At 34.4% G+C, this 124,533-nt stretch overlaps 8 protein-coding genes across 10 annotated transcripts in view; 3 read left to right on the forward strand and 5 right to left on the reverse strand.

Annotated features, from left to right (window-relative positions):
• Positions 1–7,746, forward strand: part of LOC132033282 (uncharacterized) — an 8,925-nt gene extending 1,179 nt beyond the window's left edge. The window contains exons 2-16 of the mRNA XM_059423212.1: positions 159–506; positions 597–737; positions 1,219–1,351; positions 1,472–1,585; positions 1,669–1,817; positions 2,895–2,987; positions 3,143–3,203; positions 3,286–3,618; positions 4,064–4,190; positions 4,275–4,374; positions 5,653–5,722; positions 5,831–5,983; positions 6,070–6,165; positions 6,783–7,102; positions 7,202–7,746. Coding sequence (XP_059279195.1) covers positions 159–506; positions 597–737; positions 1,219–1,351; positions 1,472–1,585; positions 1,669–1,817; positions 2,895–2,987; positions 3,143–3,203; positions 3,286–3,618; positions 4,064–4,190; positions 4,275–4,374; positions 5,653–5,722; positions 5,831–5,983; positions 6,070–6,165; positions 6,783–7,102; positions 7,202–7,384 — 2,421 coding nt within the window. The 3' untranslated portion in view covers positions 7,385–7,746. The remainder of the gene's footprint in view (positions 1–158; positions 507–596; positions 738–1,218; positions 1,352–1,471; positions 1,586–1,668; positions 1,818–2,894; positions 2,988–3,142; positions 3,204–3,285; positions 3,619–4,063; positions 4,191–4,274; positions 4,375–5,652; positions 5,723–5,830; positions 5,984–6,069; positions 6,166–6,782; positions 7,103–7,201) is intronic.
• Positions 7,747–17,146: 9,400 nt separating this feature from the next.
• LOC132035300 (pathogenesis-related thaumatin-like protein 3.5) lies at positions 17,147–18,602 on the reverse strand. The gene is made up of 2 exons (XM_059425573.1): positions 18,478–18,602; positions 17,147–17,996 (listed from the first exon to the last, which is right to left on the reverse strand). Exons 1-2 carry the CDS (start codon positions 18,527–18,529, stop codon positions 17,299–17,301), a joined length of 750 nt encoding a protein of 249 aa, XP_059281556.1. The 5' UTR covers positions 18,530–18,602; the 3' UTR covers positions 17,147–17,298.
• A 7,865-nt stretch (positions 18,603–26,467) lies between these two features.
• On the reverse strand, positions 26,468–29,917 carry LOC132033283 (probable 1-acyl-sn-glycerol-3-phosphate acyltransferase 4). Its single transcript, XM_059423213.1, has 3 exons — positions 29,337–29,917; positions 27,694–27,824; positions 26,468–26,934 (listed from the first exon to the last, which is right to left on the reverse strand). The coding sequence occupies exons 1-3, from the start codon at positions 29,906–29,908 to the stop codon at positions 26,483–26,485; spliced, it is 1,155 nt and encodes a 384-aa protein (XP_059279196.1). The 5' UTR covers positions 29,909–29,917; the 3' UTR covers positions 26,468–26,482.
• Positions 29,918–33,874: 3,957 nt separating this feature from the next.
• Positions 33,875–34,872, reverse strand: LOC132033284 (elongation of fatty acids protein 3-like). The gene has a single exon (XM_059423215.1). It carries the CDS (start codon positions 34,796–34,798, stop codon positions 33,881–33,883), a length of 918 nt encoding a protein of 305 aa, XP_059279198.1. The 5' UTR covers positions 34,799–34,872; the 3' UTR covers positions 33,875–33,880.
• Positions 34,873–57,461: 22,589 nt separating this feature from the next.
• Positions 57,462–58,859, forward strand: LOC132033285 (probable galacturonosyltransferase-like 1). The gene has a single exon (XM_059423216.1). It carries the CDS (start codon positions 57,495–57,497, stop codon positions 58,542–58,544), a length of 1,050 nt encoding a protein of 349 aa, XP_059279199.1. The 5' UTR covers positions 57,462–57,494; the 3' UTR covers positions 58,545–58,859.
• Positions 58,860–67,308: 8,449 nt separating this feature from the next.
• On the reverse strand, positions 67,309–72,931 carry LOC132033286 (putative pentatricopeptide repeat-containing protein At1g19290). Its single transcript, XM_059423217.1, is given in 6 exon segments — positions 67,309–67,896; positions 68,391–68,510; positions 68,950–69,114; positions 69,514–69,596; positions 70,170–70,316; positions 70,319–72,931. Coding segments are annotated over 2 exon segments (2,682 nt in total). The 5' UTR covers positions 72,888–72,931; the 3' UTR covers positions 67,309–67,896; positions 68,391–68,510; positions 68,950–69,114; positions 69,514–69,596; positions 70,170–70,203.
• Positions 72,932–81,626: 8,695 nt separating this feature from the next.
• Positions 81,627–89,980, reverse strand: LOC132033287 (protein DA1-like). Of its 3 annotated transcripts, none has more exons than XM_059423218.1 (12): positions 89,818–89,976; positions 89,248–89,399; positions 87,132–87,216; positions 86,686–86,878; positions 86,056–86,176; positions 85,770–85,853; positions 84,147–84,266; positions 83,852–84,064; positions 83,685–83,747; positions 83,482–83,600; positions 83,139–83,197; positions 81,627–82,192 (listed from the first exon to the last, which is right to left on the reverse strand). In XM_059423218.1, the coding sequence occupies exons 1-12, from the start codon at positions 89,822–89,824 to the stop codon at positions 81,882–81,884; spliced, it is 1,527 nt and encodes a 508-aa protein (XP_059279201.1). In that variant the 5' UTR covers positions 89,825–89,976; the 3' UTR covers positions 81,627–81,881. The 3 variants fall into 3 exon arrangements, with proteins under 3 accessions (XP_059279201.1, XP_059279202.1, XP_059279203.1); XM_059423219.1 differs by having other exon boundaries at positions 86,686–86,875; positions 89,818–89,974; XM_059423220.1 differs by lacking the exon at positions 85,770–85,853 and having other exon boundaries at positions 89,818–89,980.
• A 16,708-nt stretch (positions 89,981–106,688) lies between these two features.
• Positions 106,689–120,792, forward strand: LOC132033288 (BEL1-like homeodomain protein 4). The gene is made up of 7 exons (XM_059423221.1): positions 106,689–106,874; positions 107,033–107,658; positions 107,920–108,091; positions 108,193–108,738; positions 109,511–109,892; positions 112,556–112,616; positions 120,052–120,792. The coding sequence occupies exons 2-7, from the start codon at positions 107,317–107,319 to the stop codon at positions 120,553–120,555; spliced, it is 2,007 nt and encodes a 668-aa protein (XP_059279204.1). The 5' UTR covers positions 106,689–106,874; positions 107,033–107,316; the 3' UTR covers positions 120,556–120,792.
• The last annotated feature ends 3,741 nt before the right edge of the window (positions 120,793–124,533 follow it).

Genomic DNA, 124,533 nt, shown 5'->3' on the forward strand with positions numbered 1-124,533 from the left:
CAGAAGAAACATTTCTTAAAAAATGCCTTTTTATCTTTTGAACATCTATTCCTAATCTAAATTTGCTTGTTAAGTGTTACGGTGACTGCATTTAGGAAGCGGAAGCTAGATTTTGATTGATGTTTTTCCTGAGATCTTCTTTACCTGGCCTTTCTTAGGTTCTATTGCTACTATTATGTCTAAAGACTAGTTTAGCAACTTTCTCGGACCATCAATTATTGAGAAAAGACATTCAAGAAGAAGATAAGAATACCATATCCCATTCTTGCATTCATGATCAGATAATTGAACAAAGGAAAAGACCGGGTTTGCAAGTGTATTCTGTCACTCCCCAAGTGTATGAGGAGTCCGTGGCTTCGAATCCTCCTCACCGTAGAGGAAGGGCATTACTTGAAATTCCCAAAGAACAAAATGATGTCATGCAACCGATTAGAATCTTTTTGAATTATGATGCTGTTGGTCACTCATCTGAGAGAGACTGTCAGGAAGTCGGGGACATTGTGAAGGCAAGTAGTAATCATCAGTTCGAAAAGTATTTTTTGGGAAATTTGACATGTGTCGTTACTAATTTATCAATTCTCTTTCTGCCTAATTAGCTTGGGGAGCCATCAGGTGCTTCTTTTTCTGGTACATCTTCTTGTAATCCACATGGGGATCCTCCAGTTTATGGCGATTGCTGGTATAACTGTACCTTAGATGATATAGCTGAGCAGGACAAAAGGCATCGGCTTCGCAAGGTTTATCCTCTTATCCTTCACCATACTGAAATTTTTGCAGATGAACATGTTTTGTGATTTTTCTGCCATAAATTAGTGTAGTATCTCATGAAACATACCATGCAAGATTACCGAATCTCTTTAAAAATTACTGATAAAATAAAGACTCACCCGCAAGGGGGCTCAGTTGGTTGAGCATGGGGATTTCATAATGGAGGTCTCAGGTTCGAAATCCCTTGCCTACGAAAGTAGGGGGTTTTGCCTTCTGGGTCAAGCTCGTCGCACATGGATTGCCTAGTGCGGGTTATTTCTCCCGTGTGGTTTGCGGGCTATTGCACAGTAATTAGTACTTGAGCAAGGCCGTTGTGATGCCGCTTTTGCCTCTACCTCCACAAGGTAGGGAGTAAGGTCTGCTTACACACTACCCTCCCCTGACCCCACCTGTGGGATTACACTGGGTATGTTTTTGTTGTATTTTAACTGGATGCAATTTGCTATTCAGGCCCTCGAGCAGACAGCGGATTGGTTTAGAAGAGCGTTATCCGTTGAGCCAGTTAAGGGAAACCTGCGGTTAAGTGGATATTCTGCTTGTGGACAAGATGGAGGTGTACAACTCCCAAGAAAATACGTTGAAGGTACTTTTATTGGATTATCAGCTGCTTGGCATTCCTCATACTCTATTACGATAGTTTCATTTCTATTTGGTTCGTTATTTTTATGTTTGAATTATCATATTTTCTCCATGTATACTTCAGAGGGTGTTGCAAATGCGGATTTGGTTCTTCTGGTAACTACAAGGCCAACAACAGGCAACACTCTTGCATGGGCTGTAGCATGTGAGCGTGATCAATGGGGTCGTGCTGTTGCCGGTGAGTGTTGTGTGAGCAAAAGCATGTGATTGGATAAGAATTATCATAGACATCGCAGCTAAACGGAGATTTTCTGGTTTCAGGACATGTTAATGTTGCTCCTCGCCATTTAACTGCTGAAGCGGAAACTTTACTTCAAGCTACTTTGATACATGAAGTGATGCACGTTCTTGGATTTGATCCTCATGCCTTTGCTCATTTTCGTGATGAGCGAAAACGTAGGCGTAGTCAGGTAATTTTAATTTTTGCATGTGCTATAACCATGCAGAGAGCACCAGTTAGAAACTCATGTCAATAAGAGTTCATAAACTGCAAAAACTTTTCACCTAGGAAAAGTTATATGCATTACGATTTCCAAGTAGAGGAGCACAAAATGCAAGACAGACTATATATTCATATAAATTCTGATATCATCGTGTTTGCTCTAGAAAAAAAAGTTTCTCTTTCTTGTAATTTATAATTATCTCCAAAGGAGGAGGGGAAAAGAAAGTGTTCTTGTCTTAAGAGTTTCGACGAAGATGATTTCCTGTTAAGAGTTTTTTTCCGACAAAAAGTCATGTATTCCTTCTTCCTGAGTTGACAAGCGGCAAACTCCCTTTAGTTATATATTGATTGGTTAATGGCGCTACACCAAAAGATGAGTCGGTATACCTAAACATGCAACAAGTGGTATTTTTGTATATCTAAAAAGCATTGGTTTGCACTTCGTAAGTTTTGAAATAGAAAATGACATTTGTTAGTTTTGAAATAGAAAATGACATTTGTTTTTATTATGGTTTGTCCGTTCCTGAACATTTATTTGGGAATCATGTTGAATATTTTTAGACATAGATGAATGATTACTGTCCTCTGGTTTTGCTTTTTATGAGATTTTGGAGAGCCCTGGCATATTTTTTCTTTTATATGGTCAGTTGTGCTCAAACTGTTCAATATCTGCAAGTTGGTTCTTCTCTTTTCTTTTCTGAAAGCATATTAGTCAACTGAAATAAGTTGGAACACAGAAAAAATGAGACTAGAAGTTGGGGTGAAAGGGGGCTAATTTTTAAAATGATAAAGTAAGGGGGCTCAACTTACTCTTGTTGTGTTCTGTCCCTTCCCCTTTGATTGGTAATTCTGATGTTTGGGGTCCTCATTATTCTCCGAATATAGGAGCTTTTTATGTACAATTTATTTATTGCTGGAAGTCCATACCTAAACTTACTAATACTTTGTCTGGATAATTGGAAGCTGTGAATGATGCTCAAAATCTGCCCAAACTTCTTTAATTCCTACTTGTTCCAGGTAATTTACTTGTCATTTCCATGTATAGGTTACTGAACAGGCAATGGATGAAAAACTTGGAAGAATTACAACTCGAGTGGTGCTTCCTCGAGTTATCATGCATGCTCGCTATCACTATGGGGTATGCTCTATAATATTTCATTTTCTTTCATTTTCTTTCATTTTCCTTCTCCGAAGCCTATAGCTTATGTTAGCTAGTTACTTTTGGCCACATTAACTTTATGCGCAAAACTAAAGCCAAAAGTTAGAATACTCTTAATTAGTTTATCAATGCAGGCATTCTCTGAAAATTTTACTGGACTCGAGCTAGAAGATGGAGGCGGACGTGGTACATCAGGTTGATAATTATCTTTTATATCTTGCTATATGAGTATCTTATCGAATTATGGATCGATTGTTTAATTAAAAAATTGCTGCAGGTTCTCACTGGGAGAAAAGGCTATTGATGAATGAGATTATGACTGGGTCGGTGGATACAAGATCAGTGGTTTCAAAAATGACTCTTGCTTTACTTGAGGACAGTGGATGGTACCGGGCTAATTATAGCATGGCCGACCGTCTTGATTGGGGTCGCAACCAAGGGTCGGAATTCGTTACCTTCCCCTGCAATCACTGGAAGGGAGCCTATCATTGTAACACCACCCAGTTATCTGGATGTACATTTAATAGGGAGGCAGAAGGTTATTGTCCAATTATGAATTATAGTGGCGATCTTCCTCAATGGGCACAATATTTTCCACAAGCTAACAAAGGTATTCCATTAATTTCTTTGTTTATAATATTAACGGCGACTACCAAAAACACGGCACAAACTGAGCTCAGTGGGTTTTATTTTCCTGGTTTTTGGCGCAAAAAGAAAACGACCAAGCTTGGTTGGTTTTATTTAAGAAAATAAAAACAAAAATGGGATCAAACCGGCCAAGTCAGTTGGTTCGAAAGTCAGTCGGTTGTTTTGATTGGTTTTTGCTGTGTTTTTTGGTAGTCACCATTATTTTTCAAGTCCATTTTGTTAGTTAGACCAAAGGTGCTCTACTATAGCAAACTTAAGGGACTAAAGTCAGGTTATATTTGAAGGACCAAAATAGACCTGCTCCATTAGAAAAGGGACATTTTTGGCTAAAAACTCAAACATTACTGGTTTAGTAAGTTTCTAGAACTGGCTTTTGTGTTGTAACTTCTGATGGATGGCTATTGCAGGTGGTCAGTCATCATTGGCCGATTATTGCACTTATTTTGTTGCTTACTCTGATGGATCATGTACAGACACCAACGGTGCTCGTGCACCTGATAGGATGTTAGGTGAAGTGAGGGGAAGTAGTTCAAGGTGAGGCGTTCGTTCGCCTGTAGCTTTTGGAGATTATATCTAATCGCATATTAGCTCACCAGTTTTTAGTTTAAATCCATACAGGTGCATGGCATCATCTTTAGTGCGTACTGGATTTGTACGTGGCTCTATGGCCCAAGGCAATGGTTGTTATCAGCATAGGTGCTCAAACAATTCGTTAGAGGTATGACTTCGGAAACATTTGCAATATACCTAATATTGTTAGATTTCCAAAAACTTATTTGAAATATGTCTAGACTAAAAAATGGTACTGGATCATTATGAGCCTGTTTGGATTGGCTTATAAGGAGCCGTTTGGACATGATTTCATCTCATGAGATGAAATCATGAGATGAAATCATGTTTGGACATGTAATTTGGATTTCTTAAGTTGCAATTTTTTTAATAAACATAAAAACCCCACAAGTTGTGAAAACCATCAAAATTTTCCCAATTTTTATACAATCTTACCAAATTAGTAAATCATAACTCATAATAAAATTAATACGCTACTAAAAGGCCTTTCTAAAAATACAACATCAATTGATCAAACTTTAGTCCAATGAAAAGAAAAATTTAACATCAATAGGAATGTAACTACTCTTTAATATAATCCTCCCACATGGTAAACATGATTGGTAAATATATTTTACCAACTTGCAGATTAATATTTAATACAAATGGTTGGTAAACATGATTGCTAAATATATCTACCAACTTATGGGTCCTTTTTTACAAAATATAAACGTATGGGTCAAATTTTACATTTATATTTTTTGAAATCATGATTTCAAATCCCAAATCATGCCTTTTTGGATGATTTAGGATTTCATCTCATGAGATGAAATCGCATGTCCAAACGCCTACTAAGTTGCTGAAAACAGCTTATGCGCTGTTTTCAGCTTTTTTGAGTGTTTGGCTGGCCAGCTTATAAGCCATTTTGTGCTTAAAATAAGCCCAAAAAAATAAGTTGGGGTAGGCCAACTTATTTTTTTTTGGCTTATAATCTGCTCTTTTTAAAGCTAAGCCAAATGGGCCCTATGTTTCTTTTTAGCCATATTATTGAATAAACTTTAGTACTTAAAAATATCTACATTCTTGTGAAGCATAACTGTAAAAACTTGTGAGTATTACCCTTCTAATATTAAAAAGCTATCTAACCATCCATTAGAATGCCATAGTTTGACTAATGTGGAGATAAAAGAGAAATACTGCATGTAGTTATAATATTATTTTTGTTAGAACACGATAAAACAAGCAGTTGGAAAATATGGACATAGCATTTATGTCCTATCAAACTTAAAGTAAGATGGAATAGTATTGCCAAGTTAATCTGAATACGTGGGTATTGTAAATTGTCACCTAGTTCACTTCTTCCAGCTCAGATTATATTTGGAAAAAGAACAAATCCTGGGAAGGAATATCTTACGTTTAGCTTATTATATGGTGAAATTTCTCGCAGGTTGCTGTAGATGGCATTTGGAGAGTTTGTCCAAAAGCTGGTGGACCCATCCAGTTTCCTGCCTTTAATGGTAATACTAATTATACTACTTCTGTTTAATCACTAATTAGCATCTCTTTGTTGATTTATGAAACTAAATCTCTTCTTTTTTGTTTACTTTATTTTTTCTAAATTGTAGGTGAGCTTGTCTGCCCAGCTTACCATGAACTATGTGATGTGACTCCAGTTTCTTTGTCTAGTCAATGTCCCAATTCATGCAATTTCAATGGAGATTGCTTAGGTGGAAAATGTCAATGCTTTATTGGGTTTGGTGGTCATGATTGTAGTAAACGTGAGCTCCCATACTTTCTCTGTGATTTTTGAAACTCTTGGGAAAGCAGGTTTATTTGGTGTAATCATTTCTGCTTTCTATTTCAGGCTCCTGTCCTGGCAATTGTGGTGGACATGGAAAGTGTCTCGGGAGTGGCGTCTGTGAATGTGATGACGGGTATACCGGCATTGATTGTTCCACAGGTAACATGGTTTAATTGATTCCTTCTTTGCACATGTTAGTTATTCTGTAAAAGAAGTAGTCAACTTAGTTTGTTGAACCAACTCAAAATCTCGCGTGGAAGCTACCATTTTTTTTCCTTTTTCTAAAACAAATTATTTTTGTAACCGAGCTTGGAAGTAACTGTACTTGAAGAAACTGTTAAGTAGATGAATTTGTAACTTCAAATTGACCCTATCCTGAAGACAATATTCCGACAACATCTACTTTATGTTATATCTTCGTTTGGTAGGGTGTATTAGGTAGAATATTGCTGGTACTAAATTTTAGTACAATGTTTGGTTGCAAATTTAAATCTCATACAACTAATACCAGTATTACTTTTACGCCCTATTCAGTACTATTCTTATACATAGTAAACAATGACATTGACAATACCAGTGCTATTCTTATACTTAATACACCCTATTCAGTACTACTTTGAAATTATGCAATGCTTGTTATTTAATACAACACCCCAAACAATCGATAAAATAATGCCAGCATTATTAATACTCTCTATTCAGTACTGTCATTCAAAGGTTGCATTAAGTTTTTTTTTTCCCCTACTTTAGCTAACATTTCCATTGGTGATATGCAGCTGTTTGTGATGAGCAATGCAGCCTTCATGGTGGGGTTTGTGATAACGGAGTCTGTGAGTTCCGTTGCTCTGACTATGCTGGTTACACGTGCCAGAATAGTTCCACGCTTCTTCCTAGTCTCTCAGTTTGCAAAGACGTGCTTCAAAATGATGTATCGGGGCAACACTGTGCACCTAGCGAGTTAAGTATCTTGCAGCAGCTGGAGGAAGTAGTTGTGATGCCCAACTACAACAGATTATTCCCAGCTGGTCCTCGAAAGATTTTGAACATTTTTAGGGGTAGAGATTGTGATGGAGCTGCTAAACGATTAGCCTGCTGGGTGAGTTTTTTCAATGCCCTCAACATTTTGATTCAGAAAAATCCTATGCTTTTTTTGTTATTACCGTTTATTCATTCCTATCAATTTGCTTAAAACCAGATTTCAATACAAAAATGTGACAAGGATGGGGACAATCGTCTACGAGTGTGTCATTCAGCATGCCAATCATATAACGTGGCATGTGGTGCATCGCTTGATTGCTCGGACCAGACACTATTTAGCAATGAACACGAGGGTAAAGGTGTTTGCACAGGTTGGGGCGAATTGGACGCTTGGTTTTAGAGGCAAGATTGGTTTTAGAAAATGAATTTGGTGTACATTGTAGGTTAGCTCTAGGTCTTTTTTTCCCTTTCCTTTTTCATTAGCCGGCTTGTAATGTGTTGTAAGCTTTTCGCTTTGGGGTAGGAGGAAAATGTGTGCGCGAAGCGCTCATAATTTAGTTTTTTTTTTTTTTTTTTTTAAAGTTCGCAGCCCAAATGTTCATTTGGTAAAAGATTTGGGTGGGAAATTAATTTGAGATTTTGGCTTTCAAAGATGAAAGTCTTGATGTAGAGGAAATGTAATCAAAGGAAAAGGATAAGAGTAAAGCGGAGCAAAATGAATTGGCCTAAGGCCTTGCAGCAATTAATTGTGTATTTTAATTCTGGACTTGTGCCTTAACTACTAGCCTTGTTATTCCTGGATTTTATTTTTTGCTTTTCCAACTGTGGATCATTTTGCATTCTTTTAGATTTGAAAGCTTGACTTCTCAGAGTAGTATTGGTAAGAATTTTTCACATACTGACGTGTGTTCAATTCTCACCGTCTCCCTTTCTCCTCGCATTTGATCAATTATTGGTTTAGATTGTGCCGTAATTTGAGGTCTTATTCTTCTATGTAAGTTGTCTTCATGTGACTTACAAGTTACAGTTTGGGTTTGAGCCGTGAAAATAGCTACTAATGTTTGCGCTTGAGTAGGCTGTTTACGTTACACTTGTAGGGTGTGGTGCATCGCCGGACCTGCATGAACATGGGATGGCTTGTTTGTTTTAGAAGTGAGTACTACTAAGAAGGTGCTAACTAGCTTGTTCTCATCAGCTTCAGCTCAAACTTAAATCTTGAAATTAGAAATCCCAGAAGTAATTAAGCATATAGACTTTTGGCGTTTATGTTCTTTTTTTTTTTTTTTTTTTTTTTTTTTTTTGGTTTTTCACCCGGTGTCCGGTACCCGCATTGGAGTCCGACTATATCCGGATTCGCGCCGCATAGGGCCCCATTTTGGGGGAAGCGCTCCCTATCAAGGATTTTTCCATACCCAAGGCTCGAACCCGAGACCTTGGTTAAGGGAGGAGGAGCCCCATCCGCTCCACCACATCTTTTGGTGGTTTTGGCGTTTATATTTGCTTGCAGGTCACTATGACGAAGTTCTACAATGAATTAAACATTTAATTATTTATTAATCCACACACTGTTATGAGAAAGGGAATATTTTAACGGTCGAGGGGGTATGAGTATCAATTATTAGAAAATGTCAGTGTCCTTGATTATCTATGATTAAACTATAACTAGTTTTAATGTTAACTTCAGTTGCAATCCCTTTAAAATGGACGAATCCCACTGCTTCTGTCTTTTTTTGTATTTGTTCAACTAAATCTGTCTTCTAATCATACAATGATTTGACTCTTCCCCGTCCCCAAATAGACAATTTTGAACTCCAATGTAATTATACACCTAATTTTCACAAGATTCCCACCGACCCAAGAAAGAATCTTTTCACCTCAAAATTATGGTGTAATAAAATGGAGGGCTCTATCTATTTTAACTTAGTTAAATTAGGGAGTAATGAAGATATCAATAGGAACAACTAAATTGTGCTTAATGATTCTTGTAACACCAACTTCACCATGGGTGTATGTCAATAAAATGAGTTAACTTAGACCTTACACTAGCAATGTAAGGATAACATATGAACAACTGCAAAAATTTCTGTAATCTAGAAGAATGGATTTTGTTGTTTGAAGTTTGAACAAATATGAAATGGAATTACAAAATATTCATAGCTGTTTTCTCTGCCCTCCGTGATCAAATTAACAAATGATATTAGATAAAAATATTTAGGACGTATATATCTTTAAGTTATGAATGTTTGGATGAGCAATGAGAGGTGCTATCTGCGGACATTTCTTGAGATTTTGGAAATTTCTTGAGATCCAACATCTGTGTGATTAAGAACAAACTATAACATTTTCTTCCAAAAAGAAGAAAAATAATCTGGTTCAAGAGACATCAATTGTATATGCTACATTTATATTTTTGCTAAGAAGTTAGTAGATGTTATTTTCATTTAAAAAATACAAACAACATTGAAAATATGAAGAGAATTAATTAATTAATCATATTAGATTAATGTTTATTCTTACTTTCGTAAATTATCTAACTATATATAATAAACTACATAGTTTAGTGTAAACACCCGATGCAGGTAAATATTCGCCGTTGCCCCTCCTTTGTGGCCTTTCATAATTACCTGAGACTTTTCTCCATGTAATTAGTTGATGAACTAGTGATTAGTAATTCTTGATTCTAATTAAGTATAACCTATAGAGATTTGAGAAAGGTCTTTTATAAAGCCTGATGTAGCATTGAAGTCGTCCCAAATCTGATATAGGAACTTGGAAAAAAGCTCAATCTTTCCTTGTTCCAAAAGGAAACAGCATTTCCTATTTGCTTATTTATCATACTAACAATGTAAGAACTTACCCACGATATTTTCTATCAAATCATACTAATTTACTATGGTAAATTCTAAGTTAAGGCGAGAATGTATCTATTAACAATATTTTAGTGATAAGAGTGTAGGTAAAGACATGTATCATACGTTTATCAGGTTAGGTAAATACCGAATACAGATAAGTTCTCGTAAGAAAGAAAAAATTAAACTTACCCGCACGCGGTGTTTATACGTAACTATACTAATTTATCATGACTTAGATATAAATTAAGGTGAGAATATGTATATATTACTGTTAACTCAGTAATAAAAATATATGTGAAGATAAGTGTCATGGTTGGGGCAAACACCGAATTGTTCTAATACGATAGTTAGTATAAACTTAAATGGCAAATTAAAAAGAAATCCACTATAATTGATTAGAAAGGGATTTCTCTTATTCTTTCAAATTAATTTCTAACTTTCCTCATTATAAAAGTACTTTGATTATATTGAAGTAACGAAATTATATCTGAATTGTTCAAACGATACAACAACAACAATGCGAATGACTGAGAGGTTAAATTTCCAGCATACTACTGTCTTTGTCATCCATGGACCATGGCCATCAAGTTAACACATATCAAGACACTCTTGCACCAATCAAACAAAATGATAAATGTAACATATCTTTTCGTTGTTCCTAATGTTTTAAATTCAAAATAAAACGAATGAACTGAAGGGAAATAGAGGGAGAACTAGGAAGTAATTCCAAAATTCTAACAGCATAGTGGGAAATAGGAGTGTCAATCGTATGGTTCAGACGTGTACAGCCCCGAAAGTTTCTAGGTTTACAATTTCGATAATTACGAGCTTAATGATTAATTAGTGTGCCCTCGGCTAGAGGAAAAACAGTTCATAGATCGGAAAAGAAAATAACGGAAATGAAGAAGCCATTACAAAATACTTTAGAAAGCATGACAAAGCATTCGTAACAGTAATTACCACAAAATCCTAAGATTATCGACATACAAGAAGCAACAGATAGTAACAAAAATCGAAGGACAAAAAATTACAGAAGTAATGCTACAACTAGTCGACTACTAGTACGAAAGGCCTAATGCTAGGACTTCAATGGCTTCCACATAAAGATGTGGTTGTGTTTTCGTTATTAGCAAGAGGCACTTCTTGAATATTGCAAAAGGATTTATGAGAAACACAATCCTTCCCCGTTACCATCTACTTTTGGACTGAAAAAACCTCAAACATAACAAAAAAATTGGTAGAAACAACACTCAGTGTCCTAGAGTTTCACGTTTGAAATTCGGAACTTCATGACAATTACAAGTTTTTCAGTTGCAAGGTTGACATGGCTATTTGTGAATTTTAGGCAAAAATTTTGTCTTCATGGAAAAGTAATAATACTAAACAAGATGTAATGAGGAAGGGACAAAATTACTATTACTATATGAACACGAGCTGTGACTAATACCAAAGCATAAACTAATCATTTTCCCCTCTTTCCTGTGTAGAACTGACCACAGAAATTGCTCTTGTTCTATTCCAGGAAACAGAAAGGAAAATAAACAAAGATCATTGGTACCACACGAATGTTTATCGTTTAGACAGCTACTTACAACAATGAAAATGCCACAACTAATTACAGACATACTCCACTTGTAAATGGAGATTTAAACCTCTTCAGTTGTTTAGAAACAATCACCAAATGTACAAGACCAGAGACCAATAAGGCCTCTAATGAAGAAAAAAATATTGAACTTCACATGGCCTAATGACATCACTATATACTTTTAACTACAAGTAATACATCAGACGATGTAATACCTGATAATGAATACGCTTTCTTTATGTCTTATGGTTTTTCTGTCCTTCAATTCCACCAGCCTTCTCGCAAGCTTCAATCAAGTAGTCAAATTTGATACCCTGGTACATTTCTATGTTATACTGCAAGCAAATCACACTAATTTCTCTGAAACTATTGAAAGATGAAAAGTTTATCACCTAAATCTGACGACGACACAAGATAGATCATCCTTGCTGTCTCTCTGCAACGCTTCAGCAGTTAATTGCTTGGCTGCTTTATGTGGATCTTTAATTCTTCTAGCTATATCGACTGCCTCTTGATTAGACACCACCTGAATTAATCAGTCAAAAGTCAGAACACTCTGATGACAGTTCATGCAACACGAAAACAAAGGAAAAGACGCATACCTTCCAGAGACCATCACTTGCAAGGATAAGGATGTCACAATTGACATCAGTGTTAATATCGAGAATATCCGGATCTGATCGTAAATGTAATTTAAGATTCTCATCTCCAAAAGCATGAGAAACAGCTAGCTGCCCATTCACCCTCGAAACATCGCCTATTAAAAAGGCAGAAAATTCATCAATAATACATCATTTTTTCCCTGCAGAACATAAACCAATTTTGTGTAATGGAACCTCCAAGCTATTGGTTAGGCCCTTTGAGCTTCCACTATACCAAAAATATCAGCCACCGCTACGACTATAACAAAAAAGCGGTCTTGCACATACAGTGAAATGGATGCACGTGAAGCTACAAATGGCAAGCAGTGTAAGAAAATAGTTCAAAAACATAGGCAACAAACATGAAGCTACTAATGCGAAGCAACTAAAGCAAATAGGTCACAAGCATAGTGCAAAATTATTAGCGACAATTTTCTCCCAGTGATAAATGGCTCATTTGAAGTGTGTAACTTTAAGGAGTGTAAAAAAGCCTGTTTCTACATTGTATACCTACTGGTTGATTACTGAAGTGAAAGTTCCCTCTATTTATACTCAATATAAAAATAAATGACAGTGCTCGACCAGACACGTGAAAGGAGAAGAGGAGAAACAACAGAGACAATTAAGAGGACAATATGATGCTGCTGTATTGTTATATTCTTCCTTCTTCAGATGCAAATATGAGTATCTACAACTACTTGTATCCTCGTACTTGCAATTGATTAACAATCGACAGTACCAGTGCAAATTTAACTATAAGGAACTTAGAGACAGATTAAAGTATTAATGACAAAGTTAATAGGGAGTTGATGAAACCAGTCACCTATTGATAGGGCTATACGGATTTTAAGACGATGAACGCAAATTTTTCCTAAAATCTCAGCTGAAAGTTCAAAAGTCCTACTTACTTTTACCTAATTTTAATATAGTTACCTAAAAGTTACTCAATGCAGCCAAAGCACCCAAAGTTCAGGAAGTAAAACCAGATAAATGACCCTCTAGATCCATCAAGTCAGAAAGTAAATACAATAACTTAAGAAACATTTGAAAGATAAAGAAAACTTTACGCTGATATATAATGCATAGGACTAACCACAATAACACAAATAAGTGATATCCAGTGTTTTAAAAGGCAGTTTCAGGATTCGCCTTTGGGCTCGTCCCGGGGGTGAGGCACTGGCAAAACGCCCTGTGACTCACATGCGGGGCCTAGTTCCCGTGAGACTTACGCCCTAAGTGCCCGTCTGTTCGCCCTAAACATGCCTAAAACCTAACGCTCAGGGCTCGCCTAATAGTTCTTACACAAATTATATGTTAAATTTCTTAAATAAAATCGTTGACACTCATAATTCTTTAATAAGTGAATGATACTTAATAGTTTTTCATCTATATTGTAACACCCCGTATCTTAGAACTAAGGTTAGACTCGTATCTTTAGAGTTTTAGCGAAAAATTTAAAAGTTTGTATGTATTACGAAAGTGATCGACAAGCCTACTTCGGGCACCCATAAGCCCTTGAGTCGTTTATAATTTGGAAAAGGTTCCTTAATAGATGTTGTAGCACGTAGAAATACCTTTCCAGGCATATAAGGATAAGGCCAATCAGAGGTCAGATCAAGGAGATATGGTCTTCGCAATATGGCTAGTAGAGAGGTGCTCAAGATTCGGTAGAATCGGCTAAGTTTTCGATACATATTCCTTCCAGCCCAATTTCACAAAAAATACGTTAGGAATTTGAGAAAACATGACACATGAAAGTTATACCCCTTCACAATATCTTTCCAAAGGTATCTTATGAAACCTGAACGAAGCTCTGTGCTATGAGTTATGCTCATTTTACTGAACGTCGTCAGAGCAGTGAAAAATTAGGTGGGTGCGATGCCCGGGGCGTCGCGCCATGTCAAAATTTCAGGAAACTCAAAATTTTTACAGCGTTGAAGAAATAGCGTGTGTGACGCGCCAGGCCATTTTATGCCTGAAACGACTTTTTTCCGAACTTTAAAAGCCTAACTTCATCATAACTTTTCCCCACTTCGTTTTGGACGACTTTTTGAGAGAATACACCCCTAGGGTTTCCCCAAACATTAAGGTAAGTCTCTCCTACCCATTGCAAGTGAATTCCATCTTATCATTATGAATTCTAAATAGGATCCCATGTTCTTAACCCAGGGTTTTCAAGAAAACCCATCCCAAGTTCAATATTCTAGCTTTTGGAATTTGTTCTTCAAGTTCAAGTCTTTCATTCAAGTTTTGGAGCGATTAAGGTATGTAGGGCTTCTATCCACATGTGGGAATGTCTTCATTCTTCCCCACACCACGTTCTTCCATGAAAGTATGAGATTATGCCAAAACTAGAGTTCTAGTTATGTTCATGAAAACCTTAAGTCTATAAACCATGATATACCATGTTTCTGTTTATAATTCGTCATTGTGTTCTTGATATGCCATTTTGGTTATTGAGAATCTCTCCTTAATCTATGAAAAACCGATGTTTTGCATTCCATTGGTTCTTACATTCAAGATATAAACTATTATGATTATTTTAATGAAAATCTACATGCTTTTCCATGTTTTCATACAAGTTATACTATATGTTTATATTCATACTATACTACACTCACGAATCATGTTTACAAGCCATGTTTACGAATCATGAAATACAAGTCATCTTTACAAGTCACGTTATGAAATTCATGGGCTTCTAAGCCAACTATATTCATGTTTTTTGGGAGTTGCACTAATTACCGACAGGGATCAAATAGCCTGAAACTACGTAGCCACCATAGGATAAGGATCGCTCCGCCCAGTTAGAACGATTCCTTAATATTTCACTGAATGGATCCATCAGGTACGTTACACCTTATACCCTGGCAAGGTATGGGGGCTCTGCTGGTTCGGCGAGGTACCAGACTCCGCATTCTACGTGGTGATTACATGTCATGTTGTCGGTTTATGAAATGCTCTCCCCACTTTATACTTTTTACCCATGTTATATATATATATATATATATATATATATGTATGTATTCATGTTCATACTCATGTTCAGGTTTCAGTTTCACTTTTTATCATGTTATTTCATGTCCCTTGTTATTTCATTCAGTTGCTTTATAAACCAGTACATTCAATGTGTTAACGTCCCCTTTCTATTGCCTGGGGGCCTACATTTCATGATGCAGGTACGGACTTACAGGACGACGGATCTACTCTATAGGATCATCCACGTATCAGCTTTTTGGTGAGCCCCATCTCCTTCAGGGTTTAGATCGCTCTTTATGTTATGATTAGTATGCAACTGTGGATTTTATTTTTTGCTTTTCCAACTGTGGATCATTTTACATTCTTTTAGATTTGACAGCTTCTCATAGTTATCTTTGTTAATTAACTTACCATGAGTTAGGATTTGAAGTTTCGTTATAACAAGGCTTATTATAGTGGTGTTGGTGGGATTTTTTTCCACAGTTTTTGACATGATAAGTGTGTGTTCAATTCTCACTTGTCTCCCTTTCTCCTCGTAATTGCTCAATTATAGGTTTTAGATTGCATCGTAATTTTTTGAGGTTTTATTCTTCGATTTAAGTTGTCTTTGTGTGATTACAAGTCACAATTCGGGTTAGAGCCTTGAAAATAGCTATTGACATATGCGTCTGGATAGGCTGATTACATTACACCCTTTTAGGGTGTGGCTTCATTTCCGGACCCTGCATGAACGTGTGATAGCTTGTTTATTCTAGAAGCTGAGTATTGCTAATAAAGTGCTAACTCCTATAGCTTGCTCTCTCATAAGCTTCATTTCAAATTAATCTTGAAATTAGAAATTCCCAGCAACTAAGCAAATATGCTTGGTTTTTATATTCCCCGGAGATTGCAGGTCACCCATGGCGAAGATCTTCAATGAATTAAACATTTAAACAATTATTTATTAATCCACATACTGTTATGAGAAAGGGAACATTTTAACGGTCGAGGGGTGAATATTAAATCATTAGAACATGTCAGTGTCCTTGATTAATCTGTGATTAAACTATTACTATTTGTAATTTTAACTTCAGTTGCAATCCATTTAAAATGGACGAATCCCACTGACTCTCTTTATTTCGTATTTGTTCAACTAATCTGTCTTTTAATCAAACGATGATTTGACTCTTCCCTGTCCCCAAATAGACAATTTTGAACTCCAATCGATAAATACACCTAATTTTCACAAGATTCACACCGACCCAAGAAAGAATCTTTTGACCTCAAAATGATGGACTAAGAAATAAAATGTACAATGTATTTTATACATAGTTAAATTAGGGAGTAAGAAAGATACCATTAGGAACAACAAAATTGTGCTTCTAACACCAACTTCATCTAGGGATATGTCAATGAAATGGGTTAAAACCATGTGAGTTTAAATTCCAACATAGATAACAGAACCGGAAGTGATTTCCTTTCATTTGTTTTGTTATTAAGTAGAGGTTAATACTTACTCGCATCAAGTTTATTTACACCAAACCGATAGAACTAAATGTAGTTCAGTATTTAATGGAGTGAATATCAACATTAGTTAATGCTGTAATTGTTAAATGATAGTTATGTATATTCAAACACATGTCATGCATTTATTAATTTGGTGTAATCACGCGACAAGTTAAATTTTTACCGTAGAATTGCCTTGTTTGATGCAATAAAATATTGTAATAGTTATAAGCCGGATCATGCATACTTTGGCAGTTTGGCAAGTAAAGAATTATTGTAATTATCAACTTACCATAATCTCGATAAACGTAAGTAATAGTCAAACAAACCATAATTATTGACTTACCATATGGCACAAATCGAAATTAAAAATACCAAACTATAACAAAATTAATTCAGTATCGTAATAATAGGAGTAGTATTTTCAAGATCGAAAATCAAAACTACCATAGCATGAACACCACCTAGTAGTGATAAGAAGTACCAATAGCGCATATAACAAAGTGGAGATCACAAAAAAAATAGTACCAGTAACAACAACCATAGCCATAAAAATTCATCAACTGCTTTGACAAATTGTAGCAGTATTAAGTAAATAATGATTTCTGATTCTTGTAATAACTAAGACCAACCCATTACTGAACCATAGACAAGTATCACAATAACAATATTTTCCTATAAAAATGCTTATAAATCAATGCAGATAACCAAAAAAAAAAATAGCCCTCCACTCTATAGCAACAATAATCATAAAAAAAAAAAATTAAAAAAATTACGAACTAGTTGGACAAAATGTAATAATATAATCAGCACCGGAACAAGTGCAAGTACTGGAAGCATCATCATAAGCGTAACTATAAGCAGTAGGACAAGCATCCTTAAACATCTTCGAATAATTCGTCGGCGAACATGTCGCTGGCGTAGCATGTTCCCCAGTGCAACAATACTCGGGCGTATTAAACTGCGCACACGCGCTCTTACACGCAACAACCACGTCTCCACTTTCCTTGACTTGTAGCTCTTTCGGACAATTAACATTCAAATCCGCAACACAACCAGCGTACTGACAATCACCGGTCCCACCGGTAGCCCGTACACCAATACCAACATTGTAACCATCAACAAGGCTAACATCGTAAAAATCCTTTTCGTTTTTTGTTTTAGCGATGGTGAATTCAACTAGGCTTACTGGCGGTACACCGCCGGCACCGGCGGGGCATTTTAACGCGCCGCCGCAATCGCCGGTTTTGCATGAACCGGTGCCGGAATCGGTGAAGTTGCAACCGGTTCGGGCCCAGAACCGGCCGGACCAGCCGTTAGGGGCTGTGAGTTGTATGGTGGCGGTTGGGGTTAATGCGAAACCGGCGTCGCCGGAGATGGAAACTCCGTTGCCGGAAAGTGTACCGGGCCAAACTGTGTAACCGCAATTGTTATGGAGTGTAAATTGTGTGGCTGAAACTGCAATTGCTTCTGCAAAATGGTTAAAAAAGAAAACTGTTACATGGCTCTGGTTTTTTTCAAACATTCACTCGAATTAACACAAAAGATACACGGAAGCCAGAATTCATGATTTAAGCTCTATTCATTAAATTTTTAAGATTTTTAGCATTGAACCGATTTTATTAAATTACGTGTTCAAATCTATTAATTTGTTAAAATTGTAATGAATTTGTATACATAAATTTAGAAAGTACTGATTCGATGAACAAAGAATGCTGCAACACTTTACTGATTTGTTAAAATTTTGATGAATATTTACACATAAATTTATATTTCTCATTGAAAGTTCAAATGAACCCAATGCCGCAATATCATATTCGCCTCTGAAGATACATTTAATTGAATCACACAAAAGATATAACTATATCTCAATTTCAAATTAGTTAAATACACTACTATATATGAATCACTTTAAGAATATAATTGCACAAATAAAGAGATGAAAACTTACGGAACATGAAAAGGGCAAGGAGAAAATAAGGGTACTTATGCATGGCGGCCATTGGAAGAAACAGAGAATTTAGTTAATGGTGAGAAAATAAGGGAAGTGGAATTCAGTAATTGGATTCGTGTAAGTTAAATTTGGAGCATTAAGCATTGGACTCAATGTCTATTTATAGCCCATTACCCCCACAACCTACCACCCCCACGCAATCACGTAGGAAAATTATTTTGCATGAATAATTTAGTGCCTAAAAAAAAGGCCTATGCTTGATGAATTGAATTATTTTCTTCCTATAATTATCATTTATATAAATCATAAAGATTACCAAGTATAAGTTAGACTCCTACTAGAGTAATTTTAATGTATTATACGAATGTATAAATGTTAGTAACAGGAATTGAAGAGCTGAACGCTAAAATTTAGTTATGTAAAAATTAATACATGATTTTCTATGATGCGAGTAGTAATACATGAATTATTATGTGGTGAATAATTATAAATGTGCTGATAATACATAGTATATTTTTTCACATTCCATCCGTACAAAAATCATAGATTTCCCTACAAATTATACTGAAGTTAGTAGTAATATGCTGTTTGATTTTCGTTATTAATACGTAAACCAAAAACTACATAAGTTATACAGAGAATATATTAGTTATGTAACATATATACCATAAATAAAATATTTTTTTTATATAAAAAAATTTATATGGAAATTAACTTGAAAGCTGCCATTCTCTTTACGGTCTAAAGAGTGATCAAACTAAAAAGTTTATAAAATTTCCTTTAGTTTCTCCATTTTTTATAACTATATGAAACTTCTTGGCGTGCTATGTGGAATCCCATAAATTATATTGCCATACAAAGGTATCTTTGTGGCCAAGTCGCATTAACTGCACACGCAAAGATCTCGCAGAATATAAATTAATTTTTGCTTAGATTTCTTTCCAGAAATATATGACACTCCCTTTGGTCCTTTTTTCAGTTTAGGTAGGTTAAAGAACTTGAAATAAATAGTGCATATTGAGAAAACTACTATATTTATTCGTAAACGTTAAGAAAGGAAGAAAAAAAAAAAAACATGGATCGCTAATTTCCATCGAGTAATTTCATGTTTAAAAAAAATCTTAACTATAATAATAGGAAAAAATAGGAAGACTGCTAAACAGGTCACGTGCAGAGCTTCCGAAGCACGTGATAACGACATAATTTTAAATTTAAACCTATGATTCAGTCATCATACAAACAAAGTATTTTCGCCGATTGTCCCTTTTTGGGATAGTTACGTAATAAATGACTTTTTTTTATGTAACTTACGGACCTTTAAGAAACGGTCTAAGATAAAGCAAACTATTTTTTTTATGAGAAAATGTTAAATCGCACTCTAATAGTTTGTAAGTTATTATAAATGTTAACAATAATTTAATGTTTCATTTGTAAGAATGAGGAATATATAAGCAAACATAGACCCGAGTCTAATGTTATTCGAAAAATAAACAACACAAACTACCCATATAAAGCAAATTATTTACCCCAAGTTAACCCTTTCATAACTAATTTCTAAACTATCCATTACCTGTGAAATATATTACCCGAACTTACCCCCTATTTTGTTGCCTTGAAGCTACTGACGTGGGCACGTAACAGACTGCTCGTTTCCATTCTTTTGTTACCCATTTAGTATTTCTTTCCTTTTTTTTTTTTTTTTTTTTTTTTTTGTCTTGTTGTACTTTTTGTCCTTTTTTTTTTTTTTTTTTTTTAAATATAAAAATTAAAATAGTAACTAACTATTTTTAGAAGGATAAAAATATAGAAAAATTAAATAATTAGGCTACAACAAGAAGTATAAAAAAAATATTGTTACTAGCTTTTTAAAAAAAATATATATCTAAAATATGACCTTTTTTTATACATAAAAAATTGCTAAAAATAATATAAAAATTAAAATTTTAAAAGTAAGCTTAAACTCTATTTGTTTTATATATATATATATATATATATATATATATATATATATATATATATATTTTTTTTTTAAAATTTTTTAATTTTTTTCTTCTTCTTTTGATCAAATCAACCAACTTTCTATGATACCTTGTCAGTATATGATACATACCATGTGGGTATCAGAAAGGACTGAGGATATATTTTGAAGGAATGAATCACTCTTTTATGATGCTCTATCAGTTTATGATGTATATACCATGTGAGTATCATAGAAAACTTTTTTTTTTTTAAGGAATGAACTATTCTATATGATCCCCTTTCAGTATATGATATATACCATGTGGGTATCATAAAGGACTGATAGACTTTTTTTGAAGAAATGAATCAGTCCTTTATGATACCTTGTCAATATGTGTATATATCATGTGGGTACCATAAAAGACTGTTTAAGAAATGAACCAGTCTCTATGATACCTTATAAGTATATGATATATACAAGTAGGTATCAATGATGGCTGAGCTCTTTTCTAAAGAAATGAATCGGTTCTCTATGATATCCAATAAGCATATGATATATCATGTGGGGTCAGCCATTCATGATATCCTGCTAGTATACAATATATACCTTGTGCAGATCATAGAGATTAAGTTGTGTTTTTCTTGAAGGATTAATGAATCATCCCTCTATGATACCTTGTCTGTATACCACGTGGGTATCATAGAGGATTTAGTTGTGTTTTCTTCAAGGAATGAACCAATTCTCTATGGTACCCTGTCATTATATGAATATACCATACGAGTATCATAGATGATTGAAGATTGTTTTTCTTGAAGAATGAACCAGATCTCTATGACACTCTGTCATTATATGATATATACCACATTGACATCATAAAGGACTGAGTAATTCTGGAATAAATCTGTCGTCTGCGATACCTGTCAAAGATATGATCTATACCAAGTGGTTATCATTGATGACTGAGGTCTTTTTTGAAGGAATGAATAAACCTGTATGATATCTTATCGGTATATGATATATCATGTGGGGTCAGTCATTCATGATATCCTGTTAGTATGCGATATATACCATATGGATATCATAAAGGATAGAGTTGTGTTTTTCTTGAAGGAATGAATCATCCCTCTATGATACTTTGTCAGTATATCTTATATACCATACGGGTATCATAAATGATTGAGTTGTGTTTTCTTCAAAGAGTGGACCAATTCTCTATGAACCTTGTCAGTATATGATATATATACCATATGAGTATCATAAAGGATTGAGGAGTGATTTTCTAGAAGAATGAACCATATCTCTATGATACTCTATGAGTATATCATATATACCATGTGAGCATCATAAAGGACTCAGTAATGTTGGAATAAATCTATCGTCTATGATACACTGTCAGTATATGATACCATGTGGGCATCATAGAGACTGAGTAAGGGATAAATCTGCCATCTATACTCACATTATAATACTCACATGGTACATATCTATACTGACATAGTATCTAGATAGCGAACTTATTCCTTCAATAATACTCCCCAATCCTTTATGATATCCTGTCAATATGTGACACATACCATGTGGGTATCATAGAGGACTATGGGGTATTCGTGAAGAAATAAATTTGCAATCTAGATGCTCTGTCAGTATAAATATGTACCATGTGAGTATTATAATATACTACAACAATATACTTCAACTGGCACTGATTTGGTATACTATATGCTAGAATAAGTCGTTTTTGGGATATAGAAAAAAATAAATATAATAAATAAATGTACTATATCGAATGATAACAATAAACCTAGAGAAACTCTAAGAATTAAACAAAAACAAAAGGAAATAAAAAGGATATGGGAAATTGGGGATAAGAAGATAGAATGATAGATACTAGACCCAATTGGTAATGAAATCTATAGGCAAACTTAGATATATGAAACCTAAACCCTCCTAATTGGATTTCAACCAAAGAACCTAAGTAATTTGAATTCAAAGAAGAAGACTCAATTTGAATCCACAAATGAGCAATCTAGATGGATTCAATGGAGAAGCAATTCATTTCACAACTTGGAAATCACACTTGAACAATAACCAAACAAACTATATTAAAATTCTCTCAATTTTGAGTTTTCACAATATGCAAGCTAAATCTTCCAAATGGATGAAAACAACTATTTATACTAATGCCTATTACACCAAAAGGCCCTAAAGTGACTCTTTTGCAAAAATATCGACATGGGTCTTCAATTGCATCCAAAGTCTAATAACTTGCAATTATGACCTCCAATTGCCATTCTAACCTCATAACTTGCAAGTATGAACTCCAAATGCAATCTTAGCCCCATAGTTGCACTTTTAGCCATTTTGCGCATCTAGCCACTTTGCAACTCTTCCAATGCCAACTCCCAAATGTTGTAAATCCGGGAGGTCTTCTCTCCAATCTCCTCCAAGGCTACCTTCTTCATGAACAAGGCTTGCAACTCTTAAAGTTTGATTGCTTGACTCCTAGTGAATGACCTTGTGCTTGTTGGGTTCATATCAATATCGGTTCCTTTTTTTTATTAATATAAGGAAAACGAAAAAAGAACAAAATAAAGGAGCCAAGAGGTGTATAGAATTAGATTATGAAAAGAATAAAAATAAAGAAAAAAAATTAACAAAGGAGAAAAAGTGAATGAAAATTACCAGAAATTAAAAAAAAATCAACAAAAAAGTGAATGAAATTAGATTACGGAGAAAAGAAAAGAAATAAAAGAAAAATGAACAAAAAAGTGAATGAAATTAGATTATGGAGAAAAAATAAAAATAAAAATTAAATGAAATAAAAAGAGGAACAAGAAATAAAGAATAAAAAAAGAAAATAGAAAAAGAAAAGAAAAGAAAGGAGCTAAAATTAACTATGGAATTAGATTATTGTGAAAAAAATAAAGAATAATATAATCTGAAAAAAATTAGTGAACAAAAACCGAGAAAAAAGAAAAAGACAAGAAAAAATAAAAGGAGAAAAGAAAGAAAATAAGAAAAAAAGAAAATAAGTAGAGAAATAAAAAAAAGAAAAAAGAGACAATTACCTACAAATGCTACGATGAGTAAAAAAAGTAAATAGTTTTGGGGTATGAAAATAAAAAGAGCATGAAAAGATAATTATTTTGTGTATAGTGGACATTGATGTTCTTTTCCCAAAATAATATTTATAGGGGCTATAGTTATAAAACTAAACAAAATCTAAATAGCAACATAAAAAAAATATTTGCGTAAATCAAGCAGAGAAAGACATGGACGTACATAAGCGCGGCTACAGTATCACACGTCTCATTGGCAGCTACAACATGCACACGCTTTCATGTTCAAATTGTTAATATTCTAATAGACTGTTTGGCTAAATTTTTAAAAATAGCTTATTTTAAAAAATATTTTTTTTCAAAAGTACTTTTCAAAAATGTCTTTTATTTAAAAGCCATGTTTGACTAATTAATTTAAAAAAGATTTTTAAGCAAAGAATTAGTGTTTGACCAAGCTTTTAAAAGTATTTAAGTGTATTTTTCTCAAAAGTTTTTCAAAAAAGTGCTTTTGGGCAAAAGTTATTTTTTAGCTTCTGAAAAAGCTCGTCATACTCCCCAAAACACTTATTTTCTCTCAAAAGCTTGGCCAAACACCTCACTTTTTTTAAAATAAGCACTTATTGAAAAAATAAGTACTTTTGGAGAGAAAATAAGCTTGGCCAAACAGGCTATAAGCATAATTCTTAAGTACTTATGATTAAATCTAGTTACCTATTCAAATAATTACCTAGCTGATGTCCATCGAGGCCGTAACTCAAACTGTAATTTCACGAGTTTTGAATCTTTAACTCCTCTTCGTTAATTGGTATCTAAGAATTCGAGATGCATCATCTTAAGAATAAAAAATAAATTCTCTCATGACGGTGCAAGTATAATTATTGCATTGAAATGTACATAAATGAAACCAATCTCATGGGCTTTAACAAATATTAAATGTTGCCAAACTAGTACCTATCCTTATTGAATTAGGTGCTTTCTAAGAAAGAATGACAAAATTTCTAATCCATTTTGATATTAGTTCACCCAACCAGAAACAATTAAAAACAGTAAAAGAAAGGGGGTGGGGGGAGCGGGGGGAGGGGGGAGGAATGAAAAAGAGAATATTCACCTAAATGATTTATGAAGTTAGGGTCAGTGTGTCTAATTACCAGTAATTTTGCTCGGGCCAAAATGTGATAGTAGATATTTTCTGGTATACTTTTGATAAGATTTTGAAAATTATTTAATTACCATAAAAAAATTTGAGCTTTTTCCATCTAGCTAGGTACGTAATAGATTCTGTATTACCACAAAAATGCAAACATGAAGAATTGAGGTTTAATCCCTTGGTTGTTGTATTACTCATTTAGTGCAACGTTTTACCAATCACTTGCGTCTACTGGTCTCACTTAACATGCCATGAGCCCATGATACATGTTTTTAGATACTATAAGTACCTCCTTTTTTTTTTCTTTTTTGATTTTTTTCTTTAATTTCTGATCTAGTGCTCGATATTCCTTTGGCGTCCGATTATCTGAATTTGCACTGGAACAAAATCTCACCTTGGGAATAAAACGTTCTCTATTCAAAGGCAATTTCATATCCAAGTCCTTTAGTTAAGTATGAATGAGTAATTACTACTATACGGTGATTCCTATGAGAACCTAACTTATTCCTAAGGATTTCTCTTCTATCTTTTTTCTATTTTTTTCTTTCAAAAAGTCTAAGATAACATTTGCTTCGTTGCACCTCCTAGAATGAAATTGTATTTTTCTAATATTACCAAATCAAGATTACTATAAACAGTCACTATAAGAAAAAAGATATTTGGCAAAAAAAATTGTTTTGTTGCCATAGATTGATCATTGTTGCAAAAAATACTTTTGGCAACAAAAAAAAATTTACTGCATAAACTTTTCCCAACGGCGTGCAAAAACTTTTTTTTATTGTTGCTAAAAGCACTTTTTGCAACAATAATTAATACTATGACAACAAAATTAAATTATTTGGCAACAAAAAAGTTCATTTGCCAACAATAAAACTAAGTTGTTGCCAAGTATTAAGTTTTTTGTTGCCATTTTTATACTTTCTTGTAGTGAGTTATCGCTCTATCACATGCTATATGCTACAAACTTAACCTGTTAGTGCATTGGTTAATTTCATATTGACTTTCACTTATGTACCTACATTGTTTTCGGTGTTAGGTTTATCAAAAGTTCAAACGAAAATTATACATGGTGGCTTAATCTTTAAATTTATCTTCTTAGCTAGGGTGACAGATTGAGAGTGTAGACACGAAAGAGATTAACGGAAGACAAAGAAACCTAATACACGCAAAGGATGTTTGATGTTTCATTTAACCTAACTCCAATGACGAAGAACAAAGACTTTTTAATTGTGTTTCAGGTAAATTTGATGAGAGAGCTAACTGCTTCTTTTTCTTATCCTCTTGTTTTTCTTGTCTGGCTATGTCAAGTTGGTTTGAGCTGTAAACACACCAACTAATCTTTCTACTGAAATTGTTCCCTCTTTTCTTCTTGAACATTAGACATGAAATAAAAAAACCAATAAAGAATAGATCTTGAGCCTAACTCAACCCCGAAAGCTAACTCATGAGAAGAGAATTGCCCAAGTTCATATAAGGAGATCCCGGTAATATGATATTTCCGTCAGAGACAATTTTCGATGCAACACGCATATTCCCAAGATATATAAAGTATCCCCAGATATATAAAGTAGCCGGTAATATGAGATTTCCGACAAAAATCCGTCAAAAATAGTTTCCAACAAGCACATTTCTCACGGCATAAATCCCCCTTTAATGGGCTTAGATGGCATTAATCTGAATTAGTTGGATCCCGAAAAACGCTCGAACTCAAAAGGGAAAGGAAAACTTTAACAAACAATTATTCTGCATTTAAAAATTAGAGGAAAAAAATTGTATTATCCAACAAATGAAACTATTTTAACTATTTACATCACTACCAAATACAGAGGTACCTTTCTACTGACTTTTCATTCTGAGAATTTTATTCAGTTTTTCATTTACAGAACCAAAAATTGGATATGGTCGAAAATTAAAGTAAGCGGCAGAAGCAATGTATATACAAGAGAAACCTACATAAATTTTTCCCCATTTAGATGAATTAAACGCAAAAAATATAAAAATACCAGTAACAGCCATTACTATTACTAAATTGGCCAAGCATGTTGCTGTCGATAGTTCTTGTTCTGTTCCTTCATTTGGGAAATGACCATTACCAATGAAATCAGAGAGTAATTGATCTTTGAACTGAAATGTGTCCATAAGCCATTTAGAAGCCTCTTTTTCGGAAGCTGGGATTTTCTCAAGAGGAATGCGTCGAACATGAATGTGTACTTCAGAAGGATCAACACCAAAAGCATTGTCCAAAAATGTTGGGCATTGATTTTTATATGAAATGGTTACATCATAAACTGCAAATTCAGCAAATTGGATAGTGTGATTGTGTGAATAAAAAGGAGAAAAGACAGTCCTTACGAAAATCAAGAATAGATAAATAAGTCATAGAATCTTTTGTCAGATTAAATTAACTGAACTTTACGGCTATAGTAGTAACGATAAAAGCTCTTTTGCCAAAGCCTCGGTCCTAAACAAGTTGGGGTCGGCTATATGAATCCTTACTGTTTCATTTAAGCTGGATTCATATAGCCGGCCCTATAGGACCGAGGCGTAGTTATTTTGGAGAGGATTCCTCACTTCTTTCTCTCATTCAAAACCGTGCATGAGACTCACACGGCTTCTAAGACCGAATCCATTCAATTTCTACAAAAATTACTAATCCTCAACTTTTCGAGGAATCCTTCATTAGTGGTTGTAAATGACTGATTTTTCAATCTTTTCGACCTGGGTTTCGTAGGCGCAAGTCAAGAATATTGAGAAATAGAATCATCTGATTTAGTTCATTCTCAAAGGTTGTAACTTTTCTATTATAGCGTGCAAAAGTTAAGTGACCCGCAATAGGGTTACAAACCTTTTTGCTATTCTAAAATAATTGAACTATCTGTGAAATTCTCACTTCTCAGACAGTGATAATGCACTTTATCCGCTATAACAGTAGCGTAAAGAACTAGTTTTAGTCACATTAAAGTAACGATTTCCTCCCTCAGATGAAAGAGAACCAACAAAATTAAAGCAAAAGCAAGTTTCTATTAGACATAGTCAGAAGATATAACCTGCATCCAAAGAGCTCCTTAATATTTCCAAGGAGGCATAAAAGCCTTTTGTCTTAGGTAGCAGCAAATTCTTTAGAACAGGTAATCCATTTTGGCTGGCAAACTCTTGGCTTCTTTTGCACTTTGCCTCACTGAATGTAAAAGCAAGTAACAATTTCAGAGAGAAGTTAAAAACAACACAAGCACGGGAAGTCTAATATCCTGTTTAGTCAAGCTTTTGGGAAGTCAAAAGTGCTTATTTTTTAAAATGCTTGTTTCAGAGAGTTAAAGGGGTTTGGCAAGTTTTTAGAAAAATTAAGTCTTTGAGAGTAGTAGTAAAAGCTGGAAAAAATAGCATTTCCCGGAAACACTTTTGAAACCTTGGCCAAGTACAAATTTCTGCTCTAATATTGGCAAAAGTGTTTTTCAAATTGAATAGTCAAACATAAACTATCGCTCCTCAAAAATAGTTTTTGGAAAAGTACTTCTGACAAAAAGAACTTTTGAAAATAAGCATTCTGAAAGCTTAGCTAAACATGCTATAAGTTTGTTGAACGTGCAATGCCATAAGCCCTTTAAATAACTATAGACTCAGAATTTCAGTTGTTGAGCTCCATAGGGAGAAACAAACAAGAATACAAGGCCCAACGGGCAAAAATAAGAAAACAAAATACATAAGATAAAGGGATAAGGCACCATTACCCCCTGAACTATACCCGAATTTGCTACGACACACCTTACCTTTCCCTGGGCCCTATTACCCCCCTAAACTTATTTAAAACGGAATAATTACCCCCCTAAACGCGGATGTGGCAAAGAGAGTGTGTTTCACTCTCTTTGAGAGAGTGAGAAACATAAAAAAGGGAAAACTTAATTTTTTTTCCTTAAAAATCGCATTTTCTTAAAAATTTAAAAATAAATCTAGTCTTCCACATTTAGTTTTAAAAAACGGGTTTTCCACATGTTAAGAAAATAATTAATTTTTTCAAAATTTTATAAAAATTCAATTTTTTTCACATTTTGGCAAGAAAAACATTTTTCCGGATTTTATTTGAAAAATAAAAGTGTCCTAAGAAAATGAAATCAAGATTTTTTAAGACATTTTAAAAAAATAATCAAGTTTTCCATATTTTTAACAAATCCATTTTTCCATATTTAAAAAAAAAAAATCATTTTTCAGTTTTTTTTTTCTTTTTCAAAAACGGGTTTTAAAAAAAAACAAATTTTCAATTTTTTTTTTTAAAAAAGGATTTTAAAAATCCTTTTTTTAAAAGAAAATTCAGTTTTTTAATCCATGTTTTTAGTTTTTTTTTTTTTTTTTAAATGGGTTTAAAAAAAATCAAATTTTCAAATTAAAAAAAAAGACGGGTTTTAAAACTCATTTTTTTTTAATGAAAATTCAGTTTTTATTTTTATTTTTAAAAAAATTGACATGTAAGCTGAAAAATTAAAAAAAAAAAAGAAAACAAATAAATACACATGTGGCAAGGAGAGTGTATGTCACTCTCCCATATGAGAGTGGGCATCAGCGTTTAGGGGGGTAATTATTCCGTTTTAAATAAGTTTAGGGGGGTAATAGGACCCTGGGAAAGGTAAGGTGTGTCGTAGCAAATTCGGGTATAGTTCAGGGGGGTAACGGTGCCTTATCCCTAAGATAAACCTACCTGTAATCTGTTCCTTCAGGGAAAACAGTTAGCCACAACGGATCCTGAGGATTGGTAAAAGTCGAAAGCATCTGTTTTATTACCGGTTCATCAACTACCCAGTCTCTCTCCAGTGGGATGAATTCTAAAACATAGAATCCCCAGCCAAAGACTGGCAATTTCATCAAACTTTTCTTAAGTAGATATTTGATGTGGCCCAAGCACCCTTTCCTCAATGCAAGATTCCACACGTACATCCAATCGACCTCTGTTCTGTGGTTGGCGATCAGCAGAACACGTTCTCTTGGCGGAACGTGATCTCCAGAAAAAATCACATTTGTTTCATTTACTTTTTCAAATAAGAATGGCCACAATCCGAGCCAAAGACCAAACAGAAGCGCAACAACTTTCCTACTATAAAGAGTGCTGAAGAAGCGCAAGAGTACAGCTGCCACGGGGACGAAATAGATCAAGAAAAAGAGTGCAGTTGAAAGAAGAACCGATAAACATATCACACCCCTTATAATTCTAAAAGCGGTCAGAGGAAAATGTTTTGATTTCTTAGCAGAGTCAGAGGTCTGTTGAAATTCCATCTTGCTTTGGTTCGGTACTCTAGGCAATTATGTCATACAACTGAAGATCTGCACCAGCTAGAAAGGGGCTAAATTGAATGAGCCCCCACATTAATGGAGTGGAGGACTAAAGTTCTTGGAGTTCACATCTGCAATAGACACCAAAAAAACCCTACAATTAAGAACAGACGAATTATGTTTTCAGTCAATGAAACTATGATGAAATAGGTGATTGCCAAAGTTACAATCTGATTAGCACACCAAAATCTGATGGAATGGTCTTTGGCTAATTATTTGGTTCATAGGAAATGGTAATATTCAAATTCAGAAAGAATATTCTAATAAACAAATGCTATATATAGTGAAAAACTCCTAAGTAGAAAATCCATTTGATCATTGATTATATCTCTGGTGTGACAAGAAGGAAAGATGTCCAATTTGCTAGGGAAAAGAAGTAATCACTTGAGCCAAAAATCATCACAACTTACAGTGATGACAACTGTGTGTATAATTTGTCCTTAAGACGATTCTTAAGTAATAAGTGAGCATAGTCACATGCTCGCATCCAACATAATAAGAACAAATATATATTTCTGGTGAACAATGGAGAAGTGTTTGTATCATACAGTTGGTAAAAGAAATCTAGGCACCTTGGAATTAAATGAGACACATTTTAAGTTAGAAATAACAAGAAAATGGCGCACTGGACAGTTAAATTTATATCTCCTAATTTATGCTTTAATTATTTTTTCTTGCTATGAACAAAGCAACGCTCCACTTTCAGGGAAATATAAATTGACCCTTTATTGAGAGTCCAATATTCTACTGCATATGTAAAGAAATTTAGATTCTTTAACACCAGAAGTTCTCTATATTCTACTTTCATACAAATCTGAAATAGCAAACACTAGACCAAAAGTAAATATACATTTTCTATTGATTTTATAAAAGAAAGTAAGGTTAATAGCAGGATTGTAGGCAATTGTGGAGTACATGTAATGATATGCCAAGGAATCATTTCTATCTTGAACAGCAACACATACATGAGGAATTAGTTGGCAAACCAAATGGCGGTTAGCAGGATATACTGTTTAATGTTTTTAAACAAAGGACATATCCAAAATCAATGTAATTTGCCCTTTATAAACTCAATTTAGCTTGTTTCCTTGCATTGACATCCAAAAATGAAAAATCTCAAACAATGACTCCAACGCAAATCAATTTTCAAGGGCACAACAATAGTATAATTTCTGTTAGGAAACATTCGTTTACTTAATTATTATCTTAATACGCCCCTCACGTGCGGGCCTGATTTCATCAGCCAAACACGCGAAAACTCATTTTAATAATGACTGACGGTGAGACAAAACCTAAGACCTTTGCCTGCTCTAATAGCATGTTGAAGCGTGTGACCATATGATCGATCCAAACTACACACTTTTGTTTACTTGATTATTATTAGCTTAACATTATCTCACAAAATTCACATTCTAAAGAGAAAAATAACAGAACTTTGTGCTCAAAGATGACTAATTGGTTCTTCAAATTATTAAGGTGACATTAAAACGACTTATTTTTACATATTAAAAAGGTATATTCAATGACATAAACGTGTAATATATATAAGTTTCAAGATTTCTGAGTGTAAGTATATATGTGAAGTAAAAGAGAGAATTAAATGCATACCTACGAGAACATCGAATTAAAGAGAGACGGCGAAATGAAATGGATAAGTCTTCTGCAAAGGCAATATAACAGTAAGCAAGACTTGTTCAACGAGGGAAGAGGCATATAGTTGCGATTTTGAAGAAGAAACTGTAAGGGGTGTTTGGTAAGCTGTATAAGTGAGATATCCAGAATTAAGTTTGGGATAAAATTTATACTTTGTTTGGTCGAATGTTTAGCCAAATGAGTTATACTAACTTTTATCTCAAACTTAGGCCAAAATAAGTTATAACTTTTATATCAAACTTAGGCATGAATATTCCATTTTATCCCATCAACTTTGATATTATTTTATCCCATCTTTCAGTGGGATAAATTAGTCTCAGGATTATAATATCAGACTATAATACCGGGATTTAGTCTGCTATCAAACGACCCCTAGGCTAGTGGTGACGTGTACTCCACGAGAGCAATCCACTTGGTTCGGATCAAAAGATGACAAAACAGTGGAGATGGGGCTTGGCAAAGATCCGCACTATTCTCAAGTTTATCCCTTCATTACAAAGCCAACAAACGGGGAATACTCCACCTAAAACATACTCCACACTTCAATAAATGCCACCTAATTTGACTAATTGACACACTTTATGGCATGAGATTTTTGTCATTATCAAAGCATGCTATTGAAAATGAAATAAGAAAATTAAAATTTAGTTATTTCAAATATGAAAGATGTTACTTCCACTTGTTCAAAATAAGTGTACACTTAGCCTTTTTCACACCCTTTAAGAAAATACTAATTTCTATAAGAAAACATTGACCCTAGAACGGTATTTTGACTGAACTGCCCTTAATTAATAAGATTTCTATCCATTTATTGCCTTGAGTAAATAGGGGCAAATATGAAAAAATAAAATTAATTTCTTTTGAATATATAAGTGGACACTTATTTTGAATCAAAATAAAAAAGGCTAAATAGACACTTATCTTGAACCGGGGGAAGTACCATTTTAACGGACTAAAAGAACTCCAAGTTATAAGATGTTAGTTTTTGCTCGAAAATTAGACCGTTTATATAAGATTAATTTTTTTCTATGTATAATGTGATTGACTTCTCTTGATTTTCATGTGCTTTAATTTTTTTATTTTAAAAAAATCTCTTTTAGTGAAAATCATGCATTCACTGTCATTCATTAATTCGTTTATGCCTTTAATTGATTCCAATGTTGCTAGTGTGTAAACCTAGCTAAAACTTCGACATGAGTTTCTAGAAATCGAGTACACGTGTAGGGATGGCGTTATTCAAGTGCTATTAAGAAAAATTCTCATGCATATAGTTGTGGTGGAAGCTTCTACTCGAAATGTATAGTCAAAATTGCTTTTAATTTTCTTCCGTAGAAGCTTCTTCAAATATACATACGCCGCCTAGCTATGGCAATTAATTGGAAGACTCAGCTAAGTAGCACTAGCCGATGTACTAAACCCCCCAAAATGGGTTCACATTGGAAAACATACGTCAACTTTTGATCATTAAGTTCATTGATGTTCGTGTTACGCGGTCGGACTGTTAAAATATTCTCGAGATCAATCTCTTAGGCGATCGGAAAACATATGGTGGAAGTAGAAAATAATAATAATAATAATAATAATAATAATAATAATAATAATAATAATAATAATAATCATAATAATAATAATAATAATAATAATAATATATCATAAGAGAAAGTGATACGAAATTAAAAGTTAAGATTAAGATAATAATAAGGAAAATGACTCAATTCTTTTTGAAAGTGAATAAAGTTATTTTTTCTCTATTTAAGTAAAATATTTTTCTTAAAAGTATTTTATAAATCAATCACCAAGAAATTATTTTGTCATACAACATAAGATTCACGATTTAAATTTGACGAATTTGATCTTTAAGTTATTAGCGTTGAACTAATTTTACTTTTAAAATATAGATTCAGATCTACTAATTATTGAAACTTTAGTGGATTTTCACGTGTATACATATAAAAGCGAAGTCATAATTATTCATTAATGAAATTTAAAATATAAAGAAGTATACACACAAATAAACCAATATGCTTCAACATCTATTACATATACATAAAAGAATAAACCTGACCTTGCATATACAGCTTAACCTCTTGTGCCGCAAGCTTCTCCCATGCATATACATCTATGTATTTCGTATCCGATTCAATAAGAATTAAAGAAGAAGACAAGAGGAGAGAATGTACAAAAAAAATTAATGGACAAAACAAAACAAAAGAACCATATTGAACTAATCAGCTCCAATATTAAGATCCTTACATTTCCTTCTTACTCAGACTTATAACTGCTTGTTCGTGAAGTTACAAAATCTCCAACTTCAGAAATCGATGAAGCAGCAACATTAAAATAATTTTCTCTAATCAAATAATACGTCTTTACATATGATCTCAAAAATATCAAAAGCACAAACCCATTGAGCACAGAATTAAAAAGCCAAGCTCCCATTCCATTGCATCCACCTTTAAAAAAATGCAACAAAAGCACTCCAATGTGACAGGCCAAATTACAGCCCAAAAAAACCAAATGACAATTCATCACAAACGGAAAACGGGCCCTCCGAAGCCCAATCTCAGTCCAAAAACGGTACCCGTAGACCAAAGCAAAAACCAAAGTCATTAACAAAATCGCTATAACTTGAAATGACTGTGAAAATTCAAGCCATAAGAACGACATACAAATTAAAATCGAGTGGTTAAATAACTGAAAAAACGACAGCGTACGACGTCGCAAGATGGTGAAAAACGTGCGTAGAATGTGAAGGAAACGTGACAGGTAAAAAACATAAGACCAAAAGAACACGCGCCCAGTAGGGCGCGTGCCTATGGGGAAACATAAGAGCCACTGAAGCGGCGTTTTCGAACGCCGCCATATCCAACGCGTGTCGCGGATTTCCGCGACAGCAGAGGAGAGTATTCCGAGAAAAATGATGGCGGAGATTAATGACATGGCGAGGCTATGTAGGGCGGGGATGGGCCCCAGAGGAACGGGGCGACCCCGCCGTATAAGGAGGAGGAGGAGGAGGTGGAGGGTGGTGGAGGTGATGATATAGGTGGAGATAGAGATTATGAGAAATGACCATGTTGAACCCCACATTATTGGACTCCATTGAAATGATCTAATTGATGGTTGTTCTGATAACAAATAGTTGATTCTTTGTATGGTTGCTGCTGCTAAACTCGTGTTCATTTTCGAATTAATGTGAGATGACTATGTTAGAATTTTGGTTCGTTATAAACTGTGGGCTATATAGCTCGTTAATCTATGAAAAAAGTTACTGCTAGAAGGGATTAAATCTTAGAGTAAGTGGAATTTTCAAATGGAATTTATCATTTTAGTCTACGGTCTTTATTTTTTCCATTTTGGCTGTTGATGTGTTTGACTTTGACCTTCCTGCGAGAAAGCGTCTCTTCTAGACTTGGAAATTTTTGTAAGCTAAAATTCTGTCTTTTTGAATTTAAGTTGTAATTTTTTTCACCGTCATCAAAATTTAATGTGTTATAACATGTTAGTTAAAGTACTATTCATGCTAATTTACCAATCAATACATATTAGTTCTTCCGTTTCAATTCATATGATATATTTTGATCTTGGAACAGAATTTAAAAAACAAATATTATTTTTTGAAAGTGTACAGATTTTCTACTCGTTTTCTTTTTATAATCACAACTAAAATGGAAAAGGCTCAATCGGAGAACATTTTTATTTGCTCGTCATCTCATATTGTAAAAGATAATCTTCCTATCAATCTTTTGGGAGAAGTCATTAGACATGAGTATTGTTTGAATTGTGATGTGTTAATCATTTATTGAATTTGTCAGGTAAAATTATAAACACGTTTGCGTTTGTTCTTTCTCTTAATGGGGTTAGATTTATGACAATTCAACAAGGAAGAAAATTTAATGCCAGGAATTAACATCAAGGTACAAGTAAACACTGGCAGGCGGTGTGGTAAAATCATGAGAACAATTTTGTTGGTGCTCTTTGACAAAGATATTCTTCTAGATAGGAATATAATATGGTGGATTGGTGTTACAACGTATTGGAGATTTGGAGCTTGTAAATAACGTGTAATTAAGTTTTTTTTAGCTGGTAAGAGTTTCTCATCCCCTTGCATTACTTTTGACTAATCTTGTTCTCGAATTTCCTATTTAACTTCACAATACTATCATTTAATTTCGATCATCCACCAAGCACATATGCAGATATGCTCATTAGTTTAGTGTGAGCATAAGAAATTGTGAAAGTAATATTTTTGCTCCAAGTAATCTTTTTGCGATTTTAGGGTGTGTTTGGTATGATGGAAAATGTTTTCCTAGAAAATGATTTCTTGGAACACAAGTGATTTTCATACTTATTTTCTTGTGTTTGGTTGGACGTGGAAAACATTTTCTAGTGTTTGGTTTAACGGAAATACCAATCCAACCCCACAACTCAATACCTCTCACCTCCTACCCCACCAGCATTCCAACCTTCCCAACTATCCCCACCCCGCATTTTGAAAAAGATGTTACTTACACAAAGTGGCTATTTTTATAAGATAACCAAATATGTACATACCTTTGCAAGTGACCTTTTTCTAAGGCAACAAAAAAATGACTACTTTGCACTTTGAAAGATAACCCAAAAAAGTGACTATGTTTGTAAACTAGCCATTTTAAAAGTGACACAAAAAATGGCTATATTGTAAATTGGCTATTTTTTAAAAGTGACATAAAATGGTTATTTTTGCAAAAATGTATTTGCAATACGACCGAAAATGCAAATTTGCAAAAATAGCAACTTTTTTGTCATTTTTCAAAAAATGGCCCATTTACAAAAGCAGCCATTTTTGTGCCACTATCATAGAAAGGACACATTGCAAAAATGGTTATTTTAATACTTTGACAAAGAGGCTATTTCAAAAAATGGCTACTTTTGCAAAGTAGTAAGTTTTTAAAAGTAACTACTGACTATTTATCAAAATTGGTTACTTTCAAAAAGTGAGTATTTTTAAAAAGTATCTACTTTCACAAAGTGGCTATTTATCTAAAAGTGACTATTTTCTTAAGTGACTACTTTTACAAAACGACTATTTTTGAAAGTCTACTTTTCCCTATTTTTAAAAAGCGGCTACTTTTGTAAAGTTGTTATTTTTGAAAGTTACTGTTTTCACAAGTGCCTAGTTTTGCAAAGTTGAGAGATAGGGGGTGGTGGTAGGGAGGTGAGAGGTAGGGGTTGGGGTAAGTGGTTATATGGGTGGGGAGGGAGGTAATGGGGTGGGGGTAGGAGGGGTGGGGTGGTGGGGGTAGTGGGGGTGTAGGGGTGGTTAAATGGTGGGGTGGGGGTGTAGGGGTGGTTAGGTAGTGGCATGGGGTGGGCGTAGTTTGGGTGGTGTGGGGGTGGTGTACAAGTGAGGAGTGGGGGTTCGGGGGTGGCGGGGTGTGGGAAGGTTAAGGGGTAGGGGTTGGGGGTGTTGGGTGGGTGGGGAGGAGGCAATGAACTTGCAATGTTACTTGTGGAACTTGTTTCCCTAATTCCATTAAGAAAGTCATTTTCTTTATTTTCAAGAAACTTGTTTTCCTAGAGAAAATGTTTTCCAAAACATTTTGACCAACTAAATATGGAAAAATTGAAAAACATTTTACCAAACACACTCTTAGTGTTAGATGAATACAATGTATCTGCGCTTATGGGCTAATAGGAACAAGAAAAATATTCACAATAGAGCGGCACCAAAAATGAACAGGAAATTCTATTATTAGAGAAACTTTTGGGTATGATATAGCATTAGTTAGTGTGCTTGAAATCTACGGTGATCTGATTAGAAACTTGTTGGCACCACCGGCGCCTAAGTCAAAGATGTAAATTTTTTCTTTTTTCTAATTCAGAACTTATTAATGTTCACAAAGATTATAGAACTCGACTCCCAATTAAAAAATAAAAGTAATGTTTGTTCTTGTTTCTAAGTCTCTTAATGTGGGTTGTTCTTTCCAATTCATCCAAAGAAATCAATTGTTTTTGTTTGTTTGATGGAAGTCTTAAACTGGTTTGACTAAGTTTGATTCATTCTAACTCCTTAAGTGAGTAGTGACCAAAGTGTTTGAAAATTCAAGTGATCTAGCATATTTTCATTAGCTTGATTTAATGTTCTGGAAAGTTTATCCTTCTCTTCTCTCCTTGGAAGGTCTTTCTGATTCGACGTTTTGGGAATTAATTATTTGACCATGTTTGTTCTTGATTATTCTCAAAAGATGAGTAATTTTATTGCATAGCAGCATTAAATAGTGCTTACAAAATTATAACGGAGCTGGAGTGACTCCTATTACAACTGCAGGGTGGTCAATCATATTCAAAATGTCTATTATACATGTTAACAGGATTCAGCTTACTCTCTGTTCTTATAGAGCTAAACACGATTTCACCTGTCCTCAACCTGAAATGACTTAGAAGGTCCTTACAACAACAACATACCCAGTGTAATCCCACAAGTAGGGTATGGGAATGGAGAGACTAGAGTGTACGCAGACCTTACCCCTACCTTGTGAGGTAGATAGGTTGTTTCCCGTAGACCCTCGGCTCAGAATAAAGCAATAACAAAGGTCAAATAGGAAAACGGAAACAATAACTACAACAAAACAATATGCTAAGAGAAGAACAAGAGACAGGAAATAATAACAGAAATCGAAGGACAAAAAACTATAAGAAAAAAGATCCTCGGCTGAGAAGGACCTTGGCTAATAGAAAAAGATCCTCGCGATTCCCCCTATATGTATGGTTAAGTCATACGTGATGCCATGGAGGAGTTACTCCTATTTCGGCTCTTATAATCTTGTCATACGAATGCTCCATTTTACGTGATGTACAATCACGTGAAAGTGAACCTGATGACATTGCTACCTCTCTTATTTTCAGGAATTGCATCAGAGCTGTGTAAACCTCTTTTGTGAAAGTGGCTTGCTGATAATTCTTAAACATCAATTTTTCTCTGTTCAGTGTGAACTCCTTAAAATTGGGTGACTTCAGTCTTTATGGATTGTTTTATACATAAAATAAATTTCATTTTTGGCATGTAGTCTGGAAATTTGATGCTGCTGATATTGGAACAAAATCCTAAGTACTTCAATGCTTGATGTACTTCAATACTTCAAGCACATCACAGTCACAGATTTTTGTTTAATCAAAGAAGGTGGTCCATTACATTGAAGTTATCTGTAGGAGTTTCTTATGGATATATAGGAGAGGCTGAACTATCAAGTTTTAACGTTTAATAAAAAAATGTTCTTAGGCTACTCCACCAGTTATTTTAAAGTTTTGGAGTGGAGACTCGGTCTCTTTAATATATTCTTTCACTAACTCTAAAACTTGAATTGATGACCTTTACATGAAGCATTTGTTTATTTCAGCCTGTTTAGTACTACCAATTATTGTTTTTGACTTCAACTCATCTGGATAACAAACACAATGGAAAACATTTGTTGCTCCTGATTTGGCATTCTGCTTTAACTCATAATTTTGCTTCTCTTATGTAGGTGGGTTTGGTGTTTGATTGGGAAGGCTGAAAAGACTAGACTCAATTTCAGTGGTTGTCTCATCATTTTAGTGATTTTAAAATGTTTATTTTTCTTGCTTTTTGTTCTTTTTTCATCCCACGAATATACCTGTTGCATTTTTTGGTATAACTAGAAAATGAGCATTCTCTGACTTTAGTTGTGCAAGCAAGCAAATTTTATGACATGTCTGCCTCTTACTCATTTGCTTTTTCTTGGTGTGCTATTTTCGAAATATTGATCAATATCTTTCATCTGAGACCAATAGTGGATCTGGACCCCTGATCAATGATCATTTATGCACACCAAAGGCTGGATTTTCACGGAGGGGTTCATCATGATCTACTCCACTATATATTCATAAAAAAAAATTAACCTTTATAAATACAGTTTGATTTTCCAGTGAAACTCCACTAGCTCCGCCCCTGCAGTGATGCATTCCTGGTAATGCTCGTGAGATACTTACTATCGTGTTTAAGTTGGATAAATTTTGATCTGTTCTATACGAAGTCAAAAAAATTGTGGAGGGATCTCAGGTATTGGAGGATCGAAACAGGGCTTGGTGATCTAGTATGGTGTAGATTGGTTGAGTTCTTGATAATATAGTTAGAAACTGTAAATATTGGAGCATACGATAGTTTAGCAGGTTGTTGAACTATTAGACATCAGAATTCTGTGATTAAAGTCCCGATTACCTCTGCCCATTAACTTAATTGGCAGAGGTCACAAGTTAACTAAATCCAGTATTTTAGCGAAGTGCAAAGAGGCGGCACTAAGTTATGACTCCAAACGTATTTCTCAATCATCAAAAAGAAATCTCTTATAAGCTTCTTATGTGATGGCTTAGATTTGTCCCAAGGGGACGAGGAAACTTTGTCACCGCTTCATGCCAAAGCTATAGTACTGGCAATTTTCACTAGAGTTACTCATTAACTATGATGATTGAAGATAACAAATATTAGCTGAAACATTCGAGATGGGGTGCAAACTAGCCCAAACATCATCGTAAATGTGAAATCAATAACTCCAGTAATTAAATTGTAAAATCTTTTGCAAGATATCTTATCCAAATTTCATCATTTGACAGTCATACAATACCTAGGCAAAGGTCAGGTTGTTGTCATTGGAGCTTTGCTTCTATGAGTGACAGTATCCACTACTTTAAAAGGAGCCCAGAACTGGCTTTTGGTGCACATGGGCTGCTTGTGTCACATACGCAAAAGTAGCTACTTTCAAAGTTTCAATTATTTCTAGCACTTTAAAGAAATTATCCAGTTTGTTGGTGTCTTCTGTTTTTCAGTCATGTAGCACAATATTGCCATCCGTATGGGCTATATAGATGCTCTACTATATGCTCGACTGTTTTGTACTTCATGCTGGAGGGATGAAATATGACGTGACATTATCATTTTCCCTTTTTGATCGTCTTTTTTCTTTTACTAGTATTGATTTACTTATTTACGTTATCGGGTTTGAGTGTCATGAAAAAAAAAATGGTAGAGTTACTAAAGACCAAAGCTTATGAACTGTTTTCCACTTTCTTCAAACTCCTTTTTTGTATACGCGTTTATATTCTTTTTTCTAGTCCTTTATTAGGCCTACTTTTCTTTCTAAAGACCCCAAAAAGGCATAATGAGAGTGTCAGAGAGTGGAGACAGTGCGACAATGATTACATAATTACAGCAAGTTGAAATTTATGCAACAAGATATTTTCCTGTTCTTGAACAGTCGAGGGGTTGTATGAGTTATACAGCCATTAATAATATATACTCTCCTTTTTATTTTGCTTGTCTTACTTTCTTAATTAAAATATTTCATTAGTTTTGCTTTTAGCAACAAAAAGTTATTTGATACATGAGGGTTATTTTGGTCATGTTTGTTGTTTTTATTCATGCATACCTAATTTCCTACATAAATATTATAATGCTGAATTTTGTGCAAGTTTTAAAATGTAACAAAATACTCCATAGTAGGAGTATTACTAATGTGGAGTTTGCGCAGGTATTACAACATCGTCGTACTGCAACCAAACGAGTAACTCATGCCCTATATATAAGGCTTAAATCCAAAGAGTTTAAATTTTATAGTATTTCATAATGCAAAGAATTTTTTACACGATATGATCATCCAAGAATATTTAGAGGTGACCCTCCATGAAAATGTTATATTTGAAAGACAGACCGATTATTAATAACATGGAGCTTCCTACGAATTAAGATCCATTGAACTTTTTTTCTGTTTTTGTTCCATGTAGCTTTAAAGCAGCTTCAGATAAGCTATTTATGAGCCATGTGAGTGTAGTGACTTATGGGACTTAAGTAAATTATACATTTATAATATACATGCCTAAACTGAACACTATCATCAATTCTGACAAGGGAATTGAATGAATGAAGGAAATGTGTATCTCAGTTTCTGAAAGATCTACAGACTACACACAGACCCCCTTGTATACAGAGTACTGAAAAAGGGAAACTTATCAGACGATAACTTTGACTACCAATGAATGTGAACGTGCATAATATGGCTTCGTTTTTTCCCAGCATGGAGACAGAATCGGAACCACGTGCTAAAGGTTAAGATGAGAAAATTAGCTAATAAAAATATGAATCGTCTAAGTTTAAACAAGTCAATTTTAACTTGTTCAATTCAGCTCATCCTAAAGTTGGATTTTCAGTCTAAATTTATCAATGAGAAATCTTGTCAAAATATTTATTTATTTTTTGCTTGAAATGTTATATATAGCCATAATAATAATAAGTTATTAGCTATCTTTGATTAAACAGATTATAAGAAAGCAAATAGGAAAGTTAATTAAAATACGGTATGCGTTCGGAGGGTTGGATGTATTATGCTCAATGTTTAGTCCATCGTAGGGATCCCAACCCAAGTAAACTTTGGGAGATAAATGACATGCCCATTTATTCACCCAACTTCTTTTTCCTGAATTAATTGAGATCATTTTGACTTGCACAACAATCTTTCATCTAGTGTTTTAAGTTTAGCACATGAAAATATAACACATCTAATTCACCTAGAATTGGATAGATTGAGTTTGGAATGTAATCATTGGCGAGCAGAATTCAAGAGTTCATCTAAAGTTTGGAACTGCATATGCATGTGTATGTTTGTTTGATATAATCGTAATAAAGAAAAGAAAAAAATTTAGTAAGTTTCATTTATACATATGACACCCTTGTGAGTTGAATATCATCGAACATTCTCTCTTTGTTTTAGACATATTTTGAAACCATGTGAATTGACAAAACTGAGTGGATATATATATATATATTTGTAGGAAATCAATCCGTGCCTTGTATTGATGTATCAAAGTTATTATATACAAAGTAGGTATCCCTAATTAGAATGATACTAGCCTAAATTACGGACTCGATTACAATACATAAGGAAGGAATATTTACAATATTTATACTATTACATAGTCTATCACACCCCCGCAAGCCGAAGCGGGAGGTTGTCGTACGCTTAGATCGTCCCCGAAATCATCAAAGAGCACGCGCGGAAGACCTTTAGTGAAGATATCCGCGATCCGGTAAGGGACGGGACGTGACGGACACGAACTTCTCCACGGGCAACTTTCTCACGTACGAAATGTATGTCCATCTCAATATGTTTAGTGCGTTGGTGCTGAACTGGATTACCTGATAGGTATATGGCACTAACATTATCACAATAGACTAATGTAGGGGACCGAATTGACAACGGAGCTCCGGAGAAGGTTGCGAAGCAGCCAATGACTCGTATACTACATTAGCAACGCCACGTATTCGGCCCCCGCACTCGATTTAGACATAGTAGGTCGCCGTTTGGATGACCAGAGAGGAGGTTATCGCCGAGAAGACACAAAGAACCGACATGTGGAGCGGCGAGTGTCCGGACAACCACCCCAATCCGCACGATAAGATACAAGAGAGGCAATGGAGGACTTGTACGTATGGAGACCAAAGTCAATAAGTACCTTGAATGTATCGGACTATGCGTTTAAGAGCGCATACGGGCAACCTTAGGATCATGCATGTGAAGGCATACTTGTTGAACCGCGTAGGGAGATGTCCGGGTCGTGTGAATGTAAGGCGTAACGCGCCGCCAACTTACGATATTGGGTGATCATCGCAAGGCCGGCCGTGGCACCAAGTTTGGCTTTGGTGTCGACCGGCTGTACGACCGGGCTTACAGCAGGGGCATGCCCGCACGCTCTATAATGTCTGTTGCATAATTTTTCGAGAGAGAACATGCACGTGTGAAGTCCGGTAACGATACCCAGAAAATAGGCGAGAGGCCCAAATCCTTCATAGCAAATTCAAAGACTAAGCGAGAGACACGATGGATTTCGGAGAGCATCGTAGAAGTTCTGAGAATAATATCATCAACATATAGCAGAATGTAAGCAATGTCGAACCTCGACAATAAATAAAGAGAGAGTGATCGGATCGCTATGTGAAAAACCAATGGTGGAGACATAGTCCGCAAAGCGTTGGAACCATGCACGGAGCTTGCGGTATGCCGTACAACGATTTCTTCAAGAGACGACATGATGGGGATGCTCAGGTCCTTAAACCCAATAGGGTCATGCATATAAACAAGTCTCATTAAGATTACCGTGTAGGAAAGCATTCTTGACATCCAACCGATGAATGGGCCAAGAGTGTAAGTAATGCTCAAGACAAACGCGAATAGTAGCCGGCTTGACGACCGGATCGAAGGTCTCGTCGCAATCAACTCCAACTGTCGAGACCCGCCATCGCGAGGAGACGGGCTTTGTGCCTCTCAAAGAACCATCGAGATTCTTTTTTATGACGAAAAATCCACATAGAACGAATAAGATTCACATCGGGGACGTGGAACCAACTCCCACGTCTTATTATTAATTAGAGCATTATATTCATCAACCATGGCTTTTCCAATTGTGGTCATTTAGAGTATTGACAGGATTTCGCGGAGAGGCGAGATGGAGAGAGGGCTGGAAGTATTTAAGTTGAAAGGTTGTTTGGGTTTGAAAATCCCGCGTTGGCCTCTAAACTACGCGGGAGGGTGGACAGGCGATGACCGCGCGCGCGGGTGGGTGGTAGGATCTCAGGGGCGATCGCGGGTCGGGGGTGGGGGGAGGGGACGGGCGTGGGCGTGCCCTTTGGTGACGCCGGGCGATCACGGGTGGGGGCGGGGGGGAGGGGGCTGGCTGGCCGTGTCCACTGGTGCGGAGCGGTGGAGGGTGACCGAGGAACGACGGGAGGAGCGGTGGAGATAGAAAATGCAAGGTATATGGGGAAATGCCATGGTCCAAGAATTCATAGACGTTGGGGGAGGGGAGTGCAATTTGGAGAAGGGAAATTGAGTTTCAAAAGAGGACATGCGTGAGATGATGATTTTGTTGGTGGACAAATCATAACACTTATATCATCTATGATTCAACGGATAGCCCAAAAACACACGGGTGGATCTTGCTTGTAACTTATGAATAGTCGTAGATGGGAAAAGTGGATAGCATAGACACCCAAAAACCCGAGATGAGAATAGGAGGGGGTTCGTTGATAGAGAACTTGGGTTGGTGATTTATGCCTAAGGACTTTAGGGAAGTATATCGAGGAGGTAGGTGGCCATTTGGAGAGCATGATGCCAAAAAGAGGGGGGGACTGAGGAGTGGACAAGAAGAGTGCGCACTATGTTGTTAATGGATTTAATTTTTCGTTCCGCTTTGCCATTTTGAGGGATGTATGGGGGCAAGAAAATCGAAAATTTATACCATTGAGGCGCAAAAAGATTGAAATTGCCCATTTGCGAATTCCCGCCCATTGTCACATTGAATGTTTTTAATGTCTCTTTCGAATCGAGTCCGTATTAATGCCTTAAAAGATAGAAAGATAGAATACACTGGGACTTGTTAGAGATAGGAAAAGTCCAAAGAAAATTACTATAATCATCAAGAAAGAAAACATAATAGCGTGCCCATTAGAACTTAAAACAGAGATGTCCATAAATCGCTATGAATAATGTCAAACGGCATAGTAGTAAACGACAACGAATCGAAAAATGGCAATTTAACATGTTTCCCCAAAGGACAAGAGGTGCAAAAAGAAGTACGGGCCCTATTACATTCAATTAAGGCATTACTACGAAGAGAACTAAGGATAGCTTTTCCGATGGCGAGGCGGAATGCCACCAAGCCTAGGTGATGCGGCAAGGAAGGTGGATGGTGGAGCGGACCATTCGTGGCATTGAGAGGATACAATTCCCCGGTGCTCTCACATCTCATTAGGCGGCTCCCCGTCGGTAAATCCTTCACGTAAAACCCAAGAGATCAAACTCACGAAACATTATTATCCTTAGTGAATTTACGTACGGAAACAAGGTTTTTGATGAGTTTTGGAGCACGCAAGACATTGCGAGACGTAATTGAGCATTAGGTGGGGGAAGGGATGTATGACCACGGCCTCGAATTGGAATAGTGCTACCATTACCAACAATGATTCCCGACTATTGCTCAAATTAAAATAAGACGTGAGAGTACCGAATTGGCGGTCATGTGAGAAGTCGCCCGGTGTCCATACCAATTGTCATCCGGTTGATGCAAGGATGAGTATGCGTACGGCGCCCCACGTCTGTCGGAGTGTACCCCGAGGCGGAACGTGCATGGAATAGGCTTGCTAAGGCCGAGGACCCGCGCCAAGAATGCCGCTGCCGGGCCGCGACGTGGCGGTCGCCGCCGCCACCGTCTCGTCGGGTACGGCACGGCAGGGGGCCGTGCCACCGCTTTGGGCGGGGCGAGCAGCAGCCGAGGGGCCCCTCGCCGGTGGTCGTCCCATCGGCCACCGGCCACCACCGGCGCCGCGCCGCGGCCTTCCCGCGGTTGGCGTTGTTGTTGTTATTTTTGCCCTTGTTCCGGTTAGAATTCCCCGCCACGATTATTATCACGTCGGTTAGCGGAATTACCGCCGGTGTGGTGGAGAGGAGTGTCATTATCAACAAGTAGAGCCGCGGGGGGTTGGAATCGCGGCACGTTCATCGCGGCCGCATCTTCGAAGCTTCGAGTCCGGAGCACGGCCCGAGAAAGAAGGCAAGACATCTTTCTCGTTGAATGGTGGTGACAAAGTGTGCATACGTCTCCGGTAAGCCGGCGAGAAGTCGCAAGACCGTACGTTGATCGGACACCGGCGACCCGACGTTGGCAAGTCGATCCGCGAGAGACTCGAGCCTATTGTAATAGGCCATAACGGAGCCGAAGTCGGCCATTTTTGTGGTGGTGAATTCGATTCAAGGTACGCCGCCCGAGTGTTTGTTATCTTGGAAAAGTTGAGCAACTCGATTCCAAGCCTTCTCGCAACATCATCCGCCACGAGAATAGAGGTAAGAATATCATGGGAGACGGTGGCGTATATCCATTGAAGGACCACCGCATCTAGGCGTTTCCGAGAGCGGAAGGTTAGCCGCCTTTGTTGCGTCATACGCGGTGAGTTCGGCGGTGTCGGGGGGTGGTGATGTGCTCGAGTACGGAGTGAACGCGGGCTAGGACTTTGAACGGGGTTGCCCATTCGTGATAATGGCCGGTTTCCATGTCTAGAGTGATTGGGATTAAGGATTTCACATTCGTGACGGTTAAAGCAGAATGGAAATTTTTGTTGTCAGCCATGGGAGGGAGAAGAGGAAGGAGGAAGGGGACGGCTAGGGTTAGGGTTGAAGAGAAAGAGAGAGGTGGACGGCTAGGGTTTGGGAAGGAAACCTAGTACGATACCATGTAGGAAATCAATCCGTGCCTTGTATTGATGTATCAAAGTTATTATATACAAAGTAGGTATCCCTAATTAGAATGATACTAGCCTAAATTACAGGACCTGATTACAATACATAAGGAAGGGAATATTTACAATATTTATACTATTACATAGTCTATCAATATTAAAGAATAATTTTATGATATTTAAACAAAGTTGAATAACTTTCGACCTTTCATAAGTAAAGCCGGGTGACATTTTCTTATTATAAAAAACAGTTCAATAATTTTGATCCATTAATGTAAAAAATTAAGTGACTCGGTTCATGAACTTAACCTCTCCTGAGAAATCGTCTGTATATTACCAATATAATATTTAAGGCTAGGGTTGGTATAAAAGGTAGAATGACTTCAAAGAAAACCTGGCTTGAACAGTTATTTTCACCGATGGTGTTATGTCAACATACAAATATTGGTAAAATCTCGACTCTTCAAGTACCTAACTAATACTTATTGCTTATAATACTTCTACTTATTTTTGCAATCAAAGTCACGACTTTTCAGCGAATTGCTTAAGAATGGTTCATCATGTGCTGTATGTGATGCCTTAAATTGGTGAAAAATTCATTACAATTCAATGAAGTTGCTTTATAAATGCAACTTAACAAGTTGTTGCTTAATTTTACTAGTTAAGAACTAAATTGGACCAAATATGCCCTTTTACTATGCGTGTAGGTCCAAATATGACCTAGGTTAAGTTTTGTGCCAAATAAGAGCATTTTTTGCCCAATAAAGTAAAGACAATTGCATAACTGGGGCAAACTATTAGCGAGGTTAAATATAGTGAATTTCACATATTTTAAAGGTACTTTTAACCATTTTCCATACATAAAATGATTACGACACCTCTCAAAATGATTTTTTGTAGACCTATAATTTTTTGCTGAAATCTTCATATTAGCGAGATTATGGCTATTTATTAAACTGTTCACTTTTTTGAAAAAAATACTACTTAACTCTTTCAACAATAGGAGGTAAACTAGGTGTTACTGTCTAACTGTTAGTACTCGACATCTTTATGGTTCAAGAATTCGTATTATGGTGCAATCGTTACAACGTTCATACATATATCTGCTTTTTGGAGGAAATAAGACCTCTTGCTCTATTACAATTTGAACAGAAGAAAATGATCTTTTCAGATCTCTTAAGTTTGTTTTTTTTTTTTTTCCAGATCTCTTATGTATAAAATGAATATGATCTCTTGTAAAAAGGTCATAAAATATTTTTTTAAAAATTGTACAGGCACTCCCTTAATTTTGTCGCAACAATTGTAACTATCTTAGAATAATAGAGTTATTGTCTTTGTAGTATAGAGCTTCTTTCAAAGCTTATCATGTTGCAGGAATTATTCAAACATTTTAAGACGTTGCAGATATTATGCTCCATACATCGTGTTACTGCATGACAAAATGACTTTTCATTGTAATTAATTCGTACGCAAACATATAAATAGAAAGAACACATGATTAAAATGATTAATCGTACAACCTATATGTGTTTCCCTGTTTGCATTCAATCATTGTGATTGTTCATGTGACAAATAATTAATTGAAATTGAAGCTCCTTGTTTCCTTGGAAATGTATATAGTCCGGGGTTCTAATTTCTCATTTGACTGGACATGAAAAAAAATCAGACCATAAACACGGACCCATGGATTGGCCATGCTTCAGCTTCCGACAGACAAAAGAAAAAAGTCTTAGTTCAAACTGTAGAATTAATGTGAACGAGGTACAACATACTATAAAACGAAACTTCTAAGCAGCTTCTGATTTGCTATTATTGAGCCACGTGGGTGTAATGACTTGTACATGTAACTACATTTAATACTATAGCAGCCCTAAGTTGAATAATATTATCACTCTGACAAGGAAATTAAATGAAATGATGGAAAATGTGCATCTTCTTTTGAGATATTTTCTTTTTAACTATCTGGAATAAGAAACTCACCGAATTGATTATTTGGAATTGGCGCAGAGTAAGCCTACTAAAAGTTTAAAAGTGTTTTCATTCTCAAGTTCAGTCTCGTAAACCTTTCGTTAGGCGAAGCTTAATTATCTACATTTCTTGGTGATATAAGTCGGGTGGCGAAATTGATCAAAATCGTGTAACCCACCTAATTTGCTTAATTTTTAATGAGTTCGGGCTGATTTGGATTATGCTCAAGTTAATCCATAAAAAATTAGCAGCCCAAATAAATCCATGATAATGCCCAACCTTGAACTATTAAGATGCTCAATCTTAACCCATAAAAATATTTTTTCTGATATTGTATTGCCCATCTTATCTTGATGTCCAACAAACAATGCATTTGAATGGTCATCATATTTTTGTTATAAGGTTCTCTTATATAACGAAGTCATGGGATGTATGCTTGAAATTGTAAAAATAATGAGTCAAGTTGGATTATAATTTATTATTTAGCTCATCTTAACTCAACCAATCATTATATATAACCATATAAGCTTTGTGTGGAATTGAGTAATAATTCATTTATTGATTCAACTCATTTTAATTGTCCAAATTTCAGTCAAATCCACCCACGTGGCACACCTAGAGGCTCCATCAAGTAAGAAGTTAGTTCTTTGACCAACCTCAGTTTCTGAAACCTTTGAATCCACGCAAGAGCCCCTCGTACAGTGTACTGATGAAAAAGCAAATTTATTATCTTACGTACATATTGCAACCGCCCAATGAATGTGAATAGAGAATATGGCTTTGCTTCTGTCTGTAATTGGAAGGGTCCAGCATGGACACAATATTGGAACCACGTGCCAAGGGTCCAACAATAAGTCGTGCTGACCTTTTTTGATTTTTTAGCTACATACAGTTTTTAACATTTGATCATTCTGTCAAAAAGAATTTGTTATTTTAACGGCAAAGGTAAAGTTAAAAAAGAGAATATTGAAGAGCTGAACGTTAGGCCAAAATTCATTGTCCTTGTTTACTGTGTTTTTAAGCGAAGTTGCTTATGCTGAATTTGGAAGAATTTAAGCTGGCGTTGGAATGTCCTTTTCAGCAACGTCGGAAAATTAATTGGTCTATTTTCAAAAGCTACTATTTATAGGAGCATGGTTGTTTTCACCCTATGGCGTCATGTCAACTTATGTATAAGGCAAAATTCATAGACACCAAGTGAACTTATCAAACGATGACATCTGGCGATGGCGAAAGGTCAGATCCGAGTCATCAAATGAGGGGTTCCGGGAAAGGATTCGATGCTCGGGAGAAGTAATTTGGTAATAACTACCGGAGATAAAAACTACAAAGGGTCCGGAGGAGCGTGTCAGCTCACGGATCAAACGTCACTAAATACACAGCCGTTACAGAAGACCCCCAATATTCTTCCAGTCTTTATTAGGCTTTATTAGCCTTTATCACCTCTTAATTACCTTTTTATTGCATCATTAATATAGGTAATTAAGGGGCCATGATTGGAATTTGTACCTCATAGCTTATGTATAAATAGAATTTTTTATTTCATTGTAAGAGGCATCTGAAACATTATACAACAATACAAAGTATTCATATTATTCTTAGTATTCACTCTTCCTTGCTTAATTCGTTGAGGTTATAGTGATTCACTGCCCGGAGACTCTAGCTTAAAGCTTCTCCAAGGTCCAGTCTACATAACTAGCTATGCTTTACTTTCACTTGTCTTGTTAATTATTACTTGTTATTTCATAATTTTGGTTACATTGATCCACGTGTCCTTGACCATGAACACAAATTCAACTGTATCGATTTTTTGTGTAAACAGTTTGGCACCCACCGTGGGGCCAGGATAATTGTGGTATCATTGTGACCCACTTTGTTATACTAATTCTCTTAAGTCTTTTCTGTTAGAACATATATTTCAAATATGACAAACATTATCGATTACCAAACTCATCCCATTACTAGGAACAACAATGAAGCAACTACCCCCGAAAACGGTCGAAATCAACAGGTAACAAAGAAAATAATGCCTGCTGACGAAATCCCCAAGAAGCAATGCAGATCGTGAGGGAGCAACATCGGTCAATGATGGAGGAGATGGATTCATGAAGCAAACTATCTCAGCATTTTCTAGCAACCCAAACGCTGGAGTCAGCAGGCCCGGAGGGACACCCTCGACACCAACTGTCGGAAATAATACAACCAGTGGAGACCGAACGGAAGGAAGAACCGTTGGGAATGAAGACGCATCCGGGAGTGAATCCATCCGAGATAATCCTTTCAGCGCCGAAGTCTTGCAATTTATGAAAGACAAAATTGATAAGATGAATAAAAGAACTAAGGAAGCGGAAAAGAACGCGAAGGAGTTGCAAGCCCGTATGGATCAAATCTCTGGGGCTCTGCCAGTCCTTAAAGGCCGGGATACAAAAAAGTACATTCAGTTAGCTTACAAACTAGAAGCGCCTCGGAGTTAATCCCGAAGAGATTTAAGATGCCAGACATCCCCAAGTATGACGGGACGACAGATCCCCAGGAGCACATAACAGCCTACACCATGGTTGTCAAGGGAAATGGCCCGAAACCGAATGAGATCCAATCGATCTTGATCAAGAAATTCGGCGAGACATTGGCTAAAGGGGTTTTAACTTGGCATTCTCTTTTACACCAACACTCTATTGATTCATTTCCTATGCTCGCAAATATGTTTATTGAAGCACATGTTGGAGCCCGAAAGGTACGAACGCGAAAGGCAGACATTTTTCGCATAATGCAAGGGGAGATCGAGTTACTCCATGACTTTGTCAGCCGATTCCAGAAGGAAAGGATGTTGCTGCCCGTGGTTCCGGATAAATGGGCAGCCGAGGCTTTCACTATGAGTCTCAATCCTCTCAGTTCGTATGCTTCACGAAAACTCAAGAAAAATTTGCTAGAGTTCCAAGCAACAACGTGGGAAGATGCTCACAATCGGCATACGTCGAAGATTAGCGTAGAAGATGATCAGGTAGATAGATCGACATTTTCTAAGGTCTGGAATCAAGGTCAACTGAACTTTGATTGGAGGTTTCTAGACACTTGTTTGAACCATACCCGTCAGGATCACGGACCAATAGAAGGCAGGAGCGTTTTCGGAGCGAGTCACTAGAAAACAACATAGATGAAGAACAGTAATGTCTATAAACATTAGGGACTGTCGCATCAAAGCGGCAGAAAAATAACAATAAGTACCGAAAGCATCTGGAGCGGCTCCGGAACAATGACCAAAAAAAAAAAAAAAACTTTGTGCCCAAAGGCATCATACTGGATATAGCTTGAACTGGCTCCGGGATAAAGAAATGAAATGGAGGCTTCTAGATCAGCCCTGGAAAAAATAGAAGGAACCAGAATCAGGAATTGGTTAGACCCAATAGATTTCAGCTCGACCATAATTCTCTTGTAATGTATTTTTGTTCATTTCCTGTAAACTGTCGTATACGCAAAGTTGAAAACACTTGTGTACGTTCATGAAATGGAATGAAGCAAAACTTGCACCTTCTAAACATTCTCGTATACGTATGAATTAAACGAAATCATTCTTAAATTTGCTCACGCTTAAAAGCAAATAAGGATTACGAGTCCGAACAATTGTGCCCAAAATGAACAGGAAATATCCTCTTCGTAAGCACTGAAACATAAGGGCCCTCTCTTATATTGTCGTCCAGTTAAACGGCTAAAAGGCCGGATGCTTTAATTCTCGATCGTGAAGTTAACCTAACATGTTATACTTCCGAAATTTTCCAGAACCAGAAGATTTAAATTTCTGGTCGTTAACATCCCCAACCTCTAAGGCTGCGAGGTTAAAAAAGTTTCAGGTATAACTAAAAATCCTGGAGTCAAAAACTCTAAGACTAAATAGTTTCTGGTATAACTAAAAACCCAAGAATCAAGATTCGAAGTTTAAACTTTTTGGGTGCAACTAAATTCCTAAAGAGTCAAAACTCAAATACTAAAAGTTCCGAAACACTAAAAACCCGAGATCAATCTTTTTGTGGTGGTGGTACATTTTCAGCATCAACTAGCCGTTGACGGTAGAAAAACCAGTGGCAGAGTTGTACTCTGAATCCCTAAGGCCTGTAATCTTTTCCCTTCAACCGGTTTTTGTCCCACTGAATTTTTTCAGCAATGGTTTTAATGAGGCAGTCACGATGGAGATTACATGAATTTTCGGCAAAAAGGTGAAAATCTTCCACTTCCCGATCACATCTTAGCGAGTAACCAGAAAGTGGGGGAGGGGGGCTCTATCTGTATAGGGTAAAATCTATAGACACCAAGTGGACGTATCAAAAGATGACACGTGGCAATGGCGACAGGTCTGATCTGAGTTAGCAAACAAAGGGTTCCAGGAAAGCATACGACTCTCCGAAGAAGTAATTTGGTAACTGCTACCGGAGACTGAAACTACAAAAGATCTGGAGGAGCGTGCCAACTCACAGATCAAACATCATTCAATGCACAACCGTTATAGAAGACCCCCAAGATTCTTCCGGCCTTTATCACCTCTTAATTACCTTTTTATTGCAAAGATTAATATTGGTAATTTAGGGGGCATGATTCATGGAATTTGTACCCAATAGCTCAAGTATAAATAGAGCTTTTCATATTATTCTTAGCATTCACTCTTTCTTTCTTAATTCGTTCAGGTTATAGTGATTCACCGCCTGGAGACTCTAGCTCAAGGCTTCTCCAAGGCTCAGGTTACATAACTAGCTATGCTTTACTTTCACTTGTCTTGTTAATTATTACTTGCTATTTCATAATTTTGATTATATTGATCTAGGTGTCCTTGACCACGAACACAAATTCAATTGTGTCGATTTTCCGTGTAAACACATACAAATATTGGTAAAATGGTCACTCTTCAAGAACCCAATAATTAAACAGAGTTATAATTGTACCTCTCCCTCCGATTAAAAAAAAAAAGATTATCCACTTAGCCTTTATTTTTTTGTTAGAATGTCAACTTATTAAATTAAGAAAGAATTAACCTTATTTTTTTCGGATTGACCCTTATTAAGTATTAAGTGACCAAATCCCAATACCTATTTAATTTGGGGTAATTTAGTCAAATTACCTATTTTTGCCTTGGTGTTAGTATTTTTTTAAGGGGTTTATAAATGACTAAGTGGATACTCTTTTAAACTGGGGCTAGTAGTTGTATTGGTATTCTTGAAATTTAAGGTAGAATGCATGCAGCGGAGATTTTTGGCTTACAATTAGAACTTTTTGACTGACCTTCTGAAGATATTTTTTTCCTCACCTTAAAAGGTAGAAAGAACTTATCACAAGTAGTAGCTTTTTCTTAACGTAAAAAAATAACACTGTCGATAATGTGTGGCAACTAACTCGAGAATATCTAATCTCAATGAATGGATGAAGAAACATAATCCATACTGATGTAATGGCCTCTTATCAAGAGCTTCATGCTAATGTTCATTAAATTCACTTATGTTTTGGTCCCCTTTGCTTAGGCCTTAACCCTATGCCTAAGCCTGGCAGTCATGACTAGGGGTGGGCTTTCGGTTTTTCGGTTCGGTTTTTTCAAAGTGCGGTTCGGTTTTTCGGTTTCGGTTTTTTGAAAGTGGACACTGAACACCGCATCGAATTAGTTCGGTTCGGTTCGGTTCGGTTTCGATTTTTTAATTCGGTTTTTTTTAGCAATTACACATCTCTCCATTTATTTCCATTTTTCCTTCTTGATTGCTTCGAGTTACGGAGGTTTACGCTAGACTAAATGTTTGAAGGTTTGACGACTTTAGAATCCAACCATAGTGATCATCCACACATACAAGATAATATCTTCTATATACAAAATATAATGTATTATACAACGTATAATAAAATCATACGATATATAAAATTTTATATAGTGTATAATCAAATTATGTGAGTTATATCTAATTTATTATAATGGGTGAAATAAATTATATGAATATTATTCTATGTATAACATTTTTATTATACTATATATAATAAAAATCAACACTCAAATTATTAGTATACTTGTATTCAATATCCTGTAGTGTTAAATGAAAACTGAGATTTTTTTTTTATGGAACAATGAAAGAAGTTGAGAATAAGGAGAAAGTAGAAAAGGTAAGAAAAAAACGCTGGAAAAAAATCTTGCAGAATAAGGAGGAAGTATGAAATTGTATAAAAGCAGTTATACTATGAACAACAAATAGGTATTGGAGTTATTCACGTCAAGAGTTTCCTTATATATAGCAATTTGATTTACTATAAAACATTTAACTTGTCATGTAATGTTTAATAACATTTAGTTGCTAAGAGTATGTAAATATTATAATATTATTGTCTACTTATGTTTTTTTCCCAAAAAAAAATTGTATTCATGTAGTAAATTTTCAAAAAAAAAAAATTTTAAAAAAACTTCGGTTTAACCGAAAAAGCAAGAACCGATGAACCGGAACCGAACACCAAAATTGTTATTAAAAAAATCGAAAACCGAACCAAAATACCGAAAAATTAAAAAATCGAATTAATTCAATTCGATCCAATTTTTTAGTTTTCGGTGTTTATGCTCACCCCTAGTCATGACCTTAGATGTCAAAATCGTAAACCTTTAATTTGATCTTTTCGTCTTAATTCCTACTACTATTTGACGATTGCAATTCCTCTTCTTATCCTCTCGATGATTGATTTGAAGGTCTATGAAGAAAGAGAGTGTTTAAAGTGCTACTATATGTGCTTGAAGGCAGAAAATTTATTTAGTGTGTCCTGCAAATTGTTTGAGGCTCCCCGCACCCCATACACACAAATTGGTAAATAAAATTCTAAGAATTTGGATCTACTAATTTATGAAATAAAAAGAGAATTGATGCAATTTGTAAATCCATCCAAATAAGGGAAAAAAGAAACAGACGATTACAAACGTAAAAAGAGTTTTATCATGACTAGCTAGTAGCTAGCTTTTCTATTTACGTGCAAGTGACACTTTCCATGATGTGTGACAACTGATTGAGAATATATTTTAATGAATAGATGGAGAAACATAATCCAAACTAATGAGCTCATTAAATTCATTTAACACTTGTCCCCTTAACCCTACGCCTAAGCCTCTCAGTGTGACCTTAGAATTAGATGTCAAAATCAATCCAACATTTAATTTGATCTATCCGTCTTAATTCCTACGACCATTTGGCAATTGCAATTATCCTTCTTCTTACCCTCTCAATGATTGGGTTGAAGCTCTGCGAAGAATGAGAGTGCTTAGGGGTCATTTGGTGCATGGTATAGGTTAGGATATCCCAACACTAATTTTTTATATCGTATTTAGTAGAAGATATAAATTTATCCCAGGATAAATTTATACCTCCTACCAAACATGGTACAAAATGATTCATAATTTCAAGGGTGGGATATCCCACCTTATCCCACTTATCTCGGGATTATTTTATACCATCTTTTAGATGGTATAAAATAATCTCAAGAGATGGGATAAATTAGTCCTGGGATTATAATCTCGGGATAATTTTGACTACCTACCAAACAACCACTTAAAGTTTGCCACAACATATGCTTGAAGGATATTAATCGATATAAGTTGTGCTCACAAATTAGTGGAACTAAAATTATGAGATTTGGTTTCACAGATTTGTGAATTAATTTTTTTCTTTCTTTGTAATTTATGTTAATTGTGTGAGCACAAAATAAAGTTGAAACCAAAAAGTAATCTATGTCTAGTTCTAGGATGAAATGAACCAACTTCCCCTTGACTTAATCACAATACTCTCTCTTCCGAGAAATCCCTTTATCAGAAATAAGAAGTTGTGTATCCAATGTTTTTAATTTACTCATAACATAAATGAACATACAAAACTATTCCAATTTAAATGATATTCTTTTTAGAAACTTTAATTTTAAATTTTCTATTTTACCTTTAATAAGATATTCTTACAACTATAGAGATGTCAAGACATATTTAAATTACGAGTTCAAGAATACTTTGTTGCGTAACTTACTCTTTCTTTCTTTTACATAGGTTCTACCATCGGTTAAACACCATTTTTAAAGTTAAACGAATAGACCATATATTTATACCAAGTTGTATTTAATATCAGAAAAATTGTAACCGCAGCAGTATTTTGCATTTACTCACTAAAAATTTCTTCTATGTCTTTGTCCCTCTATCTTAAATTATTTATTGTGATTATTAAAAATAGTTATTTCAAATTATTTGTTAAGTTCAAGTCATAATTAATTACTTTTTCTTCATTTTACCTTTAGTAGAATTTTTTCATTAATGATATAAATAGAATAAACATTTAATGAAAAGAAATTATAACTTACCTATAAATAAAAATAACCTAAATCAAACCCCTCCTAATTAATTTTTTAAAGGGCATGTAAAACAAAAAAATGATAAATTTGAGAAGTAGAGAGTAATTTCTTTTTCACTTACCATTTTCTTTAGTTATTTCTTTATCACTTACCAAAAGGGGTCCAAAACCGTGTCTATACTTCAAATTCAAACTATCTCCCCACCCCACGCACCACTACCCCACCCACCCCCTAAAACCCAATCAAATAAATCTGACACTCTTCTCATTTCCAAATCTAAAACATAACTCACTCCCCCACATGAAGCCACAAAAAACACAACTCCCCTTACCCTTTTTTCTCATTTCTTTTCTCATCATCACCACCACCACCAGCAATGCCGCCTCAACGCCGCCGCAACAATTCCGAGAAGCACCGGAATTCTACAATTCCCCAGAATGCCCTTCCATTGAAAATACCCACAACTTAATTTGCTCAAATCAAGCCGTACACGTGGCAATGACCCTTGATTCAACTTACATACGTGGCTCAATGGCAGCTATTCTCTCAATACTCCAACACTCTTCTTGCCCACAAAACACAATCTTCCATTTCGTCACTTCCGCTTCCGCAAACGCGTCACACCTACGCGCCACCATACTCGCGTCATTCCCTTACCTTAAATTCGATGTTTATCGATTCGATGATTCCTTTGTTTCTGGTCTCATTTCCACATCCATCCGTTCAGCTTTAGATTGTCCTTTAAACTATGCGAGAAGTTACTTAGCCAATATATTACCATTATGTGTTAAAAAAATCGTGTATTTGGATTCAGATTTGGTTTTAGTTGATGACATAGCGAAATTGGCACAAACCCCACTTAATGAAAACCAAATTCTTGCAGCCCCAGAATATTGTAACGCAAATTTCACATCATATTTTACACCAACATTCTGGTCAAACCCTTCACTCTCGTTGACTTTTGCGGATCGAAAAGCATGTTATTTTAACACGGGTGTAATGGTAATTGATCTTGATCGTTGGAGAAATGGTGATTATACAAGAAAGATTGAAGAATGGATGGAATTACAAAAAAGAATGAGAATTTATGAGTTAGGTTCTTTACCACCTTTTTTACTCGTGTTTGCTGGAAATATAGCACCGGTTGATCATAGATGGAATCAACATGGGCTTGGTGGAGATAATTTTCGTGGGCTTTGTAGAGATTTACATCCTGGTCCAGTAAGTTTATTGCATTGGAGTGGTAAAGGTAAACCATGGGTTAGACTTGATGCTAATAGACCATGTCCATTAGATGCTTTATGGGCACCTTATGATCTGTTAAAACCTCCATTTTCGTTTGATTCTTGAAAATGGGGTTAAGTAAATGTTCAGTTTATTGAAAAGCAGAGACAAGAGTGAAAAGAATGGAATAATTGATGCAAGTGTATAGGCTTTTGGTGAAGAGCTGGTGCAAAAACAGAGGATGATGAAGTTTTTTAAGATTCAAAAATTCAAAATTAATAGGGAGGATTAAAATTCATTTTTCTCCTTGTAATAAAATTTTACAATATTTTCTTGATTTTTCAATTTACTGGAGAATTTTTTTTCCTGAATGATGTATGTAATCTTTGAGTTGAGCTCTATATTGTACAGCAGATGAGTTAAAAATTTTGGTTTCTTAGACGATACTGCTTTTTTCAATTGCAATCACTCCCTCTGTCCACATTAGGTGGTGTTTTTAGCTTGCACAGTTTACTCACACCTAGAATAAGAAATGTTTTACCATTAATTAAATAGTAGTACATACTTTCTCCGTTCACTTTTATTTGTTCACTTTGGACTCTTCACGTTATTTAAGAAATAATAAATAAAATGCATAATTTATCAATGTATCCATATTAATTGGTGCATATTTTTATTGGATTTGAAAAATGATTTAAAGTGAGTAATTAATACTATGGGTAAAACATGAAAAAATAAATTGTCTTATCTTGATATGCTTAAAGTGACAAGTATAAGTGAAAATATATTTTTGGAATATTTGATAAGTAAAAATGAATGGAGGGAGTATTTATAGCTTTTGTTTTTTTTCCTCAAAAGTATTTTTTTCAAAAGTCTTGTTTTTTTATAAATGCTTATTTTAAAAAAAAGTGAAGTGTTTGGTCAAGTTTTTGAGAAAAAATAAGTGCTTTTGGGGAGTAGCAGAAGCAGTTTTTCAGAAGCTAAAAAAAATAGCTTTTGCCTAAAAGTACTTTTTTAAAAAGTATTTTTGAGAAAAATACACATAAAAGCATTTTTTAAAAGTTTGGCCAAATACTGATGATGCTCAAAAGTATTTTTTAAATTAATTGGCTAAACACAAACTGCTTTTAATCAAAAGTACTTTTTTGAAAAGTACTTTTTTTAAAAATACTTTTTAAAATTAAAATTTTTTTAGAAACACAAACTATTAATATAGTTTCTTGGTTATACGTAAAAACTTATCTTATAGGATAAATTTGAAAGAAAACATTTATCGATACATTTTGATACGTGAAACATTATTTATATTGATTCATTGAGGGTGGGTGAAGCACAAATATTACTCTTTCTGCATCAATTTATGTGACATTTTTATTTATAAAAAATAATTTGAATTATTGTTGATACTACATTGAAATTAATGTGATATTTTAAAATGAAAATTTAATATTGAAATACTATAAAAGTTGCATTTGGATTGAGAAATGAGTATTTTACGTAGTTTGAATGTGTGAATCGTAATATCAAACAGAGTAATAAATTGAGATAAAGGGAGTATGAAGTTTCTCTTTAACACTTTCGATGACTTCCCTAATACCAAAGACAAAAAAAATTGAAAAGGTATATTTCAATTAGGGTAATTAATTGTAGACTTTGCTTTCCCGCAATTCTGTTCCCATTTTGCAAACAATTACTTCGATACCAAGGTATGTTAATAATAGTTGATGGCCTTACATGATATATTTATCTATAATTAGTGTAATAGATTCCATTAATGTATCTTCCAAGAAAAGCGTGATGACTTAGAACAAGTGTATTCATTATTCGATCTCCTAAAAGTATTTGAAGGAGGATTTTTATTAGTTCACATACATAAACTCTACACTTAAAGCTAACACTTACATATCATTAACCCAATTTTTGTCTAAATAGAACTTTTTAAGTTATATGCATTGAGGATTATAAATTTTTTAATATTATCAGTGCAATTTAACTAGTTAGTATAGCAGGAGTTCGCTCTATATTTAGAGTTACATTTGAACAATTTTATCTCATGGTATAAAAGACAGCGCGATTGTGAGTAAACAAAATTTAAGCTGGTCAAAATAGTATTAAATAAAACTTATCCTCTAATTTCTTTTTCTTCATTTGAGTTTGTATTTATAACAACAAAGTAGTTGGGATTCTGCCAAAATCACACTAAATCCAAATGGAGAACCAGTCTTAGCATATTATTACAGCCAATGTGATTAAACAAAGAAATAAGGAGGAGAGCAATCAAAGCTGGCATGTGTTTTGATTTCAGAAACTTCTTTCTTTTCTAATTAAGTAACCAAAATTATTTTCTAAGTATTTAATTTATAGAGTATAGCCGACTGCCAGCGAAATTTGAGTGTCGATTGACTCTTTCCTTCAATTGTTTATATATACCACCTTTTATCTTCGAATGACTTTGACATGACAGCCTAATTACATGTTTTTCTATGTTTTATAGAGCGACATTTTTGTTTGCACATATTATTTCCTCGAAAGAAAGAAAAAACAAACTTCGGTTCAGTACCTACAACAATGTAAACAAGCAAATTTTCATTTGGTTTGTAATTCTATCTACTACTAAATGCCAAGTTTTTGAATGCTTTTTATTCTCTTATGACCTTTGAAGTAGCTATTTTCACATATTAATAGTCAGTGAACATGGCCTAACTCGATGACAATGAATAATAAATCATTGAAATTTGCACAAGTGACACTATCAATCATTTATATTTCTTGACCATTAAGTTGTCCTTCTGGAAATTCGATTAACTAATTTTCGATATGCTAAATTGTATCAAAATTCTAATTATTATTCTTTTTGTTGATGCAATTCTCTTAGTTATAGCCCTCAATACCATATGCCCCATTCACTCCTTTTTCCCTTTTATTTCTCACTTTTATTTGGCGTTTCAATATGTAGGAAGGAAAATATATATACTTGCCCCCAGAACTTATTGCTTCAATCTTTTACCCAAAAAAAAAAAAAATCTGGTCAAACCGGAACGGAACATCTTCGCAAGTCTTAGTTCACTTCCTAAATGGTATGCTTCAGTTGAGTAATAATCATTGCGAATCGAAGTACAAGATTTAATATAACAAGAGCCTATCTAGCTAATCCGATATGTTGACAAATTATTTGTTGGATGTACTGATGTACATGTTGGACAAGGAATATGAATGAGCTGCAGTCTATTCGAACTCTATATATAGCTGAAACATTTTCATTAACACTATACTAAGCATGCATCTTATTTTAACAAAGAAAAGAAAAAGAGTTTACCTATATACAAGAACAAAAACTATATTGGGATTTCATATTTTCACTTTAAGGCATGGGGAAAAATCGATATACGTCGGTGGGTGAAATCATGATATAGAATGAAGGATCAAAGGAAGCTGCAATTCTAGAAAGTCCATGGATAGCGAATCCGTAGAATTGTTTAAAAAATTAAATTTGCAGACGTGAGACCAAGACTTTTACGACCTCATAGTATAGTCATCATACATAATATATAGGGGGTACGGCCTGCAGTGTGACAGTGACAGTGTCACGTAGTCAATTATTCAATTATTGTTGGGTGAATAAAAAGTCGTGTTCTTGCGTCAAATTCTAACTAAACGCTAAAAACTCAGTGCTCTATGCTATGATTTAGGATTTTGAACCATGTCGTGCTTCGTACCACTTGTAAGTACTGTACTGAATTTCATTTGGCATAATGCCTACAGCTTTTCTAACTTACTTATCCTATGATCCCTTCACGCGGTCTTCCACATTATCCTATTATTTGCAATTATAATAAAACAAGAAAAATCTTAGTATCTCTCTTATCACATTTTAAAAACCATTCTAATTCCTAACGACCTTTTTATACTTGTACATGTTTTGAAGCCCCTAATATACGTGCACCTAGTGAGACACAAGCTTTAGGTGCACTATGTTAGGTTGGGTAAAAGGAGGAATTGGAGGAGTTGACAAAAACTACATATATTGATAGTGTAAACAATTTTTTGACATAGAATATTAATTTTTATTTTTAATTGGATTACTGATTAATATTTATTACAAATATTTAATTTCAATTACCTTACAAGTCATCACTGATTATGCAAACCCTAATTTTACATCATTAGCACACAGAACTTATAACTCTGATCTATTTCCCTTATTTGCAAAAAAAAATTGAGAAAGAAGAGAAGCATACAGGTTAGATATCCATGCCTTTCTACACCTCCAGAATTGGGCTAGAAAGGAAAAACAATACTCTTTTCTTCCAGCTGCACTAATTAATTGGAAGTTTCACTCTTCTTTATATTACCTTTGCCTTTTTTGTATTCGACAAATGAAAAGAAGTATTCACACTCAGTGTTTAAATTAAAGTAACATTAATTTACCAAACACAATTTGCGGTGAAAAAGTGAAACACGACCCTGCATTTTTCTTTTCTTTTTTATTGGGATAAGGTACAAATAAACCCCTGAAGTTTGTGATTTAAAGCAGATATACCACTTGTTAAAAAAGTGATATGTATAGTGCAAATATACCCTTTTCGCTGATATAACTTTTAAAAAAAAAAATTAGTTAGCTTTTTTTTAATTAAAAAAATGTCACGTGTCTTTAGAAAACTAAGTCTACCTATTTTTTTTAGAAGACTTACTTTGTTAAAGCCACGTGATAATTTTTTTTTCCTAATGGGTTGGCTCTGGTTCATTTAAAAAAATGAGGAAACTTATTTTTTTTAAAGCCAAGGAGATATTTATTTAAAACGGACGAGACAACCCACTAGAAAAAATGGGTAGACTTATTTTTTCTAAAGCCACGTGACATTTTCTTAATTAAAAGATAAGCGAAATGATTTTTCAAAAAAATCTGGCAGCGAAAAGGGTATATATTTACACTATTTCTGTAACGGCAAGAGTATATTTGCACCATTTGTGTAACGACATAGGTATATACGCACCACTTTTTTAACGAGGGGTATATATGCTCTAAATGGCAAAGTTGAGGGGTATATTTGCACCTTTGCCCTTTTTTATTTTTGGTATAAGGCGTTTAACTGACTTTATATTAGCCCAAAAAAATAGCACAATGATTTAATATGAGAAAAATAGAAAAGTAATGGTGAAGAAAGTTTTAGTTTAGAATCATACAACCAACAAGGATTGTGTGTAGTGGCTGGTACTGCTCCATCCTTAACCAAGAGGTCTCGAGTTCGAGCCCCTTTGGGTACGGAGTCACTCTTGTTAGGAAATGTTTTGCCCCCCAATGTGGGACTACCCGGCATGAATCCGGATTAATCGGGCCCCAATCCGGATACCGGACACCGGATGGGAAACTAAAAAAAAAAGTTTAGAATCATACATAACATCCTCTTCTTATTAATTTGTTTATTGAAAACCAAATAAAATTAGATGGGCTAAAATATATAGTCGTATTATTCACATTATGAGAAATACAATTACTTTGTATGGTAATATAAATCTCAACACGCGAACAAATCCAATCTCAATGACTTATAACTTTAGTTATATCAACCTGACTGTGATAGTTTGACATTTGTATCACTCTATTTTAATTTGTTTGTCCATCATTTCCATGACAGCCGCTGGTGCCTAATTTTAAAATAAATCTGTCCATAGAATAGCTTTCGTGTTAATTGCTGAAATTAAATTGCTGGCCCGACTTTAGAGACATCAGATAATGTACTTCTCAAAATATGAATATGCTACAATCAATTACAGTGTTGATTTTGGAAAATGGATACTATTATACTACCCTAATCAGTGAATTAAATTTGAGTTCGTACATACAAGCATCACTTATCTCTATAATATTCCATGTTAGTTTCATTCAATGAAGACCTCTACCCCCAATCCTACTAGGACCCCACTGCTTAAAATATGCAAATTGAAGTAAGCAGTCAAAATGATTAAGCTACTTTTTAATACGTACACTTGATTTAAATAAAGTTCAATATTAAGATCAAGTATAAAAGTTTGTCAATATATGAAGAACACTTTTGTCAATTGTGAGTTAAGTTTTAATACCTCCACTTGGTTTAGTTGTTGTATTAGTAATTAACCTTTTTTTCTAGTTGTCATATGAGGATAAAATGTACTTCAAGATGGTACAATTTTCTTTAACTGAGATGATAAATATAATGTTGACCGGAGATGAACCTAAAGGTGAAACAAACACAATGAGATTCATATAGTTGTTCCCTGCTTGTTTGAGGCTGAGGATGGTAATTTTTATTGTCGTATAGTCGGTTTATTTTCATTTGTCTATTTTCCCTAATGCATGCTAGGGCCAGAATAGTTGTGAGTTCTGACTTGTCTTAGGATTTATCTTTGCAAAATTAAATCATATTATAATTAGAGATTTTCTTAACTATACTTTGATGGAGATGGATGAATCTAAGGTCATAGATGCCTCTCGCTTTAAGTCATATCATGATGCTTGTTGAGAAACTTTGTCTTTCACTTCTAACACAAACCAGATTTGACATTCCTGAAAAGGATTGCAATCCAAATTCATTCTTAACCAAAAAAAAAAAAAAATTGCATTAAGAAAACTATAATGGGTAATCTTTTTTGAAAAAATAAGAAAGCAAAAGAAAAAAGAAACTAGATTACCGACAGAACTAGTAGGAAGCAATAATTAAGGTCCAAGTCTCTTGCAGCTACTTATCATGTAGCAAAAGATTAAGAGAAGGAATTGACCAAGATCATATCTCTATTTTCTTTTTAATTAAAAATGTAGTTGCAGTCTAGTGATCGTAATCAAGAGGTGATATGGAATTGGTAATTGGTTAAGACCCTTCATAGTTAATTAAAAATTTCGAGTTCGAGATTGCAATCTAGCTATTATAACCGAGGGTGTGATGAAATGCTTAAAATCCCTTCTAAAAATTTCAAGTTCGAAACCGAAAAATGGATAACTACTTGATAGGGAATGCTTAAGCCTAAAAAAAATTATTTTGGGAATTCAGTATTTCTAATCTCGCAAACAGCCTTTACTTGCCTATATTCAACCTTCCCACCCAAGAAAAAAGAATAAATTTTAATTTTAAAAGAATAATACATAAGCTTTGGATGTCGAAGGATTCAAAGATCCTATTGACTCGGTTAATTCTCAGGGTCAACATGTGGATATTATACAAAGCTGTCGGTTTAAATAAAAGGCCATACATTTGTTATCTTATCGAAGTGTTCCTTTTACTAACAGAAGATCTACAAGGAAGTCAAAATGATGATTCCCACGGTTTCAACCAATTATTAACTTATTTTTAGTCCCTTTAAATAAATAAAAAAGGCAGAAGAGCGATAAATAATTGACTAGAAGTCCAGAAGCATAAGGACATATGATAGGTTAATTTACCTACTTTTTTCCTCCTCTTTAACATATTAACTTTAGGGAAAAGTGTCGGTTGTTATTGCCTCCACATTGTTTTCTTTTTCTTTCTCAATAGGTTTGGATCGGCAAATTTTTTCATCTCCAGCACTAGTTTACCCTTTACACTTGGCATTTCACACTTTACAGTAATTTTACCAATATCCTAACTCAAATGATAGAAGTGCCACCAAAAAACTCGTTATTCAACCAGGGTAACTTAGAAATTTACCAAATAATATGACAAACAAGTACCAAATCGTCTATGATATCTTTTGTTCCTTCACTTCTCCTAAATCTAGTGTGGAATTGATGTATATAGAACGCCATATGCTTACTGAACTTATAAGTTCATACTGTGAGAACTGAAAGTTAGCTGAAGATTGCAACTCCACGTTGATGGAAGCTGATTGATGGCAAAACTACATCTAATTACACAATGAAGATTATCACACAGGGGGCACAAGCCTGAACCCTTAATACTTATTTGTCCCAATTTATGTGATATAATTTTGACTAGACACGAAGTTTAAGAAAGAAAGAAAGACTCATGAAACTATAGTCTAAAACAAACCATAGATATTTATGTGGTTATGAATCATTTCATTAAGGATAAAAGGGGAAGTTTTAAGTTAAATTATTTCTAAATATAAAAATGAAAGGAAAGTATATCACATAAATAGAAACAGAGGGTGTATTATATATCTCCATTCTGCCAAATATGCTAGTCCGTGCTTGTCACAAGCTGGTGAAAACCAACAAAAAGTAGAGAGAAATTAACACAACCCTGTTCTTCGTCCTTATGCTGTAAGCAATATGTTAGTCTAGTGCAGCTTGCCAGTGAAAAGATGGTTGATAAACCTATCATATTGTTCTTGAACATGCAATCTATAAAATTATCTCCACATTTTAAGGTTATTTTCCCTTATTTTTTTAGTGTAGAATCTGGAGATAGTTTTAATATTATGTTCCAGCTTTAGGTTTCTGAACCGTTCTTTCGTGCTTATGTTGTAAGCGATATATTCTTCACTCAGAAATAGTATGAATATGGAGAAATACAAGTATGAAAAGAAGGGGATAACAATTACATGTCTCTCAACCAGAAGCAAAGGAACTTTCTGGTTAGCCCTTCGTAGAATTCGTGTATATCATAATAAAGGAGCTGACACTGACTCGTATCCATTATGGCAGAGCCCAAGCACTCGAGACAGCTTTTGCCCATCATTAAGGGCAAGATATCGTGTATCCCGTGCCTGCAGTCAAACCAAAATTGCTCCTCTTTATAAAGGTTAATTACAAGAATTTTGAGAAACTTTTGTTCTGTTTCATCCACCTCACCACCATTCGCTCACATCTATAGCAACAGGGTGTTCCATCATGCTCATGAAAAGGACAATACTTCTGGGACCAAAGTGGATGTGCTCTGTATGCAATAAGCCCAGCTGCATTTGTTGGAATCTGGACAGACAGGAAACACTTAATGAATCTCAAAGAAATGATGCATTATCAGCAGCTAGAGGGATTCTTAACCAACAAGAGACAGCCTATACCAAGTTAGTGTAATAAGAACTGAAAATAGAGAATTTAGTAAAATGATTCTCAGGTTATTACATTAACCTCAATGATCTGTACTTATTGAAATGTTGAGACATCTACCGTACACTTCATTAGTTTGTTTATTACGCTAGGAAGACCAAGGAATAAACTATACAGCCCATGACATCTGAACCAGAAAAGACACAACAGCCCATGATTTCTAAACTAAGATCTTTCTTTTCTACAATTATTTTAAAGGACTGCACAGAATAAAATCTGCACGGCCTCGTCAACATTAATCAAGCATTGAGGAAACTGACTGAGCAGAAACCAGTTTTATTGCCTCGGCAGACTTTTCCTTTTAGAAAAATTAAGAAAATGTAAGAAGACTTCTGCAGAAGATTTAAGAGAAATGATCATTTTGTACTTAATGAAGTGTTTGCAGACATCACATTTGGGGTGATAATGCTCCTTGTAGCATGTTTTGTGATAGAGATAGTTCCCAGACATTCAGAACTGCACAATTAATACATCCAAAAGTTAAAACAGATCTCATGAATATACTTGTCATGTAATGCTATCATTTTCAGATGATTGACAGTTTACGTCCATTACCTATATGATAAGTACCAAACAACAGTATCAGTACAGAAAGTATTGAACACCTTATGGACAATTTGTGTATAATGCATATTATTAACATCTATAACTTGGTCAGACATATTTTTCTAAATCGTATTTTATAGTAAGTTATTTACTTTAGATTATTGTTTCCTAAGTAGATGTGCAGGAATTTATATTACATCTGCTTCCTGCCTCAATCCCACCCTCTGGCACCTCTTTCGCGCCCTTAAAATATTCAACTCTTGTTTGGTTGCCTAAATATCCCAAATCAACATGTGTTTTGACTTGGCTCCATTATTATGAAAAATGTTGGAAAAAGCAAAAACAGTAATACACCACAATAACAATACTGAACTAGAAAAATTATAAATTATGCAGTATTGCACCTCATAATCAGATATTGGTTGGTTACAGGCATGGCATCTAAAACAGTCTGGATGCCATACTGCTCCAATGCAACTCAAAACCGTCCATGTCCTATTTCAGTGCTACAAGCTGCACATACCCTACCACAGAAAAAGATATGTATTAGGTCTAAAAGATGTGTTAATTCTTTTTTTTAATCATTATGCTGTTGTGTTGATTCTGATAGCCTATTTGACCAAGCTTCTGGAAGCCAAAAGTGCTTATTTTTTCCAAAAAATTTCCTATTTTAGAGAGTTGAGGTGTTTAGTCAAGCTTTTAGAGAAAAATAAATGTTTTTTGAGTTGTAGCAGAAGCTGTTTTTCAGAAGCTAAAAAAGTAGCTTTTCCCCGTAAGCACTTTTGGAACCTTGGCCAAGCACAAATTACTGGTCTAATATTGGCAAAAGTGCTTTTCAAAAGGAAATTTAAGAAAATTCAAGGACATAAAAAATGCAAGAATGGAGATGTTGGAGTCCAATGACACTGAGTAAGATAAAGTTTTCTAAAATTTTACAAAAAAATCAGCAAAGATTTCGAATACCTAAAGCCTGCAGAATATGGAAAGGTATTGGATGATAGAAATTTCCATTTCCATTCCCGCTTACGTGTTCATTTCTGCTTACATGCTGAAGTGGAGATTCGACATTCAAGCTCTCCTGCAGAGCTCTGGCTAGTTGTTCATCTTCTTTCAGTTGTGATTCACTATCTTCCAAACACCAAAGAAAACGGAACAATTAGAAAATCAATCAAACAGATTTTTAGTCAAGGAAATAAACAAGCACGGCTAGTTCTTAAAAATTGTCCATGGAATGCTTAGTTGACTCTAAGAAGCTGAACCAATATAGAGAAGTTAGATTCTTCATAGAATGAGAAGTATTTCTATAGAACAACAGCGCTATATCATGGATGAGCTAAAATACGCATATATGGAAGTACTCAGTAGCCTTGAAACACATACAATGGAAAGTCTGAATTCCAAATAATGTCAGCAATGAACTCGACTGCAGCTAGAATATCATGCTTTTGGTTGTGAGAGTATAGGAAAGACCTCAAAAGGAATGCAAACTTTCCGTCTTCATTTCTTTAAGAAGAAACAAATACTCACCAGTCATAGTTTTCCCTTTCTGGTCCTCCTCTGAGAGATATTGCAATAGCTCGGTCTATTCCTTCAATCTCTGACCAAGAGTCCTAGAGCACACAAGCAGTTTAAACACAGTATAAAGATATCAACACGATATGCTTATCAAAAACCGAAAAATATACACAGTATGAATATGACATGTTCGAATGATCTTTTATAGTTCAGGGTGGATGTTGATCCTTTATTGGCAACGGCATATAACGTACATTACCAAGATAACGATAGCATAAAATGAAGTATCAAAGATATGTATATGGAAAGTCGGCGTTACCTTTTTTTAGTGACTTAATAGTTACAAAATCCTATGAACAAATACTTTGATGAAAAATGTAGTATACCAATAGAGTGGATTATCACGGACTCATGGTTAAGCAAGTTTAAATTTTAACACATTGTAAATCGTGTATATCAATTCAATTTATCCTGAAAATCAGAATACAATGTGAATTTTGTTTTTGAGAGAACAAGACGGTGCAAGCAAGCTACAAGCAGTGTGGACCTATGTCCAAGTTAAAGGTCAGAATCAAATACAAGCTCCAAATGACTATGCCACAGCAAGCAAATTAGAGAATCAATGTCAAAGCATCCGTCTATCAGCTAAAGTAGGATAAATGCGTTACCTTCTCTTTTTGCTCTGTCTCATAAGAGTCTGGTCTAAACCAGCCTTCCTTCTATCAGCCAATTTAAAAGCTTCATTGGTTCTTGAATATCACCTTGCTTATGCAGACCACTAGTCACAATGGAATATTTTATGATTGAAGGATTTATTCTTCTCTCATTCTCTTCAGCAGTTGCACAGCTTCACTAGTTTTACCAATCTTATAGTATCCATCTATCAGAGTGTTATAAGTTATAACATTGGGAGATAACCCTTTCGAATGAAGCTTATTGAAAAGTCTCAATGCTCGTTCAGTGTTCCCTGCTTTACAAAGGCCATTTATTAGAGCATTGTATACTGCAACATTTGGAACAAGATCCTTTACTAGCATCTCATCACGCAAATTGAAAGCTTCATTAACTTTACCAACCAACGATATGCCATGAACCAAGGTGCAGTAGGTAAACTCATCGGGGGTAAAGCCTTTTTGTGAGAAGTAATTTATAACATCTCTTGCATCATCGATCTTCCCCAATTTGCATAACCCTGCCACAGCTAGATTATACAGGACATTATTGGGAACAACAGATTTTGTGGCACTTCCATCAAGGGAATCTGCAATTTTCTGTACAGCAGGCAGCACTGTCCTAGAGTTTGAAAAACTGTAAATATGTCTCAAATCAGGATACAACTTTGCATCCAATATTTTCTGCAGGACCATATTAGCATCATCAGTTCTACCAAGTTTGTATAATCCACTAATAATGGAGCTAACTATGATGATATTCGGATTCAATCCCCTCTCTCTCATCTCAAAATACGCTTTAAAAGCTTTCTCAGGCAATCCTTCTTTAAACCAACCAGCAATAAGGGCTCCGTGTGTAACAATGTTGGGGGTCAATTCCCTCTCATGCATTTCACTGAGGAGATCTTTGACTTTGCTAAACTTTCCAGCCTTTATAAGTCCACTAATAAGGGAATTATAATTTTCAATGGAAGCAGGAATATTCTGCATTTCCATGGCATCCTTTATTTTCAAAGCTTTTTCAATCTCCCCTGCTTTACAGTACCCACCACTTAGGGTCCTATAAGTTACTCCATCAGGGGAACAGCCAAGCTCCTCCATTTTGTTAAAAAGCCGCTCGGCTTCAACCATTTTCCCCATCTTACAGAATCCTTTGAGCACCGTATTTAAGAGAATCCTGCTTTTCGTGTGCCCTCTGGCTAGAATATGTTTCCACAAGACCAAAGCCTTTTCAAATTCTCCCATGTTAACAAATGCATCTAAGAGAATACCATATCCAACTTCATTAGGAACAACACCTCTTTTAAGCATCAAATTCCAAAGACGCATAGCGTCAGCAATGGCACCTTCCCGACATAATCCTTTTAGTAGAGTGTTGTAAGTGACAACTGTTGGATCGATACCATTGCGAATCATCTCATCACAGAGGTTAAATGCATTTTGCATCAGTCCTTCCATACAATAACCATCTAGAAGGGTGTGATAGCTATACGAATCAGGTTTTAGATTCCAGCTAATCATGCCCCTAACAACCTGTTCGGCGTTGCTAATTTTACCAGCTTTGCAGTATCCATTTATCAAAGAATTAAAGATGAACAGGTTCATCTTAAACTCTGATCTTAACATCTCATCCCGAATCCTGAGCGCATCATCCATTTTTCCCATCTGACAAAACCCGTCAATTAACATGCCATACGCCTGCTCATCCTTTTCCTTCATTTCTCTGAACACTTTCTCTGCTTCCTCCATCTTACACAGCCTGCAATAACCCTTAATCAATAACGTAAATGTAACTACATTTCTTGAAATTCCTCTATCATCCATTCGCCTCAGCACTCTTTCGACACCCTTAAGATCCTTCTTCTCCACATACCCATTAATCAAACTATGATAAGTAGCAACACTCAACTCCAACCCCATCTTCTTCTCAATTTCTTCAACAAAAATCTCAGCTTTATCAACTTTCCCTTCCTTGCAATACGCATTTACCATTATCGTACACGTATATATATCCGGATTAAACCCCATCTTTATCATCTCATCATACACAGAAAAAACAGTAAAAATCTCACCTTTTTTAACCAAACTATTCAACAAACTATTACAAGAACCCAAACTTGGCACAAGACCCCACTTAGGCATATTATCAAACACATAAAGTGCATTCTTTACCAACCCTTTTTTTGCGTAAATTTTCAAAACCATATCAAAAACTGTAGGTGAAAACTTGAACTCTCTATACACTGACACCAATTCATCCCATAAAAACGACACGCGTCTCTTATTACTTCTAGAAAGTTCTAGAACTTCCGATAAATAAAAACTAGTTTCATCAAACATTCTTGCTTTAGATAATATATGAACTATCCTAGAGTAAGACTTTAAATTAGGTTTAAAATACTGTCTTTGTGAAGCTAATTTAAAGAAATGCAATGAAGCGTTAGGGTTAAGTTTGAGTTTTATAAGAACAGTGTTGACGAGGTTGTCGGAAAATTCGAATTTAAGGTTGTTAACGGCAGTGTAACGTTGGAGAATTAAAAGACGGGTTATTTGATCGGCGAGTTGGTTAGTTGACGGAGAGTGGTTGGTGGAATAACGGCGTTGGAAATGAGAGAGAAGAACACAAGTGAATTTGTGGTATACTGTTGTTGCTGCCATCATGGTTGCTGTCGATGGAGGGTGTTTTACTGGAAAGGAACTAATTAGTTCACACATTTCCTGACTTGCTATGGCTTGTACTTTAACCCTCTGTTTGGACGGTTGTTTCCGCTGCCATCACGGTTGCTGTGTTGTATGGATTATATGGTGATATTTGGATAGATTGTATCGGTTGTGATTTAATAATATTTATATTGTTTGGTGTGAGGTGCGTAATAACTTGTTTTATTAAAATATTCTTAACTCTTAATTAGAAATTAGATATAGAGGGATGGGGGTTACGATTTAATTATTGTTCCCCTCTAGGTGGTGAGGGGTAGTGGGTGGTGGTACCTAGGTGAGGGTATAATAGTAGAAATTAGACACGCGCGAGCTAATTGGTCCACGTCATTTATTTTAATTCCCCAACTTATTTTTACCCGTTTATTTACCCACATAAAACCCGACCCAAATTAACCCGACCCACCCCCAATTAAAATCGACCCATCCCAAACAAAAACCCAACCACGGTTCCAATCGACACTTTTCCCCTTTCCACTACACAACCAAACCTCCACAAACCGATCATTGCAAAGTTAAAATCCGAAAATATACGTAAATCTTGTCGTTTCGAGTGATATCAAGATTAGTTAGCCACAAAGGTACACGATTCTTGTTGTTCTCGTTAGGGTTTGTCTAGATTTCGATTTCTGTTGCAAAAAATTAATCTTTAACTTCGTTTTTTTTTTTTTTTTTTTTTTTTTTGGTGTAAATGGTAACTGAATCTTGTAATTTTTAATTTTTTTTAAATTTTATGTTTTGTGAAGAAAATGGACGATGTGTTTGTGACTTCGAGGTTTAACCACGAGGTAATTTAGAAAAAACCCTCGTATTAAGTATGTTGAGGTAGTGTGACGATTATTTTGATGTTGATCTTGATAAATTCTCTTATTTTGAGCTTGTTTACTATGTTAAAGAAATCGGTTATAATGTTTCATCTTGTTGTGTATATATTAGACCACCTAAATGTCGATTTGTAGTAGAAGTTAAAAGTGATAGGGACATTATTGGTATTGCACCTCAATTAAAAAACGGAGATATTGTTGTAATTTTTCTGACTCATCTTGTCGAGGAACCTATTGTGGTCCCCCCGCTCTTCCACCTATTACCCCCGGGGGGGAATCTTTATCGCTTTTGATAACCCCACATGCGAAGATATAAATGAAAAGGTAGGGGCGGGTGAGGGTAGTCAAACATTTGGGGGTAGTGAAGGCTTAGGGTTTGAAGAGGTCGTTGGTCTTGATGAACCCTCGGGTGGGCCTTCGACCGGCTACTACTTCCGCACATGATGATGATGATTCCGACTTAGAAAGTGAGAGTGAATCGAGAGTCCGACAATGTAGTGGTAGAGGAAGGTGAAGAATTCCGAATTTGATAGTGATGTTCATGAGGAGGATAGGAATCTAAGGAAAGATAGGTGGCTCTAAAATCAAAAAAGAAGAAAGAAAGGCTAAGAGATCCGAAGGATAGATTTAGGGCCAAAGGGTAGATATGGGACACGATGAATATTTATCTAGAAGTAAGAGTACTTTTGAAGGAAAATTGGGGATGAGCCATTTTATGACTCGATGAACCCGTTAGCTTTGAAATGTAGACCGATGATGAAGCCGATGACGAAGGTGTGGTTGAAAAGCCTACAAAAAAAGTCAAGGAGACCAAAAAGAATTAGAAATAGGGTTATTTTTTATCCCGAGTGTAAAGAAATAGTTTGGGAGACTGTCTTGCATTTGAAAGTGCTAAACAAACAGCTTAGGAAAGCACTTACTAGGTATGCGGTTCAAGAACATGTAGAGTTGGATAAATATGTCAATGAACCAACTAGGGTAGGGTAAAGTGCACTAAATGGTTATTGTTTGCCGCAACGATTCTAGAACAAATGATTTTGTTGTGAAGAATTATAATCCCGTTCACAAGTGCAATGGCACAACAAAGAACAAGTTGGTAAATTCTTTGTATATTTCGTAAAGGTACAAGGATAGAATTATTTCTCGAACCTCGGCATTAGAATTTTGAGCTTCAAAATTTGGTAAGAAAGGAATCGAGGTGTATATTGGTAGGATCGGCAAGGAAAGCCAGAAGCATTGTTTTGCAACAAATCATGGGTGACAATGTAGAGGAGTTCAAAAGAATTTTGGATTATAGGGATGAGCTTTTAAGGACTAATCCGTAGCACATGCGTGGTTAGGTCGAGTGAAGAAACTTTTGAAGGTGGAATCAAAAGGTTTCACCCTTTATATATGTTTTGATGCCATGAAGAAGGCATTCAAGGCTGGTTGTAGGAGAGCAATTGGGTTGATGGGTGTTTTTTAAAAGGTGTTAGTAAAGGGCAATTGCTTGTGGTCTGTTTGTAAGGACGGGAACAACCAGATGCTACCACCGGCTTGGGCGTGTTGTCAAGTTGAGAATACTTTTACTGGAGATGGTTTGTCAACATTCTAAGGCATGATCTTGAGCTTGGAGATGGGACCGATTTGACAACTCTTTCGATATGCAAAAGGTAATGTATTCTTGGTTATTGATTTCCGAATTTTTTTCATTCTCTTTAACTTATGCTGCTCTACTGTCACCTAATATTTTTTTACATGTTATTGTAGGGTCTGGATATAGCCATTAAGGATCCGTTGCCAAATGCAAACAAAGAATGTGTGCAAGACATGTGCTTGCCAATTTTTCCAAAAAATGGAAAGGCATAGAGATTAGAAACTCTTGCTAAGTCCACATATGAGCAGGAGTTGCAAAAAAATTTGGATCATATGGAGAAGTTAGGTGATGGAATAAATGGAGATTTGTTGTATTACAACATAGATAGGTGGTCCAAGGTCTACTTTAAATACCTCACCAAGTTGTGATAGTGTTGACAATAACATGGCCGAGAGTTTTAATTCCTGGATTTTGGGCCCAAGGCACAAGACCATTATCACAATGCTTGAGGAAATTAGAGTCAAAATGATGAGAAGGGTAGGACAACTAAGAGAGTTTTCTGAGACTTGGTAACAAACATCAGCCCAATGGCTTTGAAGGTATTGCAAGAGAACACATCAAAGTCAATGAAGTGTACTTTGAATGGAATGGTGAATATGGCTTTGAGGTCAAGGACAGTGGGGGTAATAAATTCATAGTAAATCCGAACAACAATACTTGCACTTGTAGATCTTGGATGCCGAAAGGTATTCCCCGCCGTCATGCCATAGCCGCACTTCATTTTAAAAATTGGAACCTATTGACTATGTTGCACATTGGTACACTAAGGACACTTACCTCAAAACATACAACTCATTCATTCAACTCGTTACTAATATGGCAATGTGGCCAAAGACAACCAATCCTCCCGTCCTCCCACCCGAGATTAAAAAGCCTGTGCAAGTTGTAAGAAGAAAGGAGCAGACAGAAAACAAGACAGGAAGCTCAAAAAGAGGTTGAGATGACTCCGCTTGTGCCATGCAAAGGGTCACAATAAGAAGGGCTGTCCTACGAATCCACAATCTGTGAGAGGCAGAGGAAGGGCAAGGGGGAGAGGGACAAGTACTAGTTCAACAAGGTCAAGTGTTGGTCCTTCTACAATACCAAGTAATTCCCAACCAAGTAGAGGAAGGGAAGACCAAGAGGTTCTACCAAACAAAAAACTCTCCTTGTTATTTACTACTTGATTAAATATTACGTCCTTACATTGACTCTAACTACTTAAATATGAATTAGGCCATGGTCGCCGCCGCAAAGATTTCAATCTGAAGGGCAGATGCCATCACATCACGTATTACTTAGCTTGTTAAATTACCACTTAATCAATTTTACAATTCTAAGTGTTTGACACCTTAAATGTGACTTAGGCTTCATGCAAGTATCGCCATCGGAAGAGGGCACCCTTTAAGAGGCCAAGAGTTGTGGGAACGGGAGTGCTTCGTACCCAAAGTGGTTTCAAAATTGTCAATGTAAGTTTGCAACCTCATTAACCATTTACCGTAAACAATCTAGCCTAATGGAGATCTATTTAGCCTAATGGATATCTATTTTGCTAATGCACTGGAATGGCAAATCGGACTCAACCATGCCTATGAATTCAAGAAGAAGTCACCGGTAGTCTTGACAACACAAACCAAGACCAGGAGGACTAAAATGGAAAAGTAGTCCATCATGACACAACAAGGTCTTCAATAAATGAGTGGACAAAAGAGAATGAGAACAAGGGTGTCAAAGCTTGAACTCTTTAAGTCAAACGAGTTCATCACCGCCCAAAATGAAATGGAATGAATTTTATGTCTTTGGTAAATCGTTATGAGCACAGTTGAATTTTAATGTTGTTTTAGTAAAACAATTATGGTAGATGATGTACATTTGTCAAAACTTAGGCTTTATCAATTTTGAAGTCATGGATCGCAATTATTTAGTGACATTCTATTGTTGGAATATTAAGCTGATCGCAATTTTTGCCCCGTATTGAATTCTTTTGCTATATATTTCCTGGTTTTACATTTCTCAAATGCGCACATTAAATGCGTCAGTTGGGCGTACTGATTTGTCATTTTCTAATAAATAATTAACTTTCGCAATAAGCATTCAAGGATACAACAATTAAGAAACAATAACAAATTTTGCCCCGTATTTGTCCTTTCAGATAAACATAACTGAAAAATAAATTTGTGTATACTAAACATATTTCCCCGGTTTTGAGATAACTAAAGTACGCTATTTGTTTATTTTTGTATAACACTAAACATAACTAAAAGAAGTGCTAACAAGCAAAATTGAGCTAAATATTAAGTTTACACATTTCGATTTCGGTGTTGTGCATGACATTAAATGCATAGAGACGCATTATAACACTAAAGCAAATTTGAAACATGCATAAACACATTGAATGATGCAAGTAAATGCATTATACTTTGGCCAAAACACATTGAATCCGAGTTAGTAAATGATGGTAGTGTACTTGGGAGTGATGGTCAAACCAATGAATCCGAGACATCATTAAGTACTTGATCACACTAACACTATAACTCAACTCAACTATAAATAGGCCTTCTTTCCATTTCACTTTCACTCAACTCAAATAACTCTTAACACATATAGTGACATTAAAGAGGCCCTTCATCTAAGATGGATGAAATGGAAATGTCTTTTGACAAAGAATTGACGAAATCGTACGTCGAAAAAGACGATTTCGTAAGTCTTGTCGTATTATATATTTTCAATTGTTCTTTTACCTCTTTTGGTAATAACATGTTTTTTTTTTTTTTGCGATCCTTCCAACTCGACATATTAGAATTTCTTCCAAACACCGACAAGACGTTGTTGTTCATTACGACGATCATGAGTATAATATGAAATACAAGGTTGGCGTATACACGCGCCTCGCTCAAGGTCGGAAAGCCTTCATTGATGCCGCCGATTAGGGATAGGAGATGTGTTGTGTTTTAAGGCATGTTTAGATGAGAACCGCATAGTGTTTTTTGTTCATGTAAAGAGGATCCGAGATAGTAATGATAGATTAGGTCTCCGCATTCTCTATTTAAAGTAATTTATAAAATTTCTCGACTTATGCTATCATTTTCAAGGTAATATTTTCCATAACAACAAAATTCTTCAACAAGAGCATAAAGTTCTTCCATGACATTTACATTACAACAAGACCATAAAGTTCTTACATTACCTACTACGCGATTACAACATACAACAACATAAATTCAACATTAACGAAGCCACCAAAAAGCCAATAAATATTCCCCACGAAATCAAAAGCAACATCCTTGTATTTGCAAGTTTCTCCTCCAAGTTTAGAACTTTTTTCAAGTCAAATTGTTGTTTACTCTTCAAGCCAATTAATTCCTCCTTCATTTTGTTAACTTCATTTAGATGTCTAGCCTCAATGGCAATTAATTCTTCTTGCAATTTGTCCCTTTCGATCTTGACCGCATCTAACAACGACGTCAAACTTTGAACATTATTCCACCGAATCTCGCAATTCATCTTCCCATTCCCAAAATCCACAAGAATTTTAGGCCTCGGACATTTGTAGAATTTCCGTCCGGATTATTATGAAGTGAGGTGTTTTGCAATGGTGCCACAATTACATTTTACGTGAGATGAATGCAACTACCTTGAGACATTTATGAACCCACAAAATTTTCGAATTAGAACACGAGTGATTATGGACAGAATTTGGAGGAGAAATTTGATGGAGAAATTTCGTGGAGGAAGAATACATATATGAAGGAGCAATGGTGTGAGCAAAGAGGTATTTCATGAATGGGGAAAAAAAAAAATGGGGCATTGAAGGTGATGAAGATGAAGATGAAGTTGAACTTAGGGTTCTAAAGAGTGGTGGGTCGGGTTGGGATTAAAAAGGGGGAACGATTATAATCGTTCCCGCCGATTTGTATTAAAAAAAAAAAAAAAAAATCGTTAAAAAAAATTAATTAACGCGCGGGTGAGGCGCTCACGCGCCTGTGTCCGGGCCACTAAGTAAGTTGTTAAGGGGGGTAAATAAATAGAAGTTAAGTTTAGTTTCCAAACTGAGTTTTCATGCCAAGTTCAGGGGTTAAATGATGTCTTTTCTCTTTTAAGAATAATGAATACAAACATGGATTCATAGAATACCATACATTAATGAACCATGGGAACCAACCATCCAAACAGGGGGTAAGGTAAGGTAGACTAAATTATTCCGGGATTATGGGACTAATTTATCTCACTTGGGAGGTGGAATGAAAGAATATTAAGGTTGATGAGATAAAATAGGATATCCATGCTTAAGTTTGAGATAAAATGTATATCTTATTTGGTTGAAGGTATAATTTTATTCATGGATAAATTTATAACTTTAATCAAAATAAGGTATAAATTTTATCCCAAACTTAATTCCGGAATATCCTACCTTATTCCGCGTACCAAAGGGTCCTAAGGACAAAGCAGTTTACCACTTAAGATTGTTCAAAATCTAAATTAACTACCTTCAAGTTCTAAACAGTACTTTAGTTCAGTTTCAATTGCAGTGCTTGACCGTTTATGTGACGTATTTAACTTGGGAACGCAGGTTAAAAAAATAAATACTTTTGAAATAGTTGATCTAAAATAAATTATAGATATTTATAAGATTATAAATTATCTCATTAATGATAAAATAAAAAGTTTGAAGTTTTTTTTTTAAAACATTTTTTAATTATTTGAATATAAATATGGAAGTTATTAATATAGAACCAATAACGTTTAAAAATATATATGGAGTTATATTGTGAAATAGACTAAAAGGAGAGTGCGATAAAGGAGGAAGTCAGATAACTCACCATAATATGATACTCCATCACTATGGCAACTATCACTTCTTTTATCGAGTTTGAGATCAACTATGCCTTTAAAAACTTATTTAGACAAATTTATGATTGTTGAATCTTAACATCTCAAAATTTAGGCGTCAGTCTGGGCTACTGATTGTCATATTTCTAAGTTTTACTAACAAATAAGTTTGTCCTTTCAGATCTGAAAAAATTGCGACATGTTTTGAGATCTATTTGTTTATTTTTCTAGAAGTGCTAAATCATCATTTAGAGAGCCAATGCTATACTCAAAAGATTTTAGAAAAATGTAGGGTAAAAGAAGATATTTTATTTTGCAAATAATCGTATCAATGATAGTACTTTAACATAATATATGTATTAGAAATATAATCTTGTCTAAGTCTCTAAAATTTCTTTATATTAAATTAATTCTACTGAATATGATCACAGAAGAATGACATTTTATCTGTTTGAAATGATGAAGTTGTATTAACAAGAATAATCGTATTTGAATGAATAATTCCGAGTTTAAGTGATTTGACATCATCGTCATTAACTTTTCATTCCCTAATCCCTAAAATTGAAGCAAATGGAACTTTGGATTAACATTAAACTTAATTACAATCCATTCTAAGTGTTTTGACATCATCGTCAGTCGTCACTAACTTTTCATTCCCTAATCCCTAAAATTGAAGCAAATGGAACTTTGGATTAACATTAAACTTAATTACAATCCATTCTAATTCCTCTGGCTAATGAGAGGAATCAGCAAAGAGAAGAAAAACGAGTCAACAACATTAACATATGTATTTGAGAGATTGTCCTCAGCTAAAGAGTGTGTTCATGATTCCGTTGAGGTGTTTAAATCGATGATTATAGAGCAACAATTGGCCTACTTCACCTCCAAAAATTATGGGTTTGGCCATAAAATTACGTTTTGGTTCATACAGTATTTGTATTAAAAAATTCATTGAATATGGACAAATTATTAATATAGAACCCAATAACTTTAAAAAAAATTAATCCAAACCCATAAACTTCAAATTCTGGCTCCATCTCTGCCTATAGCTACGGTTAAACGATGAGAAGATCAACGAAAAATATTTACATAGATGGTGGAGCTGCAGCTGACTTTTGTGTGCTATTGCTCGTAGGTTTCTGTTGATCCTGTTTAGTGTCTTTAATCAAGAAAAGAAAGACAAAGGAGCTCATTCACATGATCACATCCTAGTTTTTCTGTACAACACCGGTGTCAGTTGGCAGACCTAAGCGCTGCAAGGGAGTTCATCCGTTTCGTCATAAAATTACATGTCTATACAGTAGATGTTGAATTCCTCAGCTTCTTTCACGTATGTAACTTTTTTATATTTTGGATCCCCTTAATGAAAATTCTGACTCTGGCTGACACTATCCCCTTTTCAATGTAGTCTTCTTAATTAGAGTTTGTCTGATTGTTGCATGTTCTAGTGCTACTGTCAATGTAATATATAAAAGCATTCTGCCGAAGTAGATATTCAAACTAAAAGACTTCATTAATTTGCTAAAAGAATGGATTTTTGTTGTGTCTATTCCTTGTTCGTTGTGTCAAGATCACTCTACAGAGGTAGGAAAAATATATCTTTCCTCCACTTCTAAGGTATTATGATATGGCATGGTCCAAGGCACTAAATATGAATGGACCAAAGCTTCTTTCTTGACAAATGAATGTGAGTCTGTTTTCTAACCTTTAGGCTCAAATGTTTCAATAAGGAAAGGTTCCTGTCATCCGAATATGATCCAACGTCCTTTCTAGTCCATATTTAAGCACTGCTTGATTACCAGCTCTGAATCCATTTCCATAAATTGGCGAAGTGTCTGATTCAATTTGATGTTTGAAAAAATCCCCGAGTTTTCTCTCGAACGGAGATCTAATCCCCTGCTTTGATGATGGCACGCCAGATGAGGTTGAAGCGCCATCGCTGCTTGATATGGATGTAATTTGGGTTTCTAACCACATATGTGCTAGTACCTGGCAAATACCTTCTTCGACATCTTGGCTAAGTGTTCGATACCCTGTTATAGATAGAGGACACATCGACCACATCAGAAACTCCAAGAAATCAACATATAATGGCCACTGCAGGCAATAATCGTAATCAATAAATTGCACACAATACACTTTGTTTACTGCATCTCTCCCTTTTTAGTACTTTTTTGCTTTCTTGGAAGTGGAAAGAAATTTACGGGAGTGCAAATAAGCAAAACTGATTTTAGTGAGTTATTGCAGATAATTCATGATATATACACCACTGAAAATTTTATGATATAATTGCTAGACAATATATGGTTGAATAATGGAGATTAGGAGAAATTTAATATATGGAGCTTACAAGTTTCTTTTGGGGATTCAAATGGGTAGGTTGGGCTAAACTTGGGTGTGTCAAAGCATGGTGAGTCACAACAAATGGGTCGTGACCTGATCCGCTGAAAGTTTACTTGAGTCAAGATGGATCAGGTAAATTATTAATCCAAAAACCATCTAGCATTTGTTTGTTCCATATTCTATAAATTGTTAAATCACCAATCAGGAAAAAGTTCTTTTCTAATAGGAGAGTGTGAAAATGTAAAGAGAAATATACTTGGACAAATCGAAATACAAACTTTTTCTTCTATGTTTTAAAACTGTATGGTCAAGTTGGGCACGGCCTAATCTCCCAAACTTCTGACCCATCAGTGCAAATTTAGTCCGCCTACCCAAGTGGTTCGCATGTATTACAACTTTTTGCACTGAATTTGACATCCCTAGATTCTTCTGCTTTGATTTAGGATAGACAAGAAAGAAAGAGGGATGGGAGAAATAAAAGTGGTTCCATAATAGAATCTTGTGTTATGTATGCAATACTGATATTTACCGCTACTTTTGGCAAAGCAGACATTTTATCGGCGCACACCAAAAAGAAAAAGATGGCACCCAAATAAGGAAGGAAGGAAAAAAAGAGTAGAAGAAATGAGAGAGCACCTCTTAGTCGAAGCCATGCATGCATCATCTCATGTGCAAGGATTGATCCAGTCAGCAACCTGCATAGATTCATGTCATATTCGAAACCAAGATATCAAACTAATGCACATAGAGTAACATAAAATCTATTCAAATTTTTCGACAACCCTAGTAAGCGACATCCTATTTTTGTTTTGCTTAATGCCTACTTGCAATGCATCATCAACATTTTAAAAATTATCAATGTTTTAGTTCTCTTGAGATATATTGAACGGACACAGGTGACTCTGACTAACCAAACAGGTTTGTTAAAACGGTAGCACTCCGGTCCACAACTTTGCAGAGCAAAGTAACAAAATAGTACCTAGGTAGACCATATAAGATAAGAATTGCAGTCACTTCACAGCGTCGTGTCAATTTATAAGGTTCCGTTCTCATGTCCATGACCCGATTTCCAGCTCCTATTTTTGGCCGCCTCAGTATCTGGCAATTTTAGTGGTAAGAGAGCTGCCATTTAACATTTGAATAAAAGATATTTAAGTTTTCAGTTTCCAAAAACATCCTTACGGTGCTGATAGTTTGTTCCTCAGAGAGGCAAAGTCCTCTTGTCTCAGGCATGTGGTGATACCCCTGGCAATAAGGGATGAAAACCAAACATAAGCATATATTATTCACTAAGAAACATTATGAATATTGAGAAATACAAGTATGAAAAGAAAGGGATAAACAGTTACATGTCTCTCTCCATCCATAGCCTCATTTAGTGCTTGTCGCTCAACCAGAAGCAAAGGAACTTTCTGTTCCACTTTCATATTCAGCCCTTCATAGAATTCTTGTATATCATAATAAAGGGGCTGACATTGACTCGTATCCATTATGGCTGAGTCCAAGCACTCAAGACAGAGCTTTCGACCATCATCAAGGGCAATATATCTTGTATCCCGTGGCTGCAGTCAAACCAAATTTGCTCCTTTTAATAAAGGTTAAGTACAAGAATTTTAAAATCTTGTTCTGTTTCATCCACCTCACCTCCATTCGCTCGCAGCTACAGCAACGGGGTGTTCCATCATGCTCATGAAAAGGACAATACTTCTGGGACCAAAATGGATGTGCTCTGTATTCAATAAGCCCAGCTGCATTTGTTGGAATCTGGACAGACAAGAAAATGAATCTCAGATAAATGATATTATCAGCAGCTAGAGGGATTCTTAACCAACAAGAGATAGCCTATAATAAGAACTCAAAGCAGATTTTTTTTTTTGGATCGGTAAAGAGTGAATAACTCAAAGCAGAAAACTTCAGAAAATGACAAATATGGTCCCTAATATTTGAGGGTAGGTTCAAAATAGTCCCTTAAGTACGCACTTAGTAGTTTTGGTCCTTTAAGTTTGTCAAAAGTTAACACTTTTAGTCTCCATCAAATACTTACCGAACACCCAGGTCAAAAGTACCTATTCTGTTACCATTATCACAAAAAAAAAAAAAAAAAAAAAACGAACACTATCTGTTAGTTATGACAGAAATTATGGAGAAAAAAAAAACAACTAGCGGGAACTCCCATTTAGAGGTACAATTTTTGTAGTTTCTGCTATTTTTAAATTACTTTGAGAGTCTAGTGCAACTTTTTGAGATGTAATTTCTGCTATTTTGTATATCTTTTTATCGTCTAGTCACTAGTGTATTTTTTTGTGTTGCATATTTTAGGATTTGATGGGACTCTCTTGGTGTTTATAGTTCAATCTTTTTTCCCACTGTTTCCTCAAACAAAACAGACAGAGTTCCGTAAATATTTGACGGAGACCAAAAGTGAACTTTGGCAAACTTAAAGGACCAAAACTGTTAAGTGCATACTTAAATGACTATATTGAACCTTAAGTAAAATGATTCTCATGTTACTAGATTAACCTCAACAATCTGTACTCATGAAATGTTGAGATACCTACCACACACTTTATTAGTTTGTTTATTACACTAGGAAGACCAAAGATTAAACTATACAGCCCAACAACAACAACAACAACATACAAAGTGAAATCCCACAGTGTGGGGTCTAGTGTGGGGTCTGGGGAGGGTAAAATGTACGCAGACCTTACCCCCATCTCGGAAGATAGAGATTAAACTATACAGCCCATGACATTCAAACCAGAAAAGACAAAACCGCCCATGATTTCTAGACTAATAAAGATAGAACTTCCGGAAAATGGTAGACTAGAAACTTAGGATCTAAATCGAGATCTTTCTTTTCTACAATTATGTTAGCACAGACTAAACTCTGTACCACCTCGTTAACATGAACCAAGCATTAAGGAAACAATATAAATGAGCAGAAATCTGTGTTTAATGCCACAGCAGCTAATAACAATCAGTAATTTAAAACTTTTCCTTAAATAGAAGACAAGTTTGTGAATTTCTTCTGTCAATGACTTCTAAAAGAAAATGAGGTACAAGTGCCAAGGGCCACTATCCTTTTAAGGAAGGCATGTGATGGAGAACTACATGTTTTTCTAGCGTTTGGTAGTCTTTTTATGACGAGGAAAAATTAAAATAAAATGTAAGAGGACTTCTGCAGAAGATTTAATAAAACAATCATTAAGAAAATGTAAGAGGACTTCTGCATAAGATTTAAGAGAAACAATCATTTTTCGTACTTACAAAGTGTTTGCAGACATCACATTTGGGGTGATAATGCTCCTTGTAGCATGTTTTGTGATAGGGATAGTTCCCGGACATTGAGAACTGCATAATTAGTACATCGAAAAGTTAAAACAGATTTTATGAATATACTTGTCATATAAATTGTTTGGTTGCCTACATATCCAAATCAACATGTGCTTTGACTTGGCGCCATTATTATGAACAATTTTGGAAAAGCAAAAAAAGTAATACACCAAAATAACAAGACTAAACAAGAAAAAATAAAAATTATGCAGTATTGCACCTCATAATCAGATATTGGTTGGTTACAGGCATGACATCTAAAACACTCTGGATGCCATACTGCTCCCATGCAACTCAAAAATCGTCCATGACCAATTTCAGTGCTACAACCTGCACATACCCTACCACAGAAAATAATACATGTATTAGGTCTAAAAATGAAATTATAGCTTCCTTCTCTTGCCTCTCACCACGCCATCCACAACTAAATAAAGTAAAAGACATAACTAAAGGGTTCGCCCTTTTCAAAACAAAGGGTCAAAATCAAAACGTTTTGTTCCTTACATATAATACAGATATCTCATGATACGAATTTCTACATAATGACACCTATAACTAAATTTATAAAGTGAAAAGAAGAGGAGAGAAAAGAAATCATGTTCATCAAGAAGGAAACGAGTAAATATCTAGGTTTTATATTTATGGTAATTAACAAGTAGCAACCACAATGTTAGCTAACTAAATCACACGCTTTCAAAGTCCATTCTATTTTTGGATTTTCCACCTAAATATCAGCTGACTTCAAAGGAAATTTAAGGAAAATAAAAAGACTAATAAAACAATGCAATAATGGATTTGACGGAGCCCAATGAACTGAGTATACAAAAACATCAACGAAGATTTTGAATACCTAAAGCTTGCAGAATATGGGAAAGGTATTGGATGATAGAAGTTTCCATTTCCATTTACATTTGCATTTCCATATCCATTCCCGCTTCCATGATCATTCCTGCTTACATGCTGAGGTGGAGATTCGACATTTAAGCTCTCCTGCAGAGCTCTGGCTAGTTGTTCATCTTCTTTCAGTTGTGATTCGCTATCTGCTAAACATCAAAGAAAAGGTACAATTAGAAAATCAAGCACATATTTTTTGGTCAAGGAAATAAACAAGCACGGCTAGTTCTCAAAGATTGTCCATGAAATGCTTTGTCGACTCTAAGAAGAACTGATATAAAGAAGTTAGATTCCTCATAGAATGAGAAGTATTTCTGTAGAACAAAAGAAATGTAAACTTTCAGTTTTCATTTATTTAAGAAGAAACTTTTGAGGAAGCTTTAAGAAGCAACTAATACTCACCAATCACAACTTTCCCTTTCTGGTCCTCCTCTAAGAGAGATATTGCAATAGCTCGGTCTATTTCTTCAATCTCTGACCAAGTGTCCTAGAGCACACAACAAGTTCAAACACAGTATAAAATATCAACACGATATGCTTATCAAAAATAGAAAAATACACACACAGTATGAATATGACATGTTCGAATGATTTTTTAAAGCTCGGGGTGGATGTTGATCCTTTAATGGCAATGGCAAAGTAACATACCTTACCAAGATAACAACCAAATTAAGCACAAAATAAAGTATCAAGGATTTGCATATAAAAAGTAGGCACTACATTTTTAGTGACTTAATAGTTAAAAAATTCAGTGAACAAATATTTCGACGAAAAATCTAGCATACCTACATAGCGGATTATCATGGATTCATGGTTAAGCAGGTCTAAATTTTAACACATCGTAAACCATGCACATCAATTCAATTTATCCTGAAAATTCAGAATATATTGTAAATTTTGTTTTTGAGATTGATATCAATATGGACTTCTAGTTGGAAACAAATTTATTAATGAGAGAACAAGACAGTGCAAGCTACAAGCAGGGATGGACAAAGATGTCCAAGTTACAAAGGTCAAAATTAAATAAAGCTCCAAATGAGTATGCAACCGCAAGCAAATTAGAGAAATCAATCTCAACACATCTGTACCATCACTAAATCATAGAAAACACGAAGAGCAGTCACTAATTTGGATGAGCCAAAATGACTACCAGATGGCATTGGATTCATATTGTCAATCGAAAGCTTAGCATCTAACTCTAATAACTTATACTTCATTATGCTATAGGCAAGTTCTCTTTTTATGACGGTGGTGTCCGGGAGAGCTTGTGTGCACCTCAACTAATTCCACCATACCGCATAACTCTGCCACCAAATCTTAGGCAGATGGGAAGAAAATCACCTAGCATTTTTTGTCTCCAGAACCAGAGACCTCATGGTTCTCCTCCACTTCATTAACCACTAAGTCACACCCTTGGTTGCTAGGCTATAGTCAAGATTTACCAGCCGGATTCCAAGCACCAATAGAATGTGCGCTAGTATCCTATGTTAGCAATTGAACAATTCCCAGCACTCAGCTATACCCCAAAACCCACATCATAACAAAAATTGAACAGTTGTAGTGAAATTTCGCACTATTAGCCTTACCAGAGTCCTCAAGTCTTTGCACCAGACGTATTACAAATACCCAATTCATATATATATATATATATATATACCAATCGCCAATATAAGACAAAGAATCTCTTGCAAATTTCTAACAGCTTCATTATAAGCGTACTATTTCAAAGCATTCTTCACATTGCCTATGGAAGTTAAGACTGCAAGTCCTGTTAGCACTTTAGATAATTTCATCCTAGACTTCAGAAAGGACTTTTAGTATTCAAGTAATTGGACTTGTAACTTTAGAATCAAGCAAATCCTAATGCCTTTCGCCATGAACAGCACCAGCAGCATGCCTTCTACTTGACATCCACACTACCTACCTGTAAAAGGGCAGCCCGGTGCACTAAGTTCCCGCTATGCTCGGGTCGGGGGAAGGGCCGGACCACAAGGGTCTTTTGTACGCAGCCTTACCCTGCATTACCAATTATGCTGATAATTATAAGACCCTGCACTTGCTAAGTTTTGGTAATCCGAATTGCCAGATATTCTGACCGATATCAGAAATCAAGTAAGCAATTCAAAGGCATGTTGGGTGTCTTAGGAGCTTGCTTAGGAAACTTCTTGTTGTAAGACCCTGCACTTGCTAAGTTTTGGTAATCCGAATTCCTAAATATTCTGAGCAATATCAGAAATCAAGTAAGCAATTCAAAGGCATGTTGGGTATCTTAGGAGCTTGCTTAGTAAATTTCTTGTTATCCTCTTAGTTCTGTTCTCCACCTTAATGACAGAAAATAGGATTGATCAAATTCCATTGAGTTTGACTCATAGCGATCATTTATCATAGAATGACTCTGATTATCAAATGATTGAACAGCGGGAGCAACTTACTTACCATACTTAGTTGACATTCATAAAAAGCATCTAATGAATCTGGATGATTAGCTCGTTGGACATTAGTTCAATGCCAAACTTACCTCTGCTGTAGATGGGTCATCTTCCTCAGTAGGCCCTTCACACCTCCAGTCATATTGGCCTTCCGAAACTTTATGGTTAGAACCTTTGAAAATTTTGCTCAGCCAGCCCATTAGGTGAAATGCTATTGGTTCATTGTCCGTGATGCTTTTACCTGCAGGAAAACATGAATATAGTGCCAATGAAATATTTATAAAAAATAACTTATCAACACTAAATATCCAGCCCAAGATTTGAGCTGTCAGACGTGACAAACAATACGCATCGTTGTGTTTAGCCAGAATTCATGCTATATGCTTAAGATCTTTTAGCACATAGGGTTCCCAATTGACTAAAATGGATTATCTAATAAAAAGTATGACAAAATCAATGTATCAAGGATGCTTAAGAGTAAATTAGAGCTTGCCAATATGAACACAAAATTAGGGAACTACACATATGCTTCAAATTTCTCATATAAACCAACCAACACCTTTGGTTTTTCAATGACATTGATGATCATGAATTTACTTGAACATGTAAGTAAACTGAAAAACAACAGATCACATAAGAAAGAGATAAAAATCACCTACCACCCATAGCAACAAAAAAAAGAGCTTAAAACTCAAGCATTCAAAAGGGGTTATCCCAAATTTGCAGGAAATACAAGAAAATTATGTTATTCATAAGAACAAAGTATTTCTAACCACAGAAAAAGATAGATTCTTCCAGCTCAACATGTCCATCACTAACAACACAATTAGCATAACAATCAGATTAAACAAATAAAAAAGATCATAAATGACTCACCTTAAACACAAAAGAACCAAGAATCTGCAACAATTAGCAAAAAGAAAAAGACCCCAGATCAAAAAAAAGAAACAATTATGTTACTTTTATTGCCCCTTTTGATTTCTTTTTTCAATCTTAAAAGAATCTTTTACTTTTTCTTCACAAGTCAGAATACCCCCATTCAAACATTTATTTAATCCGCGTATATTTTGTAGCAATTAATGATTATATTCAAACTTTATTTACTCACGAAATGAAGCTTCGTGAGTAATAATGATATATTGAATTGAAAAGAAAAATTATTTACAGTGCCAATGTACACGCTATTGAAGAGACGTTGAAAAAAAAAAACAAAAAAAAAAATGATGCCTAAATGGACTTTTTGGTCAACCTGATATTTAGTTGAACTTTAGATAACATTTTGTAATTTATTAAAATGCTTTATTAGAATATTTATTTGTTACATTGTTTACCTCACAAAATAAGTGTTTACTCCGCCTTTTTATTTTGATCAAAAATAAATGTTTACTTACATAATTAAGAAGGAATTAGCTTTATTTTTTCATATTTGCCCTTATTTATATATCTTTAAGAAGTCTTTTAAATTACTCTAATTTTCCGATATCATTAAATAGGTTTAATATTTCATTGTATGCAAATTTTAATTGAGGATTATTTAGTCAAAATACTTGCTTCTTCCTAGAAATTAGTATTTTTTTTTTTAAAAAGCGCGCTAAAGGATAAATAAAAACTTATTTTAACTAGGACGGAGTAATATTTTCTCGGACTATAAGAAAATTAACGTTGAGAATGAGAGTCAAAGAAAGAGGTTTATGTTTACTTTGAGGTTTATGTTTACTTTTCTTTTTAATCTTTTTTTTAGAAAAACTCATGAGTCATGACTTAAAATAATTTGACTTAATCCTCTTTTGGATTTTTTGTGCGTGAGGACTTCCAAATTGAAAAAATGACAAAAGTTAATACGCTTTGTGGGTCCCTTCCTTCTTTTATCATTGGCAGGCAAATTTCACTACTTTTATATAATTATATTTTGGAAAAGTTGACACATCAACTTTTTTGAAATTTTGGATCTCTGTGTAGATAGATTTGAGAAAATTTCCTTAGCTTGCGGACTCATTCTAAGAAATGGTTTAAAGAGTTAAAACGTAATGGTTTAAAGAATTAAAACGTAAATCATACTCTGTAATTGTGTGTAAGTTATGACTAGCAGGTATTTTCAGCACTTGGAATTTCGCTATGACTCCACGGGGATAATTTGCAGCGCAAAATCAATTTTCTAAATGATACTCTTTTGGGCTCCATCAAAATCTCTAAACCTCACGTGACTTTTACGAATTTCCCGAATGTCAATTAACAAAGCTCAAAGAATGGTGAAATGACAAATGTTAACAGATGATCCGACATCAACCAAAACTCTAGAAATGAATTTATTCCTGCACTACAGTAATGTTCAATGATTTGTTGTATCTCAAGCCTTCAGGTAGCAGCACATCATGAAAAGAGACTTTGTAGGCTTCCAGAACTTATCCGACCATGGCTGACAAACTCTCGCTAGTGGTCTCGGTTGGCACATAAGCTTCACTTAGCACCTTCAATAATGCGCTCCTGTGAGCTGCGGAATCCAATGAAAATGACGATAATGAGATTTGGACGGGTGTTTTCTTCAACTGTTCTACAATAGAGTACCTCCTAGTCGGTATTTTCTTCCAGAGCTCCTCTACTTCAGTCTCTGTCACAAACCTTTTGTATTCCCTGCTCGGTGCTCCTAGTGCTACCTCTTCAGGGACAAAACTTTGCCCAGATCTTGCCATTCATGTAGGAGTGGTTTTTACAATCAGTTTTCTATTTCTTTTGTTCCTTGCAGTAGTCATGTAATTTCAGGGAACTATTTTCGTGTCAAAAGAAGGTGCCTGGGAAACTAAGGTCGTGATCCTAGGTCTTGGAATGAGCACTTCTGCTTCAATTGGTACTCTCAATTGAACTGTAATTGCGGGAGCAATAAATATTAATGATGCAATCTTTTCCTCATCTTTGATCAATATAATCGTCCCTTCCAAATTACATTCTTCATCAATGTCGATACATTCACATAATGTTGGGCTCGTACTAGCACGGGCTATCCGTCTAATTTTATTATAGAGGTTTTCTTCATTCTATGTCATTTTGTTAAAAGCTCACAAGGCAGAGGAAGAATATAGATAACCCAACTTATTCTCCTTTGTTTTTATTATTAATGATACGTACTTTGTATAGTATGCTCATGATTTTAGTGCTTTTATACTTGTATAGTAGTACATAATTTCTTGTAAGTAAAATCCATATTTAGTTGCAACTTTTCTATTTTACACCACAAAAAATAAAAAATAAAAAATAAAAGACAAATATGCATGAGTGAGTTCTTTATTAATGTTAATCTGTTTTTTAAAGATTAAAAAAGACATTATCTATTTTGTGCTTTAATACAATTGAGAAGAGAAAAGTTATTATTCAAATTAAATTGAGGAAGTTACTAATATATGCACTAGTCGTGTTTCTGAGGTCATACGATTTTTAATTATTTTTTTTACTAATTAACAAAAAATGCACGTGTAGTGCACGGAACGCACGAGATACGCGAATAACACACGAGATACACGTGTGACGCACGCAAAAGCTAGTTTTATTGAATATACTTGAGAGGTCGTATTACGATTTGGCTTTAGGCCACCCATTCCATTAAGCTGCCCCTAAATCTTACATAGTGTTTTTTTTTTTAAAAAAAAGTTTTTATTGCTGCAAAGGAATTGAGATTACAATTAATGAATTCTGATCTTTGGGGAATAGAATTCCTGCATCATCTTCAACTCCGACAACTTGTTTTTATCTGATTTTTTTGAGTTCAGAGATAGTAAGAACCAAAGAGAATTCAAATTCAAAGCCGAGAATTAATCAGAACATAAACCTTGACGGAATGAAGGGATGAGATCTAGATAGAATTTTTTTATACATATATCTTTTGCCATTAACATGGATCAAATTAGGCTATTGAATTCATGCTTTTGTTTCAGCTAAAATTTTAAGGGTAAATGATAAAAGTCTAATTTAGATTGGAGCTTTTCTAAGGCACATGCATTCAACATTAAAAATATCAGTACTCTGAAGACAAATGTACTATTTCATAATGTACATACTTAATACTAATATATACTCCCTCCCTCCTGGGAGCATTTTCATTGCTCCTTTAAGCATTATGGTACGCTTCTGTTATAACAAGATCATATGATAAATTGTGACACTAGCTATTTTCTATTTTTTTATGGTTTGATTAACTGAAAATCAAATCAAACAGACTATATACATACACACACACATATATATATGTCACTTCAAAAAATTCCTTTTTACATTTCGTCTAATACAAGCATTTCTTTCTTTTTGCAAAGACGCATTATCCAAACAAAGAGCTATTAGTTCATGTCATTCCCTCTTTCTTTCTTCCTCACAATCTGCTCTGTCATGTGGTATTGTCAATCTTTGTCTTACATGGCCCATTAAATCACAGGCTGACCTGATTATCATGAGGAGTCGAGAAGTAGCTCACAGATCAGTGTTGTGAAACTTTCGGATAAGATTATTTAAGTTTGCCATAAATGACACAATGCATTATGCTAGATTTGGCCCATTTTTGTGTGAGTTAAATACTTAAATATGAGAATAAGTGTGTGTTATTTCATTAGCTCCCCCGCAATTGCATGTAATAAATCACAATATACACCTACAGATAATATATCGGCCAAACAAAACTTGACGGCACTGCTATAGTTATTAATTTTCTTATACTTCCAAATGATTGTAAGCCAACATCAACTCAGGCCTCATAGACTTCACTGCTTCAGCCATTTTTGTGCATTCCACCATATCAGGACTTGATGTCTCCATCTAGACCAAATCGGCATGGTGAGCGAAAGCCAACCATGAACGATCGCAACCTTTACAGAACCCTGAAACCCGTAAAACCCTTCTCTGGTTCTTGGAAGACATTTTTCATAGCTTGAATGATGCATCCATTCAATCTCCTCCACTTCATGCAAAAGAAATAAAAAACAAAGATAAATATGCATGAGTGAGCTCTTTATTAATATTAGTCTAAATTTTAGAGATTAAAAAAAGATACAATCTACTTTGCAATTTAATATAGTTGAAAAGAGAAAAGTTGTTATTAAAATTGAATCGAAGAAGTTTTAGTTAGTAATATATGTAGCAGTCATGTTCCTGATGTCATATGTGATTTTTAAGAATTTTTACTAATTAACGCACGGGATGCACGTGTGTTTCACGGATACAAGAGTGCCGCATGTGATGCTCGTATAACGCATGTAAAAGCTAGTTTTTATTATAGTTGAGACATGTTCTATCTAATGGAACATCAATTACAATACTGTAATTAAGCATTATCGATGTCATAGATTGATTTATTCTATTTCTCTTTATAATACTTTATCATGAAAGACCTCATTAAATTTATGATTTAATTTTTTCTAAAATCCAAAATTTAATAGCTATCACAAAGTATGTTTAATTTGTGAAATCTAAAATCTTTAGTTTTTCTTCCATAAGATAAACTAAACATATATGTTTATAATTGCACCCTGTATGTATTTTACAAATTTTAACTATTGAAAAAAAAAACCGTTAAAAGAAATCAAAACCACCAATATTTTTCGTGAAAATAAGAAGACATAAGCACGACAACAGAATAACAAAAAGGTTAAAATAAAAATCTGAATTATCTCTCGTGTCAACAAATTATATTTATTGAATGTTCAATTTGTCATTATTTAGCTTATGTTAGTGTATTTAGTTGATCCAAAGAATTATATGAATAACTAATCAGTTACCAAATGTAAGTCACATTTTTTTTTTAATTAAAATGCAATTCTCTTTTTAAAATACTTTATTGTCATTTCAGAAAATAACAATTATCCTTTTAAGATACTGGTGAAAAATTTCCTTGTAGACCACACCTTCTCACCTTGCATATTCTTTTACTTAATTAAAAGATCAAACTGTTACATGAACTAACAAATAACAGAAAGCATACAATGAGCTTTGTAAGTACCTGTCAGTATTAAAATATTTCGGTAGATATTATAATAAATAGCTCAATATTAAGCATCACCTAGAATCTCCACTGCGAAGACAACAAAATGACCAATAATTTTTATAAGGTAAATTGTTACAATGTATATGCTATGTATTTCCAATATCAATTCAAATTACGCAACTAAAAAGATGAGAAAATACAGTATTAGCTCATTATGCGGAAAATAGAAAAATTACTTTACGATAAAACATCATTATTGCTTCTTGCTTATGAACACAATTTGAACACAATAAATTGTCATAAATTTATGAATTTTGGTTGTCTTCTCAAAGTGGTTATCTCTGCAGTTCGGCCAATATTGTCAATCGTCGTCTTACATGGCCCATTTAAAACGGGCTGGCCTGATTATCATGAGGAGTCGACAAGTAGCTCACAGACCATAGTTGTAAAACTTTCATTTTTTTGCGCGGATTGACCTTCGTTTGGGGCGGTCTTTAATTTTTGGCCCTCAAATTGGTGGTCGTTAATTTTTTCCCTTCGCCTAATATTTCGAGGTTCTTCTCTCTCTCTCTCTTTTTCTCTCATCCCTCTCAAACTCAAAAAAAAAAAAAAAAATCGCATGACATTTCAAGTTTGGATTCACAAGGCGAAAATTTTCTAAAACTCTCAAGATAAAATTCTGCCATAACTCTGCCTTAAGGTCGAGTTTGAAACTACATTAAACAAATACAATAAGCAAAAGCACAACTACTCGCCTTACGATGTTTTTTTTTTTTTAATTTTTGACTGAGCGGGGGTTCGAACCGGAAACCAAGGGGTTCTAACTAAGGGCAAAAATTAAAGACCGCCAATTTAATGGACAAAAATTAAAGACCACCCCAAAATAAGGGCATTCCTGCTAATTGTCCTAAAACTTTCGGGGGAATTTGCACGATTGTCCTTTGTTGGGGGTGGTCTTCAACCCCTCAAATTGTTATTCTTTAATTTTTGTCCTTCGCCTAAAATACCTCAAGAATTTGAGCTCGAACCCTGGCTGAGTAAAAAAAAAAAAAAAAAATTGCAAGACAGAATTTCTTAGCAAAATTAAGTCTATTCGGGCAAAAGTTAGGCCTAACTTTTATATAATTCCAAAGATAGTAGAAAAAAATTCTGCCTTGCAAAATTTCGCAAGGTAAACTTTTACCTCAAGGTAGAATTTTCGCAAGGCCTTGCCTTGCGATTATTATTATTATTATTTTTTTTAAAACTCGGGGGTTCAAACTCAGAACGTCACGATATTTTCGGTTGCTTTTTTAAAAGAAGAGCAAAAATTAAAGACCATCAATTTGAGGTCCAAAAATTAAATACCAGCGCCTTTGAAGGACAATTCGTGCAAAAAAAACGATTTGGGTTTGCCATCCAATGATCCAATTTATTAAAGGCCCATTGTTTTGTTTTAGTTAAATACTCATTTTTTTGTGCGGATTGTCCTTCAAACACACTGGTCCTTAATTTTTGGCCCTCAAATTGCTGGTCTTTAATTTTTGTCCTTTTCTTAAAAATGTGACCGAAAATATCTTCAGGTTTTGGGTTCAAACCCCTGCTTAGTAAAAAAATAAAAAAATAAAAAATTAGCAAGACAAGGCTTTTGCGAAACCTGTGCCTTAAGGCCGAATATTTACCCAAAATTAGACCTATTCGAGAAAAAGTTAGGCCTTTAAGGCCTAATTTTGGCCTTTAAAGTTTGTCTTAAGGCAAATCTAAGGCCTAAGTTTTGCCCGAATAGATCTAGTTTTGGGCAAAGGTTAGCCTTAACTTTTGCCCGAATAGGTCTAATTTTATTACGAAACTCTGTCTTGCTTTTTTTTTTTGTTTTTTTTTTTTTTGACTGAGCTGGAGTTTGAACACTTCTCCGTGGGGGTATCATGCGAAGGACAAAAATTAAACACCTGCGATTTGAGGGCAAAAATGAAAGACCACCCGCAAGTAAGGGCAATCGTGCAAATTGCCCTTAAATACTTTAATCTGAGATCAAGTGTGAGTTATTACCCTCCGCCCCCTCCCCCCCGCCCCGGCCCCCCCCGGGATAATTGCATGTAATAAATCACATCGATACCTATCCTACAAATAATAAATTGGCTAAACAAAACTTGACAGCACAATTGTAATTATTAATTTTTTATACTTCCATGCGATTATTTTATTTGTTTCATGCATAATGATATTATACTTAATTAAAAACATGCCATATTGTCATTATGGTGCATGCATGACGTACTCATTAGCTAGCACTGGAAGCTCGTGCAATTCCTTATTGTTGTTCAAATATTAAGTAGTCGGGCACTTTTTCTAATCAATGTACAGATCAACGTCATGAAACTTTTAAATCTAAACAGAACAATAAGTTTAGGCAAAAAATTTACACCCCTCCAGTGTGTTTAACCCATAACAAATAAATGGAAGACATGTCTTTTCTTTCTATACATATTCATACTAAACTAACTACATGATTAAATGATACATATTTTCAATTTGATCTCGAATTGCTAAGCTCAAATTATTTGGTTTGGTGAACATCGGATGCAATTAATGCTAAAAGAGTAGGTCTAAACTACATGACCTTTTCTTATCAACTGGTCCAAGACTCTGATAAAGAAGACGAATTAATCGCGACTGGTTGACAACAGTGGCGCCTATGGAATGAAGGGTGGTCAGTGGAATGCTCTTCATCAAAAAAGCATACTGAGTATTGAAAAAAATTATTGTATAGTTAAAAATTACCTATCTATATTATTTTAAAAGCATGAATTTAAATGTTGGTTGACCAAAATATCCTTTAAATATTGAACGATTTTTATACCCTTAATGAGCTCTAATCCTATTTCTTTTGAACATACTTCTTAAAAAAAAAAAAAAGGCTAACTATAAACCTTAAAGCACGTTAGTAATATTCTAGGGACAATCCTATTACTACTAGGAAGTAGGAACTATCTACTTCATTAAATATGAACTTATTCATTTAAGTTAGAAAATCACATCTATTAATTAAAATATATGCTTCTTTGCACATGAGTAGGTAATAATTATTAGATCATATTTTAATAAGCTTAGGTGTTCTTAGTTTACCTTTTCCCTCTTATGCTTGATGTTAAAAATAAAATAAGAATCATTAAACTAAAGTATTTATTTTAAGACAACAAGTAAAATGAATATAACAATTTTGAATAAAATTATAAGTTTGAAAATTTTTCCCATATCTAAAGCTTTGAATTCCTAATTAACTAACAACATAATATTACTAAATTAAGCTACATAATAAATTTGAATGGGTCGGGTTACTTATGGCTTGTGTCTGATGTCTACGTAGACCAATAAATCAGTACCATCTATTTAATTAAAGCCATACGTATGATATCTTATAATTCCATTAAAATGAGAGATATTTTTAACTGTAAAGGCAAACTTGAGTCAATAGGTGGAAGAAGGGGCATTTTTAACCTGAAAACTAACGTTAAGAGAAGTAGGAGTCCAACAAGTAGGAGTCCAATAGGTGGATGAGGGCAGATTTAAACCAGTTTCAATATGTTAGGGACATTTTTTACCCTTTCCATTTCACATTTATTGGCATTGCACATAGGTAAAAATGTGTGAAATGTTGATTCAGTAATATTGATCGATTTTTATGCTCTTCAAAATTATATTATTTTGAAGAAAAATATTTCATTTTGGATAAAATTGGAATACTTGATAATTATTTTTAGAATATATATAAGTTGAAAGTTTTTTTTTTTTAAATACGTATTTCATAGTATTTGTCCAGATATATTTGTGCAACGCACGAACATAGAGACTAGTATATTATAAACATATATATTTAACATTGAACTCCATGCCTTTAAGGATTCAACCCTATCAGTTGCATAATATCTCAATTCCCCTTTTCTCTTTTCCCTACACCAATGTAATAAAAACTATTTAAAAAATACTAAATAACTTTAACAAAATCCTAGCTTAGCCATTGGTTCTTCTTAATATTGAAGAGCCTGCGCAATATAAGGTATGAAGAATAGATTCACAAGTAATCACTACCAACCAATTATTAGTTTGGGTTAAATTTAGATTTCTCTTATTTTTAGAAAGAAATGCACATTGTTGACTCATAATTAAAGACAGCTGCGGACACACATCATTTTACATAGTTCTTCCGTACAAAAAAGATACAAATATATGACGAACGAGCATATATTATAATAGTAATGGTGACCAATAAATAAATAGTTGTTTTTTATGCTGTTTGCCATTAGAGCAAAAACAAAAGGAAAGAAGAGGAATTTAGTAAAAAAGCAAAAAAGAGAGAAGGGAAATCATCTTTCCACTTCAGTTTTTTGTACCCATTCTTTTGTGGATTTTCCCCCTCCGATAGAAAGCGACGTACTAAAACTTTAAAATAACCCTAAAAAAAAACTTTACTATAAAATTATAATCATCAGAAATTTTTTTGGAGGTGCAAGTGGGAGTGGCTGCTTTCATTTCCATCGTTGATCTATCATAACAAGTATCAAACACTCGTATTCCATTTGCCCATAACATTTAAATAAGCCAAGCTTTACTTTGGGCCCCAGGCCCAATACCCGGGCCCATAGGGGGTGGTGGTGGTGATGATACAGGATTCGCACAAATTGCCGTTTTAAGGCCACTATTTTATTGGATCTTAACATTTTTAGCAAGTTGGTTAAAATAGTTATTTTACCTGCCTAGACTATAACAGATTGTAATCACCGCCGTTATATGCTCAGTGTATAATAAAAACATAGTAAATGTATATTTTAATGTATACACCGATATTATAATTATTATACTGGTTAAAATTTTGTAAGAAAATAAAGATTAAAATTATTTATTGTTACAAACTTTGTCAGGCTGGTGTATAGTGTAATAATTCCTATTTTATACTGCCGTTGTTAGTTTAGTTGGTTAAAGTTATTCGCGAAATGAAGGAAGTTTATTTAATTAATTTTGAAGACGAAATTTAATCACTGAACTAATGGGAACAAATTTAAGTGACTCAAATTAAAAAAAAAAAAAAAGGAGGAGGTATATGGTGCAAATAATTTGTTGTTGGGGGGTGTTTTGGGAGGGGGGGGGGTGTGTGTTGGTGTGGGGATTGGTGGGGATGGTTTTGGCAATTATATGAAAAATGGTAGGGTCAAATAATAATAAAGACAGTTCAATTGACATGTTACAATGTTACATTTGCTACTAATAAGCTACATCTTATATAGGGTTATATCATTATCAAATAGATGATAATGATTGTGTTGGAGTGGTAATTAGTATCTCTTCATCTCCAATTAGAGATTTTGAATTTGTGTCATAAATAAGAAATCGCTGTGGTTAGAGAACATTTTACTTTTTAATGTAGAATTTTTCGGCTTGAATTTAAATTTGCCGGACCACTAATATGGATATCAAAGGCAGTGTAGGCAACCAAAAGATATATCATTATCAAACAGTAAAAGAAGCAATTTGTTCATTTTTATCTTTTTCCATTCATGCGATTGCCTGACTTAGGTTTTTGTCATTTTGTGGTCCTCCATTTATTCCAATGCCCTTATAAATTTCTCTCTCTCTCTCTCTCTTTTTTTTTTTTTTTTGATTTAAATCCTTGACGGGGTTATTTCTGATAGGTGCCAGCAATAAATTAAATTGGAATCTATCACAATATCTTCTTTCTTCTAGTTATTTATGAGGGATATGGACATATGGTGACATGTCATGAGGAAGTTTTCAGTGACATGTAACTTCGATGATATATGCTTAGCTAGCCCTCAAATTTTCTTTTAAAGTTTAGAACTTATATAGTATTTTTTTTTCCATCCGATATTCGGTACCTGTATTAGAATTTGACTATATCTAGATTCACGCTGCGTAGGGCCCATTTCTGGGAGAAGTGCTCCCTATCAAGAATTTTTTCCATACACAAAGTTTCAAACCCGGCACTACAGCTGGGCAGGTAGAACCCCATCCACCGCCCCCCCCCCCAAAACCCACGCGCGCGCACACACACATAGTGCTATTTTTGAATTGGTGACCATATCCCGTCTAAAAATTTGATTGACCCGTTATAAAAAAATATACTTTTAATACAATTAATTATGCCGTCAACAGGCGTGACATTACCCTTTTATTGGACCAAGCATGTCTAAAAGTTTTAACTTTGTTCAAATACCATATGAAATAGTTTGATGAGTCTAAATGTTTAAATTGTTAGAATAATTCACTTCTTTTGCTTTATAATATCTTCAACAATAATTGCAATAATTATGAGAATTATCCTGCCTTGAATTATTGGAGTCGTGCTAGTGTTACCTTTTACCTTAACTAATTTCTCAATTTAAAGTTTTGCTATGTTGATTATTTCTTTACCTAAACTTTGGTTTACTAGCTCTAAAACACGATTAACTCGTTAATAATTATTCTAAACTGGTGTAATGAAAACGAAATCGCATGACGAGCTAGAGTGCCTTTAAAATTATTGGATTTCGATTATTTTAAAACATAAGATGACATGAGAATGTTGTTGTGAAGTTATAAGTTTCATTTAAAATGCAATAAAAGATTAATCCAATCATATCATTACATGAAGGAGATAAATGAAAAGTCTAAATGGACCCCCTTCACCAACTCTCGTGGTTGCCAAGCCAATGGTTAATGAGACAAGTTGCTCGTTTTTCATATACCTGCATTATGTTTTTGCCAAATTGTATTTAAGGTTTTCTTAATCATGTGCTGACTCAAGTGTGTTAAGGACACAGAAAAATTCTACTGCTTATCCCACTGGTGATTAACTCTTTGTTTACAATTTATTATATTTGGCATTATTGTTAGGGTTTGTCCTGCATTTTCTAACTTATTTGGATTCTACCATAATTGTGTTTTACTTCAAAAAGAATTTATTGTTAGAAAAGGGTTTCTTTGTGGGAAAAAACTCTACCATACTTATCCCTTTTCTTGGAGGAGAAGTTTTGCACTTCTATAAATTGGTGATTTATCCTTCGTACAAAAATACAATAGCATCTACAATGTAGTCTCTAAAGAGTCTCATTTAGGGAGAGATTATTATCTTAATAATTTTTATGTTTTTTTTTTTATTAGTTTTTCAATATGTAGGCCAATTGGCTAAACCATATTATATTATGCATCTTTTGTTATAGTTTTCTGTGTAGTCTAATTTATTGTTGTTCAAGATTTGCAATTATTAGCTTCTGCATGTCGTCACGATTATTTCAATCCCAACAATCATATCCGTAAAAGAATAGCGTAAAAGGATGTTGTTTATATATGGTAAATGAATCTTGGGACTTAATTAGCAAATGAACTAACAACAGCTTTATTTTATTTAGGGAAAAGGGTTCAAAACACATTGTATATTTTCAATTAACGCAAAGTTGCCATAACACACTTTCTTGCGTCACATGACCTTCGTACTTATTTTTTGTGTATTTTGTACGCTTTTATATGGTGACCGTACAAGCGATTGTATCTACTCTCTTTGAGCGCGTAAGATTCCATATAAAAGTGTAAATAATACATAAAAATAAGTCCGTGGGGTCATAGGACCCCGCAAAGTTCGTGTGTGTTATGACAACTTTGGCAAAATACTGTCGCAAATTATCGTTCATCTTCTTTCATAGAGAACTGATCAAATTTGATCCTAATGCACTTCAAATCTCAACCAAACATCACCAAATTTGCATTCGAATTCCTCTCAACGTTCCGGTTCTTTTGATATATCACCCACTCGAAATGGAGCTCATTTGCGACAACCCAAAAATTCGAGTTCGAAGCTTCAAGCTTTGTTCATGGCAGTCATGGAGTCGTTCAATTCTTCTCACGTTTCAGACGTCTTCTAAGCTCGAGTTCAGCTTCAAACAATCGAACCAAGAATTTTATTTATCAAATCCGAATTTGAAGACCCGATTCAAAGCTTCAAGTCGAAACTCGACGTCCCTAATGGAGTTTTTGTTTACTGTTTCTACTATCTTAATCCACTATGATTAATCATGTTTTCAATGTCACAAATCCTATATAATATCGAAAAAGACCGATTTGTTTTGGTCGTTATAATGGAATTTTTTTGGGTTTGAAATTTTGGAAAGTGGAGAAATGAAAAATACCCAATTGAAGAATAATTAAATCTTTTAAACTCAACACAAAGGAAAGCAAAAAGGCACAAATTCTTGAGCAGTCACAAACTCAACACAAAAGGCACAAAGCAAAAGGCACGATAATTGAAAGAAAAATTAGCTCTAACGACTGGAAAAAAATTTGGTCACTATAACTGCACTTATAACGACCGGATTCATCTCCTTTCGTTAAGAAGTGGTCGCTACATATCAAATTTCCAGTAGTGGAGCGCGTGCATACACTCAAACGAGTTTGGGTGACTTTGTCCATTTGAAAGCGTAGATAATACACAAAAAATAAGTCCAGGGGTAAAGCATAGGACTCCCGCAAAGTTTAAGTGTGTTATGGCAACTTTGGCCATAGTTTAAGTGTGTTTTGAACACTTTTCCCTTTTATTTAAGAAGCAACTATATTTTCACATATGATTTAAAATGCTCATTTCCATAAAACTATCTATACAGTGTTCCACTAAACGAAATAAATTCATTTAATGTGTGTATTTTTGCTTCAGAAGTTAGTAACGTTTTATAGCTAGAATATATGTTTTGTGTCCCTTATGTGTTGTTGCCTGATGGCTGATGAGACCATGGCCAAAGATTTAAAAATAATTAAAACCATTGAATGGGTCGGATTGTGAATAGTGTCAGATCGGGGAGGAAAAAAAGAGAGGTGAGAGTGTAGCCATTTAAAGTTTATTGGATTTCAATACATAAAATAACTTGGACTATATCAAATCTAAAATATATTACTCTGTATAAATATTGTGGACTAATATACTTGAATTAATTATTCTCCAATAAATATTAATTAATAGTTCAATTTTGTTGGGCTAGTCCATTGATTTGAGCTTCAAATGCTGATCTCACTTTGTAACAGAAGTGTCATCTTATCTTAGAGGTTCAGATTGGTGTCATGTGTCAAATGATGTGTTATGCCAAGTCCCCTCCTGGTGTATCTTCTCTCTAGATGGAATAAAATGGACCGCAACCATTCTGGGTAAGTTGAAAAAAAAAAGAAAAAAAAGAGCCAATAGTATAACGTCACATGACAAATGACATGATATGTCAAGTCAAATTAAAAGACCAATTAAAGTGCCTCACGAGTACAAATGACATATTCTTTTTCATTTCTATAGCTTAAGTTCGAAATCTCTGTTTAAGAGTGAAAAATCGTGTCCATCTACCCAATCCTCGGTGGTATTTAAAAATGGTACCTAACATAAATTTTTTCCCGTTTGCGAATGACCAAGGTCTTCTTTTTTGGCTATTATATTTTTCCTTTACATTGGCCGGTATCACGTGTGGTGAGATGACAATCCACGAAACATGTGATAGCAAGGCAAATTTCATGATATTTTCATTCATTCAAGAAAGTACTTTTTAAAGTAATAAACGACACAACCCTAATAACATCATAGTGTTAGAACTTAGAACTAACTTGATACTATCAAATTAAATTCTAAAACTTGTGCACGATAAGATGGATGGTGGTTGTCACCATCTACACACCTTTATTAAAAAATTTAAGAAAATAAAAAAGAGGTAGTCCCCCACAAAGGCTCATAATTTAAGAAGAGAGAGGAACGGCACATACAGTTGTAGGTTCATCTGATATCAGGTCGGAAAGAACACCTCATGTCATTCTCCGACACTACAAGAGTGGTCCCTTTCTTATGAAAGTTACTCCTACTACTAGCACTATTACATGGCTGTTACTCTCTTTGACAACGTAACTATTAGTGTGTGCACACCCTTTTATGCTCACTGCTCGTTTTTGGAATTGAACACCTTTAATTTGCCTTTAACAGTGCTTAAAACCAGCCATTATGATTGAGTTCTTGATGGCATTAACCTGCTTGCTTTTTAAAAAATATTAATTAATAAGTCATCTCCACCAGCGGCGGATCCAGGATTTTAATGTTGTCTCAGGAAATTGACCCTAGGACGCTAGAGACAATTTTGAACACCGCGACTTCTTAGCTAACCTTTTGCATTTGTTCAGGGCATTCAAAAGTTAATATATGTATACACTATATATGATGGAATACTCTCCATCTATGATAAGTAGGATTCCATGTAAGGTCACAAAAATCCTAATGTGAATATGAAGATATGACTCATATCTTCACTGCTAATACAAAATAAGACAAGTGACATCAAATAAGTAATTACTATACATTGGTCTATGCACGTAGAATGAGTTTTTAACTATGGAATTTCTAAAAGAAGGTAGCTGCTTACTTGGAATATTAAAGTGTTGAGGGCGGCAGCCGTGACTGATTTAAAATTTAAAGTTTATGAGTTACGATTTTTAACCCTTTTGAGTTAGTAATGGATTTTAAATTAATAATTGTATTTCGTACATATAAAATGATTTTAAAGACATATACAGGATTTGTATTGAAGCTGTTTGGTTGTGCAGAATCCCTACCTTCTGCTCTACATCCACCTCTGATATGATTGAGAGTAGAAGTGAATTCATGATTTAGAGTAATGGGTTTAAAAATAAGTGATGTGTATATGCATTTTAGTAATATTTTTTAACCAAGTGTATACATAGTTGAGCTGGAATTAATGAGTTTAGTTTAACCTATAGAGCCAGTCCTAAATACGCCTCTGGTATGAAAACAAATTTCATTTCATTTTCTATCTTGGAAGAGAAAAAAGAGGAAAAATCGTGTTCTCACACAAGCTTATAAAGTCAAGTACTTCTCGACGCGAATCTCAAATCTAATTACCACTCCTTTTAACTCTCTCTTCCTTTCCTTCTTCAAAGAACATAGAAAATTCAGAATATCTGAATTTCTAACGAGGAATGCAAACTGCCCAATTAAGTTCTAGATATTAGCTGCCTAAACCAATAGATCATTGTAATTTCATATCATCATTACTTGGAAGCATATTCTCAATGGTGACGAAGAAATGAAGAACCACATCTTTATTTTATTTTATTTTTTTGAAAAAAAAAAAAAAAAAAAGGAACCAATAAACAAACAAAGATACGCTTAAGTTGTGTCACCAAAAGTGGTGTTTGTATCACTAAGACCTGTTTGTAAGGTTAAAAATCATATAAAATTAAACTAATGTGTGCTTTCTTACCTTGTATGATGCGTGCTTACAAAGGAGACTTCCATTAATTATATTTAATCATAGAATGACATAGTATCATTTTTCTAAACAGAAAAAGGAAAGTTATATATTCGCAAAAAAAATTACAAAGCCTTGAACTATGGAAGTAGTGCTTTTCATAGGATAACAAAATTTCAACCTTTATCACCAGTGACTTTCACTACCCCTGTTTCTTTTACATTTTTTATACTTTACAAGCACATATACAAATGATAAGTTGGTAATATAATTATTTATATATTAGATATAAAAAAGTTTCTGTGAAAGCGAAGGGAGGTGATAGTGAAGAGGAAGAGAGAAGGCGACCCATTCTCTTCTCCTGTCTTTGTTTCTTAAGTATTTCATTTCATTGAAAAAACAATCAGTACTACTGCTTTGGTTTTTATGAAAAGATATTTCCGTCTTGTTCAGAGAAACGATTGTTTCTGAAATTCTACTGAAGCCCTTGTATCTTTTAAGGGTAATATTCAACTTCAATTTATCTACTTTCTCTTCTATTTTTCTTCTCAAATAGAAAAGAAGGAAACAAGTTCATTGATTTTTTCTTCTATTTTTTGCCCTTTTTGGTACTGTAAATCTTACAATATTCTCTCTTTTTTTTGTTTTGAACTTGAGCAGCTTCAAGACAAGAAATTGTCATAGATGAGATACCATATGGAAGGACACAAATTGTTTAATCCATAGCCAAAATTTACAACCTTAGTACTTTCAAAAACTTTCTCAAATTTCAGCATAAAAAGAATCTTGTGTGTTGAAGAAGAAAAAGGAAAATTAATTCCGGAAGGACACAAATTGTTTAATCCATAGCCAAAATTTACAACCTTAGTACTTTCAAAAACTTTCTCAAATTTCAGCATAAAAAGAATCTTGTGTGTTGAAGAAGAAAAAGGAAAATTAATTCCATGTCACAAAGCTTTCATCATCACCAAGGATTCTACAATTTCTCAAATATTTATGAGAGATCTGCCACGACGAAGCATGAAGACATGTTACGAGTACAAGGCTTTGAGCAACAAGAAGTTGAAGTAGCGGCAGTTGAGCCGCCGTCAGGGGGCACGGTTTATGACGGAGGAGGGATGTTGACGGAGATTATCAGCTATCCATGGCGGAAAGCAACCACGGAGATATTGGATGATCAGATCCAATCGAGTAATTATCGATCGTGGCAACAAAAAGAGCAACAGCATCAGCATCAGCATCAGCAGCAACAACTTCTTCCACCATCAATAATAAACGATGCTGAGGTAACTAAACTTGTAATCATTAATTAGCTATGATTATGTATTTATGCAGCATGTACTCATCGAATCTCGAGCAGTAATAGTTGAAAATTTGGAGAATGAAGTACAATTAGATTCATTTTCAAGGAATTCTCATCAATCAACCTTGACCTTGACTCTCAGTCGACTATATATGTACTCCAATTTTATTGATCAGAAGTTCTTTTTTTTTTCTTTTTTCTTTTTCTCTTATTGCTAATTGGAACTTGGATATATTTCATGCAGCTTCCCCTCATGAATCCTCATATAAAACCGTCATCCCCACCTCGCTCTTCATCTTCACTTCACATGTTACTTCCCAACTCAGTGGATACCAACAACCTTCTTCATCATCAAGGATTTCACTTGCTTAATCCAGCAACCGTGGAACCTCCGTCTCAGTTCACATGGGTTCCAGGTAATTAATTATGTCTTCAACATGCCCCTTCAGCCTGATTCTTTTTGACACTGAGATTCGAACTGGAACCTTTGTGATACCATTAATTATGTCTTCAACAGGTAGCAGCAGCGGAGAAGAAAATTCCACAAGAATTGGGAGGGTTGTGGATGGTCAAGGTCTTTCTTTATCACTTTCTAGGAATTTCGAAGCAGCTGCCAAATTGGAGGATTTGAGAATCGGAAATGGAGGAATTTACTTGCACAATAATCAAGGACTATTAGGTCCAATTAATAACAACAACAACCATCATCAACTGTTACATTCAGGAGTAATTATGGATCATCGTACTACTCCTCAAACCAGTGCTCATCATCAAGTTCATGTCGGATATGCAGCAGCAGCATCGCCAAGAATAACAAATGCTCTCAGAAATTCACGGTATGTCAAAGCTGCACAAGAGCTACTGGAAGAATTTTGCTGCGTGGGTAGGGGAAATTTCAAGAACCAAAGAGTCAAGAAATACGACGATGAAAACCCTAATTCCAACTCGGAGGGTGAAGATCATCGTGGTCTTTCGAAAGATAATCATCCTCCATTGTCAGCTGCTGAAAGATCTGAATATCAAAGGAGGAAAATCAAATTGTTATCTATGCTTGATGAGGCATGTCTTAGTAACTTCATTTAATCCCTTAGTTCTCTTTTCTAATTGTCAGTAAAACGTCAAACACTAGCTTGTTAAAGGGTCCATTTCCGAAATTATCAAAAGCTGATTACCTAATTACAATAGTCATTAGCATCTAATAATGACATTAAAATATTAATATAGGACTAGTACCTTACACCTTTCATTATTAAGTTTTAATTAGTGTTGCACTTTTTAGGAAGGATACATGTCCAACAACGAACGACATGCCTCCATTATAGGTTGTAGTTTAGCATTTGGGAAGCTATATTACGAAAAATCCAAATTAAAATAAGTAATCAACAAAGATCCAAATGATTTATCACCTGCTACAGTTGGGACCATTTCTCTTTTCTTCAAGATTTGAGGTCTTTTTTTAAAATATATAATCTTGAATTATTGAGGCAAAGCCGCGTTATAATGATGGTTTATAATTGTGCTTAACCTTTGTTTAAAGTGTCAGTATTAGGAAAATATACTGAAATCTTAATTTAAAAAGATCCAGTATCCGACAAGCCACCCAAAAAATCAATTGCTCCCCACGTTCATTAATTCCCATGTAGTACTAAGAAGATGTCAGTACAGTGATTAATTTTATTACAAACAAATCTGAAGAGCGGCCTTTCTTTAATTTGTGCTGGAAAAGTGCAGCACAACGATGCTTCGTGCTACGCATATTCCCATCATTTTTAGTCCTTATGCACACCATGTGGTTTGATATAATTAAATACTTATCTTTTTTTTTTTCCAGGTAGATGCGAGATACAGCCGTTACTGTGAGCAAATGCAAGCTATGGTGAACTCATTCGATTCAGTGATTGGGTACGGTGCAGCTGCACCGTACACTGCGTTAGCCCAAAAGGCAATGTCTAGGCATTTCAGGTGCATAAAGGATGCGATAGTAGCGCAATTGAAGCAGACCTGTAAGTACCTGGGAGAGAAAGATGTCACTGGTACAAGTGGGTTGACAAAGGGGGAAACGCCGAGGTTGAAAATGTTAGATCAAAAGTTGAGGCAGCAAAAAGCATTGCATCAAATGGGGATGTTGGATTCTGATGCTTGGAGGCCACAAAGGGGTTTGCCTGAGAGATCTGTTAATGTTTTAAGGGCGTGGCTTTTTGAGCATTTCCTTCACCCGTACGCTCTCTCTCTCTCTCTCCATTTTTTTTCTTCTGTTTCTGCTTTCTGTTTAGTGCCTGTGGTGCTCTTAGTACACTATACTCTGATACATATCATAATTACACTGTGTGTAAAGGTTCATAAAGATTTTCATAATTGATTTTAAACTTTTGCACTCTTAACTGTCTTAAAAGACTTTTGTATATTGTCAAGATACTCGAAAGATTTCTCGGTTTCAATTTAAGTGTCTTAAGAATGAACTTTTTCATATTTGATAACTCTTTGCTATCAATATTCCACTTATCATGTTTAAGACCATATGATTTAAAACACATATGGTAAATTACATTTAAGATTCCAAGATTCTAAAGTCACTTTATTTTTTCTTAAATTTCTTGTCTAGTCAAACTAAAATACTTAAATTGAAACGAAGGGAGTATATTAGTAATCTAGAAACTAAGACAGTCAACTTAATACAAGTTTTAAGCACTGATGATAATATACTCTTAACTTTTTATACCGCTATTATATACTTCCCCAGTTTCGATTTAAGTGTTGTAGTTTGACTTGACATAAAATTTTAAAAAATAAGTGAGTATTTGAATTTTGTGACATTAAATTAAAAATCCGTGTAAGTTGTAACATATTAAAATTCTCTTTGAATGTAATGATCTTAAACACGATAGGTAGAATATTAGAATTAGAGAATTATCAAATATAGAAAAAGACATTTTATATTTAAAGAAACAAGTATAGTATAATCTTTCATCAAATACTTGGCATCTCTAGGCCTTTTATGTGCATATTCCCAATTCTTTCCTTCAATTTGGGTTGTTGAGGGAAAATCAGAAAGTCTCTGGCCCTCAATTACCAAATGTGAATCTTTTATTTTGTCCAAGAAAGAAAGGGAAGATTTCACATTTCCTTCTTGGGATTGGGAAAGGACTTGACTTTATCTGATGTCTAAATTTATGCATACTCATATCTCATTTTTCTCATTTTGTATAAAACACTTATATAATAAATAATACTATTCAATTAATTTTCACACACAACCATTTTAGAAGTACTACTCCATATAACAGGAAAAGAAAACCATTTTGTCCTTAATGTTCAAACACTTGATCTTTTACTTAATTCTTTAAGGAGTTTACAAGGTGATTCCACATTTTGTTAATATGGTTAAGTCAATATATGCTAGCTAGAAGAGGCTCTCTATCCGACAATAAAGTTCATTATGTATCTAGGAAAAGCTTTCTATTTTTTATTCAGATTTTTTTTTTTTATTCTTATTGACATTATAGTTGCACAAATGGCAAGTAGAAATGATCTTCAACAAAGTATTTTCAAAGGAAAGATAAAAACCAAATGGCAAGTAGGAATGATCAGTTAAATTACAAACAATGTTCTTTAGAGTGATTTCACTTGGACCATTTAGGTATAGAATGAGTTAAAAGATTATAATTTCACCTGCATCATTTCGGTCTATATAAACAATCTTCTTATCATTAAACTCTGTACAAATATTCATGATTGAAGAGTGCGAGCACATAATCTAAAATTTTAAGCTACACGAGAGTGCACACTTTCTAATTACTTATATATTATGTCTGAGCAGATTTCTCATATGTAGATTTCATATTTTTCATGGTCAAACAGCCGCACACATACTTTTTTTTTTCTTTTTTTTTTTTAACAGTACAATATTTGAATTTAAAATTTCTTTCGAGTCGAGTAAGTTACTATATTTACTAAAAAAAATGCCCGAGACGAGATCGGGAATACCATCTTATAATGAGGTATGTGTGTAGCTAGATTGTCAAACTCTTTCCCTCGGCATTCAATCAATTTTCAAGAACAAAAGATCTGTATAGCATTACATTTTAACTGACAGATGAAAGCTAGGTCTCTACTCTTTCACGAGGAGAAAAGGCCTTTTAATTATCTAGATCAACATAAGGTGTGTAACCAAGGGCGGAGCGAAGTGGGTGGAAAGGGGTTCACCCGACCACTTCGGTAGAAACTTACACTCTATATACAATGCTAAAATCATTTTGTATGTATATATAATAGGTGTTGAATCTCCTTGATTTCTCTGTGTGTTTATTTTTTCATACTTTGAAACCCCTTAGTGAAAATTCTGGTTCTGCCACGGTGCGTAATGGTTTACAGGCCAATTAAAACTTCAGTGAAAATCTCATTCATGTTTCTATATGAAAAAATTAATCTATATACACCAACAATATAAATAACTTTTAAATTATTATTAGGCCATCTAAATGATAATTGCTAGTAACCTTTCATAAAAAGTGAAAGTTATAATCTTGAAAATAAATTATTTATTATAATTGATAAAAATATCTAATAAGTAACATAACACGAACTACACTATCCGGGTATATATAAGTTAGATTCTATATGAGAACACTATCTACCCCACTCAAAGATCATCTAAGAAGAAAAGACCTTCAGATGTGGAGGTCATTTAGACACGGTAGGTAGGTAAATCAGTGTTATATATGAACTTTTAGGAAGAGATGCATTAGAATCTTATACTATGGATTGCTGCAGGCAGAGCAGGAGATATCTTATTGACAAGCAGGAGTTTGTTTTTGAGGATTGTTGTCGGATTATGAATGAGAGAGAAGTTATGTCATTATAAGCCTTTGCTTTTGTAACAGGTATCCAAGTGAAGCAGACAAGCATTTGTTGTCCCGGCAGACTGGTTTATCCAAAAATCAGGTACTCATTACATCTTTTTTCTCTATAATATCAGATGCTGTCATATCTCTTGAAAAGGATAACTCATCTTTCCTATGCTATTGACTTGTCTGCTTTCTTTTTCGCTGGACATGCATGCCCTTTTACGTTCTAGGTAAAAATGATGACAATTAATCAATCAGGGTTGGATATAGAGTACTCCTGTAAGTTATGTTTTCGGTAGAATTCAGTAACTTTGACTTGGACATTATTTTATCTGTTAAGAAGTCTGCTAAACACGTTTGAATAGTAGATTTCGAACCCAATAACCCAAACGGTCAGTGAGTTCAGGGACATCCTAATGACTGAAGTACATATCATCGAACCACCTCTATAGTCAACTATCGCAAATTGAATTACAATGATAGTGTAGAAGATAATTATATTGTTATTGGAGTATTCTTTTTGTTTAATTTATTTGACCTAGTTTGATTTGATACAGAGTTTAAGAAAATGAAGCCTTTTAAAATTTGTTGTCTTAAATATGTTATATGCGTAGCTGTAAAACTTTCAAAGCTTGTAATCTTAAGCATGTCATAATATTTGTTTGACGCTAAAAAGTTATCAGTGAGGATAAAATAGATAATTACTTTCAAATATAGTGATATGTCATTATTCTAAATTGACTAATAAAAAATAGTCACTTTCACATGAATGAACTGGTATAGAGGGAGTGTATGTTATGAAGTTTTCTTAATTAAATCCCTTGATTTCTTCCTTTCTCTTTTTAACTAGATGACAGAAGCCCGTGCTAGCACAGGTCCAACAAAAACTAAGTACATTTTTATTATAGGAAAACAATTATAATTCAATTAATTCAAAATATCAGTATATTATTTTACTTTGTTTGCCTCCCCCTTATATTGGAAGTTTGGTTCTTTGGTGGAAAGATTTGAAATATCTTCTCCTATCAAGTTTTATGTTATCACCTCTTTATGTCCAGCGATATTGAAAAAAAGCACTTTCATGTGTTAGCATTTGTTGTAGCCCTATATTTTCTAACGTAAGCACTTATACATATCTTAGTCCTATATACTTTGTATTCTTTATGTTATTCCTCAGTATTTGCTTGAGGAGTCTGCGTCTAAAATTAATACATTTTCATCCTTAACCAAATGTATAGGTTTTAGCTCTTTAAATGCTTTTTGACTTTTATAACTTTCACTTTAAATCCTTATTTTTCTCCTAATTTTTCTTCCATAATTAGCTCTTTTCTTTTATAATATTAAGGAATTTACTATTACATATTAAAAAAATTATCCTAATAGAATTGATGTATTCTATTGTTAAAAAAGTCCATGCCAATAACAAATACATTAAATTGCGCAAGAAATCACATTGTATTATTTGGTCCTAAATATTGAAAAATGCTACTAATCATTTTGATTTTTGATAGTTACTATTATGGGCCTAATTAATTGTATTTTTCACAAATTGTCAAATAAAAAAATGTCTAGCTTTCAGATCAGATATACATGTTGTATAGTTTATAAGGCTTTAAGTTTGTAGGCTATTTTATTGTAAATTGAATCGATATCTCACTTGCTCTAGAAATTGATCATATTGAGTTAAAAACTTCAAATTGACTTCAAAATAATATTTGATAAACAAATATTTGAAATTGGAAAACCAATAAGGTAATCCTTGTAGCTTTTTCTTAGTCCTCATTTGTTTGCATTTAATAGAGGTCTGAATCTGAATGGTTCACACCTTAAGCCATTAAGTGCATTTACATTAAGATTTAAGCACTTATTTGATCTGAATAGATCTTAATTATTAAGATCTTGAACAAAGTCTTAATATCATTAAGTATTATTTTACACTGAGATTGGATAGTGTGTAATACAATTTTCTTTTGAGTACTTTTGAGATTAGTAGTTTATTATATTTTAAAGTATTTTTGAGTTCATAAAACTGAATACTACCGAAACGGAAAAAGCATCTGGCCGTTTTTGGTACTTTTGACAAATGAAAGAATTCATTAATAGAAGAAATTTACACAATGTTTTAGTTAATTATATTTTAAAGTATTTTTAAGTTCATAAAATTTGATACTACGAAAACGGAAGAGACATCTGGCCATTTTTGGTACTTTTGGGTTTTGACAAATGAAAAAAATTCACTAATAGCAAAAAAATTACTTAATTTACAGAGTCTTAAAAAATTATGACATAGTTCATATACAATAGTAGAGAGAATTGCATGTTAAATTGGATGGGAAAGAGTGTATAATAACAGATGAGCAAAAGGTGAAAGGACCAAATTGCCTATAATTTTGAATTTAATATCAAAGAAGCAGCCATGTCGATCCCAATATCGACTGGCTCTTCCATAATAGTTAGTTAAAAAATGATTAGCTCAATTTCCCCCTTGTTACGTGAATGAGTTCTAATAAAAGAAGTGCAAGTATTAGCTAGGAACTCTTTTTCTTTCACAAAATGGGAAATACTGTATATTATAAACATATTAGTACTACATAAACTTCGACTTGAATGCTAGGTTTCGATACTACGTATTAACAGTTGTTAAGCACGAAAAGACAGAAAGATACGTGAAAAAAAATAAAATAAAGAAGAGCTTCTTTTTTCTTCCTTTCAATAGCACTTTCTGAGAATTTGTTAGAATAATAATATTCTCAGGTTATGTTTTTTTAATTCTTAGCTTATATGACGTGTATAAAACTAATCTGAAGCTTTAACTAACTTCCTTACCAACAATATAGGAGTAAATAATTGATAGTATAAATTACATCAAACCTTTACAATACCTAAAAGATGCAGTCTAGCCCATTTTTTAATGGGTAGTTAGGACGTGCGTGTTTGATGTGACAATAAATATATTTTTATGAAAAATATTTCAAGTAGGAAATACTATATATTTTCCAAATTATTCCCAAAACTGTGGTCGAGTGTGAACGCATAAAGTGGTACGAATGTACGATAACATCAGCTTGCGGAAATTTTAATACCGCCAGAGTAAAGATTGTGTAGTATATTATTAGCACTGATAACAGTATTTGCATATGTCATCATGTCGAATTTAACAACTGAGATACATGTAAAAGAAAGTCAATTGTATCTCTAAAGAGGAGTAACTTTTTTTTTCTATCTGATGTAAAATATTTTCGGGATTTTTTTTTTTTCTATTTGATGTAACATATTTACCTTCACGGATTTTTTTTGATAATATGTTAATCAAATATTTTCCTTTGAAACACTAAGGTATTTGATCGAATGGCACATTCGAAAAAAAGGTATTTTAAAAATCCATGCTAATAGAATTTCTCAAGTGTTTGGTTCAATAATTGTAATTAAAACATCTCAAATAAAACTTCAAGCTTTAATTTGACGCTAAGGCAAAATGTCTTTGGAAAGGGTAATCATATTACTCCTATAAGACAGTGACTAGCTTATAATTTCAAATTTGAACTATCGCCAAGTATTTCAAACATATAACAAATTAAAATATTACTTTTAGTCTAAAGATATATACTTATGACATCTAAAATTTAAATTGACATTTGAATATTAATGAATATGTATAATAAGTTTGAGATGTTTAAATTTAAATACACATTTGAATGTTAAGACATAATATTAAGATTTGAATACCAAAGAATTAAGATCGTTCATTTTCTTCATCTAAGTGTATGGACTTTGTCTTTGTTTAAAATTAACAAAATATAGAATTAAATAATTTATGAATTATTAGTAGTACTAAATCAACAAATATTTAAATAAACTTATATGGTGGTTGGCGGTGGTGATAGTGATGGCTAACAATGATACTTGCGGGTGCTGACTGACGATGGAGGTAATCGATGGAGGTGGTTATGTATAGTAGGTAGGTGGTGGTGATAATGACTGATTATAGTGATTAATGGTGGTAGTAGTTGGTGGTGGTAGTTGGTGGTGACGGCCGACAATTATATGGTGGGTGATGTTGATAGCTAATGGTGGTAGCAATTAATAGGGATAGTTAGCTATATATGGTGGTGGTTGATGGCTATGTCAGTGGTGATAATAGTGGCTGATGGTGATATTTGTAAATGGAGGCTGGTGGTAGCGACAAATGAATGTGGTGATCGATGATGATGGATGATGGTTGTGGGTTGTGGTAAATGATGGCGGTGTGCGTTGGCGCCAAAGGGTAATCTTAAAGGTGGATGGAGTGGTGGTAAAATGTCTTCTTTGCAGAATTTCTTGAATGAATATAACATCTTAAATAATATTAAAACTATGTTTTAATCGTCTAGATATTCAACCCAGACTCAATAAGTGATTGTTACGGAAAAAAACACACTTAATGATTGAGATTCAGACAAAAAAAAAAAAACTAACGATGGAGATCAAAACTATTAAGATTCAAACATTAATTAAGTACAAACAAATGAAATCTTAATGTACCTCCAAATGGAATATACTGTATATCATGTTAAGTTAAACGCACATGCATAAAGGGCACACAAAATATCACAATATAAATAATTAGTTGAACAATTTAACTCACACCTAAGAATATTATTGAGTGGTCAATGAGGTGAATTGAAAAACATGAAATTTCAAATTCAACTTCCTATATAAGCAAATAAATAGGTGATTTTTTCCATCTATCCCACGGCTATCCCAAAAAAGTAGGGCATTCCAATATTGTGCCTAATTCCCACTCTAACTCAAATGTTTTTCTTCTTTTTCTTCAAAAGATAACATTATTACTGCTACTACTTATGCTTCATAATACAACAAATATGGGACTTTTCTAGTGGATTTATTTCCATTTGAAGTCTTGTACATTATTATATTCAAAAACAAAAGAGAGATGGGATTCAAAAAATAACAAAACATTCTCAGCTAGCTGGCTCACGATTAGAACTCAAGTATATCATATCTGAACTGACATTTTTACACTCTAGCCAATTTAGCAATTTTAAGAGATATATGCAACATTAACACTCAATTGTATTTTGATTACTTTACACAAAAATATATCAGACATTCAGATTATTAATTATTAGCGCGGATTTTCTCCCAACACATGCTCTCTACAGTTGATTGATCATAGATTAAGATGCATATTTTGGAGATGATCATGTTAGGCGCAGCCACAAGTGGACTATTCATGTGACATTTTAGTCTTGCTTAGGGGCCCCAATGTTTCTCTTTTTTTGGGTAATAAAAGATTTAACTATATTAATAAATATTATGTATCATAACAAAATACATGGTTACGTCGTACTAGACTCAAGCCTACTGCTACTATTACTGGCTGAAATGTTTCTAGTTAAAGTAAGTGCCTAATTTATCTGCTATATATAAACATCAACAACAAACAAAGGAGAAACTGCCAATTGAACTATAAGCCAAAAAAAAATAAGTTAGGCTACCTCAACTTATTTTTTTAGGCTTATTTTAAGCACAAAATGACTTATAAGCTGGCCAGCTAAACACTCAAAAAAGCTGAAAAGCAACTTATAAGCTAAGCCAAACGGGCTCTATATCATCATAAAGTTTCGTCTTTGCTCCTTCTTTAGCTAATATGTCTGCCACCCTATTCTTATCCCTATAGATATGGCAAAGCATATGATCCTGATCAATCTGCCTCATCTACGACGTGCATTCACTATCACCCCCAATACCACCTATTCTTAGGTTATCTAAGGCTGAACCGTCAATATCTAATTATAATTCCTATGAACCCGAATGCTTATCATTCCTATGTTCGAAACTTCTTAATATTGAGGGATATTATCCTGGATTCCTAGTTAACCTTACCTAGTGATGAGTCCTATAAGTGACATGTTTAAATTAAGACCTTAGTTTCCTTGACAACGAACTTAAATTTCATTTATGCTGCTGTTGTTTTTTTATCTCAATTATTAATGTTATGGCTCTAAGAATGCTTATGTCAGTGTTTTCGGCATCTGAATATATCTTTAATCTTTTCTAGCTCATTCCTTCAATTCGGGATTATCGAAATTTCAACTAAATGAATAATCCTATAATGTGCATTGCATGTATATAGTACTTTATCTGTGACTTTGATGCTACATGTAAATGTGTCTTTGATCTGATGTTATGTTTCGCGGAAATAGCATGTTGTACAGGGTATGGAGAGAATTAATTGAGATGTTTTATGTGCTTAAAGCAATAAAATATCAAATATAGTACTAATATTATGAAGGAAAACATTTAGGTCATACTAAATTCACCATTATTAAAAGGATTTAACTGGTCTTATTTAGAGCTGTGTAATGTAAGACAGTACTAAGAGTAAGGATGCGGTAGTTTTTAATTTGGCAGCTAGCTACACTAACTGATCCTGTTTGAAAATGGAAAGGTAAGGGACAGCTATTTGACAAACTACATCAAACATTTCCTCTGATTTAATTTACTGGAACTATCTGGCAAAGCGACACAAACAATTTTGTCTGATTTTCAGTACCCACAAATTTAGCATAGGACATTCACACTTGATTTTAATGGTCTGTCACTCTTGCATTAATTTGGCCTCATGTAATCAATGTACCTTCAACAAATTGAGTGCAGTACCTAGCATTTATTACCCCATCCACTTTTATTACCCCCTGTAAACGTTTCTATATATGCTCCTCTGGTTCACAATATGTGTTCTTTTGGTCTTTTTATTTTGGCTAAAAATAAGTGTGTTTTCACATAATCAAGAAGATATTAGTTGTTTTCTTCAAAATTTACTCATATCTAGATAAGTGAGTTTTTATGTAATTAAAAAATTATACTCATTTAGTTAAGTATAAGTTAGTCAAAATACCTATTTTTTTTAGGAATTAGTATTTTCTTAAGGGTTTGAAAGACCAAAAAAATACTTATTATGAACCGAAGGGAGTAACATGTTATATTAAGCTGATTGTATTTTTTCTAATTAAGGAGTATCAGTTGTTTGCTTATCACTTGACATACTGTAGTAGATAATTTGTCTTATTTTCAAGATCAAATCTCTATTTCTTATGGGAAGATTACCTACAAATATATTTTGACTAACCTGATATTATAAAAATTTCTTATATACACCTCTAAATATGAGAAGTTTTGATGGATGCGTCTATCGGAAATCCCTAGAAAATCTAGGATTTTCGACAAAAGTCATTTGAAATGTTTTTTATGAGCAAAATTTCTACGAATTTTCTGACATGAAGTCTGTTGGAAATTTCGGTCTTTTTAGTAGTTTTTTATTTTTATTTTTTATTTTTTTATTACGTAAGGGGTAGGGGAAGGTGAAATTGGGGAGGAGATTACAACGTGGGGATTCAAACCCTAACCAACAAGGTGAAAGTTTAAGTAGCCAACAACTGAGCTACTAGCTTATAAGTGATCCAATTGTACGAATATACTTTATATTTTCAGTGCATATAAAAAATATTCTAAATATCTACTTTTTTCAGGTATCAAATTGGTTCATAAATGCTAGGGTTCGGTTGTGGAAACCCATGGTGGAAGAGATGTACCAGCAAGAAACAAAAGAAGAGGAAACAGATCAAGAAGAAGATCAAAAGCAGCAAGAAAAACAAGCACAAAGTCCTATGCACGACAAGAATAGCAACATGGCCACATCGTCAATAACAATGCCAGTATCCTCAGTAAGATCCGAATTTAATGCTAATGATAGAGACCCTTCAAAAAACATCATCAATTATAGGCAGTACGCCTTGGGAAACCAACTAGTAATGCTCCAATCGAATGACACCGCCTCCGCGTCCTCCACCGCGAACCGTTACTTCACAGCGGAGGATGCGGCGGATTTGGTGGCTAATTCAAATGCGGCCAATACGGCCGCATTTGGGTCTCAGCAAGCTGGAGATGTGTCACTCACATTGGGACTAAGGCACTCGGAAAATGTACCAAGGAAGGCGACTCAGTTCCAGTTAAGAGACTTTGATGCTTATTAATTATTATCATATCAACAATTTTAAAGAGTAGAAATAAGTAAAGTGAAAAGTAATGTATGAATTTACTTGTTATGTATAAGGTTGGAGCTAGTTCTTGGATATCAATTGTATAAATGGGGAATTTGTAATCGTATTTTGGTGAATTTGATGATACGTAGGTTATGTAAAAAAAGAAAAAAAGAAAAAAAAAAGGCCGTGATGCGGATTATTTATGGAAATGTAGTGAGTTGAGTGTTATATTTGCTATTCCAATTAGAGTAATTTATGTGGTTGTATATATTTACAAGCTCTGTTTTTAGCTCTTGAAATTCTTATTTATGAAGCTATAGCTTGGTGAAAATGAACTATACCTATGTGCCATGAAGATAGCTGTCTTCATTGTGTTCTCTAGTCATATATTCCTATATACATATGAAGTCAAAGAAGTGACATTTGGGTGAAGCCTCTAAAGCCTAGGCTTTAGACCTCTCATTTTTAGGGGCCTCATTTTTCATTAATATAGATTATTCTTTAAAAATTATAAAGTATTTTAAGTACTTTTTTTACATTAAAAGAAAATAGTTAATTAATTTACAGAAAATATGGCCCCTGAATTAGTAATTAATGTATAGTATACAAATACTCAATCTATATTTACTATATTGACAAAAAAGAAGGCCCTCGATTGATTTCTCTACAATGCTCAATCTACTTTTAATCTTTCTCTAAATTCTAGTATACTTCTATGCTTTCACATTCTTTATTGTTTGTCCAAGAGAGTCATTGACTATATTGCTATGAAAGACAAGAGCTATAGTGTATGAATTTGCTATTTTTGTTTTTCTCGGGCACTAAACATTGCAAGAGGTATATTGAAGCACCAAATAAGTATTCTCAAATCAAGTTATCAACTTCTTAAATTAGGTTCTATTATTTCAAATTTTTCATTTTATTTCATCTAAAACTTGCTTGTTTTTTATGTTTTACTACGTAATATATATTGTCTCTTTAACTATTTATTAGAATATAAAATATGTCAACTAGAAAATATGAATCTTGTTGTTCAAAACTCAAAAAGGAAGTATTGAATCTTTGGTACAATCTCAAAAAGGAGCTCTTGAGGAAGTAAGTGAGATATTTGACATAGATCCTCAAAAAAATAGACTTTAAATAAAAAATAATTATGAATTATTTTTTCTATTCTCATTTTTGTGATAAAAGAAGTTAAGGCCCCTCATTGAAGTTTGAATTTAGGCCCCTAACAGTATTGAGCCGCTCCTGGAAGTCAATTAGTAATTATTATATGGAGCTCAGTATTTTCCTTACAGCAATATAGTATCTACTGTTGGTAGTTCAATGTCAACATTTGTTGGACTGTCCTTTCGCCAGTGATAGAATAACCTCCAGTCCTCCATGAGAGTTACCTTCAATGTTCATGATTACTCCGTTACACATTAGACATTACACAGCTAAATCAACAACTTCCCTTCCTGCAATTCAACCACCTCGTTTATTTAGGGTGGGTGGAGGGGAGATGGGGGGTTTAATGTTTTAAAATATTTGTTAAAAGTAGAATTGGAAATTTACTGTCAATGTTCACCAGAAAACGGCCAAAATGACTATTTATGGGAATTATTGGAAGTTGAGTGATTTTATTACTATTTTTCTGTATTAATAATATAATAAGTTTGATGATCTCTGCATGATTCTCTGACTTATCAAACACGGAAGAACGAAGCATTTGTGATTATTGGATTCTTGATTAACAGAAGTTAAAGCTAGTTTTTTAACATATATTCCCTGGCGAAAAAATCCATTCTTAAAATTCAGAGATCTTTATTTAAGGGTAGAGGGATCCTATTCCTTATCTACCGTGATGGAGACATCTTCAGTTCACTTTACATCAAATTTTCTAGCCAATAATATGACATATTATATAATTATGTAAATGAAGTGGATGCTAAGTACATGATTACTAGAGTGGATCATTCTTTGATTATTGTCTATTGATAGTTATCGTTGTAGAATCTAGTAAAAATGGGCACTTTTTGGATTCAACTTTTGTTTTCTAGCTAGCAAGGGACCGAGTCCTGGAGTCAAAAGGGTATAAAAATACACGATTTTTACCAAAAGGGAACGTTCAAAAATTATTATACCAAAACGGGTATATCGTGGGCTGATCCACGATATACCTCAAAATTTTTTTTTTCACCTGTCAGACGTTGAAACGAAATTAAAAAAAAAAAACATATTTTAGTAAAACGTGGAGGGATCCACGTTTTACAAATTATATTTGTAAAACGTGGATCCCTCCACGTTTTACAATTATATATTTGTAAAACGTGGATCCCTCCACGTTTTACAAATATATAATTGCCATTTAGGGTTTTGTTTGACGTACCGCTATTTAAATCATATTCGGCTATGTTTTTAATAAAAAAAATTATTGATTTTTTTAATTTTTAAAGCATATAGTTAATTTTAGTGAATAACTCCAATAAATATTTTAACACATATAATAATTAAATATGTGTTATATATGCAAATGTAAATAAAAAATAAAATATAAGTTAAATAAACGCCACACATTAACTAAGTAATAAATATTAAATTACATGATAACTATTAAACGACAAGACATGTTATATATTCTTGGAAGATTACATAAGGAAACAACAATCGTACAAGTTAAGAAAAAATATAAAAACTAACAAGCAACAATAACTACCGATTTCCGTGCAAGCGTGATTCTTGTTATGGCCTGTTTGCTTGCACGTACTACACTTTCTAGCCATACGAGCGTGAGCTATATCCATTTCATTCCTCCTTCTAGTTGTAGTCCGCGTTCACGAAGTTCGCTCGTATTCAAGTGTTTGCAATTAAACTGAAGGGAGAAGGTGGCCAATATATGCCTCATCACCCAACGGTGAAAAATTTCCACTGTACGTTTGCTTGTAAAACCTGCAACTGTAGTACTTGCTAATATAGTCCTTTGGTTGAATTCCGCGGATATCACAAAATTTAATTGCATGTGAACATGGCATATGGTAGTTTCTCCATTTCCCACACGAACACTTTTTCCCTTCAAGAGAGACTTTATGGATATTTCCGCCTTACCGTTGTATGCAAATGTCGAATCTCAAAGACCCTTGAGCTTGCATTGTATTGCCGCATGTCAAGATGCTTTAGACCTCTCCCGATTCATCAAACTTCTTTTTCAACAACAAGGCCAAAACTTTTTATCCGCAATCAACAAATTAGCAAGGGTGCTTCAACAAACCGATCAACAAAATTTTTAAACGTATAACGGACCATGGCAAGAATTGGCGTCACGAGCTTTCTTCAATAAACCGTTGTAAGACTCGGAGACATTCGTTGTCATAGCCCCCCACCTATGACCGTTGTCCTTATGCAATGTCCATTTCTCCTCCGAAGAGATTTTAACCACGTATACGCCGAGGTGACATTGTTTTGATTTGTTCCATCCTCATTTTATATTTCTTCTTCTCGGTGCTCGTAGCCGCCAACCACATTAGGTTCTCAAGGTCATCATTGAGGAACTTTTTATTGAAGTTGCTTTTCAAACGCCGAACGCAAAACCTATGGTGCGTGGATGGTGGTTGTAACCAATCATGTGTTTGGACACATTGCAAGATGCCACGATGACGGTCGAAATAAGTCCACCTTGTCTCTCACGAACAATATGTCTCCACAATAACACAAGGAACCACGTCCAAGACTCAAAGCTCTCACGTGCAACAATAGCATATGCAAGTGGAAAAAATATTATTGTTCGCATCAATTCCAACAAAGAATTAGCGCTTCATCTCATACTTACCGCATGTATGAGTACCGTCTATCGAGATGACAGTCGCAACTTTTGAATCCATCGATGCTTAGTTTATAAGCCCGTAAAAGAAACTTGAAGATGTGTTCACCTTGCATTGTAGTTGATTCGTGCTCCCACTCAACAACGGTCCCCTATTGAAATATTTTAAG

The sequence above is a fragment of the Lycium ferocissimum genome, chromosome 10 (genome assembly GCF_029784015.1).
Source record: "Lycium ferocissimum isolate CSIRO_LF1 chromosome 10, AGI_CSIRO_Lferr_CH_V1, whole genome shotgun sequence".
Classification (NCBI taxonomy): Eukaryota; Viridiplantae; Streptophyta; class Magnoliopsida; order Solanales; family Solanaceae; genus Lycium; species Lycium ferocissimum.

What these genes read in the sequence shown, in the direction of transcription:
- LOC132035300 (XM_059425573.1), bottom strand. Translation starts at nt 18,529, where the DNA reads ATGGCCGCCATGCATAAGTACCCTTATTTTCTCCTTGCCCTTTTCATG. An exon ending in CCTTGCCCTTTTCATGTTCC is followed by an intron (nt 17,997 to 18,477) that starts GTAAGTTTTCAT and finishes ACCATTTTGCAG; the next exon opens with AAGCAATTGCAGTTTCAGCC.
- LOC132033283 (XM_059423213.1), bottom strand. Translation starts at nt 29,908, where the DNA reads ATGGAATTTCAACAGACCTCTGACTCTGCTAAGAAATCAAAACATTTT. An exon ending in CCTGAAGGAACAGATTACAG is followed by an intron (nt 27,825 to 29,336) that starts GTAGGTTTATCT and finishes TTTTACATTCAG; the next exon opens with TGAGGCAAAGTGCAAAAGAA. An exon ending in AAGGAGCTCTTTGGATGCAG is followed by an intron (nt 26,935 to 27,693) that starts GTTATATCTTCT and finishes CTGAATTTGCAG; the next exon opens with TTTATGATGTAACCATTTCA.
- LOC132033284 (XM_059423215.1), bottom strand. Translation starts at nt 34,798, where the DNA reads ATGAACACGAGTTTAGCAGCAGCAACCATACAAAGAATCAACTATTTG.
- LOC132033285 (XM_059423216.1), top strand. Translation starts at nt 57,495, where the DNA reads ATGAAGCCACAAAAAACACAACTCCCCTTACCCTTTTTTCTCATTTCT.
- LOC132033287 (XM_059423218.1), bottom strand. An exon ending in CCATATTCTGCAAGCTTTAG is followed by an intron (nt 86,177 to 86,685) that starts GTATTCAAAATC and finishes TTTCTGTGGTAG; the next exon opens with GGTATGTGCAGGTTGTAGCA. An exon ending in GTAGCTGCGAGCGAATGGAG is followed by an intron (nt 84,065 to 84,146) that starts GTGAGGTGGATG and finishes GTTTGACTGCAG; the next exon opens with CCACGGGATACAAGATATAT.
- LOC132033288 (XM_059423221.1), top strand. Translation starts at nt 107,317, where the DNA reads ATGTCACAAAGCTTTCATCATCACCAAGGATTCTACAATTTCTCAAAT. An exon ending in TCAGTTCACATGGGTTCCAG is followed by an intron (nt 108,092 to 108,192) that starts GTAATTAATTAT and finishes TGTCTTCAACAG; the next exon opens with GTAGCAGCAGCGGAGAAGAA. An exon ending in TTTGAGCATTTCCTTCACCC is followed by an intron (nt 109,893 to 112,555) that starts GTACGCTCTCTC and finishes CTTTTGTAACAG; the next exon opens with GTATCCAAGTGAAGCAGACA.